At 36.9% G+C, this 133,014-nt stretch overlaps 3 protein-coding genes and 1 long non-coding RNA gene across 12 annotated transcripts in view; 2 read left to right on the forward strand and 2 right to left on the reverse strand.

The window, feature by feature from the left end:
- The window catches only part of LOC104592589 (ABC transporter G family member 35-like), a 12,410-nt gene extending 7,824 nt beyond the window's left edge, over nt 1-4,586 (reverse strand). Inside the window, exons 1-7 of the mRNA XM_088892906.1 lie at nt 3,910-4,586; nt 3,031-3,240; nt 2,845-2,929; nt 2,561-2,720; nt 2,400-2,476; nt 2,220-2,273; nt 420-510 (exon numbers count right to left, since the gene is read on the reverse strand). Coding sequence (XP_088749032.1) covers nt 420-510; nt 2,220-2,273; nt 2,400-2,476; nt 2,561-2,720; nt 2,845-2,929; nt 3,031-3,240; nt 3,910-4,295 — 1,063 coding nt within the window. The 5' untranslated portion in view covers nt 4,296-4,586. The remainder of the gene's footprint in view (nt 1-419; nt 511-2,219; nt 2,274-2,399; nt 2,477-2,560; nt 2,721-2,844; nt 2,930-3,030; nt 3,241-3,909) is intronic.
- Nucleotides 4,587-30,770: 26,184 nt separating this feature from the next.
- Nucleotides 30,771-104,409, reverse strand: LOC104592065 (putative RNA-dependent RNA polymerase 3). Of its 6 annotated transcripts, none has more exons than XM_088893166.1 (20): nt 103,596-104,400; nt 103,061-103,217; nt 102,834-102,963; nt 101,893-101,967; nt 100,480-100,669; nt 84,717-84,915; nt 84,549-84,636; nt 84,277-84,420; nt 70,173-70,235; nt 70,009-70,080; nt 68,325-68,431; nt 67,721-67,869; nt 61,462-61,684; nt 45,812-45,982; nt 44,329-44,554; nt 42,722-42,867; nt 42,129-42,291; nt 34,266-34,404; nt 31,304-31,467; nt 30,771-31,196 (listed from the first exon to the last, which is right to left on the reverse strand). In XM_088893166.1, the coding sequence occupies exons 1-20, from the start codon at nt 103,891-103,893 to the stop codon at nt 31,038-31,040; spliced, it is 3,063 nt and encodes a 1,020-aa protein (XP_088749292.1). In that variant the 5' UTR covers nt 103,894-104,400; the 3' UTR covers nt 30,771-31,037. The 6 variants fall into 6 exon arrangements, with proteins under 6 accessions (XP_088749292.1, XP_088749291.1, XP_019052370.1 ...); XM_088893165.1 differs by having other exon boundaries at nt 30,771-31,212; nt 103,596-104,396; XM_019196825.2 differs by lacking the exon at nt 45,812-45,982 and having other exon boundaries at nt 30,771-31,212; nt 103,596-104,392.
- LOC148789600 (uncharacterized) lies at nt 36,361-44,152 on the forward strand. Its single transcript, XR_016079461.1, has 2 exons — nt 36,361-38,259; nt 43,570-44,152. It is a non-coding gene; the product is annotated as an uncharacterized LOC148789600 (long non-coding RNA).
- Nucleotides 104,410-120,438: 16,029 nt separating the features above from the next.
- Nucleotides 120,439-129,634, forward strand: LOC104592066 (protein SAWADEE HOMEODOMAIN HOMOLOG 1). Of its 4 annotated transcripts, XM_010251218.2 has the most exons (10): nt 120,514-120,665; nt 121,031-121,110; nt 122,877-122,962; nt 123,121-123,166; nt 123,257-123,398; nt 127,184-127,247; nt 127,997-128,048; nt 128,866-129,009; nt 129,123-129,242; nt 129,363-129,634. In XM_010251218.2, exons 2-10 carry the CDS (start codon nt 121,102-121,104, stop codon nt 129,405-129,407), a joined length of 708 nt encoding a protein of 235 aa, XP_010249520.1. In that variant the 5' UTR covers nt 120,514-120,665; nt 121,031-121,101; the 3' UTR covers nt 129,408-129,634. The 4 variants fall into 4 exon arrangements, with proteins under 4 accessions (XP_088750112.1, XP_010249520.1, XP_088750113.1 ...); XM_088893986.1 differs by lacking the exon at nt 121,031-121,110 and having other exon boundaries at nt 120,439-120,665; XM_088893987.1 differs by lacking the exons at nt 120,514-120,665; nt 121,031-121,110; nt 122,877-122,962; nt 123,121-123,166; nt 123,257-123,398 and adding exons at nt 124,890-125,011; nt 125,096-125,319.
- The last annotated feature ends 3,380 nt before the right edge of the window (nt 129,635-133,014 follow it).

Below are 133,014 nucleotides of genomic sequence, written 5' to 3' on the forward strand. Positions count from 1 at the left end.
AATAATACAAATGTTACAAATAATCAAAAAAAGAGAATTTAAAGTTGCAGTTTTACGCATTTATCTTTAAGTGATTGATATAAAGGGCAAATTTGAAAAATTAATCAATTTTAAAAAAGAGATTGAAAGGGTTTGAATTAACGATTCATTGATATTTTGAACATTTTTATGCCTCTTTTTAAAGGATTTTAACAAAAGGGGGTCTACTTACAATTATATCAAAAAATTAAAGAGAAATGATTACCAAATTTCAAAGAAAGTTTCATGAGCAACCAAAAAATTTAGGGGATGTCTCAGTAATTTACCCTTTTTATACACTTGAAGGAAGGTCTCCGTATCTAACCAAAACCAGTAATTTAACCAACAAAAAATAAAAGAAAAGAAAAACTAAAAGAAAAAAAAATGACTTAACAACCGACCTGTGGTGACTCGCTTTTTCTGCCCACCCGAAATTCCTCTCAGCATATCACCTCCGATAATAGTGTCCCTACATATATCGAGGCCCAATATCTGTTTCAAATTGGGTTTACGTTAGTCTAAAATACCCTTGTAATTTTACAGACCTACCTTACAATTTGCATTTTACTGAAACACTCCTTATATCTTTTTTTGGTTTTTTTTTTTTGTAAAAAGTAGTTTCCAATCAATTAAGGCTGTGTTTGGTTTGAAGGAAAAGGTAGGAAAAGCTATACAACCTTTCCTTCAAACCAAACATAGCCTTAGCGTCTATTTTGCATCGTTGTCGTTGCTCCAGAAAACGGTGGAAATCGAAAAGGCGTTGTTTGGAGCAACGCCCAATTTGGTGTTTCCTGGAACTGCCTGCAGTTCATTACTACTAACAGGGACATGAGGTGGTGGTGACAAGGACATGATGTGGCACTGGGTAATAAGTACCAATACTGAAAATGTTTCCTGGAGCATTGGTATCAACATTCCATTAGACGAAAATGGTAAAATAGCAGTTTTTATCTTAATTTCCATTCAGATAAATTTAATTGAAAAAAATGAAAATATTATTCTTGTCCTTGGTAAAATATAGAGAATCACTTCATTCAGTCCGTTTGTTCTCTATTCAAAAAAGGGTTAGGGGGTACTTTCATAATAAACAAGCATGGTCCATGCCCTTAAAACATTTTCCACTTGTTTTAGGTCTCATGTGACTAATGGAAGATCAATTAATCAAGGCTAAGTTTGGGAGTGCTTATTTGAATAAGCAGTTATTTTAAGCTAGGACAACACCAATAAACACTTATCTGCATTTGAAAAATAAGCCCAAAGATAAGTATTTACTTGAAATGCTTAAAATTTGGGCTTAGTTTTAAGTGATTATTTTCTATATCGCCTATCTTAGCCCACCATGTCATTTGAAAATATCCATAGTTTAAAATAAGTGATTTTCACCAAATACTTTATAAACTTTTATTAGAATAAGCATTTATTTTTCAAATAAGCACTCCCAAACTTAGCCTACCTGTAATTTGCAAATGTACCCATGATTTAGTAAAATGCAAACTAATAGATTTTAATAAATCCATAAAATTATAAGGGTGTTTTTAGTAAATGACCCTTATAAAAATTAATGTGACAATTACATTGTGGGTCACGTAGTCACGTTTTATGGATGTAGATGGTCCATTGGCGACTTGGTCTAACAGTGTCTCTTTTACCATAAAAACGGCCGACATCATAGTGGATAGGGGCTCTTGAGACCACTCGATTAAGTTGAACTCCTGGAAAAATCTGGCAATGGAGAGCAAGGTTGTAAAAAACCGATTTAGAATTGGAACCGTTCTTGTCACCGGTTTTTGGGTTGATGATTCGACTGTTCAATTCAAATACGATCCATTACAATAAAAATAATTAAAATAAAAAACTATCAAAAACCATTAAACGGGTTAAATGGATCGACATTTTGACTGTATAGATCAATGGGTTGTAAATCAATTTAACAATTTTTTAACAATTTTTTACCAGAAATCAAATTTAGGATAAAAGGAAACCAATTGACCGAACGGTTTCCGGGATAAACAGTCTGACCGTCCGAATCAACGGCAGTTAGAAAACATTGATCGAGAGTACAGACCCATGTTCACATTAATTCATAATGTGTGTAACCTTAGATAGTCTTTAAGATAGTAAGCCTTAAACAGAAGGCACACTAATCTTAAGATCCCCAGTTAATACGTTTAACGTCTGAGAGATTAAGGTCTCTGTCATACCTTAAGCGTATAGTCAGTAATCAAACTGCTCTCAACTCCTTCGATTGCGGTTGCCTAAGAAGAATATAAACTGTTGGGTAAGTAACCAAAATTTAATTGAATAGTATGTGCAATTGTGCATTGCAGAGCTCAGTCGCATTCCAATCTGTTTCTTTTCTCCTCATAACCAACCCCCTTTACCTTCATGAAGAGATCAACTTCCGCCTCGGGGAATATTCCGGCGTCCTTCTCTCTCCTCGCGAGCTCAGATAGGAGCTCTGTGATACAACCCATTATTAATTGAAGGTCGAATAATCAAAAGAGATAAATTAATAATGTAGGAGTTAACTTGATCAAATTACCATATCGTGATCCGACCCCTTGGAACCTCGCTGAGAAATCGAGTGTTTCTTTAACGGTTAGTTCCGGTACGTGAACGTCGTTCTGGCTGATGTATGCCGACGTCTTCTGCGGAACGAATTCATCAAGCCTATGCCCATTATACGTGATTTCTCCTTTAACCTGATTCATCAAAGACGAAAATATAATATATCATCTTTATCTATTATAGCACTAAGCTTTTGAAAAGCCAGGAACACAAACATGTCTAACTCGATCGACATGAAAACTTTGTTGCTTTACCAACCTTCAAGCTGGGGTCTAATTTTCCTGCCAATGCCAGCAACAATGTCGTTTTCCCAGAGGATGGAGGACCTAATAGAAGCACCATCCTGGAACAAACGGACAAAATAGATAGAGAAATTGGGTCTCTAATTAGTTTTTGGTTTTAATATCATATCAGAAGATTGTATGCACGACTCCATTAATTCACCTCGAAGGTTTGATTATCCCAGAGACATCTTTTAGTATGGTGAGTTTTGTTTGTTTTGCCATTCTCATTCCTAACAGGCCTAGAGCTGATTCTGCAATGTTTCTAGCGGTGTTGAGGAGTGTAGGAAGGGCTCTGCTGCCAATTTGGCAATCGGCTTCAATAGTTAAATGCTCAAATCTCACTTCAACCGTTGGAAGTTGAATTCCCACCCTGCAATCAGTATAACTTAAAGTGAGGAATATGACAAACAGAAGCTTGATCGTTCTCAGTTGAACCAAGTAAACTAAACAAACCCATACGAGTTGGCCTGGCTTTTAAGTTTCAGCCAAATCAATTAGACGATTTACCAACAACTTTGGCACGGAAAAAGCAACTATATAATGACTAAATAGATTTTCAAAAGAAAGACCACAGAAAACAATCATCTTAAATAGATTTTTCTTTCTTTGTTTTGACGATAAAACATTACAGAGATAAGTTGCTATATGACATCTAGCAACCTGATAGGCTGAAACTACCAAGTCAGACATTAAAACAGAAGGGTTAAACGAATCAAGATATTCTTTAATGCGGATAAACAATAGCACACCAAAAACAAGAATTTAATAATATCAGTAGTAAAACAAAAATGGGTTAATCGTCTTTCAACCATCACAAACTACCACAGAGTTCTCTCATCCATCTCTGGTCCATTGGAACAGAGACTAAATGCCTTGTTAGAAAAGAATCAATACCTTCGTAAAGCCAGGAATGTTTTTTGATACGAAAAAAAATAATAATAGAACTAATTAAAAAAATGAGCAACAAAAACAGCTGTGGTCGAAAATTTAAATTTCTTTAGACAGGAAACGGTAAAAGATGAAGAAAGATGAAACTAACTTGTCAATTCGGTTCCTGAGCTTTCGCAGGAACTTCTCATTATCTTCTTCAGCGACCCTAAAGATCCTCTCAATGAATTCATGGCGATCGTTTATGTCAAGCTTGCGAACATCGACCTCCTTGTGGACGAACTTGTTCCCCTGGTTTTCATTTTCCATGAAAGATTTAAAGATGGAGGTTCTCAGGCGATCGTACGTCGGCAACTTCTCCAGAGCAGCCCATTTGAGAGCCTCTTCGTCTTCGTCGGCATGAGTGCTTCTATTTGAACCCATGGACCTCGCGAAGACATCTTCCACACCCCTACTACCCCTGCTTATGCTCCTACTCACGCTCTGAGTTACTCGCCTTCCCGCACCCAACACTCTCTCTAATCCCTCCAGCTCCATGTTAACTGGAACTCCAACAAATGAATACTTGAACAAATAGTCTGTCGGTAAGCGTTTTGGTTAAATGAGAGAGAGAGAGAATCTTACGATTCACTATTGAAATTGGGTGAAAGATGAACAAATTGGGTTGCTGGAATTTGAGCCTTAGGACTAATTTTATATCACAGAGAAGTTTTTTTACGACTCCCCTGTTTCTTGATTTGTCGTGGCCTTTAACATGGTCTCTCTCTCTCTTCCTTGGAAATAGAGACAGACTTTGAAAAGAAAGATCAGAGACCTGTCACAGACTCCATTTGTGAAAGAAGTTTTGGGTGTATCGCGTATTTATAAACAGCTGTCAGAATGCTTGGTGTGTAGAAAACTAATGGAGATGTAACGCTTTCAGAGCTGTCAATGAATCGGGTCTACCGATAGAACCGAAATAATCGAACCGATTTGTCAGTTCCGTAATTCAATTAATAATAATTGAATTAGGACCATTTTCTTTACTTTTTTCCTGTAATATAATTCTTCTTGTTATGTGAAAATGGGTAAATTTCGAAGACAATATTATAAAAAATGAAATATCAAGTTATTATTGGATCAGACCCAACTATCCTAATTAATGATTTGTTTGGCTCTGATGCATCTGTTTTATAGAACTGATTAATAATCGGATCATCGGTTTTAGACTGATCCATCCCATCCAGGTCGAGCCCGACGCAATCCATAGACGACTTGACAGTCTTAAATATTTTTACAGCACTACTTGTTTGACCAAATCAAATTGAGAATGAAATGTATTTTCAGGTATCCTAAATTATCATGGTTCCCAATATAATGAAAATTAAATATGGGTATTATGGTTCCCAATATGGGTATTATGGTAAATTAATGAGGCCGAATTATCAATAATGTGACAGATTAGTAACAGGCTCAATAATGCAAATACATACAAAATATAAGATTTTGCGTTCTATAAATTTGTATTTATACTCTCTTCAAACTGAATCATAATTACACAAGCAGCAACCAATTGCACGATAATGGAAGGGGGTAAAAGGCCAAGGGGAATTGGCTATAACTTGCTGGTTGCAACTTATCATCTGAGAGATATTCAGAAATCCATACCCATTGTTGGATGGCGTACAAGTACAACACACAATCAAGATTCAAAGTATTGTTACACATTCTGGGACCTTCCAATACGCCCTTATAGTGGGTGTATCGGGGGTCTGACTAGTTCAGGGGATGAAAGGGTCTTAGATTGGTTCCCCTGAATCAGTTTTGAAAAATAAATAAATAAGTATCAAAACGCTGGATACGCCTCTACCAATATATTGGGTGTATGGATATTTTGAAACTTACACAATTCAATTTATTATAAAGCAAGTTAAAAGGAGGTATTCACATTCAAGGCGGACCCTTTTTAATGGTGGCTCCTCATTCCTCAACATCACGTAAGGTAGGAAGTGTGGAAAGTTAATTTTATTTTGGATTGGTAATAAATATAGCAAGCTTTTGCCACGAAGAGATTTTTGGGAGTTGAGGATTGTCAACTTCCTAGCCTTTAATGGGGGGTTTTGTCACCATGTCATTTGCAGTCAACTAACCAATAAAATGACAACGTTGTCTATATGCAACATTAATTTGGTGCTGCAGGGGTACCGGTCATATGCAAAAAAGAACCATTATGATGCCGGAAATACATTTTATCGGAAAAACTTATAATCAATCAATTGGCGTCATGATAAATTCGCAGGGGTAAACAATCAGATGGGTTTTCATCAAAATCTATGAGTGTTTTGATTTGTCGAAGTCTTTCTAATATCATAGATTTATTCATTTTAATATCAACTCTATGTGACACGTTAGCCCCAATCTAATAAGCACAACATTGTAACTTGTAAGTATACTCAACGAAGTGACTAACATTCAAAAAGTGCGCTGGCGGTCTTTTGTAGGAGCTCGAATATGTTTCATAAAAGTGTTTTTATGAAAGTATTTATATACAAAAATGCTTTTGTAAAGGTAATTTTGTAAAAATATTCATAAAAATATTTTTGTAAAAGTTTTTTCATATAAAAGTGCTTTCATAAACATGCTTTCGTAAAAGTACTTTATTTTCATAGAAGTGTTTTGGTAAAAATACTTTACTTTCCTAAAAGTAACAATATTGCTGTTAAAAGTAAAAATACTGAAAGGCTATAATTAGTCTTCTAAAAGTTTACCGGGAACAATTTTGAGAGAAAAAAATTGAATAAGTGCTTATTGTATGAACACTTAAATGGAGTTAGAAATTTGAGCTTAAAAAATAAACCCTTATTTTTAAAATAAACACTTATTTCAAACTTATTTTCCAAATACCAATAAACACTTAATAGTGTGATCCCAACATAAATAAGCACTTATTTTTAAGCACTTCCAAGCATATCCTTCAAAGATAGGCTGAAGGTATTTTAAGGAAACTCAGTGTCATGATATGTGAACCCTAACTACCTGATTGGACTGATATACATCCATGCTTTTAGCATTTAAATTGTTGCAACGAGTCCCTACTCCCTATGGACTGATATACATCCATGCTTTTAGCATTTAAATTGTTGCAACGAGTCCCTACTCCCTATGGACTGATATACATCCATGCTTTTAGCATTTAAATGCTTGAGGAGTTCTTTGGACAGCACAGTTTACATAGAACGTTTATAGCAAGATTTTTATCATAATAGGCTTGGTTCATCTTAATGAGTAATTTTTCTTTTATACCTTTTTTTTTTTTTTACTTGTGTATGCGCGCATCGCTTGTGATAAAGATGAATAGGGTCATTGGCATACAGACATCGGGATATGCTGCAAATACAACCATGCATGACAGACTACGTAACTAATCACGAATGAACCCGCGGTTATCAATCATCAAACCACCATACCTCAATTAATTAACAATCCCTATGGAAGATGAAGAACATTGACCACTTTGACCATTTGATTTTGATTCATTCCAATTACGAATCTGATCTGAATTCAATATTTTGAATTTTAGATCATATTTAAATTTAATCCGGCTCTGCTCTAGTGTTATTAAAATAAAGAAAATTTTTAAAAGTTAATTATTTTTAACTTATACATATAGGGAAATTATCTAAACTCGCCATGACTTTTCTGCATTTCTCTTAAATTCACCATAACTTTTCAATACGTCCAAGGAACCTCATGTCAGTAAGTTGATATTAAATAGACTAATGGATGTTGGTAGATTACCATTTTATCCTTTGTTCTATTGTAAATGAAAAATAAAACAAAACTTTGATAAAAATACAACAAAAATATATCTCAAATATTTCAGTCTAAAAATTTTTTTGCCCATTTTACATATTTAAGTAAAAACAGAGCTTCAAATAATAAAAAAAAAAGAACGCTTTTGATTCAAATCAAATTCATTGATGCTCCACATCTACTGAAACAACATAGCTATAACTTTATTTCTTTTAATTTCAAATACAACAAGAACTGAGATCAAGAAAAGATATAATGTCAAGAGGACACATGGCTCTATAGGACCCAACATTCACTTCTATCAGATGCAAGTTAGAACAAAGGTGTATTGAATAAAAATTAAACTGACATGCCATTTAGGGGCAGTTTGGTCATAAAAATTACATTTATGCTGATGTGGACAACTTCTATCAATGAACATTAACAGTGCTCTAACGGATGGTGAGTTTTGAAAAAGAAAAAGTCACTAACATGGGATTCCCTAGACGTTTTGAAAAGTTATAGCGAGTTTAAGAGAAATGTTGAAAAGTCATGACGAGTTTTAGACAATTTCCCAAAACATTATATATGATATCTACAATGTCCTATAAGCTCCTTATTAATGGGTCTCCCACCCAAAGTTTTAAACCTGGGAGAGGGATTAGACATAAAGCTGCAACTTGGGCCGGGTTGGCCCGAACCCAACCCGAAAAAGTTGGGTTGGGTTGGGTCGGATTGATATTCGGGTTAGAGTTAGGGTTGAAATTCATGAACCCGACTTTACTTCGGGTTGGGTTAGGATTGACCCCTTAGTCAACCCAAGCCAACCCGAACCCGACTCTATAGTACATGTCATATATAAATATATGTTATATGTAATATATAACATACATTGATTTGTTTAGATGCATGATATTTGCATAGCCTCCACCACATTGTATCATGTATTTCTTTTAAGATAATCACTTCACTTAATCTTAATCAGAAAGACTAAAGCCTTAATAACATTATTTTATGTTTTTTTGAAAACTTCATTCTTCATCTCCTCTATGTTGTTTTCCGCCCAAGAAAGATTTATCATAAGCCATAACTCATAAATCATAATAAACTATAGTCATTTATAACACTTGTTTTTCTGAATTTTGTACCAAAAGAACAAAAAAAAAACATCAACAAACAAATTCTAATGAAACATAGGATTAATATATGTAGTGAAAGTTGAGTTAAGATCTAAAATCGAGAAATTCTATGAAGTTTTAAGGGATGGGAAGAAGGTTGGGTTGGGCCCAACCCGAAATTGACTTTGGGTTGGGTTGGGTTGGGTTAGGATTGAAGGAATTTAGTTAGGGTTAGGGTTAGGGTTGGGTTGGTTAGGTTGGGTTAGGGTTGGGGTTGGGATTTAGAACTTAGGGTTGAGCTAGGGTTGGCTTCAACCCCACCTAACCCGGCCCGACTTGCAGCCCTAATTAGACCTTAGACATGGAGACCATCCATCTCCATATCTCTTTCTTCTTTGTTTTGAAGTTTTCTCTACAAATATTAATCATTTGGTATCTAGTGTGCATCTAATGTTAAGTTGAACAAGGATTGTCCTACTATTTCTCACTTGTTCTTTGTAGATGGAAATTACATCTTCACCAGAGCAATCATTGAGGAATGCCATGTGCTTCTAGATATCATGTATGCTAAAGAGAACTTCAAGAGAGCAGATTAATCTTACCTTAATCAAGAAGGGAAAGAAGTCTTATTAAAATCTATGATCATGGGCATTCTTGCCTATTCTATGTCTTATTTCCTGACCCCTAAGCAAATTTGTAATGAAATGGCCAAATTACAAAGAAGATTTTGGTAGGGTGGTAACAACTCCAACCAAAACATAAATTGGATCAAGTAGGAGAATGTAGCAAAGACAAAGGGGATGGGGCCGGGTCTCGGTTTTAGAGATCCTTATTATTTCAACCTTGCCCTGCTACCTAAGTTTTCTTGGAGACTGCATTGAGGAAGATAGCCTATGGGCAAAGATCATCAAAGCCAAATACTTAAAAATTAAAAATTTCTTATTTTCTAGGTTGTCTAGTAAAGGATCTTGAAAATGGAAAAGTTTGTTAGTTGGGAGGAATGTTCTCTTAAGACTTATGTTGGAGTTTCTACTTTGGTTCTAAGGTTAGGATATGGGATAACCCTTAGTTGCCTGATATGGAGGGTTTTAAAATCATGGGTCTAAGGCCAGTTGATAATGGAGTTGAACGGGATTTATGGATGAAGAGTAATCATTGGAAGTCTCTTTAACCATATCAGTAGAGCTAAGGTTAAGATGTTTGTATGGAAATGTTGTTCAGAGGCTATGGTTGTTAAATCGACCTTGCCCAAAAGAGGTATTAATATCTGTAACTTCTCTCCTATTTGCGATGGTGAGCTATAATCGGTTTTGATGCTCTCTACTACCAATCTAGAGTTTTGGTTTGTAAGCTGTTTTAATGTTAAAATAGACCCTGATGGGGTAGAAGTGACCTTCAATGAAATTTAGACACGTGGCAACTCTGAGAGTATCTATGCCTCCTCCTACGAGTTCCCACCTCAGTTGACTAACGCCACCCCGAACCTAAAGAACCTATCTCGAACACCCAGGGTCCAACTTGCTCTAACACAGTTCGTTGATGGCGAGTTGGACTCATCTTAGGGGACCTTATTACTGTTCTAACCAAACCGTTGACCTGTCAAGCGATAGTTCGGTGTACAACTCGAATTGGATCCAGGAGAAAGCACACTTCACCAAGATGAGCTGTATCAAATGAAGCACACTCGAGCTCCACCACATATATACAGAGTAGCCATCTGATAGCCCCGCCTAACCACATCACCATTGCGCATGGCTCTCCTATCAATCAATGGGCCCTGAGCTTCCTCCATGCATCAAAAACATGATGTGTGAGTCATCCGTACCTGTTCCACTTCAGTTCCAGGTATCCTGCCCAAGCTCTAGGTGCCCTGGCTGATTTCCAAGTGTCCAACAGCTCTCCGGACACGTATCCTTTTGGCATGAGCCCCCATAGCCTATTTAAAGGTTAGTTCATCATTCATTATATACTTTTTGGCCTTATTAATTATTGGCTTTACCACTTCAGACAGCTCGGCGCTTACTAACTTGCTCGTTGGAGTCTTAAGCTCGGAATTTCACCCCAGGCCCTTTGACCTTGTCTTCTCTTGTAGGAACCCTCCAACCTCTAAGCTGATCCTGAGATAGTCAGCAACTTTTGATCTTCATCAGGCCCTATTTTCCATCCCCCATCCTTTACGGTGTGGTTCTCCTCCTAGATTGATTTATGTAACTCTGTTATTGATAAGAAGCAAGAGCTTTTGCCTACCTATGTTTTGATTCGGGCTCGGTTTGGAAGGAGTACAAATACAAACTTGTACAGTATAAATACATACAAAATAATACAAAATGTAAGATTTTGCCCTCTACATATTTGTATTTGTACTCCTTCCAAACTGAGCATTACAAATTTGTATTTATACTCTTTCCAAATTGAGCTTCTATGAAATATTTAGAAGGCACATAATGCCTTCATCTTTGAGGATACTAATTTGTCCTGCGTCTACTTTATTGGTTGTTAACAGGAAATTGAAAATAAGGAAGAAAACCTTCCATCTAGGATGCAAGAGTTTGTCCATCTCCCTAAATAGGAAGAGTCAATCTTTTGGACTCCTCCATCAAGACAAATGGTAGTTTTTGTGCTTCTAAAAGGGCTAATTTTGGTGTTGTAGTGTGGAACAGTGAAGGTCAAGCCATGGCTACTTGTAGAAGTGTCAACGGTATTCGAAAATCCGATTTTGAATTTGAGATTTAGCATAATCGAATCGAATTCGGATAATTCGATTATCTAAACGGTCAAATTCGGATATCCTATTCATACCGAATAATTAATCGGATTTGAATTCGGATATGACCTGATTCAATTTGATTCGACAAATATTCGAATTTGATCGATTATTTAATTGTTACATATAATTTTTAAAATATTTCAATGTTTTATATAATTTATATATATATATATATATATATATATATATATATAATAATTAAATTATATAAATGATTTATTTATTTATATACTTTATATAATTAAAATATTTATTTTATATATTTACTAATTACTTAAAATAATTAATTAGTCAAATTCAAATATCAAATTTTTTAATCAAATTCAAATTTAAATATTGCTTGATCCAATACGAATTCAATCCATTTACACCCCTAACTCCTAACTGCTTGGGGCATAATAACGGCTTCTCTACATTTTGCATGGAAAGTGATTGTGTATCTCTTATTAATTATTTTTCAGGGAACGTTATCAATGTGCCTTTAAAGATCTCGGATATTTTGGCTAAAGTTGATGGATTTAATGTCAATTTCTATTTTGTTAAAAGACAGGCGAGCGAATCAGGTGGCTCGTGTCTTAAACCAAAAAGATGTTGATGATTTTGATTTCTTTTTGTGGACTTAATGAGGATTTTTGTTGTTTGACTCTTTTAGTTTCAATAATATAGACTATCCTTTCTATCAAACAAAAAACATATATACATTATTATATTACATATAGTTAGACTCAAATTTTTATCAGACCAAATGAGTTCAAATCGACATCTCATCCTATACTAAACAAACATAGGTTTTAACATCCAAGTCGGATCAAGTATCAGGTTTTTTTAATCCATTGACATCCCTATGGCCCATAGATTTATATCCAATAAGCTACAAACACAGATAAGTAGACAGATATATGTACACACACAAGTACAAACTTTGATAATTGACATGTGTCACCGCTCCCTTTTTCCTATTTTCTATATATGACGTCCAAATTTTCGTGTTCCTCTATTTTAAAATAGAGATAAATAAGTAAGTGTAATAGGATTTGATAAGACCTTTGCATCACCAAGATATTTCTCATCTCTCCTTTTTACCTTCGTTTCCCAAACTAGCATCCTAATATTGGCACTCTATCATATGTCTTTAAGGCCTAAAAAGAGTCCACTCTACATTGAATTGTTAGAGGACTTTCTTATCAAGACCGACAATAAAGGTTGAATGACCCATTAGAGTCAGGGAAAAAGAGTTTGAATGGGGTTGGATTTGTCAAGGAGAAATTTTAGGGTTTGAAATTTATTTCTCTGCCATTCGTGGCTTCTAGGCAAAGCTTCGGTGCTACGTTTTCTTCAACTGCTACAAGTACCATATTGGAAGCATTTGAGAGAACATTTTATACAACATTCATTAATGCATCTCTCTCTCTCAGCCGATGGACACTAAAAGGGCGATCGACAATCCAAGGCTTGATAGATGGAGGTGGAGATAGATGGAAAATACATGGCAAAAAATAGGGGATAAATGATGTTTCTAGTGAGTTTTTTCCATCATTTTCAAAATCAGACTAGATCAGATGGTCGGATCAGAAAAACCGGGAATCAATAACCTGACCAATTTCGTTTTACCTTACGATCATCATTTTGGCTAAAAGCTGTTGATTTGGTCAGTAAATTATTGACCCAGGTGGACAAACTGTTTAGCAGTTTTTGGCCATTTTTTTATTTTTTATTTTTTACTTTTGTCAGAATGGACCATCTGTTTGGTTCGAATAGTTGGACTGTTCGACCCGGGAACCGACTCTTGAATGATTCATTGTCCGGTTCAGTTTTAAAAACCTTGGTTTTTTCTTCTGCAACGAAACTCGGGTCTAATTGCAACGAAAAAACGGGAGAAGAAACTAATTTGGTGTTTTTTTTCTTGAGTGGAGGATTGACTGAGATTTTGCAATTCCAGCATTCTTATTGCAATGAATTTTTTGAAATAGCAGCAAATATTTGCTATTTTTTGTTGTAATATATATTTTTCAATTTTTGTGTGTCTTTACAATTTTGGGTTGATATTTTGAATTTTTTATCAATTTATAAATTTTATACAATTTCTACTTCTTTCTAATATATATTTTTTAATTTTTATCATTTTCCTTTTTTTTAATTTTTATCAATTTGTGTTTTCCTGCAATCTTTTGTGTTTTTTCATGTAATATTATTTTATTTTTTTTACAATTTTTGGTGATTTTTTTAATATTTGTATTTTTATTTGATTGAATTATTTATATTGAATTAGAGGTTGATATGGGTGGGTTAAGGTGGGTCGTGACTCGTGACCCACTGACACCCAATGTGGCACAAGGGTTAGTGGGTCAATATAAATGGATTGAGTACCCGCACCCAAACCCAACCCAATCCACCCTTTTAGTTTAATCGAAAGTTTACACGTGGCATAATCTAGTATGCTACAAAGCCATTAATCTGACAACATAAAAATCATGCGTCACCCGCGTCTGACCATCGTGACAAACATCACGAGGAGCAGTGAGTTTTCTGAAGTTGAAATTTCCACGCAACCTCAGACCGTTACACGTTATATATGTACGAAATATAGACTCCAATATTTGTATAAAAAAAAAAAAGAAAAATCTATGATACATGATAATTTTGAGACAAAAAGCCCTCCCAGGATGACTAATTGACTGATGAGCTGAGCTAATTTTAAGACTTGAGAGTAACTTCAGCGAATTCAGTCTTCACGTTAAAATGGAGTGGTTAGTGACGACCACAAAGCCACGAGTCTTCATTAGAATATATGAATATTGACAAATTGACAACGAGCATAATTTGTTGGTCTTCCTCTTACTCAAATCAAAATAAAACAAAACGAGGTCGGTTTCTTCCGGGCTCATCCCTTTTGGTAGAGAGTCACGACCACAACATTCGTCATCCATTTGAATTGGAAATGGGTACTAATTTGGTTAAATTGTTAAAACCTCTCTTAAAGTTTCATATAATGAATTTTGATAATTGTGATCATCTTTCTTAAACTTTTTGATACAATTGTAAGTAGGTTTTTTCTTTACATGTACAAAAATGTCCAGCATATCTATGCAATTACTATTAAGTATGATTTTACAAAAAAGAAAATAATATAAACTTTGTAAATAATAAAAAATAGAGAATTTGAAGTTGCATCTTTATCTTGAGAGATTGATATAAAAGATAAATTTAAAAAATAAATCAATTTCAGAAAAGAGATCGAAAGGTTTGAATTAGCCATTTATATGAAGGGGCAATTTGGAAGAGGCAGGATTCAGTCAGAGCAAAGTCCATTCGAACAGTCATCATAGCCTTGCATTGGGAATATCTTTACATGAAATAAAATATAGAAGTACAGAGATATTCTCGTTGCAAGATTATAAAGGCTGTTCGAACAGTGATCAAATGGACTTTGCTTTGACTGAAACCGATCTCAATTTGGAAAATAAACATTTTGGACAAAAGTAACCATATGGATTTGGGCTAAGGTTTTTAATAAAGGTATTCTACTTGCAACTACATCAGAAAGTTTAGAGATTTTAGGCTTTTTAGCAACAACCAGAAATTTCAGAGGAAGTTTCAGTAATTTATGTATTCTTGCTTAATTAGACTTTATCTCATGGTGGCTGTCAATAAGCGGCTACTAAGGACCCATTTGTGAGGGTTTAAACATTGATTGATCTATTTCAAAGAACATACTAAAACTAGTTTCACCGGAAATTCGATAATTCCATGTAAAGCATTTTTGGGCTTTTTGGGTTTTTCTCAAAAAATATCTTTTATGGCTTTTTGTGTGAGGTCTACCTTACAATGTGCTGCCGCATGAAAACCGTTTCTAAGGGGTATTAAATAGTTGATTCAATTAATCCAATGTCTTATGAGTTAAGACCTTATGGGATGTTAGAGTATGGATCCTCTAAATACCATATTATATAAATAAGGTTTTTAAAATTGAATGGACAATGAACTGGTCAGGGGTCTGGTTTTCGGGTCGAATGGTCCGATCATTTGAGTTGAATGGATGATTTGTTCTGACAAAAAAAATTAAAAAATTTTAAAAATAAAAACCAGCCAAACCATTGAATGATTCGAACGGTTTGACCACCCAGGTCAATGGTTTTTTGTCTAAATCAACGAGTTTTTGGAAAATAACAGTTCTGAGGTAAAATGAAACCTGTCATCTAACCGGTTCCTAGTTTTTCCAGTCCAACCATCCGGTCTGATCCGGTTTTGAAAACCATGGATATTAATATAGACATAAATATAGGTATAGCTAGATTGGTCCAATGTTTTAAGATTCGGGTTAGACACAACACTGGAATGTGTATCGGGTCATGGGTCAAGTTGCAAAAAAATACAGAAAAAAAAAACTAAACTAAACTTTGTAATTTATAATTCAACCATAAATGGTAAAATTGTTGTTTTTATGGATTTAGTGACCCGAGCAGGTCGTAAAAACCAGTTGAATTGTTGAAACTCGACTGATTTTCAATGGTTTTGCCGGGTTTCGACCAGCAGTCCTTCCAATTTTTTAAAAATATATAAAAATTGGGGTTTAAAAAAACCAGTATACCTTCTGGTTCCCAAGTTGAACCATCGGACCGTCCGATCCGGTCTGAATCTTAAAACAATGCTTCTGGTAGATGTAATTTTGACTGCAGGTGGTGTGCTCAATATATCAAAAATGGGATGTACCTAGCCCGAATCATTTCCCTAAACATGCATTTGATGTTAATTAGGGATAGAATGACTATAATTCCATTTTATTAACTAAAGAGATTGAATTTTTCATTATCAATAAATTTTTAGTTTTTCTTTTTTTTTTTTTAAGCCACTTACATAGGGCTGCTATGTATTAGTTCATATTTGAATAGGTGTAAAAAGATGATTACCACGTGGTTTATTTGGAAAGCCCGCAACAAAGTGGTTTTTGAGAAGAAACAACTTAATAATTAATATCCTCGATTCATGCTCATGTAGCTGGGATTTCAAGGCATTGTGAAGAAATTGTTTCCTCTCCTTTGAACTCAAGTCACCTTCCCTCTCTGCAGCCTCGTTGGCTTAGGCCTCCTATTAACACTATCAAAATCAACACTGATGGGGCGTGGTACCTGACTCACTCTGCTATTGGTTTAGCCATTAGGGACCACAGTGGATCTTTCATCCTTGGGAGTTGGGAGGGCTCTAAGCCTCAGTTGCTCCTCTCCTGAACACGCTGAAGCTTATGCAATTCTTGAAGGGCTCTGATGAGCTCACCCTGCTTGGTCTGAGATCGATTCAGATTGAAAGTGATGCAAAATCAGTTATTGATCTCCTTTCTTCAAACGCAGAACCACCTTGGAGGCTTACATGCTATTATTCTTGAATGCAGGCTCCTGAGTTCTCCGTTCTCTTCGTCAGGCTTCCTTTTCCACATCTAGGTTAGCTCAAGAGCTAACCAGCTATTCCTTCAAGCATAAAAGATCAATGACCTGGTCATCTCCTTCTGATTTTGTCAAGTCTCTTTGTATTGGATGAAATGCAGATTTGATTCAATGTATGATTTTCAAAACCGGATCGGATGGGACGGTTTGACCGGAAAAATTGGGAATCGGTTCCATTTTACCCTAGAACCGTTATTTTGGCCAAAAACCCATAGTTTTTGAACCACTATTGATTCGGACGGTTGGACCATTTTCCCTGGCCAAAAATCAACAACCTGTTGACTCGGATAGTCAGAACGGGCCATCCGTTCGAACCAGACTATCGAACTGTCGACTCAGAAACTGGTGGCCATAATGGTTCCATTTTCGGGTCGTTTTTTAAAACCATGCAAAAAACCGTTGATTTGATTAGCAAACTGTTGATCCGAGCGATTGAAATAGTCAGACCATTCAACCCGAGAATCGGACCCCTGAACGTTCGTTGTCCGATTCAGTTTTAGAAACCTTGATTCAATGAATTCACCTTTGGCTTAAAAAAAAACTAATTAGTACCCAATGTCCAATGGGTCTGAATTTAATCCATTTATATACTGAATATCCAATTTAGGCAAAATATTAGAAACTCTATACAAATTAAATATGAGACAAAAATATCATTTATATAAAAAAATAAGTTCATCCAAATTCTAGATCAAACTTAATTGTAAATAATTTTAATATTGAAAAAATATATATTTTATATATGTGTGTATAATAAAAAATGTATCCCAAAATATCAAATCAAACAATAACAGAATTGATCGGATCAATAAATGGTTCATATTTTTAGATCCGGTTCAAGTTGATTAAAATTAAAAAGATATTCAAATCTGATTTATGCGAACTGCGTTAAATCTGATCCATTTACAAAGCCACCAGAACTTTTAGTTTCTACCCTTTTCTGTATAATTATATAATTATTTCTTAATAAATACATCAGTTGGGATATAGCCCCCTCATTTTTTTCTTAAAATTTTTTTTTGGACAAATTTTTTAAACTATCTTTAAAATTTTAAAAATGAATTATTATATTTTTACTGTTTCAGTATTGTCTTAAAGTATTCTTACTATTTTTTGATAATTATCATTAACTCATAATGGAAAAAATAAAATATGGACTTTACTTTCTATTATTTTTCAAAATAAAACCCAATTGCTAAAAAAATTTCTCTAACCACCATAGCTGGTATGCAGCGTCCCTTTCTTCTGCATCGTCAGACCATGGTCTCTGCCGTTAATTCAGTTGTTTCCTATCTCCTTCTGTTCTACTTCTAATGAAACATTTGCCACGATGAAGAAGAATAACGTCTTAGGGTTTATGCACTGTTAATTGAATAGTTGGAGTGAGTTTCGTTGTTCTTCAGACATTTGTTTGATGGTTATTTTGGTTGGGTGCTTAGGAAATTTAATAAGACCAACTGCTAAAAACAATTGGTTTGAATTACAGAAGACTCAAAGTTCTGGGTTGCTTGAATGGGAAATCGAACCTCCATGGAACTTGGAAATCCACCAGATTCTCATGGATCCGTTGGGGTTGTGTGGCACTTCATCCTTCTCTAACAAAAAACAAAATGTTAATGAAAGGAAATCAAAATCAACAGGGCCGTCTTGTTCCACTTCCTCTTCTTCTTCTTCGTCCCCTGTCTGATATTCCCACTCTTCTCACATTATTTTTTTCACATAGAGACGGGCACACCCAAAAACAAAAGGGTAGGGTTTCCTACTCAAAAACGGAAGTAGCCGGATCTTCATAGCCAAATCCTGTGAACAGCTCACATCTGTTATTTTCTACGCTGGAAAGGCCAAAGTTCCGGTTGCCGGTATGCTTCATTTGGCATAGGTTTGAACAGATCCGCTCTGAGAGCTAACAAACAGAATGGATAGAAGTGCTCTGAGAGCTTTATCGTTCTCTGATATACACGGAAGATGATCATCCAAACAGAGGTAGAAGGGTATTTTAGAATTTTTTTAAAAATGTATTAATCACGTGATGTGACGGAGTGTGACGAAAAATTAATTGTAGAGAAGGTTTTAGAAGAATACTTTAAAAAATTTGCCATTTTTTTGTTTAAATTTCAACTTGTGGGTCTCGATTATCATCAGGCCTTTCATAATTCATAGACCCGACCTAACCTTTCCTTTTCCTTACCCTTTTCTAACCGAAACTGACCAAGAAAGTCTAGCTCGTTTTCTTCCCAGAATTTAATTCAGTGGTTTCTTATCAAGACTTAACCAAAGTGTCTCAAATGGTTGGGATCTGCTGATCACATCCACACAGCTGCCCGTGCTTAGACTTCACCTTTACTGCAATACTGTCTAACGCAGGGCTAAAACATAAAATTATGGCCTTAAATGTATTGCAGTGGCCCCATCTAACAGTCACTTCATCTATTTCAAGGTGGGCCATGGCAACAAATTACTCAAAGGCTTTGATTTAATTGTTTCAGCGCAGGGCACTATCATAGGCTCATAGCAAATGTAGCTAGGTTGGACATAAAATGTAAGATATGTGTACATAACCAAATGTGGGTTGGATATAAAATGTAAGATATGCATCCTATGCACAGCTGTGTAAATGTGGCTAGCAATGTGCCAATGCGCATGGGTTGATTTATATGATGTCAAAACACTAAATTTCTTCTAGAAGAGAGAGTTATATATATTTGGAATGGTTTTCATTTATTAAATAAATGTTTGTATTTGATTTGTCTTCAAAATTGAAAAAAAAAATGGTTATATAAACGTTTTTCTAATATTTATTGATGTTTAGATGCCACATAAATGAAACAGTAATTGGGGAAAACGTTAAAATGAAATTTTCCCAATGATTGACTTGCATGCAAATCAAGATAAATAATATACCAAATAACATGATGGAACAAATACCTACAAGACAATAACATGACACCATTTAAATAAACATAAGCCATGCCAAACACCTTATAGATCTGGTCCAACAGCCATTGGAACCGGATATTAGGAACATCTCGCCATGCCCCTATACAATGGTTCGAACTCCTTCACGAAGAGCCGCAGTCAGAATCACACGAGTTATTTAGCATGGAAATTTTGTCCATATTCCCTAACTCACTGACCTTAAGGCTCTCCAACTTTGGTTTATCGCTTTGATGTCACTATTCCTGAATTCGGAAAACCCCCCCTTGCATGAAGCAGTGTTTTTGAACTGCCGTCCTAGACGGTTGTATCGTTTGACTCGGGAGACATACAGGTAACCGGTTTCATCTCATTCTTAACCTGGTCATCGGCCAAAAACCATTTATTTGGTTAGCTATTCGCACTGATCTGGCCAATCAACCGGTTGATCTATTTAATGGTTTTTTTATTATTTTTATTTTAATTATATTTTACATTTTTTATTTTTAAATTAGAACGAATCATTCATTCAAACCGGACGATCGAAACTATAAACCTAAAAACCAATGGTCAGAATGAATAATTGCAGCAAAGAAATTGTCCATTGATCCCTGGCTATTCAGGGGGCTGTGAAACCCAATGTTTTGAAAATCGGATCAGATTGGACAGTCGGATTAGAAAAACAGGAAACTGATCACTTGACCGATTCTGTTTTACCCCAAAATTGCTATTTAGCTAAAAATCGTTGATCTGACTAGAGGCCTCTCACCACAAGCCTCACAAGGAGTCTTCCTTTCTCTCCTTCTCACACATGTGAAAAACTAAAAAAAAAAGAATTTACTATATATGTCTCCTCATAAAATTCCTTATATGGTCTCTATTATAAAGTCCATTCTTACTCTTCTCTAATGAAACAATTCTTACATCTCCCTCTCTTCTATAGTCAATTAGCGGGGGGGGGGCCTACTTTGTAGGGGCAAACAAAAAAAATATTTATATATAATATATAATATTTAATATATAATTGACTTCAAGGAGAAAGCGAGGACTTCACTCTCCATCTCCATTCCTGTCCTCAATTAGGTATCCCTATACCCTATTAATCCCTGTCCCCGTTCTCCAACATAATATCCGTCCTTGACCCAATTGGGTTGAGGAGGTTGGGTATCCAACGGGGATAGTGAAAATTGCCATCCTTGCCCTCTTTCTCTTATTCCATTGGGTCCCACACAACCCCCTCTCTCTAATATTCTATATAAGAAAGCAAACACCTAGAATGAGGTTTGGCCCAATCCAATCTTAAGCTTATGAGAAATTATATATAATATTTGATATTTATAAATATAAATTTGAAAACATTTGTCATTTAAGTCCAAAATTATTTTCTACTTAAATTCGAGTACCACTTGTAAATTTGAAAATATTGACATTGAATCAAACTCGAATGGTATCAAAACTAAGTTGGATGACATGTAATATCGGACTCAGTGAGAGAGAGAGGCATATATATATATATAAATTTAATTTTTTTTTCAATTTATATCCGAGTTTGAGATGAAGTCGAATGACCTAAAATGTTGGACTCAAGAGAGAATAGAGAGAGATTATTTTGGGTTTAGATCTAGCTAAACCCAAAAACGGATTGAATTCGAATTTAATTTGGTTCTACTTTAATTTTTTAAATACAAAAACAAATTAAAAAGTTAATTGTTTTTCAACTTTTATATATAATAAATTAATATAAACACAACATATTGTATATATATATATATATATTATAATAATTTTTATAATTTTAAATATAATAATATAGACCTTGACCCGGAACCAAATTAATCAAATTTATATTCAACCACTTGCATGGATTGGCTTGATGGTAGAAGAAAAACCAACATCCCCATTGAATAAAGAGAATTAATTTGTAAAAGGATGGGTAGATGTTAATCGAAAAATGAAAACGGCCCCATCAAGTACTTCTCCAATGGGGGTAGATAGGATTGACTTTGAAATTTCCGTTATTGCTTTCAATTCAGACCTGCAAATGTATGTTATATGTTCGCCCAAATCCAAATTTCAGAGGCTCAATTCTCATTAAACTTATGTTCAACTCATTAAATTCTCTTTTCTTAAATTTATTATAGATGAGTCTTATAACGGAAGAATGCTTGTGACACAATGACTGCAAATACTTGAGGAAGAATCACGACACATAGATATCAAAGTGAATGTAGAGACGTTCTACCTCTTTCCTCAAATATGTCTCATCAATTAGGTGTTGGTTCCTGTTTGCCATTAAAGCCAAAAACTTGGACCATTCAGACACCCAATTCAATTGTTGTTTATTTCATGCTCAATTGCTTGATATTACAACAAGCCAAGAGGATCTTTTTAGCTGAAAGCTGGTCTAGCTTGCAACCTCCAACTGTTTTCATAACTAACATCAAAAGCGTTCCTTCTACGTTCTCGACGGAGTCAGCATCTGACCGCTCCATTAGGGTTCACCAGCTGCTCGACAATATTTGTAACCATAAGTTATGATTTTCTCAAATACTCACCGCAGCCCCCTGTGAGTCTAGAAAAGCGTCAACGAGTTTCCATGCCCGCTGTGCCAAATTAAAGACGGAGGCTCTCGCGACCGACCGACCGACCGAGAGAGAGAGAGAGGTGTTAATAACAAATACTGATGATGATAAATCATGTATGTCCAAAAGCAAGTCGGGGCGTTTAGAAACAACGGCTGATACAGACCGAAAAAATATATGGTCAATGGTCAACATGTGCTCCCTTGCATTTGAGCCATTGACCAAATTCTATAAAAAGGGCAAAAAAAAAAAGGAAAGAAAAAACAAAAAGAAAATAGTAAAAGAAGAAATTTTTGATAATTAATTGGTTATTAATTTTCCCTGAATAATGTCTTTTCTGCATCATAGTCAAACCTAACCTCTATCAAAATTACACTAGGCTCAATTTAGAAAGAGTATAACAAAGATGTATACTGCACATAATTAAATACAAAGTTTTACACTCCATTCGTATCTATACTCCTTCCAAAACTGAGTCTAAATGATTTTAAAGAATAGAGGGACAGATAACTAGAAGTTTGTCAGTCATTAAATAATTTTCCATCTAACACTCAAGTGAGGAAAGCTTCTCTTCATCAAATATCTTTTACAAAGTTTTACACTCATATCCCTAATAGGATTGTGATGCGACATTGATAACTTGAAATTTCAGATTGACAAAGACCCATGAAGTTGGAAAGACTTTTTTTTTTTTGTTGTTTCTTTGCAAAAAAGGGTAATAGTAATTACATAGGGTTTTTGAAGCAGAAGCAGTATGTCTATGAGTAAGGGGTACTGCTATCAGGGCAAAATTTGTACTTACAGAGATCTAGTGCACTTTGAAAACTATTCTAATCGTATAACTATCTGGATTAGTTAGGGTGTCATGAATTGAGAACAGGATTGAGGTTGAGGGGTCCATTCAATTCTACAATTTTTTGATTTTGGTATTTGATTGGGTTCACTTAACATTTTGTTAAGACAGTGTCGTAGGGCAGGGCTAAAACCAAAAGGTCATGGCCTTAGATTTATTGCTATGGTGCCACCAAGACATCACTTTATCTCATTAAAGGCAGGTCCATATTAATACATCAAAGGCTTTGATTTTCTTGTTTTAATTAGTGCACCACCTTAATAAGTGATTTGTATGTTTTTTAAGGGGATCAGGATTCTGGACATGTCACAGGAGATGTGAATTTCAATGGTTAGCAATGAAACGATGGAGGTGATTAAGTTCGACCTTGTGGATTTTGTTTAAATGAGAAAGGGAGTGAGCACCTACCAACATAATTTGATTGTCAATAGAAAGGAAAAATGTTCAAGTCTTCACATGTTGGATCTTTGCTCTAAAGTCACTGCTGGGATGTCAATGCTCCTCTTTTAGAAAGCAAAAAATGGTCAATTGCTGACCATCCATTAACTAAGGTTAAAACTTGGAAAGAAGCTGCCAATGAGGAATTAATTCTTGGAAAGAGAGCTCACTCCTTGACTCGTATATATTCATGCAAAATGGTCCCAAATAACTTTACATCGTTGGCACTGTCATAAATTTACGTTATACTTGGAAAGTCTTCAGTCATCTACAGCTACATGTGAATGTGAGGGGTTGATGACCAATTCACCATGTGTCTCGCCCTCCTCCATAACAATTGTCACCACATTTTCTTGGCAGTTAATTTGAAAATTTATGTTATTAGAAATTACCGATTTGTCTAAGTGTATTTTGATATATATATATATATATATATTGTCATTAACATATTGTTTCCTACACTACACCCTAGCTTCAAGGTGTGATTTCTTCAGTGACACCTAAATCCTATAAATTCTATTAGTAAAAGTATTGAAATAACTTTTCATTAAGGCTGTATTATTTGGTTTGAAGGAAAAAATAGAAAAAAGCGAGAAAACTTTTATAAACCTTACAGTTATGTTCCTTTCCCTATTTTTTCCTTCAAATCAAACATAGCCTAAGGGTTTTGTATAAGCACATGGGATCTGCTGGCTGCTGCTCGCATCGCTGTGTAAGCGGCTGTACAACCAATCTCCTGATGGACACGTCGGTGTTTTATACACATTGGAACACTGGCATATTCCTTCAAGATTCGTTGATAGCCATTTATACACAGCGGTGCAAGCAGCAGATCGATCCAGGCTCTGGAATAAATTTGCTAGTTAAATTAAATACTAATAACATTGTGTTTGGTTTTCTTTTTGATATTTGGTGTGTACACCACTAAACCTCCTCATTTTTTCCGAAATCAGTTTCGGTTGCAGGAATTCATTTCACATCAGGAACGAATCAGTTCACATGCCAGCTGAGGCACCCTTTGGTTGGTCATGATTGGGTTAATGTTGAACTTGGATTGGTTCAAGCTACTCGAGAATTGTTATAGGGTTCCTGCTTCAATTTTCCTTAATAAAGCTTGTATATTGCATGGGACCAGATTAATTTATTACAAAATATAGTATTTAGGTAACTATTAATTAATGTTTTGTGTGAAGATATATATTAGTGTTTTCAGATATGGATGGAGAGCACCAAAATCTGTTTGGAAAATGATTCACGAAAAAATAGAAGGAATGTCATTTCTCACAATTACCATATATTCAGTTTTGTAAAACTTTAATTCATTTTACAGTTATATTGTATGAACTAATCACCATGAATATCCTTTTTCTAATTAGTTCATTTCGTCTTCTAAGGTAGGGCCAAAGTTTTCTTTGAAAATTAAAGAACAACTAATTCACTGTATTGGAAATTCTGTAAACAAAGTCTTCTTTTAGGAAACAGGGTCACCATGCGTGGCCCCTGTATGTTTTCAACCAATATAATTCGCATTTGCTGTACGTTTTCAAAGGATAATTTTGGTAATTTGTATGTCCACCATGCTTGTAAATGTCAATGTAACTAGGGATGTCCTGAGGCCGTGAAATTAGAGAGCAGGTTTGATCGATCTTGCCTAAACCGGCAAAACCTTGATCACCTAAAAGATTGTTTGGTTTGAAGGAAAAAAGTAGGATAAGGTAAAGAAACCTTTACAAACCTTGAATGGCTTTCCCTACCTTTTCCTTCAAACCAAACATAATCTAAAGGCTGCTCAGTATAGTGGTGAGTGTTTTTGGCATTGTTTGTTAGAGCATTGAAAATCAGGAAAAAATATTTGATTTACCACATAATACAATGCTGCAATTGTTCAATACACATAACATGGTTTTCAAAACCGGATCGGACTAGATGGTCGGACTGGAAAAACCGGGATTTGATCGGTTCCGTTTTCCCCCAAAACCATTGATTTTGGTCAGCAAATCGCTGAACTGGCCGGTTAACCGTTCGAACGGTTTTGACTAATTTTGTTTTTTTTTTTAATTTTTTTTTGTCAGAACAGGCCGGCCATTCGGGTCGAACAGTCGGACCATTTGAACTAGTAACCGAACCCCTGACCGGTTAAGGAATAATACAAAGAGTTGTACTTGAATCAGCCCAACTAGAAAGGATTATGATTTGATAAAATCGAAATGCTTACATCATAACGTCAAGATAGCAAACAGTTTTATAGAAAGCTTTTCAGTTTTCTGTCTGAAAATTGGGCTTCAACTTTGGGCCCATTCTTTTTTTTTTTGAGAGGGGGAAAATTGGTCAATGAGAACTAAAGATACTCATGTTATATTTTTTCAGATTTACGTGAAGTCTGTAAAAATATTATAATACCCATTTTCTAGGTGGATAAATAACTCTCACCTAAAGGGAAAGTTGCCAACACTTAGATGAGACAATATTATCCCTTTTAATTATGACTTTTTATAATTAAAATGATCATTATTGCGAAACAGATAAATAACTCCCCAAAATGCAAACAGGCCTTTATAGAACTGGGAAATTACCAGATTAATGGTTTACTTATTATATTTAACCATATTCATATTGTAAAAAGATAGGTAGGAGTAGGACGGACAGTCAAATGTATTCTAAATTATTTCTGTGTCATTTATTTAATTTTGATTTATTAATTGTTTATGGTTTCTTATATATGTTTGATCGGAAAGCCCCCGGGGTTTACTTGGGAGAGAAACCCTCCTTTGTTCTGTGAGTGATGCTGCAAATCCTTTCCCAAGCGCCTTGGATCCTCCAAACTTAAGGTTTGGCTGTAGTAGTTCAAAGATGAAGGGTATTCCTTAAGGTTTGTCTTCGTGAAGCCTTTAGCATTAAAAATTTCTTATTTGATTTTTGATGGATGCCAGGGTTAGAGCTTGGCTGGGAGCCTGCTGTTGTGCCTGTTTGGATCATTTTTTCCTATGCTTCCAGCTAATCTATACACCAAAATGTTTTTGAAATCTATTGCATAAGCTGTAGTGCGAGTGCTGGAGATAGATAATGCCACAAAGAGGCTTACAAGAACTAATACAGCCAAGGTTTTCATATAGTTGGATTTACTAAAGAAATCAGTCGGGATTAGGTAGGCACCCATGGTGAGTACATTGAATAAGCACTTAGAAGAATTCTTGGATACTTGTCCCTTAAAATATTTCCAGCCTATTCGTGAAAAAGATTAAAAAATTTTGATACATTTGTCAGAATATTTATTGTGTTCATTGAATGTGCTTACTAAAAGAATATGCATGAGAACCTGACCAAGTAATGACTAACGTGTAATATCACAAAAAGAAAAACAAACAAACAAAAAGCACCACGAAATTTCATTTTTTTTTTACAAATTTGCACTGGTGTAAATGTATGAGAGTGCAAATAGGTTGAATGTAAATCCTGATTTATTTTTGGTTCAGATTTGACTTTGTCACAAGTGAAAAAAGCTGTAAAATAATGTGATCCCACCTTATGTGAAACTGTGGAAGAGAATAAAGCTAATAAAAAGGGTTACTTGTTTGAGAATGAGATAAGAACCAAGAAATAAGATGATTCATTCCCCACCTTATATGAGAAATAACTGAGATAGAAGAAAGGTGATCCAAATTTTGCATCAATTTTGGGATATTATACTACTAGTGAGTGCAAATAAGACAAAAAAGACAAGGTACGACTTTTGCTTCAGATAGAGATATAAATCAAAGAGAAACAAAATTAAACTAGGATATAAAATTTGTATCTGGTTTAGATTTACAGTACAAACAGAGCAGAAGGAAAATGGAAAAGATGCATATATAGAGAATCACACGAGATTCATGTGATTTGACATTTCCATGCTTGTGTATGGAAGATGATATCTTACTAACACAATATTAAAGTACCAGTACCCGCTACGGCCATGTGAATTGTAATGAGAATCAGCACCGACGGTTGAATTCTTAAACTCTTTGTTGTTGGGGATGTTGACTGTTGAGGGTTTAGTCAGGCTTCCACACAACTGCTTGATGACCCTTCATTTTTTGTTTCATTAAACCAACTCATCCACACCTGCTGCATCAACCAGCAGTCCAGCAGGTTAAATCCGGATTGGCTGCCGCAGCTTCACCGCTCTGATCTGTATGTAATTCTGGCTTTCAAAAGAATCTAGATTTCCTGCCAACAAAACACGTCTCAAAACCCTACTATCAACTCAAAAGAATCTGAATTAGGACTCAGTCCTCACAGAACCGTTGGGAACATTATCATAGTTGTATATTATTTTTATGGAGAGAGATTCTCAATACACAGTTGCAAAGGACTGTGCAAATGTAAACAGTCTTGGGACTACCAAATCCGATTTTGGCAGGTCTTACTTTTATGTGGGATCCCAATCTCATAGTTAGATGTATAATGTCAGATCACATTGGTAGAGGGTTGGACCAATACGTTTTGTTGGCAGGAGATACTAATTCCTTTCAAAATACCAATACTAGTTACAGGCATCCTCTCAAACTCAACAGCATATTCATGCATGTGAATCCAAAAGTTCCAATGACAAAATTGAGCTTCTTTATCCAGAGATCGGCTTCTGTCAGGACAAACTCGTGCTCACAGTGTTCTAATAGCTTTTTGCAACCTTGCATTGGGAATATCTTCCCATGAAATAAAATATATAAAGACGGAAATATTCTCAATGCAAGGCAGTAAAGGCAAGACCACATCTCTGCCCCACAGCACATCCCCGCCGTGTATTAGGAATATCTCCCGATGATGACATCATCGGGACTGGTACTACCATTGGGAGATGTTCACAATACATGATGGAGATGTGCTGTGGGACATTGTGGGGTGGTTGTTCCTTGTGGGGCGGAGATGTGAACTCGGTAAAGGTTTCTCGAACAGGCTTTGCCCTGACCGAAGCTGAACTCCTTTATCCAGTTCTGTTCCAAAGTTTGCCAATAAATGAGCTTCCCAAGGTTGCATAATCTCAATTGTTTACTTAGACCACGTTTGGAAATATTTCTCCCCATTTCACTTCTGTGTTCGCAGGAGGCTATTTCGAACAAAAAAGATGTTGAAAAATGAATGGAAATTTGTTTTTCCAAAAGTGATTTTTCCATGAGCCTGTCTGTTTAGATGAAAAAGCACTCCTAAATTCAATAGAGTTGGCTCATATGTAACAACCACAAGCAACCGGAAAACTGTACAGATGGAGATGGAATGGGTCATAGCCACTTGGACGCTTCACTTCAGTCCTAGGCTCTTCAAATACGGATAAATTTGGGCTTATCCACATTTACGACAGAAGCTCTCTAAAACGCTTCTTAGGATTCTCTCTGCTTATCAAAAGGAATAACGTTTCCCTCATGATCTACCTGTAATAGAAGCAAGTTTGGGCTTGTCGGTTATAGATTATAACGGCAAAAAGGTTATAATAATTAGGTCATATGAAGCCTGATCCCATAAAGCCTTTGACAGCCCTAGTTCACCCACCTTATTAAAAATTCATTAAAAGTTGCATTGTAGCAAAAGATCTTTTGCACGGTGTGTGTGTGTTTTTTTACTGAAACATTTCATGTATTGCTTTTACAAAGAAAACTTTGTTTTTCTGCCCTTTTAATTTGTTTCATTGTAAATGCAAGGAAATCATAATCTTTATTGTAAAGGAAGCAAAATATATAGTTCAAATATTTCAACTTAAAATACTTCCCACTCATTTCATGTTATAACAAATAGAAACTTAAAACGGTTTTCAGTTGCAGTCTCAACTAAAGCCCAGCTTCACCGAAGGTAGAGAGGGAGCAGCTGAAATCCGCATTTTGTAATATTCATCCAAAAACCAATCAATTAGTTAATACGGAAAATGTTCCTAGAGACAATGCTGCATGAAATGTTGGTCATTCCAAAGGAGATATGTCACATCTGCCATTTCAAAGGAACACAGTTTCTCTGTGTAAAACTACATAGTTAAGAGTGACCTGGTGCAGGCTTACAGCTCCAAAAGCAATCTGTATGGCTAAAAGAATTTGATTTGAGGAAAAGAAGATTTTAGACCCTGTAATTTGACAGAAGAGATGGTGCAAAAGCGGGATTCATGCGAAATGAACCCAAATTACTGGGATGCCGTAATGCTTAATGGGGTGTTGTTCATCTCTTCATACAGAAATCCAAGTAATGATGCAAAATGGTTGCTCGAAAAAAAAAAGGCAAAGTAGTTTATTATTATAATTTATAATTACGTTCCTGAGATGCAGGCTTGATTTTTGGGAGTCCAGATCTCCTGCCCACACAAATTCTGCCCACATTTATCAGTCATACATAGAGAACATCTCATCTCTACATAGTATTATGTAAGGGGAGATGTTCCCAATTCACCGGGGGATAATGTGTTATGCGTAGATGTGGGCAAAATTCTCGTGGGTAGGAAATCCAGAGTTGATTTTTGGTCTCGGATTAAGAAGAGTACAAATACAAAAAAAAATGTTCCATACAAATACTACTATGTCAAGCCGAGACCCTGAAAAGCAAAAGCAATTAAGATTCAAAAAGTCATTATGTATCAGCCCGTATCGAGATAACCCCAATATGCCCCTACTGAGGGTGTGGAGGAACCTTAAACCAGCCCCTATGAACCAAATTTGAAAAAAAAAGTAGAAAAAATAAAAAAGCAATTCCAATACTGCCCAATATGCCCTTACCGGCGTATCGGGCCTATCGATATTTAGAACTTTGAAAACAATACCAACATGGTATTCAACTACAGTAAGAATTTCTCCTTGTACATGTATTTTTAATTCATGGAGAAATGTTCCCAATGTGTGACTGGATTTTCATGCTTTTGAAGTGTGGAGTTTTTACTTTCAAAGAATCCCATCATCACAAATATTTCTAGTTCACAAAAATGCAAAGTTAGCCTAGTTTTGTGATTATAATTTAATAATCTTGTCAATTGAATTTTTGTTGTGTTAGGTACAAACACAGATCCCAAGACTGAAACCTACCTTTTAAAATTAACCAACTTTGAGTGCAAAGTTTGCAATGAGATTCTGGATGCAAACTTTGCTCTCATTTTGAATGCAGACATGTCTTGGAGTCCATGTTTACTTCCATTTTAAATACATAAATGTATTCTTATCAAATATCTATAAATCTTAACGAAAGCACATCTATGCAATGAACCGGCATTTGCACTCTTCCAAAACAGAGCCAGGAACTTATTGCCACCCCTTGATAAATATTGTGCGAAGCACTACCAAGAAGATAGTTCATAAGTTAAATTTTAAATTACAATAATAATGAATTTTCTATTAGCTTAGGAGCTCGCGTAGAATAGATTGTGAACAGATGATGGATCCTCCATCCTGCTTTATGGTGTAAAGCATACAAAGGGCTTCGCCAGCAACTTTCCAAGCAAAACTACACTTCTCAACCCCTTTGGTCCTTGCATAGTCATAACAAACATGATAAATGGCAAGAGAATCCTCAAATATTTCCTGTCTCGTTCTTGAACTCTGTTCAAAATTTGCTGCACCATATAAGAGCTACATTGCAGTGGCATGTCAGTTAATTTATGAAACTGGAGAGGAGCCACTGGAGCACAACGAAAAGCATGAGGACTTGGAAAAAGATTACCTGCTTATACTTTTGTATAACTTCGTTTGCAGATGCATTTTTGGCCTCACCATCAAGCTCCATCGCACTTTTCATTTCATCTCGATACTCATTATAGTGCATCTGCCATTTCTCCATGCAAGCTTCAGCAACTTCACCATCAAAACAAAAGAGCTTCCATACTTCTGCATCACACAATGGTAGAAGTGTCAACTGATCATACAAGGATTTTAGATTTATTCACTGAAGTTCTTTAACACAGAGACCTAGGGACAGTAAAAAAAGATTCAGTAACCAGGAGTTGGGAATTTCGAGACATGAAATCCTTCTTGGGATGTACATTTAGATAATTATCTACTTAGCACCCCTGAGGTACATTGTTTTGTTGTACTCTCAAATATTTTCTTGGGGCAGAGATCTTTCACCCTGACCTGGTAGCTTCTCCATTCAAGGCCGCATGGCATATTTCATGAAGACGAGAAACATAATAAATAGAAGGAATATACCCAACCCAACCAAGATTGTCTAACTCAAAGAAAATTTAATAAAATGCAAAAGACCAAAAAGTTTCTACTAGGGTCAAACCTAGAAAAAGCCCCAAAAGGTTCTTTTGATAGTAAAAGTAAATTTATTAAAAGAAAATTAAGGTACAGAGATAGGCGATCAGAAATCATCAAGCAAGAAAAAAAAAAAAGAAAATAGATCATCCAACCTCTTACATATAGCATCACCTCCCCTACAAACTCATCAATAAAAGTAATCCCGAAAAGAAGTACAAACACCACCATAAGCTCATATTCCCTCCCAAAAACATAACAAATGCGACCAAGTACAAGGGAATTGTGTTGTTGCCTAACAAATTTAAAAGAACAAAATACCATTTTTTTGGGGGGTGCGGAGTAGGGAAAGTAAGTTACTAAGCGCTGCAGAAATCTTGTGCTGTGAAGACAGGCATGGTTTCTAGGTGCTGACAAGTTGATAAAAAAGACATGTTCCGAATTTAAGATATTGATGCAATCTCATAATATGTAAATAAATATTACAATTATGCAAGAAAAGAAGGGTATTGAACATTTGGTTTACAGTCTTTGTTTTGCAAACAAATAAAAAGTCAGGCCGGATAGGGAATGACAACCATAGTTAAAGAAGAATGGAAGCTTGACTATTAGATGTTTCTTTTGTTCGTGGCAACTCCATATCGATTAACCATTGATAGGAAAAAAAAAACTTAGAAGGACTCCTTCACTGCCTTCTTTTTTTCAATTTTCTATTTTATATACCAATCATCACAAATATTTAAAGCAACATAATGAATATAACATGCATACATAGTCCATATATTTTTTGATAACTAAAATAGTCTATATATTTCAAATAATAAAAGGTAGAAACAAACAAATAAAGCTTTAAAATAGCTTTGCGGTTCACTAGTTGACCTAGTTGATGCTTAGTCATTTAGGTGATCGCATCATGATTCATGAGTATTGACTGACTAGTTAGTGCTGCAGTTGGTCTGGCGGCACTGGATGATACTGGGTGTAATGTATGGGACCTGATTGAGAAAATAAGTCCATAGCATTCAATCATCAGGCCCTCCACAAAAATAAACCTACATGTGCTACTGAATATCAGAATTACGGCTCAGACCTAAACCATAATTCAATATTTCTCCCAAATATTCATCACCCAACCCCTCTTCACCCCACCCACCTATTATGCATTACACTACTCTATTCTCTACCCCCTCTCCCCTCCCTATCATTTGCGTTATATACTTCCTACTCTTGCCCAATTAAAATATTCCATGGCTTAGATTTGATAAAAAGTGCCTAGAGATGAATTTACGGCGTTATGTTGCTTCCTTTTCCTCTCCTGACATGCATACTTTGAGGTGATGATCTCCACCACTGCACTTGGCCCTAGTTACTCATATCAAGGTCTGAGCTCCAACGGAGCTGAAAATGGAGGCCCTAAACCAGTAACAACACCGACTTTCAGAAATTGCATAATTATCTTTTGAAGTATTTATGTAAGTTTAATCCAGTCACTGTTTAACTTTCCACTTCTCATAGAATGAATCATTTATATCTATGTTGGGGCAAAACATAGAAATAGAGAGAGACATAATGAAATATCATGTGAGGAAAGCCAGTCTAGTTGATTCATATTAATGTGAATGTATACAATGTATTTTCAAATGGAGAATGAATTGGGCACGTTACATTCTTTAATTTTGATAAACCAGGCATATCCCTAGTGAAAAGACAAAGAAACCCCTGTTTATAATGATAAAAATCATTACAAAGTAATTTTCTTTTAAAACATGTACTCCCTGAGGCCTGAATTGGTTAGTGATGTGCCCCCTTCTTAAAGACTTGGACCAGACACAAAACCGGAATGTCTGTTGAGCCACAGGACAAACGGTCTGGCCACTGGGTTGACCCAATGAGCCAAGACGTCATATAGATAAGATATAAAATTATGTATGTTTTAACACATGTACAGGTAGTGGCTAAATGGTTTAAAACAAGTTACCAGGGTTCAAGTCTTTGAATTCACATTATATTCATGAATGTACACATATTTGATCAATATAGATAGATATTAAAGAGAAAAGAAAACATGAATGGTGTGATGAATCAATGGAAGTGTGTTATTACACACAAGAAAGAGGTCACAGGTTCAAATCTTGTCATTGCCATTTCATAACTTATATGTGGGTCATTGAAACTTGGATGGTTTTTCAATGTTCTCGCCAATTTTTGATGGGTCAGCCAATTTTCAGAAATTTGAAAAACCAGGGTTCTAAAACACTGAAATGACTGCTGGTTCATGGTTTTCATAGTCTGACTGTCCTCTCCGGACTGAATCTTACAACATTGGAAGGATGTAATTAATCCCTTTTTCAAATTTATATTATTTTCTGCACAAAGGTTCAAGCCTGTAAATCTCAAATTATTAACTGTATGAACACATTTGTTACCTGTTGATGATAGATTTGCTTTTTGAAATGAATTCACCTCATCATAAATTAATCCGAGAACAGAAGTTGAATTGTATTTATTCATCCTTTCCATGAAATGTGGAAATTTCTCAGCCTGCAAGCACTTAGGAACTTCAACCTGTTTGGGTAAAAAAAGAGCAAACAAGGTCACCAAATCAAGCTTGGAAGAGTCATTTGATGCAGATTAAGATTCAATTTCAGATTATAATGTAAAAACAATCATTTAAAACAAGATTCTGTAATAAAGTTTACTTCATACAGTGATCATTAAAAGAAACTTGCAGTACAAAGGGATTATATGCATTATGTCATTAAAAAGCAAGAGAAAAAAAAAATGAAAAGTGTATTGATGCCATGAAGCAGCTAGATGAGAAACAGAGTATGATATGCAAAGTGGAAATGAGATGTTTCGCTCATCATAACATCCTCATGCTATATATATAATCAACATTTTCTTTTATAAATCCGATTCCTTTCTAGACCCCAAACCTTTCCGAATGGATGAGTAGTCCCATAAATTTTAGGATTAACCACCAATATACTGAGTGGATTTTTGACAAGTGTTCCATAAAATCTTCTAAATGGAGAAAGTGTATGTCGAGCATGCATCAAACACTGATGCTCCAGAATTCTTGAATAACTTCTTTTTCAAGGCAAAGCTCCAAGGAATAGATGATCATTTACATTTATTGCACAGGTCCTCAAATCCATGTTTTTAAGTTTGTTTTAGTCAGATTCCCCAAAACATTTCTGAAACCAGAACCCATGTTTATATTTTTCAAAAAAGCTAGTCTTTGTACCCAGAAAAGAAACAGCAAGTTGGACCTTCTCCAGAACCCTAGTTACAACACCTACACAAAAAGGCAAACTCCCCAAGATGAGGGGAGGAATGGATACAGAAAAGTCACCAATGTCAAAAGAACTAAGAATCTAATGATGCAATGAAAACCAAATTTAATCTATCAAAAATTTGAAATTTTGACAAATCAAATTAACTTATTGTGGATGTTCTGTCCACATTTAATCTAAACAAATCAGATCAAGATAAAGTGCACCTAACCATAATGCTTGATGAGATCTGAGTGGCCTGGCCTATAGAGCAAGCTCATCAATAACTGATTTAAATCATGATAGTAGTACATTGGAGAAGCAAAAAGTCAGAAGATGAAAAATAGAATCAAAGACATCCAAAACGAGTTTCAACCGTCTGAATCAAGATTAATCTTTGTCATAAGATAGGATTCAGGACTAAATTTTCACAAAGGCCTGAACAGTTTCTTGTTCCACTAGTTAAGAAGAATCAAGCAAGCTGATCAAACTTGTCAGAACCAAAATTAGAATGTCTAAGATCATAATTTAGAGGGCATCATACCCCATCCTAGAGAGTCAAATTTTGTCATTTTTGGGTTTCAGAAGTTCTTTGTAGTGTTTTACATTAGTTAACTTTATGGTTTTTATCATCAGCATCCACATCATATGAAAACATGTTTTCCAACTAGATTATTTAAGGCAGTTCACAAGTTGTCCAACCTATCTCTGTTTTCCAACTAGATTATTTAAGGTAGCTCACAACCTATCTGTCATGAAGGTCACCCTAACAAGTTATGACTACCTGCTGCTAGTTGATTGAGAAATTAGCATGAGTCGTGATGCAGCAGACCTAGGATGTGCTTACCTGGGTTGCCATGCACAAAGCATCCTGAATCCTAGATGGTACTTTGATACAGTGAAAGCCCAAATTTTAGTCCTTTGGAATAACTTGCAGTTTAGATGGGTTTAAAGGAACCTCCAGTCAGCTTTTTGTAGCAAGCAGGTCTTTTAGTCAATTCCATTTAGACCTTATAAATATTCTACTGCTGGACAGAAAGCAGAAACAGCTTGATAAAAAAGATATGTTTTTCTTCTTTTGAGAGTAGTCAAAGTCCAACAGAGTTCAATATAGCCTTGGGAGTCCAGACCCATTCTGCCTCCCCCCCCCCCCCCCCCAAAAAAAAAAAAAAACAAAAAAAAAACAAAAAGATGCTAAGTATAGTTGAGACATCTCTCACATTGTTTCTGCCAAGTTATGGATTGTCTGCTGTATCTTCATGCTTTTCCCTTGATGCTCAGAGGAATGAGACCCTTACTTCAAGCCCAGAAGAGAAGTGGAACTCCTCTTACCAGTGACAGTCTTACTCCAAGTTCAAGAAAAGAGATGAAGCTCCTTTACTTATCATTTCAGTGATGCAAATGCAAAATTCAAGTTTTAAGTTTTTAATATATGCTTTTTGGAAACAATTTTTCTACATATTTAAATTCTGAAAGTAGTGATTCATTTGATAAACATTACAGATAATTTTATTAAAACCAACAGGAAAGCAGTCCAAGTACAGAATACAGATAAAAGATTAGGATAAGCGGAAAAATTAGATAGGATCAGAAATGAACTTATTTGAAGGAACCTCAGAGTAGCTCCAATAGGTTATAAAATGAGGGAAAGTAGACAAAAATGATTTGATCACATGCAGAGAAGACCATTTACAACACCAATAAGAAGAAATGATATATTACAAGTAGAAGGGGCTAGAAGAGTTAGAGGTAGACCAAAAAGGTCAGTAGTTGAAGTAGTGAGAAATGATTTAATGGTCCAATAATTAATGGTAAAATCTTGGGCTAACAAGCATGAGAATGCAGGTTTGAATCTGATAATGACCACTTTGTACAAAGAAAATGCCAAAGGTTAGGTCCATACTCCATATCTAGTCCACCCCTCCCAAGACCCAAATGGCTGGGACCAACATTGGGTAATGGCCCTTTTATATGACAACAAACGGAATGGAATGACAGAACAGGATTCGTGTAGCCAACCCCATATAGTTGGGACAAGGCTTAAATGATGATGATAATGCATGTTTATTGTAGTTATAGAAATTAGTTAATTAACCACATATATATAGTAGTTAATTATGCGTATTTTGAAACTTTTTCAGGCTTAAGCCTCAGTGCCTTGAGGCCTACACCTTTCAAAACTTTGATATATTATGTATTATATTATCATACATACATGCATACATAATATAATACACACACATAATATATTAAAAGGATAACAGCTCTGACAACCCTTGTGCTATTTGGAAAGGCAATTTTGCCCTCAAATTAAAAAAAGGGCCAATTTAGACCCTAGATTTTTTTTTTAAAAAAAAGGCCAACCATAATGCCCAGTGTTAGTGACGCTGTTTACAATCCGTTAAATAATGAAAATTTGTAAGTGGATCCCACCGAATAAAATAAAAACCTTTGATGTTTGATCTCTCTCCCACAACCCAAACCAGCAATTCCAATTCATCAAAATTAGTCTTCTGAAACCATGTCAGAACTCAGGCTCCAAAAGCACTTATATGACACGTCTCTGTGTTGCTCTGTGGTTGGCTCAAGCTACCTCTTTTTTCAGTGACTGACTATTACAGTGTTGAAGTGCTTCTTTCTCTTGGTCATACGATGTGTGGCCCATAAAACGTAAAGAGTAATTCTAGTTCTGATCATGTTTGGGCATGGAATCAGAGCCAAGAGCACTCGGAATAACTGGTCAACATGATGAACAAGTGTTAACCGTGGTTTCAGTAAACAGGATTATTCATCCAGAATAGACGTGTAAATCCGGTCAAGACCACTAAACGAATTTTATTAAGCTAAAATAATGGCTTTTTACTTTTTGTCGACACTAATTTTCAGACGAAAGCCCAAACTTGAACCAGTACTTAGTATATATAGGAATGAAAAACAATGGGAAGGACAGAAATTTTAGTATCCTTAGTAGGGGAAAAAAGATTAGCCTAATCGCACTTTATGGGCGGTAGAGAAATGTGTAGCCACAACTAATAAACTATCATGATCGCCTCCGGATCAGAAGGCAATAGCGTCTTCAGCCCCTTCGCAATATTGTCATAGTTTCTGTATTCGTAGAAAATTGAAGACAAAGATCTTAAGAATGGTGAGTACCACTTCGCCTTCCTATCTTTGCTCATCTTCCTTATTTATTATCACCCTTGTAATGGAAAGATCAACACTAAATCTCGCAGCACTCTGAACGTTTTGATTGCAAAGAATGAAATTGAATGATAAATCTTCAAAGTTTCTGGTACTATCAATTTACTCGTTCAGCTCTTATTTATATTCACGAAGTTTCTTGGATATCAAGATAACAGAATGGGGATCCTGGGTTTGATTTTTCAAAAAGAGAAGATACATGTGAGTCTTTGTTTTGACCATGATCACGGGAAAGTTTTATCTAACCCACAATTTCTATACAGATGCAGTGTTGAAGCAGTAGTTTCCGGGGAACTGTTAATCTGCCAAAATAACATCAACATCTAAAATGCCATGCTAATTACAGGGCATCAATGAACCTTCCAACATTTCTGTGTTCGAGCTTGTCAAAGACAGAGGAAAACGCGAGGAAGAAGGAGAGATAGATCCACTTATAATTTCGAATTCGAATCCAAGATTCGGCATAATCGAATCGAATTCCGATAGTTCGAATTGGATATTCAGTCAAATTCGAATACATTTTTTTACTGATTAAATTATCGGATCAAATTCGGATATGCTTTGATTCGATAAATATCCCAACCGATTATATATATATATTATATTATTATATAATATAAAGATTAAAAAAATAAAAAATAAATGACTAATGAGTTCAAAAATCACATCGAACTCTTTCATTTCATTCAAACCTGGACCTCCTTACCCCCTCTCTCTCATCTTCTCAAAACCCTAAAAGTGTAAAACCCTAATCCTCTGACCTCCGTCACTCCCTTTGTCGTCGCTAGACGCTGCCCGAGCAACCACCGTTGATCCATCACCGGTCATCGCCATCGTCGCTCATCTCATCACTTCTCTCTCTCTCTCTCTCTCTCTCTCTCTCTCTCTCTCTCTTTTCTCAGTTTCTGTCGCAATGACAGTGAGACGTTGAATCGCCGTCGGGAAGTCGAGAACCCATCACTATTCACCTTCTTTTCTCAGTTTCAATGACAATGAGACTGAGAATCATCATTTTCTTTTCTCAATCATCACCCTACAACCCGTGATTTCTGCTGGGACCCATCATCTTCTTTTCTCAGTCTCAGTGTGAATCGCCAACATCACCTTCTTGTGCTGCAACCCACGCCTACCGTCGTCCCATGCCTCTTTTCCCAAGGTAATTTGATTACAGTATTAGAGAATGGTTGCTATGCAAAAATTTTCAGATTCTTTAGTCGAATTCGAATCGGATATTCAATTTGATAATCGAAATCGAATTCGAACTCAAAGATTTGATATCCGTTAGATATCAAATCGAATTCGAATATTAGTGTTCATAATCGGTTTCGAATTCAAATCTAGCCTGATTCGATTCGAATTCGATCCATTTACAGGCCTACTTGGCCACATCGGGTATTACCATTTTCAGTTGGCCATGGAAAGCATAGCTGCGAAGGAGGGTTACGAGGGACGGGACCAGGAGGGAGAAGATCAAGCTGAATAGGCAGATTGGTAGAATCCTTTTTTCTCCTCCATTTCATCTACATCACTTAAAGCAGAATCCCGTTCATCAGGTTCTAGTTTCTCGTCCTCTCTACTGTTAACAATCCCAACACCTAAGCCCATGCAAAACCCTAGACCTTTGGCACTAACCTTATGACTCTTGTCTGCAAAAGCGAAGGCCTTGGAGGCGTCTCCCTATCTCAAACCCAACTCCATCTCTCTCTCGTACAGACCAAGAAGAAACCCTCCGTCACCGTTCTTCATCTGTTAGTTATTTCAATACTCATTTTACAAAAGAGTAAAATGGGTATTTGGAAAAAAATTATGCACAGGTAAATGTTTTCCGTCTGAGTCAATAACGGAAGGGAGGTTTTGTCAATTTTTTTAAAAGTTGAAAGGAGGTTTTTATGATTGTAAGAAACTTCAAGGGAGATTTTTATATTTTACCTTTATTATTTTATTCATTATTTAACGAATTGTGAACGGTGTCACTAACACTCGGCGTTATCTGCTTACAGTTGGGCTTTTTCTTGAAATCTAAAGTCTAAATTGGCCCTTTGTTTTAATTTGAGGGCAAAATGCCTTTTCCGAATAGTATAAGGGTTGTCAAAGCCTCCAATCTTATATTAGCATATTATATATTATATTATATGAGGAGATTATGTGGAACTTCAATGGTCAATTCATTTGCTAAATCGTCAAAGGGCAATATTGTCCAACTAGCCTCTTGATTTAGTACTGAATTTGTTTAGAGAGGAAACCACCTATGAAATTTTAACATTTTCAGAATTCAGAGGTATGTCCAGATATTTAAATGAAACAACCACTAACCTCCAAGGAGCAACAATTACAGAGCTCAAAGGTCATTCCGGCACTACCAAACACCACCTTAGTTCCAGAATGCTGCTTCTCCTATTCCCTAAACCCCGGAATTATAGATTCAAGTTTCAAGTTCTTAATATGTTCTTTTTGGAGGCCAGTTAGTATTCTGCATAACCTATTCAGTGCATCCAACCTCTAAATAAATGCCAGATTAAATTCATTGATTACTATCTCATCCTAAATCACTGACAGTGGTGTTTCTATGTCAGATCACTCTCTACAGTTTGCTTTATCAAACCAATAGTAATGCTAATGAAATAGAACTAAGCATTGCTTTCAAGTGTTACAAAAGTTAACGAAGATTTGCTCTTGACCAAATATTGTCACGTTTACATTCTAGTTACCTACCTTGTCTCCCAATCTAAAATTCTTGGCATGGGAATGGCCATAGCTACGAACACTTACAAGCTGTCAAGCATCAAGGGCACTTCATGAAATCTCGATTCCTATATCACAATATGTTTTATTTATTTAGAAAGTATTTAAGTACCTTCTTTCAGTTCGCAGCATGACTCTGAAAGAGAAACTGCAATAATATACTGACAACAGAACAGGCTACCTTAAAAGCTAAGAAGAAGACAGAGACTTACATGGAGAAGCACTGGGGTAGCACTGTTATGAACTATATGGGAGATTGGGAGGAAAGAAACACAAGGATTTTCAATGGGTAAAATCAAGCCATGGATGCAGTCATAAAGACACATATTGCTCATATTCCATAGATAACATTTTTAGAGGATGGTAAATGGTAGCTGATTCATCAACCATAAGAGCTGTGACTAATGAATTAGCTATTACCTAGCAATGACAGATTAAAGCTACAATTTGAAGGAAGCTTCTTTGGAAATCCAGGGCCTTCCAGAACAGATAGCCTTTAGAGATGCAAATGGTACTATATTAGCATTGTGCTCCAGCGGTCTAGCCCAACTTGTCATGGAGACTCTCTAAGAGTTGAATTATCAGCAGTACCACAAGGACTGACACTAGCCAGGTTGTTAAACATCGAGAAGAAAGTAATAGAGGGGGAATCAATAGTCAGAGTGAGCTGGATGAACAAATAGCCACATATCATGGCACTATAGACATGAATAGGAAATCATTGTTTTGAGGACTCCAACCCGTGCGTTTTTTATGTTTTTTTTTAGTTTTTTTCAAATTTCAGTTTTATATATATTTTTCATTAAAAGAGGGTTCCCGAAACACCTGTGAACAGGTGTATCGGACCCCTAAAGATATGATACAATACGCCTGATACAGGGTGTATCGTATCAATACTTTGAACCTTGCTCCAGCCTACACCAAGGGATACAAGGTGTTACATATAATATTCATTTTTCATTGAATTAATAAAGCATTTTAGTTAGCAATCCAAAAAATTTTACAAAAAAAGGAACAGAATTACCAACAACAGATCATGGAGACTTGGCATATAAGAGTAACATAACTAACCTTAATTCCATTTTTTGGTGCATCAAGGGCATCATAATATGTATCAACCAATTGAAGCATTTTTTTTTTCAAACATTCCTTCTCAGAAGAACATTCATCTCCTAATGTCAAGAGTCTATCCATAAATGCCAACCAGCTATCTGCTGCAATACCTAAAGCCTTACTGGAGAGAAAAGAAACCACTTCAGTTGTTAAGATGGCAAAGTATGACGTAAGTACAAAGTAGCTATATTTTAAATAAGTGAAAGCAATAGATATATGTTTGTGCATCCTTAGAAAAGATCATTGATTGAAACTAGCACTTGGAAAATTTTTAATGAATTAGAGGTTACTTTAAGGTGGAAGAAAATATGATAAGTAGTAATAGGTTCTTTTCAAAATGAAACGATGCTTAAAATTAACTTACTGATTTCCAGGTTGGTGGAGTTTATAATGCAAACAACACAGATGATCAAGCAAACCTAAAATTTAACTACAAAAAGGGATAGAAGATTTTGGATTGACCCCTCAGTTTTTCAAAATAGATACATAGAATGGGATAAGGATAACCTAGAGTTATAAACACAGAATAAGTTTTATAGGAGTGTCCTTACCTAGGTTCAAACTTAGTTGTTAAGAACAGATGGAAAAGCTGATTCTCCAATTCCTCAGCAGAAAAATCAATTGGCTTCCGATGGCATGGTGCTTTCTTTGAATAAGTCTGTTTCCATGGTTTGCTTGGTCTAAAATAATCCAATAGCTGGAAAAGACACGACAACATATAACAAATATTGTACAAATCAAAACTTTGTCAATTCTTGAAGAACGAAAACGTCTATATAGTCCTTATTTTTGGAGCATGATTTATCACAATTATCAAGACTCTAGACAATGTTCATGGAGAATGAAGATCATTTACCATATTGAAAGGGGATCATAACAACTTAATGGTTAAAAGACTGTTAAAATGACGGGATGAGGTTATTTTTACCATACTGGTACATTTGTAGTAGCATGTAGAGTGAGGAGCAATTGGGACATTTCAGTATTTTCAATTCGGGTATATTTGTAATTCTGTATGTTGACCATCTAAGTTACATTTCAATGTTATTTCTGTACTGAAAACAAGGGTAATTTAGTCTTTCTCCTTGGACATATACTTACAATAGGCAGCACTATATATAGAACAGGGTGAACTCCTTCTCAAATTCTCTTTTTTTTTTTCTTTTCTTCTACTTCTTATATCAATTACTTCCAAATTTTCTCTTATTTTTCTGGTTTTTCTCTTGAATCAAATCTAATTTGTTGCTCATAACAAGACTATGATTATCCAATACAAATAAATACAAGAGAACCATGTGCCAATAAGAATTTTGAGTGTGCAAAAATATCTATCTCTTATCCTTTCTCCATCATTATTCTCTTCTACCTCTAATTTCTCTTCTTGTCTTGTTTACTTCAGCCAATAAGGATTACTAATTGATAATAAGGAAGGAAAAAAGGAGCATCCTTCAAAGTACAGGAACAAAGGCTGTGCCAGAGCCAAAACAAGATCAGAATGGGTTGACAGAAATAATCATATGAGGCTTAGACTAGCATGACTGATGATGATGATCCAAATGACTGAACACTGTACTACATATAGTAGGCACCACATTAATTAACTTTATATAAAAATAATAACTCTAAATGTTACTTCAGTTTAAAAGGCAGGATATTGACAATAATCTTGCCGGTGCTGATATATAAGTTAATGTAGTGAGAGAATGTTTAATCTCTTAAGTCTCTCCTTCAAAATAAAATGACAAGTCATATTGGCACACTAATTAAAATATGCATGTTCATGACAGTAAACATTGTTGTCCTGATCTCTCTATCTCTTCTTCCTTCTGTTAAAGACAGAAAACAATGTCCTAAGCAAGACAGCTGGTACCCTGCTAAGATCTTGGCTGGCAGTAAATCACTTGTTCTGGGCACTTATTATGAATGTCTTTTTGGTACATTGTGATATTTTGTCTTTTTAATATATCTAAATTTTGTTGGAAGACCTCTTGTATAGATTCTCTTTGTACAAAGGATCTGATGTATGTATTTTAGTTTCTTCACAAAAATACAAGCCAGTATTTTTAACTTTTTGAAAACGGAGAAATCAAATATTTACAAAGGGGAAAAAACTTGTTAACTAGGAAACTAAATTAAATGTTTATTAATTACTGCCAACCTGAGGATTTCTTGAAACCCAATACAGATCCCCATCAAAATCACTATTTGCCATCTCATCTGCCAACGAGCGTGGCCCTTTTATAGGAAAGAAAATGGCATATTTAGCATTTCCGACAATACTCTCCAATTCCTTGACATATGTTGCAGTTAAGACATGTATATCCCCAAAATGAAGGCCAGGATTCTTGTACACTAACACCTTTCCCGAAATTTGTCCACTGTCACTGCACATAATTAGACAATAAGAGAATGTCACATATATACAAGCAAACAATGGGGGCCAATATTGTAACTATGTGATATTTATATAGTGTGATCTAGAATATAAACTATATAGTTAATGCTTTTCAAAGATGTAATTGTAAAGAACTGATAATATTTTGTTGGTAAAATATACCATGTTCAGCAGGAAGAGTTTTTTGGAGATGCCCTAGATATGTCAATAAAGGGCCTGAAGGTCAGTCCTCCATGGATAACTTGAGTTACTGAGAAAAAGCATATAAATTGACGGGTGGAAAGAATGGGAAGGAACTTGGATCTTGTAGTATTTAATCCAATGCTAAGCCAAATAAGATATTAGAGATAAAAGTACCTAGCTGGATAGACCTATCCTTCAAAATGTGTCATATTAATCAACGACATTATCAACAAACAAGGGCCAGTAACCAAAGGACTGCTTTAAGCAATTAAACCAATTGGGATTTAATGTGAATGAATGAATCAATTATGCAAGGTTCTGTGAACCACTGTTGTAGGGAGAAATAGAAAGAAGAATTTCCCATACTGATTATTAAGGTTTAAAATTTTTTATCAGTAATTGAAAATTTTATTAATAATGCCATGATGCACAATGTGTAGTTACACAGATTTGTTCTGTATGTAATATATAACTCCAAATGAAGCATGTTTTATATCTCCCCAGCTGCTTCCTAGAACACCTCCCCCCCGCAATACAAAAAAAGAATTAGTTTCATATTGTAGAGGATGTTCACCCAACACCACTGCTTGTCTATTTACACTCATATTAAGGTTTTAAATTTCCCATATGGGGCCTTGAGGAGGATAAAACTGAATAAATAGTGAAAGTAATATGGAGAAGTTGATGAAGAACCAGGGTTTTCAAATAATGTTTAGGGTTCGTATGGATCAAATGGATAAGAAAAGCAAGCGACTATAAACTAGATAAAATATCACAAATCAAGAACTTTGAAACAATGAAGGTGGAAAGGATGACCCAAAGAGATAAGTAGCACAGGATTTATTTGAAAAAAAAATGCTCTCCTCTTGAACAAGACCTGCATGGAATGACATCAATAAGAAGACAATGGAACCAATTCTTTTTCTTTCCATTTTTTTAGCATCAGAAGTTACACAAGCTGTACCTGCAAGGCAAAAAGAGAGAGCACACAGATGAGTGGGACAAAGTGGGCAGCAAAAAAAAATCCCTTCTGTCCAGACTGTGCATCACCTGAAAAACAAACCTGGATGAAATGTAATTCAATGGTGATCCGGTGGATATACAACTCCCTCTCCAAAGATTTACATAAGAGTGTGGTGTATGCTGATAGAGCACATGAGATGTGGAAAAGTCTGGAAGAGAGGTTTTCTCAAGGGAGCGCTGGACGTACACATCAGTTGAAACATGATCCAGCCTTACTACAACAAGGTAATCTCTCTGTAACTGTGAATTTCACAAAATTGAAGATCCTATAGGACAAACTTGGATTAAAGTATGGTGCTGCCAAGGATTAAAGTATCAGTATCGTATCAAACAACTTGGATATGAATACGGATACCGATACTGATACGCTTTGGAAATGCATGGATACGAACAAAAAAATATGAAAAACTTGGATACACTAGGGAAACACATTCAAATTTCATAAATGCATTAATAACACAAAATTTATGGTCAAATAGCCATAAATCATGTATAAATATATAAGAAATATATATTTAATTGTCTACATAAAAATATATTATAATTAATAGCAGAATGGACAGATATCATACAATGCATTAATTAAAATTTCTAAGATATATCATATGCAAATTCATAATTTTTAATTATTAAAATAATAATTTATTATTAAGTTTTTTATCTGTATATTTTTTTGAAATTAAAAATCAATTTTTCATATAAATGTAAATTAGTGGATTTGATAAATTCAATTTAATATTATATTCTTGAATATTTTGCAAACAAATTTTTATTTTTTGGAAATAATAAATATGTTGTCATTTAATGTAAATTAAAATATTAATTAATAATTATAAAAATATTTAAAATTTGTAAGATATATAGCATGTGCAAATTTATAAATTTTAAGTAGTAAGGTAATTATTCTACTATTAATATTTTATTTGTATAAATTTCTTGAGATTAAAATCATCTTTAGATGTAAATATATTTTTTTCGGGTACTACTTTTGATGTAAATATAGAATTGATAGATTATTTATTCCATTTGTTTATATTTAATTGGAGTTGTTAAACATAAATATTGATTATTTATTTGGATAGACTTTAATAAAACTTGTGTTATTTTGTTAAATATCACAAAGCATGGCATGGTCAAGTGGTTTGACAGAGAGTTTAAGGCTTTCGAAGCCACGTGCACGTTGTTCCGGGTTCAAATCACGCTATTAGAAGCGTTTTCATTTTTAATCGAAGACGTTGCGTATGCACTCGTATCGGTCTAATACGTATGATTTACAGGATATGTTTCCATTCGTAACGCATCCTATATCACCCTAATCCGATACCAATACGATACACCCCGTATCGGACGTATTGTATCGATATTTAAATCCTTGGGTGCTGCTAAGGAATTTGTTGCAACAAAAGCAAGAGGGAAGGCCTATCATTTTCCCATGGGCATGAATGATAGTTTCAACAAAATTCAGTTTAATTTTCCGAGCATGGAACCATTGCCCAAGAAGAGAAGCACCAAATGCTTGTTTCTTTGTGGACACCAACTATGATGCAGTGGTTGCATACCACAACAGCCAAAGATGCCCACACAACTCTTCAACTAACAATTGGTCCAAACTGTGGTGTGATAACTGTAAGGAAATAGGACACACAAAGAGCATTGTTATGAAATCATTGGATATCCAGCCAACCAGGAAGTGAGGAGACCCGAACATTCAAATTCTGGCAAGGTGCGAAGCACAGCTTCCTCTACTCAGATAAATAGCCCACCAAATAGCAGCTTGTGAAGCTCGCAAGCTTGAATATATGAGCTTGTCTCAATCTAGAGCCTAGCCGAGCTTGAATATATGAGCTTTTAAGTCAAGCCAAATTGAAGCTCGTCCACAATGTGAGCACTCAAACTGAACTACAGCTACCATCACTGCGACCACCACCACCTCTTGCCTCTCTACCACCTCCATGTCCACCCCTGGGCCCACAGCAAAAACTCCCCACACTACTTCCACCTCTACCATACATACCTCTACCAGTAAAACCTCCTCTAGAAGCTACCATGGCTGATCTATTTGAAGGTGGGGCATGATCACTTTGTGGAGTTGAGGCTTTCCTTATGCAGGAGAAAACCTTAGACAATGATGAAAGATCACTTCTACCTAAGATATGGGCCCACACCGGTCCAAATTCAAAACTCAACCTAGATAAAAACCTTGCAACATCTAGATGTTCTCTTTGTTCTTGTTGTGTCTTCAAATCAGTGGATAGGAGTTGATAAACATTAAGTTCATTCCTTAAGCTTTCTAAAGAAGCATAGTATTCTTCAACACTTTTATCCCCTTGTTGAGGAGAAAAATAGTCTTGGTATAACTAGTAAATTCTTGTGGCATTGTCTTGTCTGGAATACAGCTGCTTGGCATGGTCCCAAGTCTCCTTGATCGTGTCGAGAAACATGAGTTTCGCACTAATATGATTCTCCATACTGTCCCAAAGAGAAGTCAAATAATTTGGGCATTCTCTTGTACCCTTCCGATCCACTTTTCAATGGGCCCTCCTTGATGTACTTCAACTTACCTCTTGCAATGAGAGATGCCTTAACCGACTTGGCCCATGGAATATAATTAGTACCATTAAGTTTTACCATAGTTAATTGAAAAGTCATGAGATCTGGTTCCACAACTACTGTAGGTTTAATGTTACTACTTGATGAACCCATGAGTATGAGAAGAAATCACCAGTGTATCACTTAGGAAAACTATCAAACAGATGGTATACACTTATTGTATCACACTTTTTTCCTTGGGAAAAACACCAAGAATCACCACACTTCTACTTTAGAAACACTAGAGAAGCATCACACACTTACCACAAGATGTCACCACACAACAAACCGCCACAAAATCACCACACATTGAGGAGCACTTACCACACAAATTGAGACATCACAAGGCTGCCCTATTTGAACTACCGAGTAGAGAGGGTCCTTAGAAAAGCACCAGTGCATCACTTAGGAAAACTATCAAACAGATGGTATACACCTATTGTATCACACTTTTTTCCTTGGGAAAAACAGCAAGAATCACCACACTTCTACTTTAGAAACACTAGAGAAGCATCACACACTTACCACAAGATGTCACCACACAACAAACCACCACAAAATCACCACACATTGAGGAGCACTTACCACACAAATTGAGACATCACAAGGCTGCCCTATTTGAACTATCGAGTAGAGAGGGTCCTTAGAAAAGCACCAACAACTCACACAACACTACAACATGAGGCATTAAGACCTCTTTTCCAAGGAGGCAATCAGTCCTCTTGAGTCCTTTTCCCTTCCAATTAAGAATAGAGAATGTTCTTTATTCCTAAGGCACAAAAAAGGAGAGACGTGAACAGTGACAATCACCCTTAGAGCTCAGATACCATGTTCCAACTTCAATAAAGAAAGGTAAGTGAAAGAAAAAGAGAGAAAGAAGTAGGGAAGAGATAGTGAAGATTAAGACAAGAAAAAAGGGAAGAGAAGTCAAGGAGAAATCGAACTAACTCCTCACTGTCAACCCAGCTTGTATTAACCTTTTACTGATTGCTGAAGTGACAACAATGCCCCTAGATAAGTCACAACAGATATAAGAGAGAAAAATAACAAGGGAAAAGACAGGTATGCCCCTATCACTAATTCTAACAATAACCAGCACATATTCCCACTAAATCCTTAGACCGTGATCAATTTCATTCCCTCTTATCCAAGTTGGGCATTTCAAATCTCCATGCGCCAAATTGAGGAGTATAGCGAGTTGTGACACCATGGATAGCAAAGTGGGCACGTTGAAGTTAGTTACAACTGTGGAGACACTTGATGTGCTATAGTTCTTTGGTCCCTATTGTACTATAGTCTTACTATTTTCTTCCTTTTATCTTTCAGCCCTCCAAGGGCTCTTTTGTAATTCTTGTATAGACAGTGAAATCTAGCCGTAGGGCTATTTTTGTACTTTTACTTTTCTTTTCTGTACATAATTCTTTGTATTATCTCTCTTTTGTACATTAAGGGCAGATCTGCCCTTTTACAACTTAATATAAATATTTCTTTTAGGGTGTCGACTGACACAGGTTGTCACACCCACCATTCGGCTGTGTTGTCTCTCTCTCTCTTTCTCTTTCTCAGCTTTTCGATCTGACTCTGACATGGTATCAGAGCAGGTCACGATCTGATCTGCAAGTGACTACTTCCTCACCCCTTTCTTATCTGTTATTTAGAGTTCTCCCTAACAGTATTTGGGAGACTCTTGAGTGTTCTTGAACCCTATTTCTGAAGCTGCATTCAATCAGAACTCGACAGACTCTTTTCCTAGACTGCTGCGCCACCAGATTTCTATTTTGGATTGGATCTCCCTCTAGAAGCATCGGATCAGGATGAAACTTTAGATCTAGTGTCGCCCAGGGCAGATCTACTGTTTCCAATTGGTTTGGTTTGAATCGGATTTGATTTGGAAGGGTTTTAAGCCACTTCAGAGTTCGGCAAACCCTTACAGTTTCCTTTTCTGGACATTGGCTAAAAGGTACTCCTTTATTCTACTGTTTTGAACACTTCTCTCTATGGTTTTTCTTGCTCTTGTGATTCAATGGCATCAAAAAGAATGGAATTCTCCCCATCATGTATAGGCAAAAGGTCTCTAGGGATATTTGGATGGATCAGTAGTTAAACTAGATGATTCGGACATCAAGGGTCTTAATCAGTAGAGAATTGATAATGCAAAAAATGCATCATGGATCTTAGGATCCGTTGAAACTGACATTGCAATTCCTATGAGAGGATACAGGACTGCCTTTGAGATGTATGAGTATCTCGAAAAAGTATATCAGCAATCAAACACCCCAAGACAGTACCAAATAGAGGTTGACATCTTCTCCTACTATCAAGGAGAAAGAAAGGTCCAAGAGTACTATGCTGGGTTTATTAACCTTTGGATCGAATATGAGCTCGTTCACATGGGAATGATCCTTCGGACTGTTGTGTGAAGTATATGAAGGAACATTTTGATAGAAGAAAGATTATGCACTTCCTAATGCATCTCAGACCTGAATTCGAAGTTGTTAGATCTAAAATCCTGAGTCGAAGAACACTTCCTGACTTGGATACTATTCTTGGGGAAATTCTGAGGGCTGAAACCAGATTTGCCACACAGACTACCCTAGATGGAAGAAAGGAGTCTAACATTGATACTGTCTTTCTAGCAACAAAACCGAAAGGGAAGAAGGACTTCTCTAAAATACAGTGTTATGAATGTAAGGAGTTCGGGCATGTTGTTTCACTATAAGAAAAAGAATACATGCACCTACTGTAAGCAGGTTGGCCATATTATCACTGAATGCCCTACTCGGCCTCAAAAAGGCAGTGGATCAAATCAGAAGAAAGGAAGCTACAAGGCTTATCAGACGAGTGTAGATTGTTCAGATGCAGCATCCTCCATTACTTCTGTGACTGGGCAAAATGATACCTCAGGTAGCATGTCTGAAGAACAAATTCGACAGCTCATGTCCTCTGTTATCTCTTCAGCCTTCTCTACTATGGGCCTGTCTGGTAAGTCTCCTACCTATTGTCCCTCACCAAACCACCTATGGTACATTGACTCAAGAGCCTCTAACTATATGACAGGGACCACTCTTGGTCAGTGTCCTAAACCCCATCTCCCCAATAAACACATTGTTACTACTAATGGTGAGAAATTAGATATACTTGGATGTGACGATTTATATTTATCTACTTCTAAGTCATCTCCGTTTCATTTGTCTAAAACCCTATTTGTATCTAAGCTTACCACCAATTTAATTTCTGCTGGCCAACTTGTAGAGGAAGGTAACAATGTCTCATTTACTTCTGATGGTTGTTTGATATAGGACCAGCAAACTAGGGAGGTGAAGGGGAAGGGGCGTAGACTAGGAAGACTCTTTGCTCTAGAATTTGAGAAAAATAAAATTGTGCCTGCTTCTACTTCATGTTTGATTTCTACTACATCTAGTTTTGAATCTGTTAATTGTAATAAAGATTGGTAGTTGTGGCATAAACGACTAGGCCATCCTTTTTCTAAGAAACTTGATCAGTTATTTTCCTCTGGTAGTTTACCTGTTTTTAATGTTTCTCTTAAAAATGTGAATAAAGACTGCATTACTTGTGGCTTATGTAAGAGTCATATTTTGCCTTTTCCTTCTCATTCTAAACATGCAACAGTCCCTTTTTATTTAATACATAGTGATGTTTGGTCGTCTCTAGTTGTCTCACGGATGGGTTTTAAATATTTTGTAACCTTAATTGATGATTGCACTCGTTTCACTTGGGCTTACATTCTTCGAAAGAAATCTGAAGTGTACTTCGTATTTCAGCACTTTCACACCTATGTTACTACTCAATTTGATGCCCAAATTTGTGTGCTACGATCGGATTCAGGGGGATAGTATATTGATGGGGATTTCCAAAACTACTTAAAACAACATGGAATTCAAACCCAAAGGTCCTGTCTAGGCACCTCACAACAAAACGAGGTTGCAGAAAGGAAAAATGGGCATATCTTGAGTGTAGTCAGAACTCTTCTACAAGATTCCCACGTACCCTCTTGGTTTTGGGTGGAGGCGACCAGCACTGTTGTGTATCTCATAAATCATCTTCTGTCATCAGTTTTGAACAACTCCTCTCCTTTTCAATCCCTCTTCCACAAATCCCCAAACCTATCCATGCTCAGAGTATTCGGATGTGCTTCTTTTGTCCACCTTCCACCCCATGAACACACAAAGTTAACTACACAAGCAACTTTGTGCGCCATCATGGGGTATGCTCTGAACATAAAGGGTATCTTTGCTATGACCCTTTGGTTCGTTGTCTTCGAATTTCTCATAATGTAGTTTTTCTTGAAAGTGTGTCATTTTTTGAACATATTGTGAAGTTCCCAACTTCTTCTGTTTCCTTGTTGCATAGTTTTGATTCTGTAGGTACATCAGATACTCCATTGTCACCTCCGCAACAACTTCAAACCTACTTCAGGAAGCAACGACCTTCTTCAGTCTCCATCCCCCCCTCTGCTCTGCCTCCAGTTGCTGATCCAGTCACTCCAGGTACCTCAGTAAGTGCTCAAGACCTTTCCTCTAAACCTCTTGCTCCTACTTTGCATCGTTCCTCTAGAATTTCTCGTCCACCTAACCGTTATGGTTATTCACCAGACCATAGCTCCTTTTCTGCCATTTTATCTACCACAGACATCCCCAGATCTTATCAGCAAGCTGTAGCATAACCACATTGGAAAGATGCAATGGAATCTGAGATTCGAGCTCTTCTAGAGAATGACACCTAGGACCTGATCAAAGCTCAGCCCGAGACATCTCTCATAGGAAGTCAATGGGTCTATTTTGTGAAACTAAAATCTGATGGAAGCCTAGACAGATACAAAGCTAGGCTTGTTGCATAGGGCTCCAAATAGGAATATGGGATAGACTATGAAGAGACTTTTGCTCCGGTAGCTAAGATGACCACTGTACGACTTCTGATGGTTGTATCTGCAGTCAAATAGTGGACAATTCATCAGATGGATGTCAAGAATGCTTTTCTCCATGGGGAATTGAAAGAGACAGTTTACATGAAGCCTCTTCCGGGATATTGTAAAGATCCGCAGCTTGTTTGTTGTCTGAAGAAGTCACTTTATGGCCTAAAGCAAGCACCTAGGGCCTGGTTTGAGAAGTTCAAATCTGTCATCACTAATGCTGGCTTTATTCAGAGTTCTTCTGATTACTCCTTGCTCACCCTAAGGCGGAAGCAAGGAGTAACAATATTACTCCTTTATGTTGATTATATACTCATTACAGGGGATGGCATAGAAGGAATTTCCAAGCTACAACAGTTACTCAGTGAATCCTTCAAGATGGACTTAGGGCCATTGACATATTTCTTGGGGCTTAAAGTGAGCAGAAATTCTCGAGGCTACTTTGTTAATCAACAGAAGTATGCGGCTGATCTAGTTAAACTAGCAAATCTTAGTGATTCTAAGATTGTGGACACTCCACTAGAACTGAACCTGAAACTCAGCAAAGACGATGGGTCTCCCCTTGAAGATCCTACCTTTTATTGTCAACTAGTGGGCAGTTTAATCTATCTCACCATGACTCGGCCAGACATATCTTATGCAGTTCAAATAGTAAGTCAGTTTGTGTCTTCTCTGAGACAACCACATTTATCTGCAGTTCATCGGATTATAAGATATGTACCAGGCACACCATCACATGGGATATTCTTCTCCTCATCATCTCCCATTCATCTTATGGCCTATGTGGATGCTGATTGGGCTGGATGCCCTAACACCCGACGGTCCACTACTGGCTGGTGTGTCTTCCTAGACAACCCCCTTATCTCATGGAAGTGCAAGAAACAAGTTATTGTGTCCAAATCTTCTACTGAAGCTGAATACAGGGCTATGTCTTCCGTGTGTAGTGAAATCATATGGCTTCGGACTCTTCTATTTGAAATACTAAATGAGCCACCATTGTTTGTTCCTCTTTATGCAGACAATATCAGTGCAATAAAAATTGCATCGAACCCCGTCTTCCATGAGCACACCAAACACATAGAAGTTGATTGCCACTTCATTCGCAATCTCCTTCTTGAGGGTACCATATCTCTTCCTCATGTTTCTTCCTGGCTCCAACTAGCAAACTTGTTAACTAAAGCAATGACACGAGCTCGACATCTATTTCTCAAGGACAAACTGATGCTCATTCCTAGGCATCAGTTTGAGGGGGAGTGTAGAGACAGTGAAATCTAGCCGTAGGGATATTTTTGTACTTCTACTTTTCTTTTTTGTACATAATTCTTTGTATTATCTCTCTTCTGTACATTAAGGGCAGATCTGTCCTTTTACAACCTAATATAAATATTTCTTTTAGGGTGTCGACTGACACAGATTGTCACACCCACCATTCGGCTGTGTTGTCTCTCTTCAATCTGGCTCTAACAATTCTTTGTATTTATCCTTTACCCCTTCAAGGGCTCTTTTGTAATTATACATAATTAATATTTATTTGACTCATTGGAGGTGGTGGTCAATCACCACATTAGACACCCCTGAAAACCTTTGGTGTTCTCTCATGAAATGGAAGATTGACATTGTTTGAGAAGTATTTTTATTAGTATCGAACTTTGTTTGAAGATTATTTGAAGGCTGTTTTGATCAGCCGAAGCTGATAGATTTTTTTCTGGAAAAGACGCCCAATAGGTCAGTTTTTTTCTTGTTTTCTCTAAATCTGCTGATTCAATCAGCCTAATACTCTATAGTTGGTGCCACTCAGGCCTCCTTTAACTGGTTATTAATCTGTTTTGAAGGCTGGTTCGGTTTTAATAGGGTTTTGATCCCACCTTGTAGTCAACAGTCCTGAAACTTTCCATTTTTGGACTGACATCAATATGAACCTATTGTTCTGAGATTTCAGCAGTATAATCTCGTTTTATTTAGTGAAGTACTACTTCAGAATTTCTCTTGAACTGTTACTGATTTAAGTTGGGTGGTTAATCTCTGGTTCTTCCTTCTTTTAGCTTCATTATGAGCTTTGTTAACCTGTTTTGGACTGTTGTTGTGATTCGGAATGTCTGAGAAGGCTGGTATCATTCCCGTAAAGTTCGACGGAACCAACTACAGCATGTGGAAGTTCCATTTTGACTTCTTTGTTGAAGGGAAAGGTCTGGATGGATATTTGAATGGAAAGGTTACTGGGTCAAATGAAACTGATACCAAGGCTTATTCACAATGGAAGTTGAATAATGGGAAAATAGTTTCTTGGATACTCAGGTCAATTGTATCTCATATTGCAGTACCCATGAGAAGAATGTGTACTTTTTATGAGATGTATGCATACTTGAAGGTGTACCATCAATCCAACATGTCTAGACAATATCATATTGAAATCTAAGATTTTTGGCTATTGCCAGGGAGATAAGAAGATTCAGGAATATTATGCCGGTTTCAATGACTTGTGGGCAGAATATGAGCTTATCCATACAGACCCTTTGGACCCTATAGAATGTGTCAAGTATCTCCAACAGCACTTTGAGAAGAGGAAAGTGAATCAACTCCTTATGAGACTCAGACCTGAATATAAGAGAATCAGGTTTAACATTTTTAGTAGAGAAACTCTTCTAGATTTGGATTCCATGATGGGTGAACTGTTGAGGGAGGAGACTAGACTCTTAACTGCTGCAAGTATCGATAGGAAATCAATTGACTCTAGGGCTGACACAACTTTTTTTGTTCAAGGAAACAATAAATCTGGTGCTAAGGACTTCTCAAAAATACAATGTTATAAGTGCAAGGGGTTTGGTCACATTGGTTCTCATTGCAAGAAGAAGAATGTTCGCACTTATTGTAAGTAGCATGGTCACATCATTCCAAACTATCCGGTTAGGCCATCTAAGGGTGTTTAGAAGAAGAACCATCCACGTGCATATCAAGTGACTGAGGGACAAACCACAGATATCTACTCTACCAAGGGTGATTCTTCTGCTAAGGGTGATCCTTCGACATCTATGGATGACAAAATTTGGCAATTGGTATCTTCTGTCTTTTCTGCTATTGGCCTGTCTAGTGAGTTTTTTTGTTATTGTTCCTCTAAATCTCATGTTGGATCATTGATTCCAAAGCAACTAATCATATATGACAGGGGCTTACCTTGAACCCCCAAATAGCATTTCTAAAACCCATCATAGACATATCATTACTACCAATGGTGAAAAACTGAATATCATTGGTAGTAATGACATGTCCCTTGAGCTGTCATCCACTACCTCCTTTCCTCTTACCAAAACCTTTCTTGTTCCTAACCTTACTACTAATCTAATTTCTGTTGACCAACTTGTTGATGAAGGATATACACTTGCATTTTCTCATGATGGTTGTTTGATTCAGGACCCAAACACTAGGAAGGTGAAAGGGAAGAGGAGTAGGTTGGGCCGTTTATTTGCATTGGAGTTCAAGAATTCTCATGCACCAACATCGTCAGTATATTTTAGCTCGTCCTCTTCTAGATCTTTTGTTGGGTAAATAAATAATGTTTGGGATTTATGGCATAAACATTTAGGACATACACATTTTGAAAAATTGAAATTTTTGTTTGACTTTGGTTTTATTAAAAATAAATTCCATCTTTACATACTTTTGATACTTCATGCGTTTCTTGTTGTTTGAGTATAGGAGTGGCCACGAGCCGAACTTTTCACAAGCTATTCGAGCTCAGCTCATGAAAAGCTCAATTCAGCTCAGTCTAAACCAAGCTCGAGCCCAATAAAGCTCAGGTCATGAGGCTCACGAGCCTAATCGAGCTTTTACATGCATATAAAAACTAATAAATATAAAAATATTATACATATAAAAAATAATATATATAAAACAAAAAATGTTATACACATAACATTTTTATTTTTATATATAACTAGTTTTTATAATTCTTAATTTTTATATGTCAAATAAAAAATAATTCTTATATGTATAACCTTTTATTTCTATAAAACATTTCACTCACAATCAAGCTCGAGCTTATGAGCTTTTGACTCAAGCCAAACTCGAGCTCAAGTCTCTAGCTCGAAATCAAGCTCGAGCTCAAGATTTAACCTCATACTTTATTGGCAAGCTGAACTCGAATAGTTAGATATTCAGCTTGGTTCAGCTCAAATCCACCCCTATTTGAGTAAAAGCCACACTCTACCCTTTCCTCACACATCTAAGCATGCCACCTCACCATTTGAAATTATACAAAGTGATGTTTGGACCTAATCTATTATTTCTCGGCCTAGATACAAGTACTTTCTCTTGTTCATTGATGACTACACCAGGTACACATGGATTTACTTTCTGAAACATAAATCAGAAGTATATCCTACATTTTGGCTTTTTCATGCTATGATACGAGTTCGATTTCAGTCTCATATGCATATTCTCCACTCAAATTCAGGGGGAGAATACACTGATGGAGACTTCTTATCCTACCTGAGAAGTCAGACTCAACGAAGTTGTCCAGACACCCCTCAATAGAATGGAGTGATTGAGTGTAAAAATGGTCATGTGCTTAGTGTTGTGAGAACCCTACTGCAAGAATCAAATGCCCCTTCTTCATTTTGGGTAGAGGTTGCTAGTATCGTTGTTTTCTTGATTAATTGTGTTCCCTCTTCTATTCTTGCTAATAAGTCTCCTTTTCAAAAACTATTTGGTCATCCTCCAGACTTATCTAGTCTCCATGTTTTTGGGAGTCTTTGCCTTATTCATCTTCCGTCTCGGGAAGGTTCCAAGTTATCCGTACAGTTTGTTATGTGTGCCTACGTGATTTAGTCCAGATCACAAAGGATTTCTTTGTTAGATCCCTCTGCTCATTGCATTCGTGTTTCTTGAAATGTTGTCTTCCTTGAGCATATTTCCTTTTTTGTTGTTGTTGCTAGACTATCTACTCTATCCATCTCTGTTTTGCAAAATTAACTCACATGATGTTTCTCCTCTAGTTGGTGTGAAAGATTTTCTCACCTTCTCTCACAAAAGATTACATGCCCCAAATCCTACACCTACAACCCCACGTCCCCACTTCCTCCAGGCCCAAATCATTCCTCCATTGATGCTCCTATAAGTAATGCTCCTTCAGATTCCGTTACTATTCCTACCACATCTCTTTGTCGTTCCTCTCGTATTTCTAGACCTCTTGATCGCTATATCACAGATATTCCCCACTCATATCAATAGGCCATTATCAGTCCTCATTGGAGCATAGTTTTCAAGGCGCCAAGGCGAGGCTAGGCAACTGGGGGGCGCCTAGTCGCCTAGGCGATGGATTTTTTATGCTAAAAACATAGATCCTAGGGTAGTTCCCTAGGTAGCATAACCATATTTCTTTAATAATTATTCATGATTTTCATAAGAAAAGTATAAATTTCATAATAAAGTATAGAAAATTAACATATTCATGAGAAGAAAAGGAAGAAGGAAAATAAAATTCAAAAAACATAGGGGCTGAACCCTTATTTTTGTTATAGGAAAAGAAGAAAATAAAAAGTATTGGTAGCAGTAGTAGTATTAGTAGTAGTAGTAGTAGTAGTAGAAGAAGAAGAAGAAGAAAAAGAAGAATATGAAAGAGGAAAATGTGCTAATTAGATAAAATTTTTAGTTCTTCCTTACTTATTGGTGCAGTTTTTTAAGTCTTTGAGGGTTCAATACAGCATTTAGCAATGTTTGTGTTGATTAAACCCTAATAAATAAGAAAATAATAAAAAGGAATTAGTATATAAACACACAAAATGATTATTTTAGTTTAATAATGTCTGCTTTATAATTATAATCTCAAAAAAGAATGAATAAAAAAGTTTTTTTATAGTAGAAAGTAGAAAACTGTTAGGCGATTAGGCGAGTTGAGCCTCAAAGGGCGCCTTGTCACCTAGGCGTCGCTAACAACTATGCATTGGAGAAAAGCCATGGATGCAGAAATTATGCCTTACATGAGAATGATACTTGGGATTTGATGGCTCCTCCCTCAGATGCTTTAGTCATTGGAAGTCATTGGGTTTACACCATTAAGTTGAAGTTTGATGGTTCATTGGATCAGTACAAAGATCGTCTTGTTGCTCAAGGTTACACCCAGGAATATGGCATTGACCATGAGGAGACATTTTCTCCAGTTGCCAAGATTATTGTTGTCCATATCCTCCTAGATCTCTCTGTTGTGCATTCATGGCCATTTATCAGTTAGGCGTGAAGAATGCCTTTCTTCATGGTGACTAAAGGAGACAACATACATGAAGCCTCCTCTTGGATACAGTGGTGATCCTTCCCTTGTTTGTCAGCTAAAGAAATCTTTACATGGCCTCAAACAAGCTCATCGGGCCTAGTTTGGGAAGTTTCAAGATGTTGTTGCTGGATATCATCAAAGTGCCTTTAATCACTCACTCTTTGTTCGTCAAAGATCTCAAGGCATTACAATCCTTCTATTGTATGTAGATGATATGTTGACCGTTGTTGATTGGGGATGACGAGGATGGAATTCATGAACCAAGTCTCTTCTCCACAGTTCTTTTCATATGAAAGACTTGGGTTCTCTTACTTATATCTTGGGGCTGGAAATACAACATGGTGATCAAAGTTACTTTGTTTGCCAGCACAAATATGTATTTGATCTTGTTAAGCTCGTTGGTCTTATAGAACCAAACAGGTTGATACACCTCTAGAGCTCAAAGTTAAGTTGTCTAAATGCGATGGGACCTTGCTTTCTGATGCTACTCTATATCAACAACTTGTTGGGTCCCTCATCTATCTCACCATGACTCGTCTAGACATCTCTCATGTGGTTCAGGTAGTTAGTCAATTTGTTTCAGCCCCTCACCAACCCCACATGATTGTTGTCCACTGGATTATTCGTTATGCCCATGGCACTTTATCTCAAGGACTATTCTTTACCTCCTTTCCTATTTAGTTGAGGGCTTATGCTGGTGCAGATTAGGCAGGCTAACCCAACACCAAAAGGTCTACTACAGGGTGGTATGTCTTTATGGGTGACTCCCTCATCTCCTAGAAATGCAAGAAACAACAAACAATTTCTAAGTCATCTACAGAAGCCATATATAGAGCTAAGTCATCTATGTGCAGTGAGATCGTTTGGCTTCAGTCTCTCCTTGCTGATCTTGGTGTTCACCTCCCTACACCTATTCCTCTTTGTGTTGATAACACTAGTGTCATCAAGATTGAATCTAATCTAGTGTTCCATGAGAGAACAAAGCACATTGAGGTGGACTGTCACTTTATTAGGGATCTATGTCTTGCAGGCTCCATCTCTCTTCTACATATAGCTTCTGATTTGTAGATTGTGAATATACTTACAAAGCCTATGACGAGATCTGGACATCTATAACTTATGGGCAAACTGATTCTTATGTCTCAGCAACAGTTTGAGGGGGAGAAGGAAGACATTTGATGTACTGTACTTTTATGGTCCTTGTTGTACTATAGTCTTAATATTTTCTTCCTCTTATCTTTCAGCCCTCTTAGGGCTCTTTTGTAATTCTTTATATTTATCCTTTAGCCCTTCAAGGGCTTTTGACTCATTGGAGGTGGGGGTCGATTATCACATTGGACACCCCTGAAACCTTTGGTGTTCTCTCACGAACCGGAAGATTGAAAACAACATTTTCAAGTTGAAACTTGTTAGAATTCCAGTGATCCTATTGTATTAATATAGGTGAATGGATAAAGTTAAGATACTTTTTGGCATTTACCCAAATTTCACAGGTACTTGTAGAAAACATTACTTCGAATCAAAAAGCAAAATAAAGGTTGTTAACAGCATTCTGGTTCAGAAATGATAACCACAATCTTTATTTCCCTTTTTGTCCTCACCCATATCTGTATCTTGGCATCAATTGCACAATCTTTGAACGGTCCATTGCTTTTGTCATTAATGCATTCTGGAGTATTAAATTGCAAAGATGATTAGCTGTAGCTATTAGTTTGGAAAATTATCATCATCCACTAAAATGATCATGCTTCAATAATTAATTATATCAAAACAATGTTTCAAGATTTATGTTCTGACAGTCTTAACTTTGTTAATCATTGCTAAATAGTTTTCCAACAAAATGTGATCCAATAGTTGTAAAATCAAGAAAAAAAAACAAAAACAACATGGCTGCAGAAATACATACAGGATAACACAAATTTCATTCATGCCCAGCATCCCAGTTGGATCAGCTGTCCCCATCAAATAGTAACACTCACTCATAGGAATCTTTCCTGCCTTTAGGCCCTTCCTTTCTTCCCTCATTAGCACTGACAAGCGAGTTTGTAAATATGGTTCCTCAAGGGGAATTCCACATAAAATCATTCTTGATACAAGAAAATCATCCATGTCACCATACTTGAGAGCAACTGCAGGTGAAGCAAAGAAATTAGGGGAAAACCTATAAACAAGAATTAACTCAATTTAGGAAGAAAAGGAATAAATACAAATGGAAAATTGCATAAAGAAGAGGCAAAGGTAAGAGACTAGTCACAATTTTTTTATAGCAAAAAACATTAAAATAAAAGAAAGAGTACAAAAATCATTAAAAGTAAAAGAAGAGGCAGATCTAAGAGGCTAATCCACAAAACTCATTTTTCCAGTTAACCACAAATCTAGATCACTACCAACTGCTCCTACTTAAGCTTCTCATTCCTATAAGCAGCCTAAAAATAATTAAGAGGTCCACACCAATACACCATCCAAAAAAGTCAACCAAGAGGTCCAAGACTAACAAATTAGTCAACCTCACCTCTTTGGCCTTACCCCTCCCATTCACAACCCAGTTACTTAAACCCTTTGCTTCCCTATTACTCATGGATTCATACTCTTCCTTCACTCTTTACCCCAATGCTCTATATCTGTTCCCTGCACCTTTTTCCATGTATCCCCCCAACATAAGGCAATGCCATGTGAGCCAAGTTGTTGTTGTTATTGGTTATATTAATTTCAGGGTAGAATGGAACTCCCAGTGGTGATCAGGTTATATTCAATAGAACGAGCATTCTATACAGATGGATTAGGAAGGTCATGTAATGTACTTGTAGTTCTTCCAGGAGAAGAGCAATCAGCCTGATCTGTATTGAGGTCCTACTGTTCTCAACAGGTAAGATTGTTGGGGACTTGTCAAAGGTGTTGAGTGGCTGGCTTGATGTCTCAATCTTCTCCTTCAAAGGAGTAAGCTTTTCTGCTGTAATTGAGTATTCATGTAATTGACTCCATTAGTCAGGACAAAACTTAGATGATTTTTATTTATTTATTTATTTGATAAGTAGGTTTAAATTCATCGATCTATTACCAATTAAAGAAAATAAAAAAAAGGGATCTACACCATCATACTTTGTTGCACTCTCACAAATTGAAAGAATGTTACAAATGTACTTGGATAATGAGAAGATTGCCTTCAGACACCATAGGATATGCAACTAACCCACCCCCCATCCAACTAGGCTCACAAAGCAGTTTACCTCTTCCAATCTCTAAATACAAGACTAACCCCTTTGAGGTGAAAGGAGAACAAGACAACTACATATTATTTTTCCTCTCAGGCCTAAGGGAAGATAGTGGTTCTTATATAGGCAAGGTATAAAAATTAAATCTCTTGGTGTTTACCCAAGGCAACCATAGCGATAATATTGACCTTTGCACTATAACCTCAGGATGGGTCCTTGGAGGTCAGGGTATATGCTTAGGTAAGATCCATGCCTTGGTATTCCAGTTACGTATCTCATTCTCCTGAAATTCTATTTAAGAGCAATGTTTAGGAATAGTTTTAGACCATCAACCTTCCAGGGTTCTAGTTCAGTTAAACCGAAAACCATAACTTGCTATTAATTTAACAGTTTACTTGGCCAAAGAATAGTCAAATACTCGCTTTACTTTAGGCCATTGTTTTCTATTGTCCAAATGCTTTGAGTTCGATACCATTAGAAAGATCATTCAGTTATCCATCTAATGAGCCCACGACCATGCAACTTGTATATGATTTGAGCGGGTTAATGTAAAAGTATGGACAGGGCAGGTGTATTTTCATATGATCCTTTGGGAAACTTTGGTTATTTTTGGACCTTTCACAGTGAGAACAGTGGTTGAAATTGATTTCCTAGGTCTAAGTTTTTTTTCTGTGGATTGGTCTTTCTTAGATCTTAGGTTAGGTTTTGATTTCTTAGGATGGACTGTAAACAACTATTTTTATTATCAAATGAAGTTTTTCTTTTGGGTTTTAGTTATTTTGAAACTCCTAGAATGACCTTTTTTTATAGTGAAGAAAAATTTCCATGAGAGGAAACAAAGAAAGATTATTAGATAATTTCATACTAAATTCCAGTGATAAGATTTCACTACAAACAAAACAAAGAAAAGAAACCAAAAGAAGTGATGCAGGAGCTGAAGAATCAAAATTGGAATTTTATGATATTTTATGTATTTCTGTATTTTTGGACAATAGGGGTATTTTTGTCATTTTAAAATTTCTGTGGGGTCCAATGATAGGGTTTAATTTGTCTAGTTATAGTTTGCTTATGTTTAAAATTTCAGAGTCAATGCATAAGTAGGATTAGAGTTATTGAGTCTTCTTTGAATTGAAATAGGATATGACAGCTTAGTTTGAGTCCTAGGATTATCAAGTCTAACAGTTTGACTCCGAAGACTATTACGAGTCTAACAGTTTGACTCCTAGGGTTATTATAAGTTTAGAGTCTATAAATATGTATGGGCGTTTTACACAAAGGCAACGAATTATATTGAGTTTTCTTCAGCTTATGCTAGCTATGGTGAGTGATTCCCATGCCCTAGAGTGATTCCAGGCACCCTATGAGTGATTCCAGGTATTTTTTTTCTCTTCTTCTCTCCCTATTTTCTCTCTTATTTCTTCAAGAAACCATTACAGCCATCAACAGCAATAAAATTCTGATCCAAGAAGACCATTCACATTCTCTAAGGACTAGAACTGAGCTGGTCCTACATCAGTTTGTATCAGAGCTAATGGTTTATTCACTATGTTCTCACAAAGTGGCCGATTCTATAGGCGTAGGGTATCTTCTAGACAACCTTGCAGGTCTAGAATCAATGATGATTGGGTTTCTGAACCATATGGTCTTTGGTTGACTTGTTCAAAAAAATGGTGGCAGAAAACTGATCTAATAATGTTGGCTACGGGAGCAAGGTTTTCAAACATGTTAGAAGAGAAAGGGAAATACCAGATTTCAAAGGAGATGATGATCCACAAGCATTCTTTGATTGGGTTGCTGAACTAGAAGAATATTTTGATTGGCATGATATGCTTGACAAACAAAGGATTAGATTTGCGCGCATGAAGCTGGCGGGTCATGCTAAAGAATGGTGGAGAACTCTTGAGCAACGACTAGAAAATAGAGGCGATGATCCGATTAGTACATGGGCAGATATGAAGAGGTGTTTGTAAGAAAAGTACATCCCACTAGACTTCCATGATGATCTATACATGGAGTTGACTAATTTCGAGCAAAAGAAGAAGCAGCAGGTTACAACAAAGAACTTGAAGTCAATGGGAAGAAGGTACAAAGTTGAAAAGAAAGTAGATGATTCCAACACCCATGATCAGCCTGAGGTTAATGATCAAGAAGAAATAGAAGAGGAGCAAATTAAAGAAATTCAGGTGCAAGATACAAATGTGTTGACTGTAGTAGATCCTAATAAAAAAGTAAGTAACTTTACCTTTCAAGTTCAACTAGAACTAATTCAAGAATTACAACCTAACATAGCACAAGTTCCACCAACATCAACAATGGAAGGAGTCCTAGAGTTTGTTGAAGAACCAAGGATAGCAGAACACATAAAGATGGTGATTCCTAAGCTAGAGGTCAAAGGAAAGGTTCCAAATGTTGCAATTAAGAGTTTGGATAAGCGAGGTGAAGATTCATCACAATGGTTAGTTGATGAATTAAGTGTTCAAAAAACTAATGTTATCGATGATTTAACAAAGATGGTTAGGGAAGGTAGTGTTTCAGAAATACATTTCTTTCAAGATCTTTTTCTAGTTCTGTGTGTGGCCTCTACTCTACGGTCCAAGCACGTAGCTATGGGAAGTCCTACTCCCTTTGTAATTGGGGCATATCAACTTTTCATCCTCAAGTTCTTCAAAACTCGAGGACGAGTTTTTTTCAACCAGGGAAGAATGATGCAGGAGGTGAAGAGTCAAAATTGGAATTTTATGATATTTTATGTATTTCTGTATTTTTGGACAGTAGGGGTATTTTTGTCATTTTAAAATTCCTGTGGGGTCCAATGATAGGGTTTAATTTGTCTAGTTATAGTTTGCTTATGTTTAAAATTTCAGAGTCAATGCATAAGTAGGATTAGAGTTATTGAGTCTTCTTTGAATTGAAATAGGATATGACAACTTAGTTGGAGTCCTACTAGGATTATCAAGTCTAACAGTTTGACTCCTAAGACTATTATGAGTCTAACAGTTTGACTCCTAAGACTATTATGAGTCTAACAGTTTGACTCCTAGGGTTATTATGAGTTTAGAGTCTATAAATATGTATGGGCGTTTTACACAAAGCCAATGAATTATATTGAGTTTTCTTCAGCTTATGCTAGCTATGGTGAGTGATTCCCATGCCCTAGAGTGATTCTAGGCACCCTGTGAGTGATTCCAGGTATTTTCTCTCTTCTTCTCTCCCTATTTTCTCTCTTATTCCTTCAAGAAACCATTACAGCCATCAATGGCCATAAAATTCTGATCCAAGAAGACCATTCACATTCTCTAAGGACTAGAACTGAGCTGGTCCTACATCAAGGAGCCATTACATTCTGATACTACTCCAAAATAAAATAAAACCCAAAATCAAACACAAAACAAGACTCCCACCACAGCCTCTAATCCCAAAGAGAACAATAGCCTTTCTTTTTTTATGAATGACAACAATAGCCTTCCTTCAAATCAGCTCTATTGACACTAGGGCATGGGTGCAACTTGGGCAGGCCCGACCTAACCCAACCCAAGGTATTGAAATAGGCTGGGCCTATGTTTTCAGGCTCCGGGCTAGGACTGGGCCAGAAAACTCAGGCCTGACCTAAGCTTGGGTTGGTGGGTTGAGGCCTTGAGTAGCCCAAGCTCAAGCCTGCCTAGCCCAAGTCCGCCGGATATTGTATGATATACATACAAATGTGAATGTGTATATTATGTATTCATGACATATATATCACATATTTATACCCATGTGCACCTTAGAGTATATATTTAGTTATTTACAATACGTAGATGATTAACCTATACTCGGACTTTTACATAAAACATGTATAAATACACACATAATGCATTTTCTTTATATAAAACATCTTTTATTAATTGTGTATGCATGTACAAATTGTAAAGGAGGAGGGTGCTTCAGGTTGGCAACCAGCACTAAAACTTCTGCCAAACTCTCATGATAAGCCGACCCCATATAGTTGAGATAAGGCATGTACAAATGTATAAAATGTATATGTGCATTTAATAATGGAACTTATACATATTTTTAACCCATTCTACTCATAAAAGGCTTGACCTCGGGTTGGGCCAGGCCTGAGCCCGAGGTTTGAAGCTTAGGGTTGGACCTGGGTTGACCTTCAACCCATCCCATGAGTTGCACCCCCTAACTAATAATACCTTCAAATACTTGGTGAAAATGAGACCATTCCATGATCTGGAAACACATGTCCACAATCAGCTTTCTTCTTGAAATATATTTGTCTTGAAAAAAACTACGGTTTCTATCCAAATGCAGCAGTAAACAACAAAAGGCACTACACTCCACACAATCTCCACCTTCTTACTACCTCCAAATAAATTCCACGTAGGAACAATGTATGAATCAGATGTTTCACATTTTCCTCTTGACTCATGCATAATCTATAAATGCTTGGAAGTTGAACTTGAAATCCTATAGCTTTCAAATGGTCCAAGGCAAGAATGCAATCTGATGCCAAAAACCAAGCAAAAGCTTCCACTCTAGGTGGAACAAGATTACCCCAAAGGTTCAACACATAGGATCCAACATCTGATTTCTAGATAAAACACCATAGAGAGGTTCCACCAGAACTTTCTATTGATACATTCTTTTCACACCTAATATCTGATTGATTAGGCTCAATTTTAGTTTATTCCAGCCATGTCAGCAGCATGACACACTCTGCTTCTCCGTCCAAGGGCCTTCTAAAGTTCTAATCCTGGGTTGAGTTGGACAACACCCTAAAGGAAGTTTATCCTTCAGTTCCCATCTAAACAGAAATCAAGTTTCTGAAAGTGATCCAAGATGATAATGAAAGGGCACCAAAATTCATAAGTTTTAACATAATCAAAAAAAGATGATGATGAAAAGGAATACTTTTTTGTGTATACAATAAAACCGATCTATTGAGAATATGACAATGAATAATACCTTTTAATGCTGCTCGTTTATTGGAGTGAATACTTTGAGCTTCATCCAATGCATTCATCAAAAGATTCATAAAGTAATCCGTTGGAACCCCTCCATAGTTAAGAAGTGCAATTAAATATTTTGATAGATATGACTTCCTTGGTTGATTACTGGAAGAGAGAGATTAGAAAAAATGGAATGGGCTCTATACTGTTCCAATGTAGGATTTAAACACCAAGAAAAAAGAATACAGTAGATAATTTGCTAAATCATACCAAAATTATGTCAAGGTAAAGAATAAAAGACTTTTTTTTTTAAATTTCACACATCATTCCATCTTACCTGAGCTAGACAACTCACTTCTTCCAAGTTTAATAAACTTCAATTTGACTTAATGTTGTATACAATAAAGTGAAATGCTAGAGAAGAGCTTGGCTGCCTAGCAACCCAACATAGGGCCTATATGAAAACACAAATATTTTTGTGAACCCTTACTGGGGTTGCAAAAGCAGCTGAGTTGCCTACTAGCACAGCACATAAAAAACGATTTCTAGTTACTGAAAATTAAATATGTATTTATACAATTAATGAAAAATCCATAGTTTCTTTAATTATTGAACTTTACCTTGTTGCAACTATCTCCAATGAATTGGCAGTTCGAACATATGAAAGCTTTGGGTCTGCCTCAACTTTTATCATTGAACGTCTTATCTGAATTGTTTTAGGAGGAAGCTACAAAATTTGGAAGTACAAGATATCAACACCAAAAAGAATATGTTGGTAGGAAGAGAAAAATAAAACATAAATTGAATATTAGGCTTCAAAAATTTAGGAGTCCATGCAAGACTAGCAAAAAGGAAGAACAAAGTGGTACTTACCAACTAGTATATGCTTCCTTTGCAAAGCAATCTGTGAGAATATTTCCTATCTACTAAGACTTAAGTACTAATCTCCTATTCTTTTCTCTATTTGTCTGCAAGCAAACTCATCCAACTCTTTAAGACTTCTGTTTTCCCATCCCTTAAGAAGAGAATAGAAAGGCTACAGTCTTTGGATGGGGATATAGAAATGTAAAAAAATCTTCAAAGAAAAAGAGCAAATTAAGGCAGTAATTGGGAACGCGTTACTATAGCTGGCTTATTGCAGTAAAATCACTGGGAAATTTTGCCCCTCTCCACTGATGATATTGTTAGAGGATGACAAGGTATTGTAGATTCATCCTTAGCAAGAAACATCACTTATATTGAATTCTCTTCCACCCCCTAATTTTATTAACTTTGATGGATGCAGTATGACTAGTCTAGGAGATTTAGGTATGTTGTCTTCCAGAGTGATTTTGGATGAATCTTGACTCTTCTCAAGATTAGTTCTTTATGGTGATTAAACCAGGGTAGAGTTTGTAGCTTTACTAATAAACTCAGATTGGGTCATTCTCTCAACTACAGGAACTTAATGGTAGAAGGAGACTAAAAGCTGGGTATGAAATTGTTCAAAAGATCTGACCTATGATCCTTTTGAAGAGAGCCTTCTGGTCTTGTTTAGATTTGATAATGAGGAACTGATGCATGTTTTGTTCTTTATGTATTTTTCTTGTTTTCTTTGATTGGTGATCTCGCATCACCTTATCTGATTGTAATCTCTTCTTTTATTAATGAAGTTTCTATTTTATTTATCTTCAAAAATATGGTTCAAAAATGATAATCTTGGGCCTTTCATAGTATAGACACTTCTTGAGACAAGTATGAACATTAGCATTGTAGATAGGGGCAAGTACAAGGTTTAATTGGATTCAGAGATCTGCCAATTGTTTATCCAATGAAATGGGTAAACAAGGAGTTCAAAGAAGAAAGTTGTAATAGAAATCATGTAAGATAAGTGAGCCAAGGGAGCTTAAGTGGCTGGAACCAGCCCAAGATTATCATAAGGGGCATTCAGCACTATTTGTACTTCTGAACAATTCTTCATCCAAAATAAAGATTTTTTTATCAAAAACTTGATTTGGTGCTGATCCAAACAAGCGAAGAGCCAAAGACAAGGACATAAAATCTCTTAATATTTTAAATGGAAAGTTTATACACCATAAGAATTTCATACATCAAAAGTTCCGATGACATATAAACCACCTAAGTAGGTTACTTCTTACCCAAAAAAAAAGGTTAAATATGACACAAAGCTAATAGCATACAGATAATGTTTTAAATATGTAATTTTTACAAGCAAGCTAAGGAAATATGTCATTTCGTTGTGACCTCACTCTTTAAAGACATCCAGTCCTAGTTCAATTATACTTTAATTAATTTAATGCTTACCTTTTTGTTGACAAGAAAAGTTCCCTTGACAGCACAACCATTGTTGAACAAACGGAACTGAATTAATAGTGGCTAGAACGAAACAAGATCGTCCTATTAGCATTAAATAATTAACTGTGAAACACAAAAAGAAACACAGAGAAAGAGTACCACAGTTGGCATACTGGTTCCTGAATATACCATCTCAACTCTGACTTCTCCTCAATTCCGTCATGACCTGAAATCCTCTACAAAACAGAAAAGTATTCAGATAGAAGGATGAAATATATGCCAGATGGTGAAGTGTTCCACTGTTAAATACCTTTACTCCAACAAGCATGACAATTGTATCACTTTATATGGTGTAAACAGCTTTAGATGTAGTGAAGACATTTTCAGGAAAGAGCTGTGCCCATGAAAACATACAATAGGGTATAAAAGCCAACCAGACCACCCATCAACACCTAGCACTCACCATCCATCAATCACTAAAAAGCCAACCAGACCACCCATCAACATAAAACTAGACCAAGAAACTTTCAACTTCTTTAAAGACCTTTTTGGTTTCAATGGCTTCTCGTTTAGCCTGGCCTCTATTGCATATGATAGTGGGTTGCTCAGGTACCATTTGGTGAAACAATAGCAAACATGCCTTCACTAGGTTATTTGGTTTTTCATTTGACTAATAGCAGCATGTTTGTGTTTTATTGGATGGTCACAACAAATTGTTGTGAACTCATGAAGACCAAATCATCCAAGCATCCAATCACTATGTGATTTGGTTTATCCTTTGACTTATAGCATGTATGGGTTTTTTAGAGGCCACAAGAAAGTATTATGATTATGTGAACTCATCGCTCTACATGTTTGGCTACCTTCACATTTCTTGATATTCCTAATAAGGTAATGGATCATAAAGTTAGTCTCCATTTTATGATATGATAGCAGGTAGTTCATGTACCATTTAGGGTAGCAACAATAAGCATGCACTCACTTGGTAATTCTGTCTTTCATTTAATTGATAGAATGTCTATTAAGGGTGAGCAAAAAAACTGAAAAACTGAACTGACCGAAACCGAACTGAAAAATCGGTTAACCGAACCGGTCAGTTCGGTTTCGGTTCGACATTATAAAAAAACCGACAATTTCGGTTCGGTTTTGATTAACCATTTAAAAAAACCGGTGGTTAACCGAACCAATCGATATATACAATAATATATATTTATTGTAAAGAGACTGGGCCGAATGGGTCCTAGTATCTTCTCTTGTAATATCTTTTCTTTTCTTGTTGGCTAATGGGCCTCTATTAATGGGCATGTTATTTCTTTTTGTTTAATCTCTTTATGTTACTGCCTAGCTGGCCCCCACTTAAGGGCATACTTGTCATTACTCTAACATTAATTCTTAATAAAAAGGATTAGAGGAGAAAGGGAAGATAATTTCGAATCTTCTTCTTCTTCCTTCTCTTTTCGCCATCTTCTTCTCTTGTATTGCTGCTCTTACTTCTCTTCTTCCTTTTTTTCCCTCTAATCTTCAAATTTACACCTAATATTTGAGGACTGATTTACATCTTGGTTTCTTCCTTTTTTTCTTCTTCCTCTTTTCCCATACACCCTTAGATTAAGAGAGTGTATGGAGAGATAGGTTCTCTATAGTTCAGAGGATCTCTGGCCTAGTTGGTAGAGGGTTTGGAGAGTTTAAATCTGGTTGGATATTGCCAAGAAGTGGTGTTGTTCTGTTGCTGCCCAAAACCCTAGTCGATTAGAGATTTCGAAGGTACATGTAAAGGTGAAGCTTTGGGTGTGGCGCTCTGTGCTTGGGAGGTGTCTTTTGACTCCTAAAGGAGGGCGGTTCAAGTTTGGAAGAGATTGGGAAGCTCTGGTAGGAGTGGTTGCATCTTCTCTCTTCCTCCCCAACATCTAGACGGAGTAAAACCCTAGTTTTCAAGCATCTGGGTTCTGGTTTGACTTCAAGTAAGTTTATATAGACAAAATTTCTGGTTCTTTGATTTTCGTTTGATTGATGGAGCCATACGGAAGTGAGTTCAAGCAAGTGCCGGTTTCCGGCCTTGGCTCGATAGATTCCGTTTTGACTGGTGTGACCACAATCAAGCTAGATGGGACAAATTATCTTGCTTGGGCATAGTCTATAAGAATTTATGTTTGTTGTAGAGGAAAACTCGAGTATCTCACAGGTAGTAAAGTGAAACCCAAAGAGACAGACCCTGAATTTGAGAAATGGATGCAAGAGAACTATACTGTCATAGGATGGTTGGTTAATTCTATGCAACCTCATATAAGTCAGCATTATCTCTGAATGTCTTTGGCTAAGGAGATTTGGGACAGTGTTACTGAGACCTATTCACAGAAGTTGAATGTAGCCAAAGTCTATAAGTTGAAAAGTGATGTGAAAAACCTAAGACAGGGGGAGAAGAGTGTAGCAATCTACTACTCTATACTGAAATCCCTATGGCAAGAAATTGATGTTATGGAGACAGTTGTATGGGAGAGTAAGAATGATGCTGAAATGTATAGGAAGTTGGTGGAGAGAAATAGGGTGTTTGAATTTCTCACGGGACTCAACCCTGAGTTTGACATCATTAAGCAAAATATCCTGGCCAGAGATGAGGTTATTCTTTCCCAAGCATACGCTATGATAAGCAGTGAGGAGAGTAGGCGACAAGTTCAGTTGCAGGGTCCACCTATAGAATACTTTGCACATGCTGGAATAAAGCCAAAGGGTCCTACGGAGAAAAAAGAGCAGATATGTGAATATTGCAAGAAACCGAGGCATACAAAGGACACTTGCTGGAAGCTTCATCCTGAGCTTCTTCCTGATAGGTTTAAGAATAACAACAGCTCTAAAAAGATCAGTCAGGTAGGAAAGCCTAAGACAGCTAATGTTGCTATAGTACCTGAAGGAGGAAATAAGGAGAGTGAAGAAAAATCAACCATTGAGTAGTTGGCAGCAATGAAGGCGGATTTTGAAAAGTATGGGAGGCTACTAAATCACTTGGAAGCTATTGTTTCTTCATCTCACTCTTCCAACAACAACACATCATCTTTATCTACATTTGCTCACTCAGGTATTCATGCTTCTGCAAATCATGCTTCAGTTTCAGGTAATCATAAAATCCCTTGGATTATTGATTCCGGTGCATCAGACCATATGACCAGCCTGTCTAATCTCTTCTGCTCATACCACCTTCTCTCTGGCAAAGAGAAAATATCCCTTCCTGATGGGTCTCTTGCTCCCATCTCTAGTAAAGGAGATATAAAGACTTCTGACACCCTTTATTTATCCTCTGTCCTTCATGTCCCTAAACTTAACACAAACCTTTTATCTGTTAGCAGCTTAACTAAATCCATGAATTGTAGCATAACCTTTTTTCCCACTCATTGTGTTTTTCAGGACCTGCAATCTCAAAGGATGATTGGGAGTGGCCATGAGGCGAACGGAATATACTTGTTGGACACACCGGATCGAGCTTTTGGACCACCTCATGGAGTTGCCTTAGAGTCAGTTTTGTCAAAGTCTGTTAACAAAGTCTTGTTATGTCACTTTTGGTTTAGTCATTTGTCATTTTCTGCTTTGAGTCATTTCTTTCCAAATATGTTTAAGGGAGTGTCTTTATCGAGTCTTCATTGTGAGTCGTGTGAACAGGCAAAGCATTGTAGACATTCTTATTCAGTAAGCAATAAAAGATTTCTTTCTCCTTTTCATATTGTTCACTCTGACGTGTGGGGGCCATATCATTTGCCAACTATGGGGGGTTACAGGTACTTTATCTTTTTTATTGATGACTACTCTCGTTACACTTGGATTTATCTCATGAAATCCAAGGATGAAGTACCAGCTATTGTGCAAAAATTTCATGAACTCATCCTCACCCAGTTTAACACTCAGATCAAAATATTCCATTCTGATAATGCTAAGGAGTATTTTGAGAAAACCCTCTCCGCCTATCTTGAAACTTTTGGGGTTATTCATCAAAGTTCTTGTTCCTACACTCCACAACAGAACAGGGTGGCGGAAAGGAAGAACAGACATGTGGTTGAAGTTACCAGATCCCTCTTGTTTACATCCCATGTTCTTACTACTACTTTTTTTATCAACAATATGCCCTCCCGGGTCCTTAACTTCAAAACCCCCTTTAGCCTTCTCTTCCCGGATGAGGATATTTTTTATCTTCCTCTCCGTGTTTTTGGGTGCACTTGCTATGTGCATATTCACAGTCATCAAAGGCACAAGTTTGAACCTAAGGCTCGTAAATGTGTTTTTCTGGGATATGCTTCCACACATCAGGAATATTGCTGTTTTGATCCAATTAGTGGCACTCGCTTTGTATCTCGGGATGTCACATTTGCTGAGTTGACTCCTTTCTTTAGCATCTCTCCTGAGGAGGAGAAATCTGAAGAGCCCTTTGCCATGTCCCCAGTTGTTCCTCTTCCCATTCCTCTTGAGTCCTATCATGAGGTGTCTACTTCTCCCACTGGACCTACCTCCGATATTCCTATTCCTCCTCCTCCTCCACCTCATTCTCCTATAATTCCTCCTCATCCTGTTCCCCAAAGGTGGTACCAAAGGCACAGATTCAGACATGGGCAGGTTGTTTCCACTCCTACAGAAGAGCCTCTTGCTCCTCCCATCATTACTGAGGTAACAAGTCAGCCTTCTTTTGATCCATCTACATCTTTCCCAGACCTTGACCTTCCTATTGCTCTCCACAAGGGCAAGCGGAAGTGTACAGCCCATTGTATCTCCAAACACCTGTCTTACAGCCTTCTCTCTCCTTCCTACTACTCTTTTCTTGCTTCTATTTCTTCCCATGTGATACTCAGGTCCGTACCAGAAGCCTTATCTAAACCTGAATGGAGGGATGCTATGATGGCTGAACTGGATGCTTTGCATAAGAACCATACCTGGGATATTGTTGACTTGCCTGAAGGGAAGGAACCAGTGGGATGTAAATGGGTGTTTACCATTAAATATCACTCTGATGGATCTATTGAGAGGCTTAAGGCTAGGCTGGTTGCTAAGGGCTACACTCAAATGTATGGTATTGACTATCTTGAGACATTTGCTCCTGTAGCTAAGATGACCTCAGTCAGAGTTTTGTTATCTCTAGCTACTACTTTTGATTGGCCCCTACACCAGTTTGATGTTAAAAATGCCTTCTTGAATGGAGACATACATGAAGAGGCCTATATGTATTTGCCTCCAGGGGTGTATGGGAAGGAAATGCAAGGCAAGGTGTGTAAACTGCAGAAATCTATTTATGGTCTCAAACAGTCTCCTCGGGCTTGGTTTGAGAAGTTCAGGGCTGCTCTTGTCTCCTTTGGCTATACACAAACTCAATCTGATCATACTCTGTTCTTGAAGAGAAATGCCTCTCTGGTGACCTTTTTGATAGTTTATGTTGATGATATTGTGGTCATGGGTAATGACACTCAAGAGGTCAGTAAACTAAAAAGATTTCTCAACTCTGAATTTGAGATCAAGGATTTGGGAGATCTTAGGTATTTTTTGGGCATTGAAGTTGCTAGATCTAAGGATGGTATCTTCATTTCTCAGTGTAAATATGTCATTGACCTCCTTGTTGAGACTAGTAAACTTGGAGCTAAACCAATCTCCACTTCTATTGATCCTAATCATAAGCTTTCTGCTACAGATGGTGAGCTTTTATTTGATAAGGGAGTGTTTTAGAGACTGCTTGGGAAGTTGTTATATCTTTGCATGACTCAGCCAGATATTTCCTATGTAGTAAGTGTTATTAGTCAATTTATGCATTATCCCAGAGATACTCATTTAGCTACTGCAGAAAGGGTTCTATGTTACTTGAAAGGTACTCTAGGGAAAGGTATTCTATTTGCCAAACATGGACACATGAAGCTGGAAGCTTTCACTGATGCTGATTGGGCAGGATGTATTGATGATAGGAGATCCACCTCTGGTCATTGTGCTCTGGTCGTTAGGAACATTGTGTCATGGAAGAGTAAGAAACAGTCTGTAGTGGCTAGATCCTCAGCTGAAGCAGAATACAGGGCAATGGCACATGGTGTGTCAGAATTACTGTGGCTACGATCCCTTTTAGAAGAATTGGGGGTTGACTACGAGAAGCCAATGATGCTCTATTGTGACAACCAAGCAGCTATCAACATTGCACATAATCCTATTCAACATGACAGAACTAAGCACATTGAGGTTGATAGGCATTTTATAAGGGAAAGAGTTTCCTCGGGAGAAGTTTGTTTGCCATTCATCACATCAGACGAACAATTGGATGATATCTTGACCAAGGGAGTTCCAAGAGGGAAAATGACACACTATATAAGCAAGTTGGGCATGATTGACATCTATGCTCAACTTGAGGGGGAGTGTAAAGAGACTGGCCCGAATGGGTCCTAGTATCTTCTCTTGTAATATCTTTTCTTTACTTGTTGGCTAATGGGCCTGTTATTTCTTTTTGTTTAATCTCTTTATGTTACTGCCTAGCTAGCCGCCCACTTAAGGGCATACTTGTCATTACTCTAACATTAATTCTTAATAAAAAGGATTAGAGGAGAAAGGGAAGATAATTTTGAATCTTCTTCTTCTTCCTTCTCTTTTTGCCATCTTCTTCTCTTGTACTGCTGCTCTTACTTCTCTTCTTCCTTTTTTTCCCTCTAATCTTCAAATTTACACCTAATATTTGAGGATTGATTTACATCTTTTATAGAGTATTTTATATATATATATATATATATATATATATATACATATATATTAATATTATATATTGTAATTTGTTTTGTTTTTGAAAATCTAATAAATGCGAACTGAGACTTTTCAGTTCGCATTTATTAGATTTTTAGTTCGCCAGTCTGCCGAACTGAGACTTTTCAGTTCGCTAGTCTGGCAGTGGCAGACTAGCAACCAGACTGGCAAAGCCGAACAGATTTTTGGCTTTTCCCTTTCTTTCCTTCTCTCTCTCCCTGAGCTCTCTCGACTCTCACTCTCTGTCTCTCTCAGACTCCCACTCTCTGGTCTCTTCCAGTCCCAGTTCTTCCCCAACGGACCGATGGGAACCCCTCCTGCTTCGGGCGACACTGGCGAATGGCGATCCTTCCTGCTTCCACAACAACCTGACACCTTTCCCTCTCTCTCTTTTGGATTCTCACTCTCTCAGACTCTCACTCTCCCAGTTCTCTTCGTTCTTCCCCAACGGACTGATGTCGATGGCCTTCAACGCTCCACCCTCGGAAGCGATCCCTCCTGCTTCGGTGACATTCTCTCAGACTCCCACTCTCCCTGTCTCGCAGTTCCCTTTTTTTATTTTGAGGGCATAAAAAAAACCGAAAAACCAAACCGCGGTTAACCGATCAGCCGGTTAACCAATTGCATCGGTTCGGTTTCAGTTCGGTTAAATGTAAAAACTGAACAAATCGATTCGGTCCAGAAAATCACCCCACTGTTCGGTTACCCCTATAGTCTATGTTTTATTGGAGGGCTGCCAAAAAAAAATTGTTGTGACCATGTGAACTAATCAAAACCAAACCACCTAAGCATGCAGTCCCAATGTGATTTGGAATTTTGGATTTAAATTTGATGATTAGCATGTACATAATTTGGTTTTAAATTTGATCATAGCATGTTCATGGCTTATTGGAAGGTCACAAAAAAGTACTACAACCACGTGAACTCATTGAAATCAAATCACCCAGGCATGCACTCCCTTGAAGATTTGGTTTTTCTTTTTTTGATAGCATGTTAGTGTTTTCTAGGAAGGCCACGAGAAAGTATTGTGACCATGTGAACACATCACAACAAAACATGTTAGGCTACCTTGAGATTTATGATTGTCATAATAAGGTAGTAGACCTTAGAGATAGTTTCTACTTTTTCATATGTAGTGAGTCGTTTTGTACCATTTAGGGTAGGAAAAAGGCATGCACTCATTGGGTGATTTGATTTTCCATTTGATTGTTAGCATGTTTGTGTTTTATTATAGGGTTGCAAGAAAATGTTGTACTCATATGTGAACTCATTGAAACCAAATCCCCCAAGCATGCACTCATTCAGTTATTTGGTCTTTCATTTGATTAATAGCATGTTCGTGTGAACTCATCATTCAACATGTTAGGCTACACTAGTATTTCTAAATTGTCATAGTAAGGTAGAAGACCTAGAGGCAATCTCTAGTTTTTCATATGTTAGCGGGTTGTTAGTGTGCCATTTGGGGTAGCAACAGAAGATGCACTCACTGGATAATTTAGCTTTTTGTTTGATTAATAGCAAGTTTATGTTTTATTAGAAGATCACAAACAAGTGGTGACCATGTGAACACATTGAAACCAAATCACCCAAGCAAGCACACAAAGGGTGATTTGATTTTTCATTTAGTTTTACTAGAGGGTCAAAAGAAAGTGTTGTGACCATGCAACTCATTGCTCCACATGCGAAGCTATCTTTATATTTCTTGATTGTCAAAGGCAGTGAACCCTAGAGGCATAGTTTTTAAGGAGTCAAGGCAAAGCTAGGTGAGGAGATTTTTTTAATAAAACCCATCTTTCACTATTACTTGTCACCCAGTTGCTTAGGTGATGTGCTTTTCTGAATAAAAACCATGAATCCCAAGTGTTGTGACCATGCAACTCCGTGCTCCACATGCTAAGCTGTTTTTTTATATCTTGAATATCAAAGGCAATGGACCCTAGAGGCATAGTTTTTAAGGAGTCAAGGAAAAGCTAGGTGAGGAGATTTTTTTAATAAAACCCACCTCTTACTATTAATTGTCACCTAGTCACTGTGATGTGTTCTTTTGGAATAAAAACCATGAATCCTAGGGTAATTCCTTAGGTTCCATAGCAAGCAGCAACCATCTTTCGCTATTAATTGTCTATAATCTTCACAAAAAATGTATAAGTTCATTTGGAACATAGAAAATTAACATATTCATGAAAAAATGGAAGAAAGAAAAGAAATTTCAGAAAATAAACGGTTTGAGCCTCTATTTTTGTATTAGGAAAAGAAGAAAAGAAAAGAAAGGGTGGAAGAAGAGATGAAAATAATCAATATGTGTTGATTGGATAAAATTTTGAGTTCTTCCATGCTTATCAATTCAAGTTTTGAAGTCTTCAAGGGTTCAAAATAGTATACATGTTGATTGAGCCCCAACAAATAAAAAAAATAATCAAAAGAAACTAATATTTTAACTTAAACTGAATAAGTTCGTTTAATAATGTTTGTTTATTATCCTAATCTTAAAAGTTAAGAATATAGAAGTGTCCAAGAGCACCATGTAAAAAATATGGAGCAGTTAAGTGAGGTAACCCTCCACAAGAAAGCCTTATCACCTAGCCGGCACCTTGATAGTTATGGTGGACACATACTTTAAATGTGAAAGGTTTGCAAATTATTCCAAGGAAAATCTTAACCACACAACATGGATTAACAGTGGTAGATGTGTGCATTAAAAGAGAAGAAAAAGAGAGATGAAATAGGTGCCTAAGAATTAGGTGGGAAAATCTAAAAGGAGAAAGGTGGTGCTTGGGAATTTTATTGTCCTAAATAGGCTTTTGAAAAAGCCACTTTTTGAAATAGCTTTTTGAAAAAGCACTTGTTTAGTGTTTGGCTTGTCACCAACTTTTTTGAGCTTCTTAAAAAGCCACTTTTTGAAATGGGCTTTTTGAAAAAACACTTTTTTTAGTGTTGGGCTTGTCACCAACATTTTTGTTCAAAATAGCTTCTTGCAAACGTAAAAAGCTAAATTGATTTTACTTTTTGCTTTTTAAACAGGCTTTTTTAATGGGAAAAAAACAATTAGAGCTTTTTCACCAAATGAACTTGTTAGTGTAGAGGTATTTCTGTCTTTATACTTGTGTTGAGGTTGCTGATCTGTAATATTATATTAGAACTAGTGTCCCTCACTTAAATAAGGGCACATGTGTCTTTTCCATTATATTAGTAATATAAAACATGTCTGGCCGAATGGGAGAAGTGATCTTTCCCGAATTCGAACCAGACTTTTCTTCTCTCCTTTTATCCTCCTTTCTCTCTCTCTTTCTTTCTTCTTTCTTCTTCTCTCTTCTTGGCTGTTATCAGACTGACAGAACTCAAAGGCAGGCCGAATTATAATAGAACTTTGACTGGCTTTTGGCTTCTCAAATGTGAAAAGCACAAAAAACCCATTGGAGAAGCACTTCCAAATGTGGCCAAAATTTGCCACAATTTAAAGATAAACTAATAATAAAAGGAAAATAGGATTTAGATGAGGAGACTAACTATATGTGGCTTGAAATGGCTAGCTATATAAAGAAAGAAAAAGAGGTTTTAATAAAATCTAAAGGAAAAATTTTGAAACTCCAAAGAAACTTGGTGGTGGAATAAGGAGGTTCAAAATATAACCAAAGCAAAACAGACATATTATGAAAAAAATGGTAAAAGACTAAAAATTTAGAAAATTTGGAAAAATATAAAATCACAAAAAAAAGAAAGTTAAGAAAATGAGCAAAGCTAAATTTAGGGCATGTAACAAACTCTTTCATAAACTAGGCACTAAAAGGGAGAAAATAGAGTATATAAACTTGTAAAGGTAAGAGAAAGAAAAGGAAGAGATTTAAATCATGTTTGATGAAAAGAGTCTTGATAAAAGACTAGGAAATCAAGGAAAGATGCAAAATCTATTCTGATAAATTGCTAAATAAAGAACATATAAAGGGTGCTAGTGGGGGACGTACTTGTAAAATTAGAATTTCTAAAGTGAAGGATGCTTTAAATAAAATGAATAAAGGAAAGGTATGGGAAAAGTAGGTCTATTATGGCTATGACTACAAACATATCAAGTCGAATCCAAATATATCTAATATCCAAATTTGATTCATTATCCAACGAATCACCAAAATACCAATTCAAGTCAAATTTGTTAAGGGAGTTGGAATTACGGACTTGATAGATTTCAGTTCAACATGACTTAAAGTTGTTAGTTTAACAAATTAAATTGAGGAAAAAAGAAAAATGAAATAAAGTTACGCAAAACATTATAGAGAAGGGCAAAAATCAACTCAAGAATAACAACCAATTCTAAACTATCAACAATAAACCCAAAGAGAAACATGAAAGAAACCCATATTTTTCTTGATAAGAAAAAAATTAAAAAAAAAAAAACGCCAACTAGCATAAAACATGAGACTATTTGATTTGGGGAAAGATGTGAAAGTTGAAGCTATTACATCAAAACAGAAAAGCAAACATCATTTGAGAGAAACACGACTTGATTTTTGACAAGAAACATAGTTTTTTCAAGGAGAATAAAGAGAAGAGGGTGAAAATACAAGAATAAAAAATAGCAGGCCCTCTGTTAGTTATAGATCTTAAGGCACCATGTTTTTTCTCTTCTATTCCACTGGGGACCTTAAGTGTGTGACCTTTATTAATTGATTTGAGAAGTTAGGAAGAAGTCACCCTGGTTGAATACCCATTTCTATCCCTTACAACCACTGCATGTTATGTTTGGGTTTCTATTTTTCTCAATGGTTTAAATTGAGTTTATTTAACAAATGGGTTTTAATATCTTTAGCCTTGCAGTTTAGTTAAAATACTTAAAATACTCTCAAATTAAACATGTTAATAAGGGGTACACAATATACGGATCAAATGAAATTATAATAGATTTACTGCAGAAGCTAAATATCATGCTATGGCTCATGGGGTGGCTTGACTGTTGTGGATTAAGAATCTTCTCAGAGAGTTGGCTCATGGAATATGCAGTACTACTGCTATAACATTTTCCATATAATTGGAAGTTTTCTGGTTAATGCCTTTTCACAACAAGCTATGAACTTTAGCCTGGTAATATCCATGTTATAGACTTATAGTAAGGGAGAGGACATAAAATTCCTTTCTATCCACTTCATGTTGTGTAGACCTTATCTTAGTTGTTTAAAGTATAACAATAAACTGACGAGTACTTGCTCTATGAAACAAAATAACTTGTTTTTTTTATCAATAACTGGAATTCATTAGATTAAAAGAATTTAGTTACAGCACTCCAAAGAGAGATAAACAGGCTTAACTCTCTTCGGGAAGATAACAAAAAGGAAAAATTTACAGAACAGCCCAAAACATTTTATCCCTTCCCACCCCCTGCTTTGTCAAAGCATCAGAAAATGCATTTGCTGTTCTCTTGACCCACTGAAACTTGATTTCCAGTCCTCTAGTTAGCCACTTAATCTCCCTCCTCTCATTAGCATATTTCCAAAGTCCACTACCTTCTTGTAACCAACTTAAGACCAGCTTTGAGTCCCCTTCAACAACTAACTTTTGTATATTCAGTTCCTTAGACTTCCTTATACCCTCCAGTACTGCATAGACCTCAGCTTTGAGAGAGCCTCCAAACCCAATGGAACCTGAATACAAAGCGAGCACCTTCCCACCCTCATCTCTGAAAACCCCTCCTACACCTGATGGACCTGGATTTCCTTCACTACTCCCATCGAAGTTTAGCTTTATAAGTCCACTTCCTGGTGGTAACCACACAAGACAAACTAAAGAGCGAGCAGGAGCAGAATTTGCCACCTCCAGCCAGCTATTCAGCAACATATCCGTAGAAATATCAACAAACAGGTCCAAAGATTTCAGCCAACGTACCACCCTCACGGTTACTACTTCAATAAGGCATTCTTTACTTCTTTCAATTTCGGAGAAAATTCTGGTGTTCCTTTCCTCCCAAAGAGTCCAACAAACAGCAGCCCTCACACATCTCCACATTATCCTTCCCCTTTTGTTTGGCCAACCAAAGAATGAGGGGCTAAACAAACTTTGAATGTTTGGCGGTGGGGTCAACCTGCAACCAAAAGTGGAAAAAACCATTCCCAAAGATCAGTAGCAAAGGGGCAAGAAACTAATAAGTGGTAGGAGCTTTCACCATTAGCCTTGCAAAGAATGCACCAATTCGGAGACAAGCACCAAAAAGGCCTTTTTCTTTGGAGTACGTCACATGTATTACATCTTCCGAGGAAGGCTTCCCAACAAAAGGCTCCAATCCTTGGAGGAATCGGCTCACCCCAAACATCCTTAACTGGAAAGTTTTGTGCAGATGGACTGGATGAAGGCAATAGGGACTTGAAGAAAGAGGCACAAGAGAAGGTTCCAGAAGGAATTAGGGTCCATAGTCTCTTATCCCTCTCAAAGGAATCCAACACCACCCGGTCTAAGATCTGAACCAGACTCATGGCATTTTCAACCTCTACATCCCTTAAGCCTTTTCTAAGCCCCAGATCCCAATCAAACCCAAAATTAGACTGAGAATGAACTAGAAAACTGGACACAACCTTGCCCTTAAATCAGGAGAGTGAAAACAAGGGAATTGGTCTTTCATAGGTATCTCACCCACCCAAATGTGCTCCCAAAACTTTACCTGATTCCCAGAGCAGAGATCATACCTAATGTGCTGCAAAAATGAAGGAAGAATGGCATGTATAGATTTCCAATGAGAGGCACCAACAGACCTTGCCAAAGTCCCAGTGTCCTAGCCATCATCTACCTAACCGTGAATACTTAAAATTACCCTTGTCCACAGTTTATCCCTCTCACCTCCACAGCCATTCCCCAACAAGGCTTCACTTTTCCACCAAATGTTACCTAAACCTAACCCTCTGTCAGCCCTACTCCTAGAGACTAGTTCCCAATTCACCCTGTGATCCTTCCTCTCCTCCCCTGGTTCCCACAAGAAGTCTCTCATTAACTTCTCCAAACCCCTACTTATCTTCACCGGGATCCTAAAAACCGATAAGTAATACACAGGCAAACTAGCTAGTGTAGATTTGATCAAAGTAATTCTACCACCCAGAGATAAATAGTTCTTCTTCCAAGAGGCTAGCTTCTTAGCAAATCTATCAATTACGGGGCTCCAAAAGCTCTCTTTCCTCGGGTTATCCCCTAAGGGCATCCCCAAATAGTTTAGCGGCCATTGAGACACCGTACAACCCAAAGCTTCAGTCCTCTCCAATATAGCTTGTTAAACAAAATAACTTGTTTAACAAGCAAAAATAAATTAAGAACATTTTTTAAATTCTAAATTTGTCTAGTGAAGCTTCTAATAGGTAAGTTCAGGAATAAAAAAAAAAAAACAAGGAAAATATTTCCTTGATCATTCCAAGCACTAATAAAAAATCTAGTAAATAAACTTCTAGAAAGAATTAAATACTTTTCAACACACAAGCGACTTTTGAGTGCAACTTTTAAAATAAGGTAGTTATCATTAAAAATTTTTTCAGTTGACAATTATGAAACACAGACAAAGTTACAAACCATAATTTCTCCTTGCTTCAGATTCTTCCCTTTAACCACATTCATTGGGCATTTCAAAGCCAAGTCTTCAGATATAAAACCAGTTCCATTAGTGTGTATAAGAGGTTCCCCACCTTCATTACAAATGATGTGTCCATCCTCATCCTACAATTCACAAGCATATCAACTTAACAAAATGAATACCAAAAAATTAAGCTTTATTAACACAGACGCATATTAAACAAGGTAATCTCAACCTTTTCTACAGACTAAAAGGAAACAAACTGAAATACCCGGCATGGTTCGTCTTCTATCTTTTGGATATCCACAGATGCAAGATCTACCTCAAGCTTGATGGTCTTTGACAAAATGAGAGAAAACCTACACTCCCAAATTATCATGATGTTTTAAAGGAAATAAGAATAAATATGGCCATAGAAGAAGGCAAATAGGTTACCAACCTAGCCATATATTTAGAAATGCTGGAAACTGTGTGTACATGCATAAACACGGACCGTGCTTCATGAACTGATTTATTAAATAAAATATATTGTGTTTTCTCATCCAATGACACGTTAGACTCCAGGCAAACAAAATAACATTTTACAGGTGATGAAGCTGGATTTTTCCTCTTCTTTTCTTTACCTCCATCTTTGAAAACTGGAAGAAAAATAGTTATAAGATAGATGAAACTAATGTTACCATTCTTGAAATATATAGGAAAAAAAGGAAAGAAAAAGGAGATTCATATTATGGAATAACTTTCCAGTACAAAACATGAATAAATGACTAAGACTTTGTATAGCAAGGAGGGCTTAAGCAACAAGAACAAGAAGAAATCATGTTTGGCCTGCAAGTCAAGATGGAATGATGGATATTATTTTTCCAATAACAGCAATCACTTCAACAAGCTATAGTTGGGGAGCTCAAGGGATGAGATCCAAGCCAGTTTAACATATACCAAGCCTTTCCCTTTTACATACATTGGTGTACAAACCAGCATTGCAACAGCACCTTAATTTTGATAACGCAACAGCACTTTAATACCCTTATTACTTAATTCACAGTGAAAAAAACACAGGAGCAACACCACTGAACACTAAACCATCACCTACTCAATGATCAAACTCCAGGTTACTTGAGAAAAAACAGTCCTATGCCCTTCATAGACAAACCAGACCACTCCCAAGTATGGATGAAGGTTACACACCACCAAATCAGACCACACAGGCACAAGATACTGAAGGATTACTGCTGTTACAGCAGAAATAGTTCATACCAGACCTAACGAGAGTACGTACTATTTTCAGGCAAGAGATATCAGAGAAGGAGAGGAGAAAGAGAGGAGAGAAGAGAGACAAAAAAAACTGGATTAAAACTTGTATCTGGCGGCGTCAGATATTAGCTTATATATTAGGGCGACCCAACTAATAATAAAAAGAAAAGGAAATTACAAGAGTGCCCCTACAGCACTAAAAAACAGAAAAGCATAAATAAAACGCCTCAGAGAAGAGGCTAACTGATTCCAACACTCCCCCTCAAGTTGGGACATAGATATCAATCATGCCCAACTTGTCACATAAATCATTGTGCCGCGGATGATATAATCCCTTGGTAAAGATGTCTGCAAGTTGATCCGTGGAACTGAAATATGGAGTGCACATTTCCCCATTTATAATTCTCCCTAATAAAATGCTTGTCAACCTCAATATGTTTAATTCTATCATGGAGCACCGGGTTGGCAGCAATGTTGATAGCAACTTTATTATCACAATACATGGATATGGGGCCATCAACAGGAAATCCCAACTCATTCAACAAGTTCTTTATCCACATAACTTCAGCCACTCCATGGGACATTGCTCTATATTCATTTTCAGCACTAAACCTTGCCACAACATATTGTTCCTTGCTTCTCCACGTGACTAGGTTTCCTCCTCCCACAAAGGTGCAATACCCACTAGTAGACTTTCTGTCATCAACTGATCTGGCCCAGTCAACATCTGTATACACCTCAACCTTCAAGTGGCCATTCTTTTGGAAAAGTAAACCAGCCCCTGGGAACTTCTTTAGGTACCTGAGAATTCTATCAGCTGCCTCTAAGTCTGGGGCATGCATGAATTGACTAAGAACACCCACAACATAAGCAATGTTTGGCCGTGTCATAGACAAATATAATAGTCTGCCCACAAGTCTCTGGAATTGTTTCACATCCTTGATAGTCTCACCTTGACAATCACTTAATCTATGGTTTGGATCAATAGGGGAGTCAACAAGCTTGACTCCAAGTTTTCCTATATCCTGTAATAAATCTAGGGTGTATTTTCTTAGAGAAATGAAGATCCCCTTTTTCAAACTGGCCACTTCAAATCCAAGAAAATACTTCAAGAGACCTAGATCCTTCACCTCAAATTGAGTGGCTAGGAACTCCTTTAATCTCTGAATTTCCACCTTCCAATCGCTTGTGATCACTATGTCATCAACATACACTATCAAGGCTACAATTTTTCCTTCTCCCTTTTTCACAAATAATGTATGATCAGTCTGACACTATTTATAACCAATTTGTTGTACAACTAGGTAAAACTTGTTGAACCAAGCTCTCGGTGACCATTTTAGTCCGTACAAGGACTTCTTTAACCTACACATCTTTTTTTTCTTGGTCTTGAGCATAGAAACCAGGAAGTTGCACCATGTACACTTCTTCAAGATCACCATTCAAGAAGGCATTTTTAATATCTAACTGGTGGAGATCCCAATCAAGGTTAGCAGCAAGAGAAAAAATAACTCTGATAGAATTCATCTTTAGCAACCAGAGCAAATGTCTCTGCATAGTCTACTCCATACACCTGAGTAAACCCTTTCGCCACCAACCGAACTTTGTACCTTTCTACTGTACCATCATCCCTGTGCTTTACTGTAAAAACCTACTTGCACCCTACCGGTTCCTTTCCCACAAGGAGATCCACTAATTCCCATGTACCGTTTTTATGTAAGGGATCCATCTCTTCTTTCATTGCATCTGTCCACTCAGGTACTAAAAGAGCTTCTGCCACATTTTTGGGGATAGGGATACTGTCAATGGAAGAGAGAAAAGAAAGAAAGGAGGATGAGATGTTCTCATATGAAATAAAGTGGGAGATAGGATGTTTGGTGGTACAGGACCTAACTCCCTTCCTTTGTGCAATAGGGATGTCAAGGTCATTGGCAAAAGAAAAATTAATAGCAATAGGATCAGGATTATCAACGGGAATAATAGTACCTAATGGAATGTGATCTGTCCCCAATGAATTTGATGATGTTGGTGGTATAGTTTCAAGTTGCTCCACAGCTTTTGAACCCAACTAGCCCTTGCAGTGACGGAGAAAGACATGGAATGGAGGAGGGTCAAGTAGGGGAGATAGTACTTGAAATTGTTTCTCCTTCACCCCATTCTCCCCATGAGGAGAAACCGGGAAGAAGGGATCACCCTCAAAGAAAGACACATCCATAGAAACATAGTATTTTCGAGAGACGGGATCGAAACAATAGTAACCCTTTTGGAAAGAAGGATAGCCCAAGAATACACAAGAGCACGAGGGTCAAGATTACCATGGTTAGGAGACAAGTTTTGAACAAAACAACGACAACCAAACACACGAATGGGAATAGAAAAGATGGGAGCTTTGGGAAATAGGAGCTGATGAGGGGCCTTGTACCCTAACACTCGAGATGGCATACAGTTGATGAGATAGGTAGCACATAACACAGCATCCAACCAAAAACGTTTTGGAACACTCATATGGATGAGTAACCCACGAGCCACTTCAAGTAGACGACGGTTTTTCTTTCTGCAACACCTTTTTTTGAGGAGTTTTGGCACAAGAACTACGACGGATAGACCCACACGAAGCAAAGAACTTCGTGAGATCACTGTGGAAGTATTCTTTGGCATTGTCAGACTAGAAAATTTGGATCTTTGTCTGAAATTGAGTAAATATCATAAGATGTAAATCAGTCCTCAAATATTAGGTGTAAATTTGAATATTAGAAGAAAAGGAAGAAGAGAAGTAAGAGCAGCAACACAAGAGAAGAAGATGGCGAAAAAGAGAAGGAAGAAGAAGAAAAATTGAATTATTTTCCCTTTCTCCTCTAATCCTTTTTTATTAAGAATTAAAGCTAGAGTAATGACAAGTATGCCCTTAAGTGGGTGGCCAGCTAGGCAGTAACATAAAGAGATTAAACAAAAATAAATAACAGGCCCATTAAGAGAGGCCCATTAGCCACAATAAAAGAAAAGATATTACAAGAGAAGATACTAGGACCCATTCGGCCCAGTCTCTTTACATCATATGTTGGAAATCTTTCACAATCTTTGGTACTTCATCTATGGACCGCATAGGGTACACCCATGTATATCTGGAATAGTCATTAATAAAAGTAATGAAATATTTATAACCAAGCTCAGATGGTAAAGTAACAGGGCCCCAAACATCAGAATAAACAATATGAAAAGGAAAATTGAATTTATTATTTCTTGAAGAAAAATGATTTCTACAATGTTTGCTCAACTGACAAGTTTGACATTTGAACTCAGACACTGACACTTATTTAAATAAATCTGAAAGTAAGACCTTTAACGACCCAAACGATAAATGACCCAAACGACTATGCCATAAGTAAACTTGACTCATACTAGACTGACTCGTAGACTCAATGACCGCAAGACTAGCTTTGTTCTCTAGTATGTAGAGACCATCCACCATACGACCTCTACCAATCATCTTCCCCAAGTCCAAATCCTATAGAACACAAGAAGGGAAAAAGGTCACTGAACAGTTAAAGAGTTTGTAATGCTACTGACAGAAAACAAATTTATAGGTAATTTTGAAACATGTAACACATTAGAAAGGGTAAGTCTAAAAAGAAGGGTTATGGTTCCTTCACCAACTATGGTGGAAAAAGAACCATCAGCTAATCTCACTTTGTCCCTACCAGATAAAAGTTGATAAGATTGGAAACAATTTGACTTACCCGCCATATGGTTTGAGGCTCCAGAGTCAATTATCCAAGGGGAATCAAATAAATGGGAAGACACATGGAAGGCTGTGACAGGATTACCATTACCTGAAGTAGATTGAAAGGAAGTCGAGGCAGGAGAAGCAGAATCCATTTGGCCAATTGCTCTCCCATACAGATCCAAGTGGTCGCGGAAAGAATTAATGATATCTTCCCGGGGATCGGCAACGGATGGGCGGTCCTAGTGAATAGCAGTAGATGACTGAGACTCCCGAGAGGCCAAATTTGTTGTATTAAACTTTTTTTGACTCTTTTATCTTGGCTTCTTATTATGATATGATTTCTTACTCAACTCTTGGGCCCACTTTGGCTTTCCATGGAGGTCCCAACAAGTATCTTGAGTATGTCCGGCCTTCTGGCAGTGAGTACACCATAACTTATCTTTATCATCCACTCTCTTCTGGATATCACCTTTCTTATTGCCTCCTACACCCATACTCCCTTTAGCCACTAAGGCAATCTGCTCCCTTTCGAAGCTATTCATCACACTTCGCCTGCTCACTTCGGATTAAACTAGAGCATACACTTCTTGTACTGAAAGAAGATCTTTATGATAGGCCCCAATTAATGCCAGGAAGAGGGAAGGTCAGCAATCAGCTAAGGGGGGGAAATAATTGAACAATTAATCACATGAGGGCAATTATAGCTGGGGGGAATAAGGAGAGTCTTGGGGCATTTATAGCTATGTCAGTTATGAATAAGAAGAGTTTTTGGGCATATATAACTAGGCCAGCTGGGCATTTATAGAGGGAGTCAGTTATGCTATCAGTAGAGTATAAGAAGGGCTTTGGGGGATGGGGGGTGGCATGTTTTTCTTGGAGTGAAGAATATTGAGAGTGTTTGGGAGAGCCGGCGGTCTCTCGAAGTACCGACCAACTATTATTGTTTTCTGCTGAATGAATACTAGTTTCTTTTGTTGATATTCAAGTGTGTGAACTCTGTTGTGAGTCTGAGAACTGTGTCAAATTTCTCGGTCATATCAGTGGTATCAGAGCGTGTCTTTCCTCGGCCATAGTGACAGCAAGGAAGTGGCATCGCAGGTGGAGGGTTTCGAAGAACGCTTGACTTCTCTGCATTCTGAATTTCGTGGGGAGATGGATGGCTTACGTGATGAGATAGCAGCTGGACTTTCGAAGATCTCGTCTCTGGAAGGAGTCGTTCAAGACTTGGTAAGGGAAGAGTGCGGCTGTTCCGACGTCCCCTTCAATGACAGTCCCGGAACGTATTTCTGATTCACTTCCTCCGAAGTTGGAGTTGCCTATTTTTGATGGGGAAAATCCAGACGGCTGGCTGCTTCGCGCAAAGCGCTATTTTGAGATTAATGGCTTGCTTTCGGCGGAACGTCTGCAGGCAGCAGTGGTCTGTTTAGAGGGTGATGCATTGGCATGGTATTATTGGGAGGATGGTCGGCGACCTTTTCGAAGTTGGGCAAAATTCAAGGAACACCTCCTTGAACGTTTTTGATCAACTCAGGAGGGAAACTTGCAGGAGCAGCTTCTATCATTACGTCAATCCACTACTGTTGAAGATGATCAAGACTGCTATCAGTCTTCGACACTAAGGAATTTCAGGTTCGAACAGAAGAGAAAGTGAAGAAGAGAGAGGAGAAAGATTAGTGAGAGAGCAGTAGAACACAGGTTTGAAAGGACGGACAGATTCTGAATAATCTGCCGCCGCCACTTCAATTTAATATTTATATGTTATGCTAGTTACATGAAAGGACATATTTGCCCTTGGTGTTTACATCATAACACTTAACAATATAAAAAACTGAAAAGTAAATAACAAAACTGGAATAACAGAATAACATAACAGATAGACTAGGTATATTCTACCCTACGGACAGAGTGGCCCCACACATCAGTTTCTCTACACTCCCCCTCAAGTTGGGAGTAAATGTTTATCATTCCCAACTTGGATAGATCCACTTCTAGCTTCTTTCTTGATACAGCTTTAGTGAGGATATCTGCCAGTTGCATACTGAATGTGATGTAAGGGAGGCATATTTCCTAAGATGAGACCCTCTCTCGTACAAAATGTCGGTCAACTTCAATGTGTTTGGTTCTGTCATGCTGCACTGGATTATGTGCTATATTAATGGCGGCTTGATTATCACAATACAGCATCAAAGGCTTCTCATACTCAATACCCAACTCCTCAAGTAGAGATCTTAGCCATAGGATTTCAGCCACTCCGTTGGCCATGGACCTATATTCTGCTTCAGCACTAGACCGGGAGACAACACTTTGTTTCTTACTTCTCCAGGAGACAATGTTTCCTCCCACAAGGGCACAATATCCTGAGGTAGACCGCCTGTCATCAACCTCCACCTTCATGTGGTTAATGTTCTTGAACAGTATACCCCTACCCGGGCATCTCTTCAAGTAGGCTAAAATTCTTTTTGCCGCAAGAAGATGTGTGGTTCTAGGAGAATGCATGTACTGGCTGACAACACTGACAGCATAAGTAATATCCGATCGAGTGAGGCAAAGATATAGGAGCTTTCCTACCAACCGCTGGAACATAACTTTGTCTTCAAGCAGCTCCCCACTCTCTGCACTAATCCTGTGGTTCTGTTCAATGGGTGTATCTGCAGGTTTGACACCCAGCTTTCCAGTTTCAGCCAAGAGATCTAAAACATATTTCCTCTGAGAGACAAAGATCCCCTGTTTAGATCTAGCAACCTCAATGCCCAAAAAATACCGTAGTGTACCCAGATCTTTCACCTCAAACTCTTGATGAAGGAGCTGTTTGAGGGACTCAATCTCATGGCTGTCATTTCCTATCACCACAATATCATCAACATATACTACAAGTAGTGTCAGTGAAGACTCCACCCTCTTGATGAACAGTGTATGATCTGACTGGGCCTGTACACAACCAAACTTTCCAAGAGCTAGTCTGAATCTGTCGAACCAAGCTCTAGGTGACTGCTTCAAACCATGCAATGCCTTATTGAGCCAGCAGACCTTCTTACCTGTCTCTATATCATAGTATCCAGGAGGCAACTGCATGTAAACCTCTTCCTGCAAGTCCCCATTCAGGAAGGCATTTTTAACATCCATTTGGTACAAAGGCCAAGTGTGGCTTGCTACAAGAGATAATAGAACCCGAATGGTGATCATCTTGGCTACCAGGGCAAATGACTCCAAGTAATCTATACCATAAGTCTGAGTGAACCCTTTTGCAACTAGCCGAGCTTTGTACCTCTCAATGGATCCATCCGCATTGTGCTTCACAGTAAATACCCATCTGCATCCAACTGGTTTCTTTCCTTTGGGCAAGTCAACTAGCTCCCAGGTATTATTTTTTAACAGGGCATCCATTTCAACTTGCATTGCACCTCTCCACTCCGGGACTGATAGGGCCTCTTGTACTGTTCTTGGAATAGGGACATTGGAAATGGAACTAAGGTAGGACCTGTAGGTAGGAGATAGGCAATCATAGGATAAAAAATGGGAAATACAGTGGGCTGTAGGTGTGGTACAATGTCGTTTCCCTTTACGAATTGCAATCGGAAGATCAAGGTCATCTGTAGGAGGTGAAATGGCAACAATAGAAGAAGTCTCTGTGGGTCCTGGGACTGTAATGTCTGGACCTGGAGCCATAGATGAGATTGGAGCTGGCCTGGACTGCTGATGATCGGGATCAACCTGCCTGCACCGCCTGTGATAGACCCTCAACTCCTAATCCCTCTAACCACCCTCACCATTGCAGCTCCCATCACCCAATGGAATAGGTAAAGGAACTACCCCACTCTCACTGCTCTCCCCCCGAAGACAAGGACTTAAACCCCTACTCTCACTACTCTCCCCCTGAGGAGAAACCCGAGGATAATAAGGTGTCTCCTCAAAGAAAGTGACATCCATGGAGACGAACTTCCTCCCTGTGACAGGATCATAGCAGCAATACCCCTTTTGAGTTTGTGCATAACCAAGGAAAATGCATTTGGAGGCCTTGGGTTCAAACTTGGAGTGATGGGGTCCGAGAAGCTGAACAAAGCAAGTACAACTGAATGTTTTAAGGGGAATAGAAAACAACTCCTCATGTGGGTATAGAAGGGGCGGGAACCTCATCTCGTGAACGCATAAGATAAGCCCAAGAAAACCGGGTATGGTCATCAACAAATAACAAAAAATATCTGTCCCCACCCATAGAAGGAATGTGATATGGCCCCCAAACATCTGTATGCACAATATCAAAAGGACGATTACTCCTTTTATTACTCAATGAATAAGAGTTTCTACAATGTTTAGCAAACTCACAGCTTTCACATTGCAACTGGGACAACTCAACAGATTCAAATAAAGTAGGAAACAGACTCTTTAAGGACCGAAAAGACAGATGACTCAATCGGTTATGCCAAAGCATAACCGAACTCACACTCTGGGAAACAAGTGACCTCTTACCCACTGACTCTTCCCGACGAGAACTCTCCCCGAGCAGATAAATCCCAATTCGTCTCACGGCCAATCCCAATCACCTTCTTCATCTCCAGGTCCTGAAAAACACACTGGTCAGGGAAGAAAGTTACTGAGCAGTTCATGTGTTTGGTAATACTACTGACTGAAAGGAGGTTAGTATCAAGCTTAGGAACATGTAAGACAGAAGACAAGGAGATCGTATCTGATAACTTAATGTCCCCCTTCCCAGAAATAGGAACCAGGGAGCCATCAACAATAGATACTTTATCCCTACCAGATGACAAATGGTAAGAGGTAAACAGTGAAGGCAAGCTAGTCATGTGGTCGGATGCACCTGAATCTATTACCCAACAAGGTTCAATAGTACCTGGAGTTGAGGCATGGTAGGCTGAAGCTAGAGTACCTGAATTTACGGTTGTAATCTGACCACCCATCTCAGAAACACTGCCATAACTGATGCCTCCAAAGCTGCCTTCTGCCTGATTTTTAAACTCCATCTCGATAAAGTCTTAAAACAACACTTGGACTACCAATCACAATCAAAAACAGTATAGGCCTGATCTGTATTCACAGTGTATGTGCACAAAACTGGGATAACTCTGATCTGAAATCAACTAACAAACACAACAGTGGCTGTCCGTAGAGCTCTAACCCCTTTAAGAGAGTTCGAAAACCCCAAAAAACTCTAAAAAAACAGCTTAGAAGGAGGTCTGATTTGCCTTTGCAGAATTAGGGTTTTAATTAGTCCTTAAAGTGATCAATTCAGTTGCACAATCTAATCAGTACTGTATAGAGAGACTTGCAATAGGGTTAATATGAAACCCTAGAATCTGATCAATGCTAACAATAAACTTGAGGATAGCTCTAGATAGATCACAAGATTCAGTCCAGCACTAGGGCTTGCCGCAAGATCACTTTCAAACTCTAGTGCAGAAAGAAACAAGGCTGAGACAGTTCGGTGTAAAACAGTAGGGTTTTAATCACAGCAGAACAGTAGGGTTTGCTGTAAAACCCTAGTGAATCGAAGAAATGAAAACCTAGAACGGTTCAGCCTTCCTCTCCAGATAGGTCCAACCTATCTTTTCTTAGAAAAGTAGATGACTTACAAGAAAAGAATTGTTCGCTGCCTTCTAGGGTTACCCGAACCCTAGTCTTCTCTGATCCTTCCTGACCACCAATACTCTGCAACCATAACAAAACTTCCAACAGCTGCTAGCACTTCTGGCGATCTCCAAGAATCAGTCTGCGAACTCCACCTTTTCAGCTTCTAGTCCTAGGAGATTCTCATGTGGTCGACTGGTATTAGACTCACATAAGAAACCCTAACTTGGCTCTGATACCATGAAGATGATCAAGACTGCTATCAGTCTTCGACACTAAGGAATTTCAGGTTCGAACAGAAGAGAAAGTGAAGAAGAGAGAGGAGAAAGATTAGTGAGAGAGCAGTAGAACACAAGTTTGAAAGGAAGGACAGATTCTGAATAATCTGCCGCCGCCACTTCAATTTAATATTTATATGTTATGCTAGTTACATGAAAGGACATATTTGCCCTTGGTGTTTACATCATAACACTTAACAATATAAAAAACTGAAAAGTAAATAACAGAATAACATAACAGATAGACTAGGTATATTCTACCCTACGGACAGAGTGGCCCACATCAGTTTCTCTACAACTGTCAAGGAATATCGTCGCCATTTCGAGGTGCTTTCTGCCCCCTTACGTTACCTACCAGAATCAGTCCCTGAAGCAGCCTTTGTGAATGGGTTGCGCCCAGATATCCAGGCCGAACTCCGACAGATGGAACCCGTTGGGTTGATCAGAAAAATGGTTGCGGCCCAGAAGATTGAGGATAAGAATCAGGCCCTTTGGGCTTATCAATCAGCAGCACTTTGCCATACTAGTTGGGAGATCAGCTCAAATAAGTCACTTTGCCCTAATGATTGGGTAATCAGTCCAAATAAGAGCAAGTGTTTTGGGCTGATAGAAAACTCCAGTTATTGGGATGAATCCGAGTCCCGATGTAGGGATTATAATGGGCACTTGGCAGCACTGACATCAGCCAAGGAACTAAGTTTTGCTGGAAAACTCTGCACTAATACAGCAAGAGGCTGCTGGGTTGGAGGAAGAGGCTTCAATTCTACAGGTGGTTTTGGTTGGAAGTGGTCTGACAATGCAACACATTGGAATGAGTCCATCTTCCCTGGGGCACCATTTCACTCCAATTGCTCCAATTCATCATGCAAAGGCATTAATCTGATCAATACCTGTACTTTGGTGACTAATGGCCAGCCACAAGGAGTATCTTATCATCCTTGCAACTGTTAGTGGGATAATCCTTTGCACAACTTTGGTCGTTGTAATTTGGTTGCTTGCATACAGGAAGAGCAAGAGGCGCAGAAGGTCTCGCAAAGCATCTAATCCATCAACATCTGCATCAGTTACCCCATCATGGAAAGTCTTCAGCAATGAGGAACTGAGGCCAATTACAAAGAATTTCAGTGAAGGTAATCGTCTTGTTGGAAATGCCAAGACTGGTGGCTCACATAGTGGGCTTTTACCTAATGATGACACATATAAGGGTAGCAGTCAAGAGATTGAAAAGGTCTAGCTTTCAAAGAAAGAAGGAATTTTATTCAGAGACTGGAAGAGTTGCAAAGCTCCATTATCCTGCTGCCGTGTGCGGTGTGCGTCCATCCACTATGCATGGAGTTACTGGTTGGAAGTGCTTATTCATTGGCAGGACCTGCCTGATTTTGAAGATTCTTGGGAGTCTTTTGACTTACTTCGAGACCAGTTTCCTCATTTTAACCTTGAGGACAAGGTTAGACTTTGGGCGGCGAGTAATGATAGGCCCCAATTAATGCCAGGAAGAGGGAAGGTCAGCAATCAGCTAAGGGGGGGAAATAATTGAACAATTAATCACATGAGGGAAATTATAGCTGTAGGGAATAAGGAGAGTCTTGGGGCATTTATAGCTATGTCAGTTATGAATAAGAAGAGTTTTTGGGCATTTATAACTAGGCCAGCTAGGTATTTATAAAGGGAGTCAGTTATGCTATCAGTAGAGTATAAGAAGGGGCTTTGGGGGATGGGGGGTGGCATGTTTTTCTTGGAGTGAAGAATATTGAGAGTGTTTGGGAGAGCCGGCGGTCTCTCGAAGTACCGACCAACTGTTACTGTTTTCTGCTGAATGAATACTAGTTCTTTTGTTGATATTCAAGTGTGTGAACTCTGTTGTGAGTCTGAGAACTATGTGTCAAATTTTTGGGTCATATCACTTTACTTCCTAATATCTAAACTCTAGGGGACTGATATACAGGGTTCAACCCCAAGAGGAAGGCAAAAACCTATTGTTGGGAAACCAGAGACTTGTAGGCCTTAGCATCAACATCACACTTCCAGTCAATGTTCTGATAGTGATCTAGTTCTTTCCAAATTGAGATCAAATCTGAATAATAGGCTGAGAGAGTCCTCTCCCCTTGCTTACAAGTAGAGGAGGCAGCTTGCAACTGGTATATTTTGGCATAATGACGTTGCTTTGAATAGGTAGATTTTGCCTGCTCCCAAATCTCAATAGTTGTTTCAGCCCACATGAAGATCTTCCTAACAAGAGGCAACATAGAAAGTAACAGCCATGACATCACCATGTTGTTTTCCTGATCCCACCTATCATGCTCCACCCCCTGAGACTTTGGTTCTTTTGTTTTACCATTAATATAGCCTACCTTCTCCCTAGTTGTTATGTAGAACTTGATTCCCCTTGACCATTCTAGGTAGTTAAGACTATCAAAAGGTATCACGGCCATGGGGAAACTCATGTCAAAACCCCCACTCATTCCACTTTGACAAGAGGACCCACTAGACAGGATAGAATCCTCAGATGACATGTTAAAGGATAGTTCGGTTTAAAAAAAACACAGTTCAGCCACAATTTATTAACACTTCAGTTCAGCTACGTTCACAGTTCAGTCAAGTTCAGCCACTGTTCAGTCACAGTTCAATTTCAGTTCATCCAGTTCAGACCCCAGTTCAGTCACAGTTCAATCCCCAATTCAGTCACCAGTTCAGCCACAGTTCAGTTCAGTTAAGTCTTAGTCAGGTATAAATTTTTTTGGATCCCATACATCTACTGGAAAAATTCCCAAGAATTATAGTCAACCACTGTATTATAGTTACAGGTCATTTTGACATATATCACCCAGCTATTTGGGCACAGAAATGGATCACATGATCCACAATACTGAGAACAAAAAATCACAGCACTTACAGGTCATTCAGACCTCCATAACCCCCTTACCTGGGTACACAAAAAAAGGACCACACGATCCACAAAAAACAGGTAAAAGAACCTTCACAGCATCAAACTTCCCTCTCTTTAATTTGTTTCTTGGCACACGACCAAGAGAGAAGGGAAGAAAGGGCATAGAAAACTTCAGATCAGTCCAATGCACTTCCTTGACAGGTTTGATCCACAGCAAGAAGAAACTGAGAAAAAAAAACTGAGAGAAGAGAGCGATCTCGCAGCTTCTAATCTCAGAAGACCCGCTCTGATACCATGTTTTCAGGCAAGAGATGTCAGAGAAGGAGAGAAGGAGAGGAGGAGAGGAGGAAGAGAGAAGAGAGACAAAAAAACTGGATTCAAACTTGTAGCTGGTGGCGCCTGCTATTAGCTTATATATTAGGCCGACCCAACTGATAATAAAAAGAAAAGGAAATTACAAGAGTGCCCCTGTGGCACTAAAGAACAGAAAAACATAAATAAAATGCCTCAGAGAAGAGGCTAACTGATTCCAACACATACCTCATTAAACAAGGATCACACAATCCACACAGAGCCTTGGAAGAGTACTAAACCTCCTCACAACATTCAACTACTATGATCACAATGTTTCCTTGGCACACGACCAAGAAAAGAGAGAAACAAAAGCACTTCAACCTGTCTCAGACCAAGCCGATTAACTGTTATTGAGTTTCAATCCCAGAAATCAGAGAAAAAGGAAAGAGGAGTTGATTGATCTGTTCTCAGGCCCTAGAGTCCTGCTCTGATATCATATTAACAGCAAGAAAATCAGAAAAATAGAGAGAAATCAAAGGACAAAGTCAAAAAGCTAGGCTGGTGGCACCTTTGAGTAAAAAGACAAAAGTGCTCCCTGCAGCACATATGTCACAAATAAAACAGTTACCAATGTGTCACCCATGCAGGCACCTAGGTGACAAGGCAGTTTCTCAAGGGCACTCATATGAGTTGCCATGAATATATTGCATATGGCACCTGCCTGATACAGAAAGGCAGTTGTCTAGGCACTAAGGTGCCATAACAAGCAGTTATATGTGTGAGGGGGTAACGACTTTGCAGTTCTCAGTGCTACATCAAAACATTTCTCTCTCTCAGTGCCAAACTATTGTTTTTTTAAGAGTTTGGCAATTAAAGAGAGGGCCATCAATATTTTTTATCATTATTTATCAAGACTTTTGGAACCAGAGTAAACCAAAAAAAAAAGAAACCAAGCTTCAAAAAATCAATCAATCACTAGTGTTTGGACAAGAAGACTGAAAACAATCAGGGCTTGGAGCTTAGCTTCTTTGATTCATTGTAAAAATAAAGAATGTATGTGTGAATGAGAAAATGGTCTCAAATCCTTTGTTTCTCTTTTTCTCTGTCTTCTTGCCCATGCAATCTCCCCCCAACCGCTTTGTTTCTCATAATTTAACCTTTCTACATAAGCAACAGTAAGTGTAATTTTTATTGCAACAACAGAATAACGTACAAAGTTGGTAACAGCATAAGCTGCCCCCAATTACAATGTAAATACCATTATCAGTTTACAAGTTCATCCCAAGTCCAGGCATTCCCCAAACAATGCTTTCCCTGTTGACCCCCAGACCTAGTCGAAGAATCAGTAAGAGTATTGACTGATCTAAGAGTATTCTTGTAATTCAATCTTTCATTCAAAATGGAGGTGTATGTATGTATATTTCTGATTTAGCATCATGAATTGTCAGATTTCAATTGTTGCTTACTTGGAAAGAGTTGCTCCTCATTATTAGAAGCAGGTTTATCACCACTACGTTACTCTTATTAGTTTATTTATCCATTAGTTTGTTTAACTTGTTAATCTGTTGACTGGTTAGTTTGTCCATGTATACATTGTATTGAAATAGTGTGTCTGAAGTACTGCAAACAATGATAGAAAATGTTACCATTTTGTGGATATGAATCATATGATCATCTGACATGCTTTATTGGGTGAAATTCACTTCTGTTTAGGATATTGTTTCATATTTCTTAACTCTGGTGTTTTTTGATTGTTATCATGACAAGGAAATCAATCTAAGGATCTAGGTTTCTTTTGTCAAAATTCATCACCTAGACAACAAGGCACCACTCTGTGACCTAGATTCATTTATACACTTTGAGAATACTTCAGATAATAGAATGTTTAACTGATCTTTAATCAAAAAAAGCATCTAAATTAGTCATAAGATATAAATGTTTCCTACAACTTCTATCCTTTCAAAATAGTATAAGTTTAGGAGATTAAGGCAAAAGATCCAAATATAAACATTTAACAAAACATGGGGCAAATTCTCACGTAACTGGGAATGCAAAATTATAATGATTGACAATTCCCTGACAATAATGGTAATCACAAACTACAAAGATTAAAGGAAACAAAGGACTAAATTGGAGTCAACATTCAAATTCCATCACTAATCAAGAACACGATAAAACTTACCAAAAAAATGATAACGGAGCAAACCTAGAAGAATTCCTTCTTTTGCAATCCTACCATAGTTGGTATTGAGTATATTATAACTAGTTGATCCATTTCTATTGGTTGACTCTTGTATAAACTTGACTATTAGTACTTTGTCATCTCCTAAAACCCTCTGAAGATGAGTTTTTTTGGTATCCAAATAGGGCCCCTGAACAATCAATAAGTTTGTTGGTCTACATCAACAAATAATTCATTTAAAAGATATACAAACACTTAAACTGATCTATGAATATAATAGAAATATGAAAAACATAGATCTCTCTACAAAGTAATCTATTAAATCCCCTAGTTATTCAAAATTAAGAACAAAAAACATGGCAAAAATTTGGAGCAATAAATGTAATATGGCAAGAGATTGATCAAATCCGCATCATGTTTAATACATTCTCATTTAAATAGTTTGAAGTAAAAAATGGCATGTTTTATATATGTAATTGTGTGTATAGTATATTAAATATATGTATATTTAAGAACATCAATACATATTTATTTTTAAAATATATAGTTTATTCTTTAAAATCCAATTTATTAACATATCATACATTTCCCAAATTATTAACATATTTTTTCATATATTTGAAATTTTGGAATTTGGGACATTTTCTCCAAAAAAATGTCAATGAACATATTATACATGAATTTGCTATGGTGCCATGGTAGTAATTAGTAAAGCCCATCACACACATTTTCTCCTAAGGAAGAAAATTATTTATCTCAAATATAAGATGATATTCAAAATGAAAAACATTCTTTCAAAAGCAATAACTGTCACAACTTGTTATACATAACACGTTGTCACCATTTACACTTACTTAATGATTTATGTATTGCAGTTGAAAAGAACTCACAGCGGTTATCAACAATAGATTTTATCAAGACAGTTATTACCAACTAATGCATGCAGGTGAACCAGTAAAAGTGGAAAAATTATGACCTAAGAGATATGGCGAAACGGTGATAGTCTATGAAACCCAGATACCCTGTACTTGAATGCCTTGTCATTTTGGATATTTCATCTTTACATGCAAATTTTGTAACAGAGACCTTGTCCATTTATGTCCTTCCCGTGTGTGTGTGAATATCATAGGTGACAGTAACTACAAGGAAACATGAAGTTCAGAGTAGTAAACAAGCAAAGAAAATATGTGATCTCTCATCTGCATGTGGAGGTTTAGAACAGTTGATATATTCTTATAGGGGTATTTATTCACATAGTTTAAACGAATTACATAATTAAGGTAGTTCCCAGAAAGAGACCTTAGATTATGCATCATGGGCACAGCAGAATTTAGGGACAGGAAGCAATGAAAACAAAGCAGCAGAAAATATTATTGTTTCTGCTAGCAAATATGTTAGAGAAGAAATGGATACCTTAAAGCTGTAGCTTCCATCTGGATCAACAAGACAGTGATACAAGTATGTTTTTCCAGAATCCCAATCAAGAAACTACATGGAAAAAAAAAAGAATCAGATAATCAATAAGATAGATTCATCAGAAAAAGACACTAACCCAGTTTCTGTTCACATCTAGAAAGAAAAAATTAATGTTGTTAGTTGTTACCTGCTCAAGATGCATTCATGCTATGTTCACCCCTATGCAACATAGATTATATCAAGATACTACATGGGGAAAGAAAGAACCAGGAAATCAACAAGATAGGCTCAGGATAAAGACAGCATAATCCAGTTTCTTCTCATGTCTAGGAAGAAGTTAATGTCGTTAGTTGTTAACAGCACAAGATGCATTCATGTTTGTATTCATCCTAAGCTCAACTCTATGCAACATACATTGTATGTATATTTCTAAGACATACTCTAAGCCCCAAGAGATTGTGTAAAATCAAAAATGGATATGTGATGTAAGACAATTATATTGACATATCTGCCCAGGCTGCCATGTTTCCAAGACAGGTAGGCACACTTGGTGAGCACACTAAAGTAAGCACTCAATAAATTTTCTGACACCTGTCCCACAAATACCCTCACCCTACCCTTAAAATGATTCAAAAATTTTTACGACAGCTTCAAAAAATTTATCGAGTGCTTACTCAGTATGCTCACAAGTGACATTTTCATAAATAGGAACATTACATAGTTGAATAGATATAACTTGACCTATATGAGATCTCATGGTAGAAATAATATATGTTATTCAACCACCACCAGTAAAAATAATAAAAGTTAAATTTGCACCGTATTTGTAGGTTAGTACTTTCAGTAACAATTTCTCAAACTTTTTTCTCCATGAAGTTGAAAAAAAAAAAAAAAAAGAAGAAAACAGAAGCACTCGTCGAGTGAAAACATCCACCCACCTTCATTCTATCTGCATGCTCGACATAGTGGCAGCCTATATCATTCCAAACCTCTGACTCAAACTTGACCATTGGCAAGTTTCTAATCTTTTTAATCGTCTCCACTGTCATAACATCTTCCAGTCTATTCCTGCAAAGGAAATAATGCAATGGTATGTCAATTGTCTCTGCAAATTGTGAAGGTTGAAAGCAGTGTGATAGTTAGCAGGGGCTAAGCATATACTTACTTGCCAATGTAACTTAATATCAAGAAGGCTTTCCTAAATTCCAGTTCGCCCAACGCCATGAGAAGGGATTCTCTGCTCATCCCCTCCAAACCCAAGCCGCTCTTCTGCCTATTGAGACGCTCTAACCTCGGAGAGTGAGAGGTAGCATCATCATAGCCTACAAGAAACGATGAGTTAAGGGGGTAACCCAAATCAGAAACTACAAATTCAGTGAAGATTGCAGAGACACAACTTATACGGCTCCTATTTTCTCAAAAGTTCGGAAACTGTCCAAGGCATGATACACAGAATACCTAAATCGGGAAGAGTGGATGGGGGCGTTTGCCAAATGCTGAACTAAACCAATAACATTTTAAAGAGAGATAATTTATAAGTTACAATTACAACTTTACTAAGATCATAGCACGACAAGTGAAATCTGTCAGTGCATAATTACCTAAAATGGGCATAAAGAAATGTTGAAATGCAAACGACGACGACGACGACGATATTCACAAGGAACCAAAAACAGAGGATTATGCACATATGAAGTTACCTCGCATAGAAACAGAAACTGAACTTTCAGAACTACGTGGCCCGGAGAAGCACACGCTTTTCCGACTAGACACGGTTGTACACACACTTCTCGCCATATAGATGATAAATCCTGTCAAGGATCGGATTCTTTGACCGGAAATTCGCCGAAGAAGCTGCAGAGACGCCTCTTCTCCAAGCAAAGCCAGCTCTCTCCTTGCGCTCATTTCAGCAGGTGGCAGTGACTGTTGCTCACATATAGTTCTTAGCATTTCTTCTACAGAGACAGGAAGAGGAACCTCAGCAGAAGGATCTGCCATCGGAAGAAAGCTGGTTTCAGAACCACGAGTGTATCAAAAACGTCAGGATCGTAGAAGATTTGAAAAAGAAGGGTTCCCAAACAAGAAGAAAGGAAAAAACAAGACTGTGACAGAGAGATATGCAGTTCTGAGCCCTTGTGAGCAGAGAGCTCTCGACTTCTCAACGTTCAACATGAATTTGCCGCTTTATTGGAAGGAATGAGTCTTACGTAGAAGTTTTTACGCGATGCAGTACGATTTAAACAGAATATACCAGAATACCAACACGTATATAAACGGAAGCCGTCCGATCTATTGCATTTTTTCCAAAAGTTATAGATGATGCTTGAGGGTCCTCTGATGGTGATGGCCCCATTAATCGATAAATTTACGTTGTGGGCGACTGTATGTTTTGTGGGAGTGGAACCGTGCGATAATCGTCATATCTGGAATGACTACTCAGTGGAAAAGCGTTGTCCTAAAATATTGAAGGCGAAGAAAGCGTTTCACGTTTCAGGCAAAGCCGCAAAGGCATAGATTTTTTATTTTTCCTTCGGAAAACATTTTTATGGGAGAATTACGGTTGAGCCCAGGATGAGAATTTACATTGGGCCTGTCCGTATGTCCGTATGTGGTATAGAATGAGTTGTTGATACTTTTCCGTTTATTGTTTATAGTAATTATGTCTCTTCCGTTAACAAACTCCATATGGTATGGATATCCTGATCAAACGTGAATAACTGTACAATTTAGCAGGTAAAATTGAGGGTGGTCCAACCGCGAAGTATTTGACTAAAATCCCAATGGAGGTACAAGTAATTTACCAATGTATGCAATCTTTGGGTTCCCGTACGAGTACGATATGAAGTAGATACCGATCTTGTGTTAAAAAAGCCTTCATTTCATTCAAGTATGATACCTTTCTTGCTTTTGGAAAAGATCAGAATCGGGATTTGCTGTAGATGTTCCCGATGTACGGCTGGACTGCCGTGTTAAAAGCACCCAGGCTTTTTCACAGGGAGTAGATCCGGGCTCAAAAGATGATGCCTTACTCATAAGTCGAGCATAGCATTTTAGTGAATAGTGATGGCGTCCGTGAGAACAAGAACCAGTTAGTGCAAAATCTACACCTTTCAAAGAACAAGTATGATGCCTTTCTTGCGAGTAGAGAGTAGGGATGTGAGGAACTCTAAACATCAGTTGGGGTGATCATTTGTAGTTCAAGCCCGGCCTACCCGAAATCGGATTCAGTCAGTGTAAAATTCGTTCGAATACTCATTATAGCTTTATGTTCGAAATATCTCTCCATAAAGCATAGAAGTACAAGAGATATTTTCAATGTAAGGCTGTTCGAACAGACCTTGCACTTACTGAAGCCGATCTCGGCCTACGCCTAATCCAGAAATTTGCATAATTGGGCTTAGGTTTTCTGCCCAGAGCGGCAGGGCCCATGATTACTCATAGATAACTGTCAATGGATTTGGTTCGGCAAATTGAATTTACGTGTGTTCGACCATAATTCAATCCGACGATATAGAATGGGATATCAAAATCAACCCATTTATTGCTAGTTTGTGGGGCAATCAAAAAATAGGTGATAAACTGTCTGAACAGCATTCGCAGATAAAACGCAACGATTATGTATAGGACCATAACACATCCTTTTATATAAATTAAATCTTTTACGAACAAAAGCTCTCAAATTCTCTAGAAAACAAAAAAAACAAAGTTTACCTACGAGTGTCCTTGAATTCTAGCCCCAACTAATTCACCTCATTACATTCCCTATAAATAGTAAATTACTATTTTTTTATTCATTAAAATACAAAATTGTAGGGGCTGTTTCGATAGATTTTTTTAAGTATGAAAGTATAAGAGTACTTCATGTCGTTTGGTATAGTAGCCCGTGTGTGAATCAGTTGAAATAAATTCTGTTAATCTCATTTTCATTAGTTAGGTCATTTGTCTCAAGTCGGTTAATGTATATACACCTTCTGTCTTTAAATAAATATATTCATTTTTCCTTTATTTTCTTTTACACTTAGTCTACATGGTATCAAAGCCCAGGCTCTCCGACTGAGCCTGCGCTTTCCTGCTTATTTCCTCTGCAACGCAATAATTTCAGTCAGCTATCGTTTCTTTGTATCTTTCGATTCTTTCCTCCATCGACGACCATGGCCATAAATTTAGCTAACACCAGCAGCGGCAGCATCATCTACAACAAAGCATCAATGCGTATACTTCGTTATCTAAAATCTTCCCCAGATCATGTTCTCTTGTTGCCTTGACAAAATGATATTGGAAAATAATAAAGAATGCAAAATGGAATTTATCGGTAATTATTTTCTAAATCGAGAATTTGCAAAACTATAACATTGCAGAATTGTGAAATTGAGAACTTACAAGAAAATGATGGTTGAGTCATGCCATTTGGTTACTCTCCTTAAAATCGCATTGGCCCCCTATGGTGCAACCAGGTGATTGTAAATCGATCGCTAAGATAAAACAGCCCATAGACTACTGACAGTCGTGCACTCGCTTATCAAACATCTACAAACCACAAATAATGATGCTTAGAGAATAATGATTGACAAACAAGAAAATACTGTATTGAGTGCATTGGTGCGTGTTTCTGGGTCGACCAACACTCATTTTATTGAGTGTTCTCAGTCACTCAAATGGATATAGAAGTGTCATTTCAGAGAGAATTATCTTCAAAATAGTGTACATGTTCGAAAAGACACAAAACTGAAAAATAAAACATTTAAAAAATAAATTTGAAATTCAAAAGTCATATTGTTTAATCTGATCAAAACCAAAAAAATTCGGTGCAGTGTGCGTATATACGTACATGTACACACGCCCTCGCCCACACCATGGCCCGGCCTAGGGCACATGTGTAAAAAGCACCCCAACCCCCCATCACATGCATGTGAATATCTATAGTACTTTCCTCCTATGGGTCCCTTCCCATACAGAGAACAAATCTATAGATATACTCAAATTCAACTCATTTACCAAGCAATTTGGAACAATGAGTCTTTCCATGCATTCAAAATGGGGATGAAGAAAAGACAAAACTCAAAAATACAAGGAAAGGATGAGAGATTCTTGGAATTTTGAATCTCCCTCCAACAAATGATCTTGTTTTTTGGGCTTATTATGATTCTGACTTTACTGGTTGTCTAATCACTCGTCGATCTACTACGGGATACTTTACCACTCTTAACTCTTCTCCTCTTTCTTGGAAGATAGAAATAATCCACTATATCTTGTTCCTCCATTGAAGCCGAGTAATGCACTATGGTTGCAACCACTGGTGAATTATTATGGATAAAACGTCTCTTTCATAATTTGGGCCTCCATCATCCAAAGTATATGCAACTCTACAAGCAACCCTTCACATTGGATAAAACGAACCAAGTATATTGAGTTTGATTGCCATTTCATCTTCCAACGCATTCAATCCCAAATTATTGTTATTGCACACATCCCCTCAAAATTGCTACCAACAAATATCTTCACGAAGGCTTTGGGGTGGTATCAGTTTCAAACTTTAGTTCCCAAGTTGGGCATGGCCCGACTCCATGCTCCAACTTGAGGGGACACATAACAGCACATGTGTGAATCTATTGAAACAAATTCTATTAGTCTAGCTCTCCAACTAGACTTAGCTTGCATTAGTTAGGCCACTTGTCTCAAGATAGTTAATTAATGTATCTATATATACACCTTTGTTTTTTAAATAAAGATATTAATTTTCCTTCGCTTTCTTTTACACTTTGTCAGTTTATAGTTTGGATGTTCTATACTTCTACTTTTATAAAATGCAAAAAAAAAAAATATATATATATATATATATAATATTTTGTGATTTTGGCCTAAATATAATTTTGGTCTCGTATGAATTGATGATCACGTGTAACTATTATCTGAATCACATGTCTCTATTATTCATGTAATTGTCACATGGTAATTATGTGTATTTAAGATCATTCAAGTGTCATCATTATGTGATTGCCATGTGTCACCATTATCTAAGACAGTTTTGATATTGAAATTTCTCTTAATTATTCAATGAAGAATTTTATTCTTGGTAGTTCGATTTCTGTTATTTTATTTAAAGCTTTTCTCAATATGTTTCATTTTCGTACTATGTCATCGGGCCTTAAATCGTCCCCTCTGAACCAGATTCGAAAATAAAAAAAAAATCACCGACTACATCAATACTTTGAACCTTGGGTAATACCATTGCAAATAACTATATAAAACCGGCAATGCCTCCATATTAATAAAACATGTTCAGGCCTAAGCCTAAGCCTATGCCTGGCCCAACCATCGAGCCTAAGATCTTAAGCCCAAGCATGGTCCTAATATAAAGCTCAAAGCCCTAGCTCGAGCCCAAAGCCTAACCAAGAAATTTGGCAAGAAGATTGTGTTATTTTTGTTCAACAATAAAACTGGTTTTTTTTATATTAAACAAACTTCAAAACCCAAACACACACACACATATATTAATTCTTTAATTATATAAAATATTATATCTTGGCCTCGAGCCAGATTTTTAAGAAACAGGCCAAACTAGTCCATGGAGATACCCAACCCATGAACAGGTCTAGTTGAAAATGCAAATTGGTTGAATCCATCAAGTGGGAAAACTTTGGGTGTTTGCATAAAAGTTAAAACAACCGAGGTTGTTTGATTTCTCCTCGAGCATGACACCTATTCATCACCAAACGTCCAATTGTTGATGACATAAAAAACTTAGGCCTCGTTTGGTTCACGAGAATAGGGGTTTGGAAGCAAAATTGGAATGAACTATTCCAATTCCAACTGTTTGGTTGAGTGGAATTGGAATCTCATTCTCATTCCTGCTGGAATGACATTCACCTATTTGAAGGAACGGCTATTCCTTGCCCCTCCCTTGGGAATGAAATCCCATTTTTACTGATTCAAATTCTCATTCCCATTCCTGTATGAACCAAAACAGACTATGGGCACAAACCATTCTGATTCCGATTCCAAATGCATGGATTCTTAATTTGCCTTTTCATTTGTCAAAAAATAAACAAAAAATAAAATACAAACCATTTATTTAAAAAAAATCCCATTGTAATAATAATTTTGACTCCCCAAAAACCCTTCCCTCCCCTTTCTCTCCCTATCACCCTCTTTCCCCAAAATCCCTTCCCATCCATCCCATCACTACAACCTACCAATGAAACTTATATCAATACCGAAATACAACAATTATGAAGGTGCAAAGCTAGATCAATTGTTCAACACCATTTGGTTGATCACATTTGTGTGGTTCAAACCTGATAGGGTTGAAAAATACCTTGGCCAACTCGACCCAATCCAAACCTAATACATCATCATCGCTAGAAATCTCTTGTCTGCAAAGGCTTCAAGCAAAATATCATTGGTTATTTCTGGTTTGGGTGATAAAGCCTTTTTTTAATATGAAATGAGGTCTAATGTATCTCAAGGTTTTTAAAACTGAACTGGACAACGAACCAGTCAGGGGTCCGATTCTCGGGTTGAATGGCCAGATTATTCAAACCGAACGGACGATTTGTTTTGACAAAAAGAATAAAAAAGTTAAAAAATTAAAAATCGGTCAAACTGTTGAATGGTTCGAACAGTTCAACTGCACGGGTCAACGATTTATTGACCAAATCAATGGTTTTTGGGGAAATAACGGTTATAGGGTAAAACAAAACCGGTCATAGTTCCTAGTTTTTTCTAGTCCAACCATCCGGTCTGGTCCGATTTTGAAAACCATGATGTCTCCGTTAAGAAGTTGCTTGCACAGTGCATATGTGCTGACTGAAAGTACGGAATGTTGTGCAAATTTGTGAGTGCAGAAGATTCAGGCTCACCATTATGGCTTCATTGTCCACCCTTTCCAAGTATGACTTTTATGTTATGTATGGCCATGCCTAAGGGTATTTCGGTTGAAGTGCATTCTTCTTTTTGATCAATCAAAACCCCTTCCTAAACTGTACAGTCTTATTCCAAAACATACGGCTTTTTGGATGTATATGATGAGATCTATACATATGTATCTTATAAGAATCGTATGAGGAAGTACCACATAAATGGATATATAGGAATCTAAATCTGCTGAACACTTAATCTAACTTCAGTGTTCGACTGTAGACTTTGATAAACTTGACTGACTAGTTAGGATTAGCCAAACTCTCCATCCATTAACAACTCAAATATACACTTAGACATATTTAGATCCAAGAAGAGAATTATATATAGAATTACATAAAAAAAAGAAGGGAAAAATACAATGAACCCTTGAAAGCATTAAGCAGTCCTAGATTACACAATCACAATATTGACTACTAGAAAATACATAACACCACTCCATATATTCCCAGAATTCAAATCAGGCATGCATATTTCTTTACCAAACTTCTTACTGGACTGCCTTTGAAAAAATACTCATGACCAATCTTTTCCTCTCTAAGAGGGGATTGACTCCAAGTTCTTTCTTGTGTCTGTGATGGCTGAAAAACTTGTGTACCAATCAGACCATTATTTACATAGTGACTTTTAGAACCCTCATGCCAAATCCATGCTTTACCCTCTCGACTATGTTCAAGAAGTAGAAAGATAAACAATTTCTCCAAATGGTAATGTAAATGCATATTTCACAAGCAACCAACACATGGAGATTAGAGAGAGCAAGAGTTTTCAACCAAACAAGCACCAGTAGTGTGCATCTGGCTTCAAGTATTTGAACCACACAAGTGTGGTTGGGGTTGTAAATGGTATCTGATTATCTGATTCCGAGTTTAAATCCGGTCATATTAAGCATGATCCGAATTCGATCCATTTATATTTGGATCAAATATGGACTCCTACCCGACCTGATCTAATCTGATTCGATTCGATTTAGATATATATGTTCATATATACTTAAAAAATATATTATATGGAGTTGATCTTAATGTTGTATTTTCACTAAATTGTCATGTATTATTAAGTCATTTTTAGCTCATCTTATTAATAATATATAATATTTGTTAGACAGTGTATGCCCTTAGCTCCAACCAGAATGATGTACATTATGAAATTTATTGTAAATGAATAAAGTACATATTTGATTCATGTTCTTATGGTGTGTTTTTGTGTAATACCCTTAAACTGGACACATATGAGACTCGTGTTAGTTTAGAATGTTCACAGCCGTTGGATAAGTCTGGGGAGATTTATCCTGCCAAGGCTGGCACTGGTGTGCCGCCAAGTTGGTTGGGGTAGCCTGTCTCAGCTGCTAGGGTGAGACCCGAGGTACATGCAGTGTAGGTTTACTTGAAACCCTGAACTGGACCAGATTTTCAGTATTGCCCTGGACCTTGGAGATTGATTGGCAAAACTGGAAAGTTACACCTAACCCCTAGACTCGATTATGATATTGCACTAGGTGTCGGATTGGGCTGCCTTTGATATGCCAATCAATGAGATCCTTAGAGGGGGTAAAACCTGGGTATGTTGGGACAGTCTGAGAATTCATCTGAGTGGGTGATCATAGTGACAGAATCAGCCCCTTTGTCAAACCAAGACTGCCGGCAGCCGATTTCAATCGTTGAAATTTGTTTAGCAAAATATATTTATATACAGATATACATATATATATTATGGTTTCAAAATGTTTGCAAAATGTTTTAATTATCGGGATCCATATGAGTAAAGAGTGCAACACTGTTCTTTGCAGCCGAGGGAGGGGTCATCTCTTGTCGGTCAGTGTTTGATCATTATGGGTTGAGAGGTTAAGTGTAAGACTATTGAGGGTGATACCTGATGGGCTAATCTTGCATCTGCCCACAGTCTCTAGGTTTTTATAAGGTGGCTTGGCCCAGGAATCACTTAGTGTAAGTGTTGGGCCCATTAAAAGCCCGTGTGATGGGCTCAAGGGGTTCACTGTCTATAACAGTGTATTCGGCCAGGCCTTGTAATAGAGGTTAGGCTGAACCCATGTGGCTGATGTGTAGATCAATGTTTGGGTCCCACGCCATACAAAGAAGCCCAACTGGGTAGCAGTTTGGAAGACCATTGAGCACATAAGACTTATTGGGCCTAAAACCCATTTCGAACTGGTTTATTTAGACTAATTAAAGGGAGCAAACCATTCAGTTCATCCAAAAAAATCCCAGATATCATATCTTAGATCACACAGAGAGAAGACAACAAACAGTGTGACTGCACCATCTTCTCCCTGCGTTCTCCTCCTATTGCCGCCAACTGCCAGTTCGATCTCCATTGTAGGAGCGATCAAGAAGGGTCTTGATATCAGCCTTTGGAGAAAGGCTGATCTGAAGTCATGCTCACAGCCTCCATCGAATTCTTGCTGAAGGATTTGGTTCTTGGGAAGAACACTGCCGATTCTGCTCCACCCTACACTGTGTCATCTTCAGTGGGAGCAGTTTTTGGAGATTTCTCTGGGCGTGAATACCTTCATTGGAGGATACTGTTTTCTTCGTATCAGGTATCTCCCTCTCTTACCTTTTGGTTTTAGATTTGGTTCGGTTCTTGGTTCAAGATTGATCATTGAAAAATGCAGTTTTTCTAAAACAGGGAATGTGATTCCTACATGGGGAGAGAGAAATTTTTGAAATTTCGCCCAACCTACCTGTAGGATTTGGCCATCCATATGATGGATCTCTCATCCCTTCTCTGTTTTGGTTATTTATAGTCTAATATATTTATACTATTTAATATCCGATTATAATTGAATTTGATTCGAATTCACTGGATATTTGATAGATATGATTTGATTTGGATTTGAATGTTAACAAATCAAATTTGTATATGTCTATATCCCATTCAATCTGATCCGTTTGCAGCCCTAGGTGTGGTCAAACAAAAGGTGTTGAACAATTGATCTAAATTTGCACCTTTAGTAATATTAAACGATTGCTTGAGTGGTTGAACAGTTGACCCATCCAAATGACTAACTGACATATTTTGGTGTTGGAAATAAATTCATCCGGTGGATTGCAATGATGGAGTGGATGGGAAGGGATTTGGGGAGAGAGGAAGAGAAATAAATTCATCCAAAAAGTATAGACAGGCCTAATGCAGATTTATGATTTCCACTGTAAATCTATAAATATTCAAAAGGTAAAAAAAAGCACACTCTATGAATCCATACCCGCCCTTGAATTGACATCAATTCCAAACTAGCACCTACCCAAATTGTACTTTGTGCCTATGAATTCTGACCCTGGGTTGAATCGTCATTCTCCCTAAATTCATGCGGTGAATCCGAATCATTGATACGATGGAATGGATTTTTGACAAAATAAATTATATTTTATTTTTTTGTTTCTTTACAAATGAGAAGTCAAATTTAACTTTTAACACCCACATTAATTTGGTAGTGAATACATATCATGCTTGGGGAAAAATCAAACAGCACAGGCTATTTGATGCGAACAGCCAAATTTTCGATTGACGAGATAGTTTTGGTTGTTGAGAGCGAAAAACTTATGCTGTTGAGAGGGTTTCTGGGTTGGATATGTTAACCCATTCGTGCCATGACAACGGGGTTAAATAGTAATTGACTTCTATTTTCTTTTAACTAAGAAGATAGACATGAGCGTGAATGAATTAACACCCAAAAACACTCTCAACATAAGCTGTTGCCTCTCAACAGCCAAAGTTATTTTCAAATTAAAATTCCTTGGACCGTGGATTCCATCATTCAAGGAATGAAGATATCGCCGATCTGACATTTGGGGAGAAATTAAATGAATAAGATTCACTCGTGTATTATATGAATGCCGATTTTATTTCTAAACCGAATCAGATGAATTTCTTCTTCTTTTAGAAACCCTATTATGTCCCTATCAGATGAATTCTTCGGTGGATAGGTCTGTCAAAATAATCAGGTTGCGTGATCTTTGAGGTTTCTCTCCCCCAAACAAATTAAGCACTAACATAAGATTTTAGTTTTAAATCCGTCCATAAGTCTGGTTTTCTGTTATGCATTTATTTCTCTAACATTTGTGCTCATATGCTTTACACCTTACATCACATAATGAAATTTGACATCACCTTCGCTTTCTCTACCTAAAGCATAAATCATGGTTTTTTAACTAACTTTCGTTGACTTGGATGATCAGATCCATTCGGCCCAAAAATGAATTAGTATTAGACCTGGCAAAAAGTTGATTCAATCTGTGAATCTGACCTAACCAAATTCGAAAAAATAGGGTTAGGGTCTTATATTTAGCTATCTGAATGTGAGAATGACCCAACTTGACCCAATTTGGGAAAAACTGGGTTGGGTTAGGTTGGGTAATGGGTCAATCCGCTTACCCAGTTGTCAAGTCTAATCAGGACTATTTATGCATTGTTAGAAGTTTCTACTATTTAATTTTTTTTTCTATTTAGTCTTTACTCTTTATTGTTTACTCTTTAAATTGTTAAATGTTCAAGTTTTTTTATTTATATTTGAAATTTTAAAGTTATTTCTTTTAATTTTGGCATTTTCATGTAGTTTTTCTTTAATTTTTTTTTTAAATTTTAGTTATTTTTTGGGATAATCTGAATTGACCCATGGATCAACCCTTACCCGAACATTTAGGGTTAGGTCCAGTACTTCATAACCCAACCCAAAATGCCTTGACCCCGACCCACCCAACCCAACTGCCAGGTACAATTAGTATATCCGTTTTACCCCCAAACCGTTCATTTGCCAGGAATGATTGATTTGGTAGTGTTGACCTAGGTGATCAAACCATCCGTCCTATCAACCCAAACAACAGTTTTTTAACTATTTTTATTTTAATTATTTTTTAAAATTTTTACATTGATACAGGCCGATCTGTCCAGACTAAATGGTCAAACCGATTACCAAAGTGGTCTTGCCATCTGGGTCGATTTTTAAAACATTGATGTAAAATATGGACTACTTATATTTTGTTTGATGCATATTTGAATCTTGTTATGGTCATAAAGAAAAAAAAGGTCAAGTGAGTAACCTCAACTACGAGCTTTGTGGTACCCACGGGGATCCAATGTCTTTACGTGCAATGCAAACCAATACAAGGGGGTAGTGTGGTTACAATTTGTTCTCATATCATAAATTTCCACACATAATAAACATTATTGATGTAGAACAGGATGACATGCTGTCAGGTGTTCACTATTTTTGCTTTCAAGAAATGAAGGCTCAAATTATAATGACCCCCCCACCCCACGCACAGGTGACAAAGTTATTTATCACATAATAGTATATGACTTCATGTGATGCTGACCCCATAACAGTATTAAGTATTAACCATGAATGGAAAAATTTTACGCCTAATGAAGGCAAAATTCTTTTAGTATTTGCTCACATTACTATCAGAGATAGAATAGAAGCCAACCGAAGCACAGACCAACTGCTGAGCAGGAAATAGGAGTGTCACTAGAAACATTTTTCTTGGGTAGTTTTCAAGGGTTCTATCTTCTCCTAATCTCCATTAAAGAGCTAAAATAGGGTAGGGGTGCAACTTGAGCAGGTTCAGCCCAAACAGGCCAAACCCGAATTTTATTTGATGATGTCTTTTTGTTTGTCAATTTCCACAGCAGACAATAACAATAAATATAGCATTGTAGTGCTTCAAAATTTCATTAGCCATGACTCCATTAGCAAAGACATGATTCAAATTCTCAACACTATAATCACTACATAACAGTAGCATTTAAACGTCGAATACCTCTGAGCGTACGTCCATTAAATGGAATCCCCATGAACGAACCATAAAGTGCACGTGCGAAATCCATGAAGTCATATTGCACGCATTACCCTATTTACTCGTGCGGCTCAAGCTTCACATAGTATCCTTTTTCTCTCTCTCCCCCTCTTTGTTTTGGCAAAGTTTATGTATCGTCCCCATCTTTATGTTTTTCTCCCTCTTTTTTCTACTTTTTTAGGGTTTTTTACATGGTTTTAAAAAATGATCCAAAAATGGAATCATTTTGACCACTGGTTTTTGGGTTGAGGTTCGACCATCCAGTTAGAATGGATAGCCCATTCTTACAACAAAAATTTTAAAAATAAAAAGGGCCAAAAATTATTGAATGGTTGACTGCCCAGGTCAATGGGTCGTTGACCGATTCAACGTTTTTGGCCAGAGATCGGGATTGGGGTAAAATGGAACCGGTTGCCTGGACGGTTCCTGGGCTGAACCCATTCAGGTCAACGGCGATTCAGAAACTATGGTTTTTTATGCTTTTGGATTTTCACTCTTCAAAGGTCTCTTCTGTTATGGGCTTTATTCGAGTGTGTGTGGTTTTCTGCTTTTGTTTGTTTGTTTTTTTTTTTGTCTTCTTCTTCAAGATCCTCCAAAAGGGTCTAGGGTTTACCACCATTTTATTTCTTCCATTTTGTTTTTTCCTTTGGGTTTTCTTGTACAATGTTTCTTTTTTTTTTCAGTTTTCTTACAAAGTGATCTACTTTGTCTCTTTCTTTGATTGCGCGCATGTGTGTTTAGCTCCGTCTCAAAGCAAAACTTTGGACTTGATTTTCAGATTTTTTTTCCTTGGTTTTTCTAGTTTGGTAGATTTATCACCTTTTTTTTTTTCTGTGTTTAAGGTCACTTTGGATTTATCTTTCAAGGATTTGGGATCCCTTGCAACGTCCACCCTTCCCATGACTATGACTACAAAGTTATTTCGTCTAATTACTGACATCTAGAAAAAATGACCTGGAAATGGAACCGTTCTGGCCACTGGTTTTCAAGTCGACGGTTCAATCGTCCAGTTTGAATGGACGACCCATTCTGACAACAAAAATAAAAAAAAATAAAAAATAAGAATGGCCAAAAACTGTTGAATGGGTGGACGGGTTGACTGCCCGGGTCAATGGGCCGTTAACCAATTCAATGGTTTTTGGCTAGGGACCGGGTTGAAATAAAACGGAACTGGTTCCCTAGACGATTCCCAGGCCAAATGGTCCTACCATCTGGGTCAATTGTGTTCTTTTATATGAGATGCTTTGTTAAAACAATATTTAAAATCCAAGCACGTGATGATCTCTTTTAAGTCTTTATATGAGTTTCAAGACTTGAATATTTATAATTGCAAGTTTCTTATTAAGAAACCATTGCCTTTTTTAATGTATCAAATAGCAATGTTAAAATTCCAATCCAACCCCTGCGAACTAGTTAACTTATTATCACGAGTTCTAATCAAAATTTTAGGCAAAAGAAATAGAGAACTCGTTGTTGGGGTTTATATTCCACACTGGTTTATCATCTTTATCATTGAGAGAAACTTGTGATTCCCTAGACAAGTCCATGGTAATCTGAAGAGATTGATCAACTGAATTGAAACACCAGCTTCCATCAACATGTAACACTTGGTTTGAACATTAGGCTGTGTTTGGTTGCAAAGCAAATAAATTTGTACTGATACAAAATTATGGCAATGCAAATGATTCAAGTGTAAATTCTGACATATTTTTGTTTCAAATTTTAACTTATTTTGTTTGATTGCATTATAAATGAAGTAAATTATGACATGAAGCAGAATATAATAAAATCAAAAAGAAAATTATATAAGAATTTGCATTTTTTCATTTGCACTCCCATGCATTTGTACTAGTGCAAATAAAATTGCCAAACAGAGCCTTAGTATCATTAATCTGTTTCCAATTATTATACCAAAAATAAAATTTACCTTTTTCTTGTCAACCATGGCAATATTGTAAAGGATCTCTTTCGTATTTTTCCAAAATTTAGAACAACTCATTGGTTTTAAGAGAAAAAAAAGGCAAAGAAGACATGTTGACATGTTTAGAGAAGAACATGAATTCAGTCCAAAACAAAGGCTTGAGCCCCCCCCCCCCCCCCCCAAGAAATTAGCAAAATATTAGTAGAAGATAGAACCCTTGAAAACTACCCAAGAAAAATGTTTCTATTGACACCCCTATTTCCTGCTCAACAGTTGGTCTGTGCTTCGACTGGCTTCTATTCTATCTCTGTAATGTGAGTAAATACTAAAAGAATTTTGCCTTAATTAGGGTGCCTTGAAAGAATCATGTCTGCCTCGCCCATTGGGGGAAGAGAGAGGCAAATGATTTGCAGCTTTGTCTCAATTAAGGGTGTAAACGAATCGAATTTGAATCGGATCAAGCAATATTTGAATTTGAATCCAATTATAAATTCTGATATCTGAATTCAAATTGATATCCGACGGATATTGGAAATTAATATCCGAATCCAAATCCGATTAAATATTTGATTCAAATTCGATTAATTGATTATTTCAGACAATTAATAAATATATAAAATAAATATTTGGTTGATATAAAGTATATAAATATATAACTTAATTATTGTATATATAAATTATATAAAATATTTTATATATTATATATAAGAATTAAATAATTGGTCAAATTTGAATATTTATCGAATTTAATCAGATCATATTTGAATTCGAATCTGATCAACTATTTAGTACGTATGAATAAGATATCTGAATTCAACTGATTAGATATTCAAATTATCCGAATTTGATTCGATTATGTCGAATATCAAATTTGAAATCAGATTTTCGAATAGCGTTTACACCTCTAGTCTCAATCATGCCATTATCACCGTTGAATTGGAAAGTGATAACAAAGTGTTGATTGATATTCTTCTTGATAAGTTTAATATCCGCATAAGATCATGTAATATCATGTGTGAAATTAAAAAGAATAGGTTAAACTGTCTTACGTATTGATTAATGTATTGTCTTCTTGTTTATGTTTGGCTTTCAATGCTTGTGGGCTGGGTTGAGAGTGTAAGGAAGTGTGTTCTTTTGTTGGGTTTTGGGGTAAGGCGTCAAAACTGTCTTACGTATTGATTAATGTATTTTCTTCTTGTTTATGTTTGGCTTTCAATGCTTGTGGGCTGGGTTGAGAGTGTAAGGAAGTGTGTTCTTTTGTTGGGTTTTGGGGATAAGGCGGGTTATGTTCTTCCGTGTATTATTTTACTTTCCTTTTGAAGTTTGCTGATTAATAAATTCTAAGGTGGCCCCCTTCACCTGGAGTAAATTTTGGAGTTAAAACTTAAAAGAAAAAGAATAGGATAAACTGTCTTTAAATTTTCCTCATATCCAAAATGAAGTAAACCGTGTTTCAAATTGCTTGGGCAATGGAGTAATAGATCAACAGAACATCATTATCCATACTTCATCAAGTTTCTAATGAATTGATATATTGATTAGAGAAAACTAGCATCAGCTTCTTAATTTTTCAAATGGGATAATGTTTGTTTTTCTTAACTCGTTGTATTTTTACTATTTTAATATTTTTTGGGGGGTTAGGCTGAAATGATAAGCTGGTGTGCCTTGTATATGGATGATTGGATTTTGGGGCAAGACAAGCTGTGTCATCTTCTGTTTTAATATCTTATTTTGTTTAGATAAAATTTATAATGCTTGAAATACATGGTATAGGAAAAGTTTTGATCAATTAAATATTTTTAAATGATGAAAATCCACTTAATTGTTTACCACTTTTATAATATTATATGATTTGAATCTGGATCATCTATCAATAGAATAGGTTTCAACTAGGGGTGTAAATGGATCGAATTGAATCAGATAATATCCAAATTTGAATCCGATATTCAATTTCGATCGATATCCAATAGATATTGAAAATTAATATTCGAATTCAATTAAATATTCAAATATTCAATTCGATTCGAATTCAATCAATAAATTATTTTAGGTAATTAATAAATATATAAAATAAATATTTTATTTATATAAAAAAATATATTATTTATATAATTTAATTATTTTATATATAAATTGTATAAAACATTTAAATATTTTATATGCTATATATAAGAATTAAATAATCGATCGGTTTTGGATATTTATCGAATCAAATAAGATCATATCCGAATTCAAATCCGATTAGTTATTCAATATGAATAAGATATCCAAATTCAATTGATTAAATATTTAAATTATCCAAATTCAATTTAATTATATCAAATCTCCATATTCAAAATCAAATTTTCAAATACCCTGATTCCAACACTCTATCAACATGATCTGACGCCACACAACTCATACATGATGGGTGTCAATCTCGTCGTAAAATATGTGGTGTCAAATTATATTGGGAAGAATCCCCTCTCGCATGATCTATTAATAAGTGCTTTTTTTTTTTTCTTTTTAACTTATGGGTATAACGTAGCAAATTTACCATTCTGATTTATACACGAGGCTGAACGGAAATTTTCATATCTTATATATTGCCCTCGTACAAGGAACGTTTGAAGCGGGACAAGGAAATACGGTCATGCTTTGATTTAATAAAAGCAGTTTCAAGAGACAATAAAATAATATTTTTATTTCATTTTTCTGAGAGTTTGTCAATAAAATAAAGTAATCAATAAGACATTTTATTTCATTACTCTGGGTTAGTTTGGTATTCTCTACTTCGTAAGTTCGTATGGGGCCTATAGGCAAGTTTCGATTTCCCTCTCATTTAGAACAGCGTATGTTTTTTTTTTTTTTTTTTAATTCAGTAAAGAAATAATATTAAAACGAAGGTGAAAAAGAACGGCTTCGTTTGTCGTTCGTCTCCCTCATTCCTTTCTTCGCTCTGTACATCCTCCTATCTGTATCTGTCTCTGCACGACGCTTATGGGTTTTTGATTTGCAGGACAATACCCAAGAAATCGTGGATTGTTGACTCCATTGTCGTACTTCGTATATTATCTCAAATGGTTCAGCTTCGGCCAAGAGAAAGTCGGGCTTTTTCTGGGTTTACAGAAGCCGAGGTAATGTTGCTTATCTTCCATCTCCGCTGTTGAACCTCTGTAGCTCAGTTGATGATCTGGGTCGCAATGGAACTACTGAAACCGTATCAACTCGCCTATTTTTTGCTTATACTTTCTTTAGACCCCCTACTGGAAGGGTGAGGGTTGTGGATATGTTTCTTGTAGCAGGACCACTACATTCAAAGAATGAGACTGTCCATTTCCTGACTCTACGTATCATTGTAAAACTGAAAAGCTCTTTTGTTTACTGCCAAACCGACAAAGACACGCATTCAAATTTTAGTTTGTATTCCTTATGTTTATTCATTTCGTGTGCCGATTGTCTCTTCATTGGGAATTCTACTATGTAATTCTTTTGGTTTCAGGGCTCCTGGGTAAGTTTGGATTGGGGTGTCAATATACTTTTCATTTCAACTCCTTAACTTGCCATGGAAATATGATTCGGGTATTCTTACACCTCAAATCAGATGCTTTTTAGTTCATACGAACATGTAGATTTATCTGGGGCACATAGATGATGATGATGTTATATTAGAAGTTTCCATAATGTTTTCACACGATATGGGGCTATTAATAGCATACGCACATACACATACACACACACAAGAAAGGAAATGACTTTAAAGAAGGAACAGAGGATACATTTTATCCACACTTAAAAGGTTTAAGTTCAAGATATAGTATGCTTCTCCAGCTTTTTTCACATTCTTTATAATCTTCTACCACAAATCCCTTGATCTAGTTGTAAATGTTCTGCTTAAACTACATTTATAGTCATATACAGTGTGCAAGGTGAGAGAATTATTTAATCAATTCATTGTTTCTGCCTGCCTTCGAGGACTCATTGCTCCTGGGAATTGATTAATGGCCACTGACTATCAAACTCAAAACAGAAAAAAGTAATTTTATTCATGACCAAGAACTTTGGAATTTGGGGCAGAACCATTACACAGAAAGAACTGATCATGGTGCAGTCACTCTTTTTAAAAGCATTTTTGGAAGTTTTGCATTGACAGGACGATAAACCATGTTTTCATATCACATGTTTTGTTATCTTTTTCAATGGTATAATCTCCTAGTACAAAGAGGGATAGAGGGATAGATAGGATAATATGCATTATTTCTGAGAAAAATACGGGTGATGGGACTTTCTTTGACCTTTACATATAAGAAAGCGATAATGCACATGCCTTCAGAACATAAACATTGTTTGTTTTCTTCCTATCAAATGATAATGTAGAATGAGATTTAGTCATCTCAAATAGTACCTTGTCATAGAGAAGGCAAAAAATATTATGGCACTTTACTAGAGCTGCTACTTTGCGGAGCTTATGGAGTCAGAAATGTAAAGATTATTTGAGGACAAGAAGCAAAATGCACACTTATTGATAGACCTCATTATGGTGAGAACTGCTCATCAGTTATTGTCATGCGAGGAATTTAAAGGAATTACTTTTGATAATATAGTTAGAGGTTGGCAGACTATTGCAGGACTCTTAGAAGACAAGCAAGAATGATGGAATGGAGCGTACAGGAGCTAGGATGAAGTAAGTTAAATTTTGATGGGTGCAGCTTAAGCAATCCAAGTGCATCTAGTATTAGAGGAGTAATCAGAAATGATAGGGGGAATATTCAACTTAGTTTCTCAGGGATCACTGGGGTTGGAAACTCATTAGATAGAAATGTTAGCTCTACTACAAGGGGTAAAGTTTGCTTCAACTGTTGGATGGAACAAATTACAAGTGGAAGGGGATTGTCAAGTGGTAATTAACCAGATGTATTTAGGCGAAGATGTATCATGCAGACTAAGATTCTTAGTTAGGGAAGCATGAGCACTAGTATCTAACCAGAATTTCTCATTTAGGTGGGTTCCTAGAGCTGCAAATCTATTGGAAGAATCTCTATTTAGGCCAGTGTTTAGAAGGGGTAGTCTTGTGTAGGGTACTCCAAGGCTGGGATATACTTGTAAAGAACATACATGTTGAGACTTTAGAGAGGGCAGTTGTAGTTTGCAACTTTGCATACTGCCATCTTTGTAGGTACCTTGCTATCAACTTTTGGATAGAGAGAACATTTTTGACTCATTAGTGAAATCCTCATTACTGTTGCTTATCCCCCAAATGAATATAGTAGAAATGTAGAACGGAATTTGGTTATTGAGTTATACTTAATGCTTAGCTTCAGGACTGATTAATTTGCCCATTTTAATAGATAGAGAAAATGGAGAAGGTACTTATGGAGGCAGGACAAAACCCACTGAATCAAGATACCTGCCAAAAGCTTGCACGCAGTTTTAGGTGAGTTCCATCCTTACCATATTCAACTTTGGTATTTAATTAATTAGCTGGTTAATTAAGACTTGAATATAGCGCCTAATTTATTTATTTATTTTGCTTGAAAAGATTTGTGATGTTTTCACAGTAACCTCTCATTTTATCATGGTTTATCCTTGCAGTCGTTCTGCAGGTCGTGCTGGAAAACCTGTTGTAAAGTGGAGACAGGTTCATTCTGCACCCTCCTTGCCCTTAACTTGAACATACTTTTACCTTTTTCACTGTTTCATGGCTTCTATTGTTGTTACCATCTTTCAGATTCAAAGTTGGTTTCAAGATAAGCAGCAAGAATTAGGTGCCAAAGTGCCTTCATTGGCTATTGTCCCCAAAGAATCGATTGATCTCCCTAATGCTCTAGATTCAAACAATCAACCCGAGGGTTCTTTTGAAAGGCCTAAAGGTACTTTGTTTACTTGTTAATTATGTTATAATTAATTTCATGTTATCTTTTCTTTATTTAGTCAATAATTTTCTATATTCTTCTCCTCTTGTCTTAATTTTCTGTATGCCTTCTCCCAGATGGTATGCAACACAGTATTTCTTTATCTTGCTTATGGCATTAAGTATTAATGTTGACATTTTAACTTGGTTTTGGTTGGTTGGGTTTTGTTGGTCTCGTTCTGCTAAAGCAAATCAGCCTTTATCTTTTTTCACCTTCATTATGCTTCCTTCCCCCCCCCCCAAAAAAAAAAGAAAAAAAAAAAGAAAAAAAAAGGAAAAACAAGAAAAACTTGAATTTAGAATACTTTTTTTTCCTCCAAAAGAAGTTGTTTTCACACACAATGGTCTTCTGTGTTTCCGTATCATTATGCATCAATTCGTAACAATGATTGGATGTTAATTAACAACATTTTGGTTAATCAATAATAATACCCATTCAACATCCTGGCTACTCAATATTCTTCTTTAAAATAAACTTCTGACTGTTTGTTATGGCCTGAAAGAGAAAGTCCGCCTGGTGAGTTGAACACTTGAATCTCGAGTACAAGTATAATTCTCCAAAACCCAGAAGAACACAGAAGAAAAAAACATTTCTTTGAAACCACTGCATTATCTTCTTGGCGTCCCTGAGTATTGCTATCACCTTTCTTTGGTTGTGGCTACTGCACATGGAAATACCACTGGAGGCTGGGATAGTGAACTTACAGCTATCAAAATTTTAAAGGCAATGATTTCAAGAAAGAAGTAGACAAGTTGGCTTTTAGTGGAAACCCATCTATTATATGCTCAAGGTCAACAGTTGCATTTTTTCAATGTCAATTCCTCCCTGCCTGAGTGCCTGGTGTTGACTATTATATTGTCATCTAATCGGGGATAACAAGCCCACATTCTGTAGGACCTGGTTGAAGGCCATGGATGATGACAAATTGTAAGTAAGCTGAAAATTGGCGTTTTGGTATTTTATCCCATCTGATGCTCCTGATAATGGTAGGTTCTTTCTCAAATGTCAAATGTTTGTTGATCCTTTACCCAGTCCTGTATTGGTTCTAGTGGGGTCCTAAGAAACAGATTTTGCACCATATTTATGGATCCTGGGTCTGCATACAGGCAAGGTTCAGAGTATGGATATGCTTGATGCAAAATTTTTACATATTGGGCGTTTCAAATGGCCATTAAATATAAGATTAAAAATTAATTAGAAACTAAGAATTGAGCCAAAACATCTATATTGGAGGGTATTAACCCTTAAAAGTATTCAAATGTCTTAATTATGTGTATCTAGTGTTTCAGTACCTTAAAGATACGATACAATATGTCTGATACAGGGTGTATCATATCAAGACTTTGAACCTTGCATGCAGGCTTAATTTTCACTGATAAAAGGCTTAATTTTCATGAAGCTAAGTGCATTCTGAAGTGTTGAACCAGTGTATACTCTCCCATTGGATGAATGGTTGCTGATATACGTAGAATTGACTTCTCATTACATCAACAATCCTGAAGAGTGCTTGGACTACAAGATGATTACTTTTTATTGATTAGTACAGTTGTATTGAGAAGGGCAAAACCCTGGTAAGTGATAAAAAAGCTCAACAAATATACTTCTACTTCTATACCTCGATAGACATACTCATATTTGCCTTCACATTATTTAAGTAGGAACACTGTTCTTGTTGTGGGAGAAGTGCATACAATAGAGAAGATTTTAGGGATGCAAGGTGCTGAGTGGGATAATTTCCATCTGTTTACACTTGGGATATCAGATTTACTTAGGTTAATGACATATGGGGAAAGAGTAAGAAGAATGGGGGAAGAAGAAAGACCGGGAGAAAGAGTGAAGATTAGGAGCCAAAAGCAAGAGGTTTTCTGCCCCCTCATTGGTAAGCTAATATCACAGAAATATACTTATTAGTAAGAACTAAGTAGCTAATATATTCAACACTTTCCCTTAAACTGAGCAGAGATGTAAATCCTGCCTAGTTTGATTAAAAAGTTATCATAATTCATACATAGGTTTAGAATCCTTTATTGTGAGGGTGTTAGCAAACTGGCACTCATATTTTACATAATGCATGCAGACTTTGTGTAATTTTACACAATGCTGATCAGCTTCAGTATGTTTTGTTATATCATGCTGAACTGGAGTTTGTTTAACTTTAATTGTAACTCGATTATCATATTATAGCCTCATAGGTCCTTCAAATCCAGTTTCAAGGTCACTTAAAAAAGAATTTTTAACCAAATCAGCTCAAAAACTCCATGAACCATTGCTCTATATTCAGCATTGACATTCAATACAACCAGTTACTTCTTGTTCTGCCAGGACATTAAATTGCCATAAAAAATGTACAATATTCTAATGTAGAGTGCCTATCATTAAATGAACCACTCATTCTGCATCAGTAAATGCTTATAATTTCAAATGCCCATGATTAAAATAGAGGATCCCCCTACATGGGGCACCCTTCAAGTATGAATTTTATTAGCAGCTTCAAGATGAGGGACATATGGCTGATTCATATACCAGCTCATTACAATAATTGAATATGATTAACTAAGAGCCCATACTTGGTATGGGAAAATAAAAAGACCATTATTAGCCAATGTCGGTCCTGGCTATCTGGGGTCTTGGAAGTGGTCGAATGGATACAAACCTAACCTTTGGCATTTCTTTTGCACAAAGTGGCTGCTCTCAGACTTGAACTTCTGTTCTCACACTTGTCAGCCTGAGGTTTTATCATCGCACCAAGCAATAGCCTTTTATACTTGGTATGGAGAATAAACAATAGAAAAATTAAACTTAAAAGAATTGCAATGTAATGTCTTGTGTCATTTATAATGCATCATGCATAATACATCCAAAGAGGATAGCACTGATGAGTTTCCTTTTTTCTACCTTTTCCACACTTGGTTGCTTGTGCTTTCTGTTGCTGTAGCCTTGAGCATGTTGATTGTGCAATTCATTGGTTGCACTGTCCATATTGATGAGCTTGCACACTGATACTGATTTGAATGGTTGCCAGCTTGTATACCTTTTAGTCATGCATGAGTGTAATGTGAATCCCTCTAAATTATTATTAGTTTCTATTTTGCAAATTTCAAACTCAATTGTCTCCATTTCTCATTATATTTTTTGCTATATCCAAATCAGCAGACATGTTCTTTTATAACCAACTCCTAGATGACATGATCAATATTTGTTTCATTGCAAGCTTCTTGAACCCTTTATCCTTGCAATGTGTGCATTGAGAACACCTCGTATCAGTGGAGGCCTATATCAGCTAACAATGTGGCAAGGGGCGTAAACAAGATACAATTGTTAGGGATGTATTCTGTAGCTGCCCAGCTTCTTCTTTGGGTCCATAGCCTAATATGCATGTTCCACCCTTGTGTAAGGGAGGGGTTGTTCCTCCATTACTTAACTTTCTTTCCTCGTCTCTCCTTTGAATATAACAAATCATTTTATTATTTATTAGACTAAAAGGGCATATATTTGAGTATTTGACTATCATTGTGGTGGTTGATGCTTACTTTTTCAACATCTCGTATGAACTTTTGTTATGAATGTGAGACCAGATTATAATTGTCTGGCATGTTTTCTCAGTGGATATATATATTTTTTTTCAGTTACAATAATGAAACACTACTTAGGTGTTCTTGGTGATATTAAGGTGCCTTTTGACTTTCAGTGGTGGCCATCTTTAAAGACTAAGCTTAGTCTTATTTATGTCAATCTGTAATCAGATGAAAAGATTCCAGATCTATCAGAATTGGAGTTCGAAGCTAGGTCATCAAAAGATGGGGCATGGTAAGTGTTGACATAGCAATCAAGTGAGAACTGATGGATACTATTTCAAAAATTTACTTGTAATCTTATATGATGCAATAGTTGATAAAGCCCATGGTATTATGTCAACTGGTAGAGGGAAACTCTTCCGTGCCTCTTTGCAGGCTGTTGAATGTTTATTTAGCATTCTTTGCCAGCAAGAAGATTAATTTGTTCCTTTCGCCTTTTTGCATTCAACAAATTGGTTATAACTCCTATGTTATGGCATCTGTGAATTCTCTGACATTATATTTGCCTTAAAAAGAGAAAATCATCTTCAATATGCTTGATGTATCTATGGCTAGTGATATTCATCATATGCTTTGAGTTTTCTTTGAACAGCTAAATACAAATTTAACTTATCAAACCAATCAAATAATAAAGTGGCTACTTTTCTTTAACACTGAAGTTATATGCAGTACATTACAAATAGTGTCTTGTTTGGGTAAATGTGATGATGACATCTTGTTATTCCAGGTCTTCCATTAAGTCTACCAGTCCGCTATTTATGCTAACTTGTCTCTATTTCTTGATTTAGCTTATTGTCTGTTGAGTCATCAGTTTCTGCAAAATAGTCTTTCCTTTATCCATATAAGTATATAACATATCCCAAATCATGCTTTTATACATATGCTACATAATGTTGGTAAATAAAAGTACAAACTCTGGCATGCCCTATTTCTTTTTTAGTTCCCCGCAGATGGCCAATTAAAATTTATTTGGCATTGCAGGTATGATGTTGCTGTATTTCTCACCCACAGAGTTCTTAGTTCAGGAGAACTTGTAAGTATCCTACTTTTAGTAGTTGAGTTCTAATATTCTAAAATCAAACCTTTAGAAGCTGAATGTTTCAGTTGCATGAAAGTTGGTATATACTTCTGAGGAATGTGCATCAGTTGTCAATTCCACAAATTTGGTGCTTCTGGATTCTTCTCTCACCTTGCCTTTCCCTGACATTGCCACTTGATCCAAGAGTGGTGCTTGTCAATCATACTCAATCTGCAACAGGTGATGTAGTTGTTAGTTTGGAGCTTTTCTTGTTGGTAATTGAGCCGATAGAGCCTGCTACCTTGTGATTGAGACATGCTGCACAACAGTGTTTAGGTTATCCGTTTTCTTAACAGCGGAAGAAGTTTTGTGAACTTCAATAGAGTTGAAATATGCTTCTCAATGTCAAATTTAATAAAAGAGTAGCAATATGGGCTTCACCATGCAATTTGAGTTCACATAAGCTTACTTCCAAGGGTCAAGGTTTTTACATCTGATAGTGATGGACGTAGCAGATTATTATCTGTGTTGAATTATTGATGCCTATCGAAGCATTGAAAAGTGACGTGGAACTTTTCTTGGGGTAATCTCCTATTTATCAAGAAATAAAATGATGCCTCACACTGGTAGTTGTGGCATCCCACGTCAGAAGTCCTTTCAGATAGTGGCCATTTCCAAATGATTGCCCTACATTATTTCCACTAGATAGCATTCACAAATGACGTGGAGCTTTTCTTACATGGAATGATTCAAATAGAGGGTTTGCCATTTATATGAGGTCCTTGACACAACATTTCTCAAGTTTACATCCTATGTGTTTGTTCTATTTCAGGAAGTACGTGTAAGATTTGTTGGATTTGGTGCTGAGGAGGATGAGTGGGTGAATGTGAAAAAGGCAGTCCGTGAGCGGTCCATTCCTTTAGAGCCTTCAGAATGTCAGATGGTCAAGATTGGAGACCTTGTCCTCTGCTTCCAGGTGAGAGACTTAACTAGCTCGTATTCATTTGAGATAGATATCTTTGAAATTTCCTTCCCTCCCTTTTCAACCATGTTATCATGTCTGCTTAAGAGTTTTGGGGCAACATTCAGGAGAGAAAGGACCAGGCAATCTACTATGATGCTCGTGTTTTGGAAATACAAAGGAAACTACATGACATAAGGGGTTGCAGGTGCCTATTCTTGGTTCGCTATGACCATGATAGCACTGAGGTACTCGTAATGACATGGATCTGTAAAGCCACATAGAAAAGCTTCTTTGGGATACTTTATATCAAAGTTGATATAAGCAGTTACCATTTATAATTAATATCATTTTGTTCCTTGTGCCAGGAGAGAGTTCGTTTGAGGAGATTATGTCGCCGGCCAACATATTAGGTTATCACCCAATCCATGACTGGCTAGTATGCTTGATTTCTTGTGTCGTAAGAAAACTGAAACCGAATGGAGCTTCATTGTACAGTGTCACTAGTTAATAGTCCAAGTAAAATGCCTTTTTTTTTGTGGACGAGTAAAATAGCTATTACAACTGGCTTGCAATTACTGGATGTCAGGAAGACGATATAGGGAATATAGCATATGGACTACCAAGAGTTGGTATTGAATGCAAGTTTTGCCAAGTGCAATTGATTACAATTACATGTCCATTTGGACATAGTACTGGGCTACCAGCACATTGTGGAGTATATCACTATAGAGACCGGATCTGCTCCTCACAGCATGTCTCAGCCGCACATTTGTATGCTGTTATTCATGGATAGAGGTTCCCAATGCAGTTGTGAGGTCAGTATGAGAGCTCTGTGAGCAAATCCCGCTTCATCAGAAGAATATGCCATAAAAGGCACTAGGGGTCCTAAGTCCTAACAAACAATCCAAGTTAGCAGGGGCAGTAATCCTTGCTGGTTGATCCAACTCTTAACTGTCCAATGTAAGGAATTATTGATTAAAACGAAATATAAGTGACAATTGAGTAATTGAGTTTGTCGGACGGCTTGTATTTATTGCTGGTGATTTTCAGGGTGGGATACGTTAAGTGGATCGTTGGCACGTTAAATGTGTGATTCCTCTAGCAAAAAAAAAAAGCTTAGAGTTAGATGACCAGCAATAAGGAATCCCCATTTTCGCACTCTATGCAATGCAATGGCAAATGATTAATGCGGAATTGTGTAGTTATTAGTCAAGCCAAAAGCTTCATCCCTAGATGAGACGAGAGACCATTCACAAATAGTAATAAATTTATTCCCTTGCACGATTAATTTCACCTCGTATCTATTGAAATTTGAAAATGAAGCGCGGTCAAATGGTACGAATGTCAAACGGTGATTTGAATTTTGAAGTGTGAAGTCGAAGCCGAGCCAGGAGCTGGTTAAGAGAGAAAACTGAAACAAACAAGAAGTGGTGGCCAATGGCCACTTCATTGCATTGGACATTGGTTAGTGGTATATTGAGACGCTCATAACAAGTCATCACCACCATACTTGGGGAATTTCGTGCATCAGTGGTAATGAATGCCAGTGTTGCTCTCATCGCTGGAGATTGGAGGCAGCCCATACATGTTCAAATTTAGAACACATGTATTTCTTGCATTATAGATTTTCCCAAGACGGAAAGACATGACATGGAAAAACTAATCACCACTTAACTAGCACTTTTATAAAAGTACTATCCAATCTGGTGAAAGGATTTTGATCAAAATTCACTCACGGGGGTTGTGACTAGACGACGCTTTTCCGGATTAAAGTAAACTAGACTCCAAGCCTCTGGTGGATATGTGTTTAGCCAATCTTAAATCAAATGTTGTAGAGGGATCCTTGCCTCAAAATCCATTGATTTTCAACCAGATTGACCATGCCGTGACGAGTGGTGGGCCACTCCATTCGATATTGCCTTAAATTTCATTCCCCTCCACAGTCCACCCCAATCCCAATAAAGACCTCAAGGGGTTACCAAAAAAAAAACACTATTTCGTATCCGCCATTCTTGAGACTCAAATTTATGTATCCATGAACTTTCAGCGATGTGGCGGGAGTTGGCACTGTTAATAAAACCAGAAAATCCTCAAAATATCTTTAATTTTAAACAGCATATGCTCTGTCGGCACTCCCCTTCAGAGAATTTGCAAGCAAACGTGAGAATAAGATTAACACTCTTTCCAAAATGACTAAGTGGCCGTTGTCCAAATACATCATAAATAAAAGGAAATTTTCATTAAAATAAAAAAGGATAGATGAAAAAGAGTACAATGACAAGTGACAAAGAAACCACGAGAAAAAAAAAATGACTTGCACAAGCATCTCTATCTCCGACCACTCCAAAGCAAAAAAAACGATAGACCCTACACCAAAACCACTCAAAATTATACTACCATCAAAGTAAATAATACTCACCAACCTATTCCAACACCACGCATGCTTAACTAATATAACCAATCCTCCAAGAAATAAATCGCAACACTCTGCTGAGCATTAGTCAAATTCTTACTCCGCAAACCTGTTGTACAGAGATCCCATCATCGATGGACCAAGGACAACCTCCCTCCCCCTTTTTTCTTTCGCACCATCGTAAACCCAAGAGCACAGGTTTTTTTCCATTTGATCAGCGCCAAGAGCACATGATTTTAATAAATTAGGACTAAACAATTAAAAAGCATATGGACCTATGTCTTCATGGATTTATCATTTATTCAATATCATAAAGTTGAAAATTTCGATTATCAATTGGGTCCTTAAACTCCTCCAAAAGGCTTATACAGTTTTATTTAAGGTTTTAATTGTAGAAATAATTAATTCCCAACTGTTTAGCTTAACAACTTCAACAATTAAGAGTAGTTCCCATCCAAGCCATCCTACTGTTCCAAGACACGTTCATTTATTTCAAAATATAGGAAAGAAAAATATAAGGAATGCCCAATCATTTAAATTGTTGATCCATCTAGAAAGCCCTTTTGGAACTCAGAAGATGATAAGCTGACTTATTCACAAAAGGAGAAAATAAGTGAATGCTCTAAGCTTCTAGTCTCAATGGGCTTCCTTGTAAGCACCAAAAAAAGGCTTTATATAATACAACCTCAGAGATGACAAGGACTTGCCTAACCTAAAGAAAAGGAGAATAACTCAAGCAACACAATTCACATGAACACATAACCAATTGCCTAGAATCCATGTCAACCTAGGGAATAACTGTAGAAGAAACAGCCTGTACAAGAGTAACCAATTACTGAAGCTAATAACTGTATCCTGCTGGTCTGCCAACTCCTATTCTACTTGGTTAAAATTTATAAAATATTATTATGTTAAAATTTATAGTATAATATAATAATTGTGTATAAGGAGAGAGGGAGAGAGAGAGAGAGAGAGAGAGAGAGAGGGAGAGAGGGAGAGAAAGATTTACTAAAACTTTCACATGGCCATCTGGACGTGAAATCAAGTATCGGCATAATATAGTGAAGATACAGCGGTAATTTAATCATATGAAAGAGCCAAATAATATGGTTGAGGTAATCCAATATCAAGAGCAAGTTGGCTTACCTGCAAGCTTGGTGGCAATAAAGAGAATACTGAAAAGTTGTTCTACCATTGCCAGCAACCCTGGATTATGGCTCTTAACCATATATACTGATACACAGATAAAAGATGCTGTTTTCTTCTCAATCAATCTATATTTAGCAGAAGTTGGTGTATAAAAGCACCTACAAACGTACGTACCCACCATGGTTACAATATACTTGTAGACTGATCTGAACAAGTTTAATGCACCAAAATAGCAGGGGATTAATTTTCCTCAAGCCAAGTGAGTGAGGCATATTGTCCTGAGAAAAAAACTAAAAAAACGAAGTAAAATCAGATCTAACCAAATCACAAATTACTACATCAGTAAAGAAAGAATATATTATCAAGAGTTACACATCAATACTACAACTCTAAAACAAGACAGGTTAACTACTTGAAAACCTGGAATTGTAAACAGAACCTTCATTTTCACATGA

This window comes from Nelumbo nucifera, chromosome 8, assembly GCF_055504915.1.
Source record: "Nelumbo nucifera cultivar China Antique chromosome 8, China Antique-T2T, whole genome shotgun sequence".
Lineage (NCBI taxonomy): Eukaryota > Viridiplantae > Streptophyta > Magnoliopsida > Proteales > Nelumbonaceae > Nelumbo > Nelumbo nucifera.

Coding starts and splice junctions, on each gene's coding strand:
- LOC104592066 (XM_088893986.1), top strand. CDS start 120,609: ATGGTTCAGCTTCGGCCAAGAGAAAGTCGGGCTTTTTCTGGGTTTACA. Junction 123,167..123,256: donor CTGTTGTAAAGTGGAGACAG/GTTCATTCTGCA, acceptor ACCATCTTTCAG/ATTCAAAGTTGGTTTCAAGA. Junction 123,399..127,183: donor TTCTTTTGAAAGGCCTAAAG/GTACTTTGTTTA, acceptor ATCTGTAATCAG/ATGAAAAGATTCCAGATCTA.
- LOC104592065 (XM_088893165.1), bottom strand. CDS start 103,893: ATGGCAGATCCTTCTGCTGAGGTTCCTCTTCCTGTCTCTGTAGAAGAA. Junction 84,916..100,479: donor GCTCCGTTATCATTTTTTTG/GTAAGTTTTATC, acceptor TTTTTCTTCCAG/TTTTCAAAGATGGAGGTAAA. Junction 84,637..84,716: donor ATTTCTAAATATATGGCTAG/GTTGGTAACCTA, acceptor TTGGGAGTGTAG/GTTTTCTCTCATTTTGTCAA.